This window comes from Heptranchias perlo, chromosome 38 (assembly GCF_035084215.1).
Source record: "Heptranchias perlo isolate sHepPer1 chromosome 38, sHepPer1.hap1, whole genome shotgun sequence".
Classification (NCBI taxonomy): Eukaryota; Metazoa; Chordata; class Chondrichthyes; order Hexanchiformes; family Hexanchidae; genus Heptranchias; species Heptranchias perlo.
The window spans coordinates 19,968,455-20,112,633 of record NC_090362.1 but is presented as its reverse complement, the minus strand read 5'-3'; the positions used below and the strand labels follow the sequence as shown (position 1 = coordinate 20,112,633).

The 144,179-nt window shown below is 43.0% G+C and overlaps 1 protein-coding gene across 1 annotated transcript; it reads right to left on the bottom strand.

The window, feature by feature from the left end:
* Positions 1–61,412: 61,412 nt before the first annotated feature.
* On the bottom strand, positions 61,413–126,928 carry loxl1 (lysyl oxidase-like 1). Its single transcript, XM_067973636.1, has 7 exons — positions 125,399–126,928; positions 106,330–106,438; positions 100,390–100,527; positions 78,766–78,922; positions 69,460–69,555; positions 69,258–69,373; positions 61,413–65,502 (listed from the first exon to the last, which is right to left on the bottom strand). Exons 1-7 carry the CDS (start codon positions 126,567–126,569, stop codon positions 65,496–65,498), a joined length of 1,794 nt encoding a protein of 597 aa, XP_067829737.1. The 5' UTR covers positions 126,570–126,928; the 3' UTR covers positions 61,413–65,495.
* Positions 126,929–144,179: the final 17,251 nt, after the last annotated feature.

The following is a 144,179-nucleotide window of genomic DNA, read 5'->3' as shown; positions in this document are numbered from 1 at the left end:
TTTAGGAGTAGGGGGCACAGTCTAAAAATTAGAGCCAGACCTTTCAGGAGCGAAATTAGAAAACATTTCTACACACAAAGGGTGGTAGAAGTTTGGAACTCTCTTCCACAAACGGCAATTGATACTAGCTCAATTGCTAAATTTAAATCTGAGATAGATAGCTTTTTGGCAACCAAAGGTATTAAGGGATATGGGCCAAAGGCAGGTATATGGAGTTAGATCACAGATCAGCCATGATCTTATCAAATGGCGGAGCAGGCACGAGGGGCTGAATGGCCTACTCCTGTTCCTATGTTCCCAGAGGAATTTGGGTGTCCTTGTACACGAAGCACAGAAAGTTAACATGCAGGTACAGCAAGCAATTAGGAAGGCAAATAGTATGTTGGCCTTTATTGCAAGGAGGTTGGAGTACAAGAGTAAGGAAGTCTTGCTGCAATTATACAGGACTTTGATGAGACTACATTTGGTGTACTGTGTACAGTTTTGGTCTCCTTACCTGAGGAAGAATATACTTGCCTTAGAGGGGGTGCAACAAAGGTTCATTAGATTGATTCCTGGGATGAGAGAGTTGTCCTATGAGGAGAGATTGAGTAGAATGGGCCTATACTCTCTGGAGTTTAGAAGAATGAGAGGTGATCTCGTTGAAGTGCTTGACAGGGTAAATGTTGAGAGGCTGTTTCCTCTGGCTGGAGAGTCTAGAACTAGGGAACATAGTCTCAGGATAAGGAGTCGGCCATTTAGGGCTGAGATGAGGAGGAATTTTGTCACTCAGAGGGTTGTGAATCTTTGGAGTTCCCTACCCCAGAGGGCTGTGGATGCTGAGTCATTGAGTATATTCAAAACTGAGATCGATATATTTTTGGACACTAAGGGAATCAAGGGATATGTGGAGAGGGTATGAAATTGGAGTTGAGGTTGAAGATCAGCCATGATCTGATTGAATGGTGGAGCAGGCTCGAGGGGCCGTATGGCCAACTCCTGCTCCTATTTCTTACGTTCTTATGTTCCTCAATCTGCCTCACTTCTGGTCTTTAAAACATAAGCTAGGCCTCACCGAAGACCTTGGTTGTTGACCTTCCCTACCATTACTCATACTGTGCTCAATCTCACCGCTAACATCAGCGTGGGCATTGGTAGCTTGCTTATGTTTCTTATTTTTTTTAAAAGACAGAGCGGAAAATCAACACGATTGACAAACAATGTAAAGCCTTTATTATATTCACCGGGCTCATGGATTTTAGAGGGCCAGATGTTTTATTGTTGCGGAATTGGGATGCGTTTTTGGTGTGATCACCACAAAGACATGTTCCCTGACCCCAGCTGATTTGCCAGCCTTGGGGTAAATAATTTTGGCTCCACTTGGGAATTCACCAGGAAATGGGTTGGGAGGGCGGGGGGGGCGAAGAGTGGGGTGGGCGTGGAGATTAGTTGTGGCAGACAACAGACTCCTGCCGCAGTGTCGTGTCAGGTGCCATCCTCTATGCCGCCAGTTGAAACTCTTAAAAAAAACAATAACAATTTTAAATTTTGGGCCTAAGCCCACACAATCAATCAGTTGCACAGGTCTTTAAATTTTAAATACTGCCCTCTTCCTTCATGGCCTCGCTGGACAGCAGGAGTGAACGGGTTTCCCCGGCATCCAGTGTTGCCATGGCGCAAATGATGGCAAATACATCAGATGGTATATTTCCATCACTTGAATATTAAAATATGCCCTCCCATGTATGGGCGGGTGTATCACACATCACCCATCACCCCCGGCAGGAAATAAGATGACCATTTAAAAATGGGCAGGGACCCAGTTTCCCTTTCCTGGAGGGCAGTAATGAACCGGTTGTTTCTTTTTAACACCAACCGAGCAGCTTTAGGAACATATCAACAGGAGTAGGCCGGTCAGCCCCTCGGGCCTGCATTCAATTAGATCGTGGTTGATCACCACCTCAACTCCATTTTTCCTCCTTTGCTCCGTTTCCCTCAATATCCTTCCCTCGGCCTTTGTGGACATTTATTCCCCTGCTGCTATCCCACAAGTTACCAGGTTTATTGCATTCAATTTCACAATTTGCCATGGTGCAATCTGAACTCACAAGCTGTGGATTGGTCATCCAGTGACCACTGCACTACCATCAAAAGCATGAGTCTCATTTCAACTTTCATTCAGTTTTTAGTTACCGTGAAAGGCACATGCGATTTAATATCAATTAACCAATCAGCCATGATCTCACTGAATGGCGGAACAGGCTCGAGGAGCTGAATGGCCTGCTCCTGTTCCTATGATCCTTAATACCCAAGTAGATGTCCGTATATCAGGGAGAGGGAGGCCCAGTGCTTGTGGTTCTTCCAGCATCCACCTTCACTTTGTACCAAAGCAGTCACTTGTCTTCTGAAACCATCTAACAGCACTTACAAACAGAGAAAGACTGAAAACACATATGCAGCCCCGACATAAAATAGAGCAAATTGTTACCAAGACTGTCAGCCCTACACTGTGAAAATACATTTAGCCAAGTATGCAACTTTTTTCAGCTGACAAGTACAGAACATTCTACATAATGAACATTCCCACAAAATGCAAAGTAATTACCTCAATAGTTTGATAATGTCATCCCAGAAGGAAGTTCTATGGAGTGTAATTTTATTACAGCAGCTTCTGTTCACAATTTGCCATCCATCTTTCCTCAAGGCAAAATAGCAAGATCACATTAAATACCGTATCTGCCATGAATTCAACAAGAAAGAAGGACAGACTTGCATTTATATAGTGCCTTCCACAATCTCAGAATGTCCCAAAGTGCTTTACAGCCAATCAAGTATTTTTGAAGTGTAGTCACTGTTGTAATGTAGGAAACATAGTAGCCAATTTGCACACAGCAAGATCCCACAAACAGCAACGTGATAATGACCAGATAATCTGTTTTTTGTTGTTAATAATGTTGGTTGAAGAATGAACAGTGGTCATGACACTGGGGAGAACTCCCCTGCTCCTCTTCAAAATATTGCTATGGGATCTTTTATATCCACCTGAGAGGGCAGACAAGGCATCTGGAAGGCAGCACCGCTGACATGCAGCACTCCCCGCACTGAGGTGTCAGCCTAGATTTTGCAGCTCAAGGCTCTGGAGTGGGGCTTGAACCCACAACCTTCTGACTCAGAGGCGAGAGTGCGACCCGCCGAGCCGTGGCTGAAGTACTGAAAGTAGAGAAGTACTGGCAGCATTAAGAACTGCTTCTTTGGTGGTTCCAGACTATAGGGTCAATTTTGCCAGACTCCACTAGTGGCCTGCACCCTTGGTGGCCAGGGACGGACGTCACAGGGGGCGGTACTCCCGATTTGGAGTGCAGCATGTTTCACAGTGGTAAAAATGGCCATGATTTTTAGAGGTCATGCTGCCAAATAGCATGAACCTCATTTAACTTTGACTCTTACACAAATTGGTTACACACCATATTTGATGCATTTTCTGCCCCACTGCACAACTTGCCAACACGACGGGCGCAGAAGGCAAATGAGTGCCCCCTTAAAGGGTATTGACTGTTCCCTATGCCTTTTGGAAAATGTGGTTTTTTTTTGCTTTTTGGATTCATTTAGTTACATTGCAGTTGTTCTGTTACTGCCTGCTTTCATCTCACCCTGACTTTATTGCATTGCAATACCTTATTCCTCACAACAGTCAAGCTGACAGCTGCAATATTTGACTTGCAGAAGCTACCTTATGGAAATCTGAACCTCTCTCTGCCAAAAAGCTGTTGAGGCTGGAGGGATTGTGAATGTGATGCTTCCTGTTGGCGACATGGTATGGGTTTTCTAGAATGTAATTTAGTGCTCCTTTTGGACTATGGGTAGTGGCAAGCTGTTATAAGGACCATGTGTGTATGGCACTGTTGTTAAGGTCAGCTGCTAACAAACTAGAAAAGACTTCAGTGCTTCAAAATGTCGGCTGTGCACCGATCAGCCACTTCAACAAACCACATGCAACTGTCAATCGCACAAACTCGTCTAGGTCAGAGGGAGGTCATCGTGCACATGAAATGAGGAACAACACCAGAAAACGCAATAGAATTACATCGAATTTACAGAACAGAAACAGCCCATTTGACCCAATTGGTCTGTGTCAGTGTTTATGTTCCACACGAGCCTCCTCCCTCCCTACTTCACCTCATCCAATCAACATAACCTTCTGTTCCTTTCTCCCTCATGTACTTATCTAGCTTCCCCTAAATGCATCTATGTTTTTCGCCTCAACCATTCCATGTGGGAGCGAGTTCCACATTCTCACCACTCTTTGGATAAAGAAGTTTCTCCTGAATTCCTTATTGGATTTATTATATATTTACAGCCTATAGTTTTGGACTCCCCCCACAAGTGGAAACATCTTCCCAACGTCTACTCTATCAAACCCCTTCATAATTTTAAAGACCTCTATTGAGTCACCCCTCAGTCTTCTCTTTTCTAGAGAAAAGAGCCCCAGCCAGATCAGTAGATCAGCCATTTCTAATGTGAGCAAGCTCCAAGCTCCCTATGCACCGGTCCTGCAGCTTGGCCACTGGGACTGGAAAATTCACTCCAAAATTGCTGAAGTTCATGTTGAATTTGGTTGGAACATATAGAGGCTAACGATGACAAGGTGAGAGTGTAAATGGATAGGGAATTGCAGTGCCAAACTATCGGGGGGAAGGAGGAGAGGGAAGGAGCAAGATAAGAATCATGCTTGAGAATGGAATGACCGTGTTCAGCAAATCAGTCACCCTGCGTGTGTTTGGTTTCCCTGTAACACACATCACACCATGAGCAGTGAGTACCAGCTCACTAAACTGGAAAACAGTGTGTGTGCATCACTGCCTCACATAGAAAGAGTTTAGGCCCCTGGAAAGTGGTGTGAGAAGAACTGAAATGGTTAGGTTTTTTTCTTTTGCTATACTTGGATAAGAAAATGTCTCAGCGAGAGCACTCAAAAGTGAAGGGTCATGGAGGGATGAGTGAGAGTGCTGCAGAGGGGAAGGTGGATGGAAGTGAAGGAGGGGGGTTTTTTCGTATAGGACGGTGCTATCCCTGTGCAATCAACAGAAGGTTGTTATTCCACAGCAGGGTGCAAACGGAAGCTAAAAGCACTTCTGTCAGACTTTCACAAACTTCTTTCATCTGAATTGCAACATCTAGTTTTTGATCACAATTTGACAACTGCCAGATGGTTCATGTTGTTGAGTGCAGTAACCCATCTGCAACATCAGCATTGCCTGACAGGCTGATACTTCATTTCTCCTTGTTTATTAGGCTGGTGACATGTTTACACCCAGTGGCGCCAAAACCCCTCTTTTTGCCAACGTGGCAAAAAAAAGTAGATGCGAGTTAAAAGTTGCTGCAGGTTCAGAAGCTGGCACCAACAGATTATTTGTCCATGTCTCACGGTGCCCCAATGATCCCTGCTCCACAAAAACGGATGGATAAACATTCGGGAAAAGTTAGTTTTAAAAAAAAAGGAATTTAAGACCATGTTAAGCTCGTAGTGAAGAAGTTTTGGAATATTCGATAACTGCAGAGCCTAATTGAATTTATCTTCTGCTCAAATTAGCATCGCTGAGCTGACTAACAGGAAGATTTTGAGGTATCACCAGTCATATGAAAGACTTGCATTTATATATCACCTCCCACCAACATCTCAAATCACTTTGCATGCATTAAATTACTATTAAGTAATTGCCTTCTCAGGTGGACGTAAAAGATCCCAAGGCACTATTTCGAAGAAGATCAGTGAAGTTCTCCCCCGGTGTACAGGTCAATATTTATCCCTCAACCAACACCTAAAATCAAATTATCTGGTGATTATCACATTGCTGTTTGTGGGATCTTGCTGTGTGCAAATTGGCTGCCGCGTTTCCTACATTACAACAGTGACCACACTTCAAGAAGTACTTCAATGGCTGTAAAGCGCTTTGGGACGACCTGAGGTCACGAAAGGCACTACAGAAATAGAAGTTCTTTCTTTCTTTCATAATTCTGATAACCACTTCCTGCCTGAAACGCTGGACTGCTGCCCTCTGGAGAGGGCGTCTTGAAGTGCCAAAAAGGGCAACCTTCCTTGCACCCGCTTCAGAGAGTAGAACTCCACTTTGCCAACCATCAAATAAAAGCTTGGGTGTTGTCCATCATTTGCAGATTGATTCAGTTTCCTGCCTCTTTCAGATCGAAGTATTGATTTTTGACAGCTTTTAGAAAGGCTGAAAACATTCCTAACTCCTTAGAACCCGTGATGAAGGTGACAAATAACATTGTTCCCATTTAAAGTGGCCACGTCCCTTTATTTTTGGTGCACAGCCCTTTAAATGCTAATGACTTGCACTATTTACTCCTCCCACGACACCATGACAACCACCTTTAGAAAGTTCCTGCCTGCAGGATCGATCCAGGCCAAGGGTTTGCTTTGCTTACCAAATAAGGGCAGATCCCACAAGATCCGGTCGGGCGGACTCTCCCGGTTTGGGTGAGCAAACACTGACTCTATGGAAACCAGGCGAGGGATCAATTAAAATGGAGCCGGGAGACCCACTCCTTTCCTGCCTCCATGTGGCTCACTGTAATTTTAAATTGCAGGCAGCAAGGACAACAGCCCAAAGCCGGCGGGGTCCACTTTAAATATGCAGATCGGGCAAACATGCCGGGACCAGCAGCCAGAGCCAGACGAGGTCCAATTTTTTTTTCAAATTATAGTTTCCTTGAGTAGTAGGAGTGCTCCTCCAGGCCCAAAAGGAAACCTCAGGCCTACCCAGCCCGGGGTTTCCTCCTCCCTCCCCCGATTGAGAGTCCCATCCTGCAGCACTTGCCTCGTGCCAGGGGACCACAACCCCTGGGTCTCTGACGGCGACGACCTCTGGTTTTAATGGCCGGGCAGACGCTTCCTGACCCTTTTGGATGGAGAGTCAGCGAGCAGCATGCAAATGAGGCCCGTCCGTTAGAATCGGTCGAGCCTGCCCGTTGCCACTCCCGGACGGAGAGTTAAAATCGAGCCCAATGTTTTGGGAAATCAAAGGACAGGCTGGTTATCATAAAGATCGGCCTTCCCAGACACAGTGCTGGAAATGGTTAAGTAAAACTAAGGGAGCTTTTTGGGAGATGAATTCCGCACAGTCTGCTGGTTGCATAAATAATTACATTTATACTGCGGAGAGCTGTGTAATTCATAATGATTGCTGAAATGTGACTGGCAATTGATCATGTCATTTTATTCCTACACAGAGCAGATGACAAATATCTTAGAAAACTGGCCTTTTTTCCCCCATCTCCAATATTTTTACAACTAACAAACAAAAGTGTTCAAAGAAAATGAAGAAAATACATTTAATGCCCCTCTGATTTTTTTCCTGAGTTGTTTCCAGTAGTGTTATGAAGATTAATCTTTCATTCCTGGACAATCCTGGAGGGTTGGCAACCCTATTGGGAAATGGTGCAGCAGAGGAGGGCTCTTCTGAAGTTAAAGATAGGCAAGAGCAAAAAGGTGTTTTAGAATAGGGAGATAAATTTTTCTCTTTAGCCTTCCTGGCCCAGAGCTCCGTGCGCTGGGAACGTGTCAGGAAGTTGGGTGTAGGCCCAATCTGTGAATCCACGCTTTTCTGTCCATTAACATTGGAAATCCATGGCTGATAATTGGACACTCTCATTTCCATTGACTCGATCATCGTTTGCAGATGGGGCAAGCGGCTTGACGTGACGTGGTGCCCGTCGCAAATCCCGCAAGTTTCTATGGTGCCACAGACCTGCATGAAAAGTTCGACAGAGAGAGTAAAGTGGACTCTTAAGGGGGAGAAATTCGTCTCATGCGTTGGTGCAAAATGGCCGCCTGTTATAGGCCCGCCCAATATTCACCACTGTCTTTCAAATCAGCGGAGGGCAGGTTTTGCACGGAAGGCTTCCGAGCCTCCCCACCTTCTGAATTACAGTCATAGAAAGAAAGAGTTGCATTTATATAGCGTCTTTCACGACCTCAGGATGTCACAAAGCACTTTACAGCCAACAAAGTACTTTTGAAGAGCAGTTACTGTTGTAATGTAGGAAATTTGCGTACAGCAAGATCCCACAAACAGCAATGTGATAATGACCAGCTAATCTGTTTTAGTGACGTTGGTTGAGGGATAAATATTGGCCAGGACACTGGGGAGAACTCCCCTGCTCTTCTTCGAAGTAGTACCGTGAGATCTTTTACGTCCACCTGAGAGGGCAGATGGGGCCTCGGTTTAATGTCTCATCCGAAAGACGGCACCTCCGACAGTGCAGCACTCCCTCAGTATCGCACTGAAGTATCAGCCTGGAGATGGTGCTCAAGTTTGAGCCCACAACCTTCTGACTCAGAGGCAAGAGTGCTGCCCACTGAGCCATGGGGGCTGATACACGTACTTGAGTAAAATGTCTCTATATGCAGGCAATGTACTGCTTTATGCGACCATGTCTACCATCTCCCGTTCCTGTATTCCATTCACGGCGGGTTTCTTTCTCCCAACCTCTAATGCATTCCTCACCTCTTTGGGAGGGAGCTTGGAGCTCTCACTCAGTTCCACGTAGCATTGATTTTTCTTTCAGAATTCAAAGTGTTAGGCACATCAAGAAGCAACTGATTGCTACATTTGCTCTCGGCGGGGGAGAGCTTGTTTGTGAGAACGCGTGAATTCGGCAGCAATTAAAGGCATCTCGACAGGTATTAATGAAAGTAGCTTGTATTTGGAGGGAGCCAGTCAGATTTACCTATTCAGTCATCAGCATTATACACAAATCGCCTGCAAGCCGAGAGTGTCTTTAGAGTCTGCAGCTCTCTGGAATTCCACAGAATCTAAAGGCTTACCACAAGAAAAAGAGAAAAACTAATCTTTTAAAGTTGTTGCTAACACTCACAGGGATTCGGTGAGATTTACAAGATACTCAGGTGCACATTGACTGTCAGTTCTATGCAGCGTAAAACCACGCTGTGCTTTAACATGTTAGAATGAAATTCCTGTCTGCTCTTTTGTTCGAGACATTGACCCATTTATTTTTAAATGGTTTAATAACAACTTGCATTTATATAGCGCCTTTAACGTAGTAAAACATCCAAAATCGCTTCACAGGAGCGATTATCAGACAAGATTTGACACCAAGCCACATAAAGAAATATTAGGTCAGGTGACCAAAAGCTTGGTCAAAAAGATAGGTTTTAAGGACCAACTTAGAGGAGAGAGAGGGGGAGAGGTTTAGGGAGGGAATTCCAGAGCTTAGGGCCTAGGCAGCTGAAGGCACGGCTGCCGATGGTGGAGCGATGAAAATCAGGGATGCGCAAGAGGCCAGAATTGGAGGAACGCAGAGATCTCGGAGGGTTGTGGGGCTGGAGGAGGTTACAGAGATAGGGAGGGGCGAGGCCATGGAGGGATTTGAACAGAAGGATGAGAATTTTAAAATGAAGATTTTGCCAGACCAGGAGCCAATGCAGGTCAGCGAGCACAGGGTGATGGGAGACCTACATTGTTCACCCATCTTTAGAACGTAGCAGAAAATGGAAATGTGTTTGTATGCTAATATCTCACAAGTGCAACTTCACCCCAATTTAAAATTTTGTAGAGGAGGTCTTTTTACAAGGTGTTCATGAAACAAAGTGTACACTACTTCTATTGGGGTTGAAATTGCACTTAACGATTGCAAAAGTTTTAAGCAGTTTTTTTTGTTTTTAGGTCTGCAGTGTTAGTCACACACCCACAGTCTAGAAAGGAAAGCGTCGAGTGCCAAGTTGGGTTGGTATAAAATTAGTTTGTTATATCAGTATTTCAAAGACCTGTCATCAAAAGACTTAACACCTAAAATGCCAAATAAAATTCAGAAAGCTCACTCAGGACTAACTTATTCATGGATTTGTAATTGCTTTTCATGGAGCACACATAACAATATCATTTGAATTCTGCTATCATATTTTGTATACACTAAGGTCACTCACTGACCTTACTTTCCCTTATTAGACTCTCAATTGATTCAAATAGTTTTGTCATCTTTAATGAGGAAATTAATATGGGATGGTAACTCTTGTCGCTATCTTTATTGATATCACTGTGGTCAGTGTTCCTCTGCACTATCCTCTCTTGTTCCTTCTAAGCTCCACATATGCCACCTTGCACACTTTTCTTACTCTATAGAGCCCAGTATGAGACTCATCACATAGACTCCTGCTCAGCAACTCTCCCCTTTCCTTTGACTCTTCTGTTTCCAATTCATTCTTTCTCAGGGCCTCAAAATTGCAGAACTCCTTACCTCCCTCAGTCTTCCATCCTTACCTCCCTCAGTCTCCCTCAGTCTTCCATCCTTACCTCCCTCAGTCTTCCATCCTTACCTCCCTCAATCTTCCATCCTTACCTCCCTCAGTCTTCCATCCTTACCTCCCTCAGTCTCCCTCAGTCTTCCATCCTTACCTCCCTCAGTCTTCCATCCTTACCTCCCTCAATCTTCCATCCTTACCTCCCTCAGTCTCCCTCAGTCTTCCATCCTTACCTCCCTCAATCTTCCATCCTTACCTCCCTCAATCTTCCATCCTTACCTCCCTCAGTCTTCCATCCTTACCTCCCTCAGTCTCCCTCAGTCTTCCATCCTTACCTCCCTCAATCTTCCATCCTTACCTCCCTCAGTCTTCCATCCTTACCTCCCTCAGTCTCCCTCAATCTTCCATCCTTACCTCCCTCAGTCTTCCATTGCTCTCATTATCTTCAGACTTTCAAAAATCCAAGCATAGCATTGGCTAATAACTACATCCTGTGACTAATGACTACTTCCTGTAGGCATTAGGCTTCACTAAGGAATCGTAATTTGAAGAAAGATACAAGTGCTGGATTTATTTTCTTTGAACCAACAAGTAGATCTGATGAAAGACTGTACAAGCACATTGTGGTATTAGATCCAATCATTGGATTATTATATTTAAAGGGACCCTAATATATTCATTCTTTACACCTGAATTCATAGCTCTTTTAAGGTAAGTCATTTCATTATATTTTAGGGCGGTGGTAATTATTGTTTGTGGTGCTTCAATAACATCCAACAGAGGATGTTCGAACTTCTGTGAAGTGGGTGTCGCTGGCAAGGCCGGCATTTATTGCCCATCCGTAGTTGCCCCTTGAGAAGGTGGTGGCGAGCCGTCTTCTTGAACCGCTGCAGTCCGTGTGGTGAAGATTCTCCCACAGTGCTGTGAGGTAGGGAGTTCCAGCAACGGTGATATGTGTCCAGGTCAAGATTGTGTGTGCCTTGGAGGGGAACTTGGAAGTGATGGTGTTCTCGTGCGCCTGCTGCCCTTATCCTTCTAGGTGATGCTATCGAAGAAACCTTGACGACTTGCTGCGGGGCATTCCTGTACTGCAGCCACGGTGCGCCGCTGGTGAGATTCATGTTCCTGCTTCTCCTATCGACATCACCTACTCTTGATCACTCATGCTCTATGCTTTACCCAGTGAAGCCTGTTTATGCTGCCTACCTAAATCCATCAGGGTTGATATAACTATGCTTGTGCCTGCTACAGAAAGCAGTGGGTGAAGCTGATTGCCATGTCGGTGCTGGCATCAGGGGTTGGAACTGAAGCCCTCAGCAACTTCTTCAGAGTCAAGTAGCGAAGCAGAAGAGTTGCAAATGCAGCTGAGAAGCAGCCCATGAAACATAGCTCACATTATAAGAACATAAAAACATAAGAAATAGGAGCAGGAGTAGGCCAATCGGCCCCTCGAGCCTGCTCCGCCATTCAATAAGATCATGGCTGATCTGATCCTAACCTCAAATCTAAATTCATGTCCAATTTCCTGCCCGCTCCCCGTAACCTCTAATTCACTTTTCTTCTAGGAAACTGTCTATTTCTGTTTTAAATTTATTTAATGATGTAGCTTCCACAGCTTCCTGGAGCAGCAAATTCCACAGACCTACTACCCTCTGAGTGAAGAAGTTTCTCCTCATCTCAGTTTTGAAAGAGCAGCCCCTTATTCTAAGATTATGCCCCCTAGTTCTAGTTTCACCCATCCTTGGGAACATCCTTACCGCATCCACCCGATCAAGCCCCTTCACAATCTTATATGTTTCGATAAGATCGCCTCTCATTCTTCTGAACTCCAATGAGTAGAGTCCCAATCTACTCAACCTCTCCTCATATGTCCACACCCTCATCCCCGGGATTAACCGAGTGAACCTTCTTTGTACTGCCTCGAGAGCAAGTATGTCTTTTGTTATCTGCATGATAATATGTTGTATGTGTGCGTGATGTCAGCAGTTGCTCAGTGGGTAGCACTCTTGCCTCTGACTCAGAAGGTTGTGGGTTCACAACCCACTCCAGATATTCAATTACATAATCTAGACTCACACTCCAGTGCAGTACTGAGGGAGTGCTACACTGTCGCATGTGCTAGCCTTCAACTGAGATATTAAAGGGAAGCCCTGACTGCCCTCTCAGGTAGGCATAAAAGATTCCATGGCAATAATTCGGAGAAGAGCAGGGGAGTTCTTGGCCAATATTTATCCCTCAACCAACATCACTAAAAGCAGATTATCTGGTCATTATCACATTGCTGTTTGTGGGATCTTGCTGTGTGCAAATTGGCTGCCATGTTTCTTACATCATAAAAGTGACTTCATTGGCTGTAAAGCACTTTGGGATGTCCTGAGGTCGTGAAAGACGCTATATAAATGCAAGTCTTTCTTTCTTTTGAGTGAGGGAGTGAGTAGGGGGAGGAAGAGTAATAAGAAAGAATTGCTCTGTATATTTATGTTTCTGTGGAACAAAGCAGCTATTTGATTTGAATCAAGCATCACCTCATCTAATGTTAACTCGGCCCGCCCACAGAGAGATCGTAGAACTGCATGTGTGATAGACACCAGTATCTGCTCCTTATGGTTACATCCTTGGGTGATGCTGTTGTACAAGTAAATATGGGGCAATGTGAGTCAACATCTGGAAAAAATACTCAGGCCGGTTAAGGGAGCGACTGATGCCACTCAACTTGAGGGTATCTGGCAGACCCAATTCTTCACACCTCCTTTATTATAGGGACCTAGAAGAAGCATCAGAAAATGTAACTGACCTATTCCTTGCTCTACACCTTCCAGTGCGCACAGTAAAAATCCAGGTGGTCCTCTTTAAGTAGAGGTAACTGCCTTTAAGAGCAGCAGCTCTGCGCTATTTTCAAGACTGAAGTCCATGCAGCACCAAGAACTCAATATGTAATGAGATGGATCACAGGAAATCCAGCATGATCCATTCCAGCAAGCATTACGCTATCAAGCCTAACAGGGCTAGACATTAAAGACAAACTAAAGCACCTCCTCTTGGCAATAATAAAACTCAATGATCAGTAAAATTGCAGCTTGTTGCAGCTGCTATAGTACAATATTGTTTTGGAAAAAATCATATTGTGCCTTACCAGCTGCTACAGACTGTGCAATTTTACTGATCATTGAATTTAATACACTAAAAGCTTTCTACACAGACAAATACAAGGATTGACTTCTGATGGCGTTTGCAATGCTGTATAAAAGTTGGTAGGGACAAAAAGATTTGTTTTCACTTGATAAAAGCAATGGGTAACTAGTAAAAAGAGTCTTTTCAAAAAAGGCAGCAAATGTATACATTACAGTTTCTTGATTATTAAAAAATATACATTTTATGCATATCCATATAATATACAGACATACAAACCATATAAATATAATATATACACACAAACCTTATATAATTATATACACACAAACATTATATAAATTATAGAAATATGTATATGTAGTAATCACAAGAGCTCCCATAGCAGTTGACGAATATTTTATTTTATGACAATCTGTGACAGGGAAGTGTTACAGGAAGTAACTGTGACACTTACAGGATGTGTGCACCTTATGCAAGATTTTTAATATATAAGCAATATTTTTGTGCAGACCTTTTGGGGTGTTGGTCATGGTGTTATAAAGGCATGGCTCGGGTGTGGCAGAGAGGGAATACTGCTCGTCCACTGAGGAATTTGGAAAGCTCGTTGTAAGAGATGTCCAAGGCAGAGTGAAGTTAGGTGTTTTTTAGATTAGCTTCAGGAAAATAAATAGCATTTTCTTTGCCTAGCGCAGGTAGACAATCTGTTCCCCCACATACCACACTTATATGAATAAATAAATCTCTACCAGTTACATGCCTATTTGGCATCAAGTCATGGATGAGCCCCAACATCTTCCATTTGAGCAGTGGGAAAGCCATCTTATTCAGTTCCCAGTATGCTATTCTGTGTGATGTACAATGTATTATCGGGGACACTGATTTACAATGAATAAATAAATCCAATTATGTTTTTATTCCATGGTATTTGGGATTTTCACTATTGTTTTGAGGATCAAATTTCATCACACTAGTCTGCAAATGAGTGATCTTAATTATATCTTCATCTACCTATATATTTACCTTTTTAAAGCCCAGGCTACACTGCAAAATGGTAGACAGGTTGTACCAGGTAGGAGGTAGGCACCTGGAATTTTGCAGCACACAAGGGTTTGCTCCTGGGGTTTATTTCAGTACAGAGAGTTCTGTACTGAAATAAGGTCGAGCAGAACAAGGGGTAGGAATCCTGGTATTTGACAGCATTGGGGTGCGGGCCCCAGAATCACTGGAGGTGATACGAGGGTCTGTCAGTGTTGGTGGGTGAAGGGTCCCAAGAGGGTTATGAGGATCAGAAATGCATTAGTAGAATTTCTGACTAAAGCAGAGACGACATCAACATTTAAGATTAAGTTAGTTAGGCAGATGAAGGAAAGGGGGATAAATGGTTAAGGAAGGGAACAGTTGGGGCACTTGGGATTAGGACACGGTCTGGGGTTGGGCTGAATGGACTGTTTCTGTGTTGTAAATTCGATATAATCTACTTAATTCCTGCTCTCCTGGCCGGCCTCCCGCCTCGCACCCTCCGTAAACTTCAGCTTATCTAAAACTCTGCTTCCCGTATCCTAACTCGCAGCAAGTCCTGTTCACCCATCACCCCTGTGCTCACTGACCTATATTGGCAACGCCTTGATTTTAATATTCTCGTTTTCAAATCCCTCCATGGCCTCACCCCTCCCTATCTCTGTAACCTCATCCAGCCTACAACTCTCCGAGATCTCTGAGCTCCTCCTATTCTAGCCTCTTGCGCATCCCCGATTTTCATGGCTCCACCATTGGCGGCCGTACCTTCAGCTGCCTAGGCCCAAAGCTCTAGCATTCCCTCCCTAAACCTCTCTGCCTCTCTACCTCTCCCTCCTCCTTTAAGGCACTCCTTAAAACCTACCTCTATGACCAAGCTTTTGGTCATCTGTCCTAATATCTCCTTCTATGGCTCGGTGTCAAATTTTGTTTGATAATCGCTCCTGTGTAGGACCTCGGAACGTTTTACTACATTAAAGGTGCTATATAAATGCAAGTTGCTGTTGCTAATTATAACAGTTAGCTTTGTGAAGAATATTTTTCAGCCATTGTGTGGCAGAAACTAAATATGCATTTTGACAGCCTCATGGACATTCAATATTTCAAGGGTTAACCGTACACCTTAAGGAAAAGCTTTGGTGTCGTTCTGCAGAATACAATTTTTAAAATGCACTCAACATGGAGTCATTCGGCCAACCTTATTCAAAATCAACATGTCTTGCTGTTGAATATAATAAGATTTCCTAAATTGGCTTCATGTTTTTGACTCTGATATATGGCTTTCACGGTAGACTACATCTATTATAATTAAAGGAGATAGATCGTCTTGTAAAAAAAAATGAAATGATTTTGTTAGACCAGAAATGCACAGGGATGATTTGGGAACAAGTAAAACAATGGTTGTCTGTAATTTCATAACATTTTTGAATTGTTGCATGTATCTGAATTACCCTCATGAAATTTCCATTTCGCAAAATGTTTTGGCAAGGTATTACTGTCCCGAGACTATCACATTGGGAATCGTAACCATAATTAAACAGTTCATTGTGTATTGCACTAGTAGCTCTTTAAAGACATGATTGTACCACTATGTGCATCAGCCATGGCCCAGTGATAATACTCTCGCCCGAGTCAGAAGGTTGTAGGTTCAAGTCCCACTCCAGAGACTTCCGCACAAAATCTAGACTGACACTCTAGTGCAGCACTGAGGGAGTGCTGCGCTATCAGAGGTACTGTCTTTCGGATGAGATGTTAAACCGAGGCCCTGTCTGCCCTCTCAGCTGGACAGAAAAGATCCCATGGCTCTATTTTGAAGAAGAGCAGTGGCGTTCTCCTGTTTATCCCTTAACCAATGTCACTGAACAAACTGATTATCTGGTCATTATCACATTGCTGTTTGTGGGATCTTGCTGTGTGCAAATTGACTGCCACATTTCCCTACATTACAACAATGACTACACTTCAAAAGTACTTCATGTGGCTGCAAAGCACTTTGGGATGTCCTGAGGTTGTGAAAAGCACTATATAACGGCAAATCTTCCCTTCTTTTCATTAATCCTATCGGTCACTCTCGTTGCTTGATATCCGCTGCCTCAGCCCTCCGAGATGTCTCCTCCCCATACACCTTCTGACTTCCTACTCAGTCCTATCAACTGCCTTATCATATCATCATCCCTGTATCCTGCCCTGTCTCAGTCCCCCATCACTCCAGCCCCTTCCCAGTCACGCAGATCCACTTACCCGCTTCAGATGGATGAGCAGTGCCATTGGCGGGGAGGCACCAAAGAGCCACCAAATCCATCGTGGAGCTAAATTTAGATAAGTTTGGTAGGTGTCACAAGGCTTGTACTGGTCATCGGAGCATCCTTCAAAATCCCAGCAATTTTCTGTGGCACAAGATGCAGGAATTAAGCAGCCAGCCTGTATGCCCAAATTTTTGCCCCATACTTGCCCGTAGCAAGACCCCGTGCCAGCATCTGAACCCTACAATGGTGTCACTGTTTTGCAATCACTCCCGTGCTATTAGTATTCCAGTGTTAGTTTGCGTACTAGCAATAAAACTTTTAGATATCCTTATCGTGCACTCAAATGAGAAAAAAAACCTACTTGAAACATGTAGGATATTTCCTTTTCAGATGTAAGTCGGTCTTTCAAGTAATTGAATATAATGGGATCTGGAACGAATTTCAGCCTGTAATATTCTTTGAATGTAATATCTAACCGCTCATTTTATTGACTAACCCAGTGTTGTTTCACAAAATTAATGTTACCTATTATTTTGAAGCTAGGTACATTAATTGTCTTTGTTAGTATGCGGTATATTTGAGATGTACTTTAATTCGGTGGTGCTGCCTCTTGATCTACATGAAAGGAAGCTTCAAAAGCCTAGGAAGGAAAAGGTCGCCTCTCTTTCATGGTTGTGAGGGCCCTAAATTTAACAAATTTAATTAATCTTAGTCAAGTTCCGGTTATCAGACAAACCCACCTATAACTCGGCAATGAGCAGGATTATATCAACAATGTCATTATGATGATGTTCAAATATATAAACAGTTAAGGAAGAATGGAGACTGGTGGAACAGGGATTAGCAGCAGTTGAGTAAAGTAGTGTCTTTGATGAGTGTCTCTGTCTATCCGTGAGCTGGGAGTATCCATGGCTGAGGTTGGGGCAACTCAATGACATGAAAGTATGAGATGGTTTTGTATTATAATAATTTCTTATAGTAAAGCTGTTTGAATCTGTGTATTTTGTTCTTATCTGCTTTGAAACAAAGAATGAATAATTAGATTACACATTCATTTGTGTATGGGAGTAATTAGAGGAACAGCTGGTAAGGTGGGTTATTATATTGTCCATCGTTTCTGGGACCTCACCATGCCAGCTGTGGCTCAGTTGGTAGCACTCTCACCTTTGATTCATGAAGGTTGTGGGTTCAAGTCCCATTCCAGCGACTTGAACACAAAATCTAGACTGACACTCCAATGCAGTACTGACTGAGTGCTGCACTGTCGGAGGTGCTGTCTTTAAGATGAGACAATAAACCGAGGCCCTGTCTGCCCTCTTGGGTGGATATAAAAGATCCCATGGCACTATTTTGAAGGAGAGCAGGGGAGTTCTCCCTGGTGTCCTGGCCAATATTTATCCCTTAACCAACACCATTAAAACAGATTATCTGGTCATTATCACATTTCTGTTTGTGGGAGCTTGCTGTACACAAATTGGCAGCTGCCATTGCAACATTGACTATACTTCATTGGCTGTAAAGCACTTTGAAAGCACTTGTATAAATGCAAGTCTTTCCAGTTGACTATCCAACACGGTTAGTTGGGATCAAACGTAAGTTTGGACAACCTTCGCCAGTTCCCATTGGGCCAGCCGACTGTACTAAGCTGCTCAAAGTTCTGCTGTAACTGCACAGATTTCATTCATTGGAACTGGAAATGCCATGCTGATGGATTATGGGAGGACGATCGAAGGAGCTGAAGCCTGCATTTAGCCGTTGCAATTCACAATGAGTGAGTAAAATTGGAAAAGATTCCAGTCCCAGCATTCTAATCCTTACCTTACTGAGTGCAAAACACAAGAACAATGCCTGGTACTTTATTGGTTTAAACCAAGTAGGAGGTGGTTTTTGACATGACATTCACAGCAACTTCATCGCTTGTGAATTACACAGCTGGTTACTAGTTAGGTATTTTGTGTGTAACACCCACTGCAGCAGATTTGTTGTGCAACATTGGTCACACATACTCTTCACAGTCATTCCTTCCTCACTGGGGCAGAACTTTCCTTCCTAAACTAATGATGATTAATGACCAATGAAAAGATGCAGATTAACAACAGACACAATGAAGAATAAAATGGCAGCTGTGTACTGTAAATGTACTCAGATAACCTTAACCCTTGAAGAAATAAATGTCCTCTGTAGATTTTAAATGAAACATTAATTATTGAATATTAAATTGATAATGGAGGAAAGAATTTCATACGACATTTTGTGTGTGTGTATGCTGGTAGCCCATGGTGCCATTTCAAGGGTTAAGCTTTTGCATATCTGGAAATGTTTTCTCAGCTTATTCATAAAGAGGTATTAAGACAGGAAGAGGTAGGTTTTAAGGAGCACCTTAAAGGAGGAGAGAGAGATGGAGAGGCGGAGCGGTTTAGGGATGGAATTCCAGAACTTACTGCCGAGGCAGCTGAAGGCACGGCTGCCAATGGTGGAGTGAAGAATACCAGGGATGCACAAGAGGTCAGAATTGGAGGAGTGCAGAGATCTCGAAGGTTTGTAGGGCTGGAGGGGGTTACAGAGATAGGGAGAGGTGAGGCCATGGAGGGATTTGAAAATGAGGGTGAGAATTTTAAAATCGAGGCATTGCCGGACTGGAAGTCAATGTAGGTTGTTAATTGTATCCATATGATTTATATCAATTAGTGTTAATTCAATTCAATCGTATCAATTGGGGACTCTCTTGTATTCATTTATATGAGAGCTGATCTAGGGTGTGGAGAGAGTAATGTTGAGCTCTGTGAATAAAGGCTTGGAAGCAACTGAAGACCAGGCTCTAGTTTTCTATCCTTCACCACCTGGCTATCCAGTTTGTAACACAGGTCAGCGAGCACAGGGGTGATGGGTGAACGGGACTTGGTGCGAGTTAGAATACGGGCAGCAGAGTTTTAGATGAGCTCAAGTATCCCATGCCAATTGTTAATTTGTGAGATACTTCAAGCCATCCTGGGCTGGCCTATGTCTGCGATATGCTTCTCTTGCATGAGTAGCCTTGCTGACTTTTGGCCAAGGCTCTGTCTCTGGAAGATGATGATAACATTTGGCAAGCAAAAATGGCCACAGCGCAGCCCATAGTTACAAAGAATGTGTCTCACATTTGTGTACTTAAGTCATCCATGCTCATACAAATTGGTACAAAATAGTTGACACATTACTTGGCCTGTTGCCCAACAAACTTGAAACTTTACATTGCCTGTTCTCTGTTTTATTTTGCTTCTACTTCTGGAATGGAAGTTGTTTTTGCACTTAAAAAAAATTAAATTATCCAATAATTTGAATGAAGCAATGTAAATAACACAGCTCAGTGGGAATTTACAGCTGATAAAACATTGAATTATCAGATCATTTAAATTAAGCAACTTTAAATTCAGAGTAGACGGTACAGCTTTCTGCTGCATCGCAGTTTTATGTTTGTTGTGTGATTTTTGACCAGTTGATTTTTACACATTAAACCATGCTAATACGTACAAACAAAATCTGCATCATTTTAGTGCTTTGATCAAACATGAGTACTGCTTTACAGTGACATAAGTGTTCAGAGATGCCTAGAAAATATATTCTCAGGGATAAAGGATTCGGTATCCATGGCAACTCTCAGATCATGAGCATTCAGTGCGGGAATTTGCATGCAATGATATTTTTCAAAACTTGCTCGAGTGCATAATTCTTAGAATATGTTGGAACAAAAAAGTTTGATCATCATTTGAAGGCCAGATGATCTGGTTATACAAAGGAATGTTTACATCAACAACTTACATTTATGTAGAACCTTTAATCTCGTAAAACATCCGAAGGTGCGATTATTAGAACAAGTCTGAGCTCTATTTGTATCTTAGGTGAAATTAGAAAAAAAAACTTAATGCAGTTTATTATCTGCCAAGCAGAATTTTATACAATGGTGTACAACTTTTGCTGTCTCAAGTGCAATAAATACCAGACTCTTCACTCGTTTAAAAACTGTTAAATCTCTAACTTCTTCCAGCTATAATGAAAGGTCATCGACCTGAAACTTTAACTCTGTTTCTCTCTCCACAGATGCTGTCTGACCTGCTGAGTGTTTTCCAGCGTTTTCTGTTTATATTTTTAAATACACTCCGGGTTAAATAGCTTGGCAACACTCACTGTCCAGACTCACAGATGAAGAATGGCTATTTGGAAAACCATAGAATGATACAGCGCAGAAGGAGGCCATTCGGCCCATTGTGCCTGTGCTGGCTCTTTGAAAGAGCTATCCAATTAGCCCCACTCTCCTGCCCTTTCCCTATAGCCTTGCAAATTTTTCCCCTGCAAGTATTTATCTAATTCCCTTTTGAAAGTTATTATTGAATCTGCTTCCACCGCCCTTTCAGGCAGCGCATTCCAGATCATAACAACTCGCTGCATAACAAAATTCTCCTCATCTCCCCTCTGGTTCTTTTTCCAATTACCCACAAGAATCAGTGCCCACAAGAGAAAAATGAGGGAAAAGAAGAAAACAAGTTATTTTAAAAATGGAACTGAATGATGCCATGTGTGGTGTTGCTCCACTGGTAGCTCGAGGTTGTGCTGATGCTGCAGGGAACCAAGGAGCTGAGTATTCCATTGACAAATGGTACTTGGTTGTGGAATGGCAATGGTCAGGGTCTCGGAAGTACATCACTCGCTGTGTTTTTGGCAGCCAAATGGTTTGTTGAACATGAAAAAGATGGGGATAAGAGATTGCAAGGTACAGTCAGATGAAGGCGGCCCTTAAGCCCATATTTCTCCTCTCATTCTTCTATAGGAACAAGGAACACAAGAACAGATATAGGTCGTTCAGCCCCTCGAGCCTGTTCCACCAATTAGATCATGGCTGATCTGTATCCTAACTCCATTTACTCGCCTCGGCTCCATATCCCTCAACAGCCTCGCCTAACAATAATCTATCAATCTCAGTTTTTGAAATTTTCAATTTACCTTCCAGATCACCAACCAAGCTGCCTCCCCACGACAGTCTAGCTGGTCCTTCAAGAAGCGGCAGTGCCCTGGCATCAAATACCCGCTGTGGTAATCAGGTCGTTTTCTATCCCACTCTGGGCTGGCTTGGAAAATAAAAGCCCCATTGAAAATTATCGGTGATGCTGCTACTTAGAAAACAACCAGTTAAAGGGATATTATATAGTGGTATTAATAGTGGGGTTAGGGAGACATTGATTTAAAGAGAAAGGCTACCTCTATAGGGTAAATTCATACTTCCAGCAAGGGGACTCATCTGAAGATAGATCAGGTCGAGTTGGGCCGCAGCGACGTGGCACCGATTCTCTGACCCATGAGGTTCCTGTAAAGGGGCATGGGATTGGCCAGTTTACCTTTATACCTGGAGAGAGAGAGAGAATAGCGTGTCATTTGTGTCATGGTGACGGTATGTGCAGATGATGCAGTGCAGTTTTCACAATGCAACTAGGTTTTGTCATGCTGAGGGAACCGTGGCTGATTTTCCCCTCAAACTGGGGAAACTGATACCAATTGTATCATCTCAGATTGCTGGCCTGGCTGAGCACTGTTAATTCAGTGAGTACCAAGAATCCTTCTTGGTCTAAATATACCACATGATACATGATTCATTTACACTCTGAAACCTGGGCTAATAGCTTCCTATCCTTCTCTTTTGTATATTTTTCTTTCACCTTATTCTCTTTGTTTTCAATTTATTAATTTTTGCTCCTTTTTTTGCTCCAGAACAGCCAATTTAGTCGAAAACAGCAAGGTAATGATGCTGCTGGCACAATCAAACTAGCATTCATCATAACCAGGGTTATTAATCACGTACATTAAATAAACAGGACAGTTGCAAGAAAAGGGTCGAAACAAGGCAAAGAGGATCATATTTTAATACAACTGTGCAACGAGTATTATGAGCTAGTCAGGCCTAGTCTGGATCTGCACTGAAGTGATGTAGATGTGATGATAGAAGAATAGCTGAAGCCGTGTGGAAAGATATAGGGCTGGATTTTGCTGTGAGCAACAAACTAACAGCACCAGCCATTCGTTAGATTTGCACTTGCTCATAGACTTTCTTCGAGCTTCCGCAGGGCAAGTTCCTGTAAATCAGAGATCCCATTCAGTGCAGCGCTCTCTACAGGGCATCTGGGACCTGAGTGAACAGGCCAAGCAGCTGTGTATCCCCATCAGATTGAAGCATCGTTAATGAGTAGCGCAGGCTCTGAACCAGGAAATGTCAATTAGAATAGTGAATTCAATGTTAAATCAGGTACAGAAAGCGAAATAGAGAGTTACAAAGATTGAATTAAGAGACAGAGATAAAAGAGACAGAAAGAAAATATTTTTTTAAATGTATTTAATTTTTTTTTTAATGCCCAACTATAATTAAAGTCTGAAGGTATAAGACTCCACACTTGTAAAAGTTAATTTTCAGTGCCAGAGAGGTTGTTTGGCATTAATTAAGATTTACCACGCCGTTAAAAGGTTACTGGGACTTGAAATGACTTAACTTTTTCTGGTGAGTTTAGCTCGTATCTATAAGGTAAGTATAGGAACTTCACGCCATTGGAGCCAGATGCAGTTATATAAGGTATTGGTGAGACCGCACCTGGAATACTGCATACAGTTTTGGTCTCCATACTTAAGAAAAGACATACTTGCTCTCGAGGCAGTACAAAGAAGGTTCACTCGGTTAATCCCGGGGATGAGGGGGCGGACATATGAGGAGAGGTTGAGTAGATTGGGACTCAACTCATTGGAGTTCAGAAGAATGAGAGGCGATCTTATTGAAACATATAAGATTGTGAAGGGTCTTGATCGGGTGGATGCAGTAAGGATGTTCCCAAAGATGGGTGAAACTAGAACTAGGGGGCATAATCTTAGAATAAGGGGCTGCTCTTTCAAAACTGAGATGAGGAGAAACTTCTTCACTCAGAGGGTGGTAGGTCTGTGGAATTTGCTGCCCCAGGAAGCTGTGGAAGCTACATCATTAGATAAATTTAAAACAGAAATAGACAGTTTCCTAGAAGTAAAGGGAATTAGGGGTTATGGGGAGCGGGCAGGAAATTGGACATGAAGCTGAGTTCGGATCGGTCAATGCCCTGTGGGTGGCGCAGAGGGCCCAGGGGCTGTGTGGTCAGGTCCTGCTCCTACTTCTTGTGTTCTTTAGATTTGTGGTTGGGATCAGATCAGCCATGATCTTATTGAATGGCGGAGCAGGCTCGAGGGGCCGATTGGCCTACTCCTGCTCCAATTTCTTATGTTCTTATGTTCTTATGTACCATCTTCCGCAGCTTTTGGAGGGGCAGCGCATCTCGGCCCAGCAACTTCCGGATTTCCCCGTTTAACTGAGCATGTGTGGTCACCAGAAGTTACAGTCTGACTTGCATGTGAATAACAGTGAGCTCTGTTACCCTCACCGTTATTTTTACAGCAAAATCCGGCCCAATGTTTTCATTCACTTTACGACAGAAACGGACTTGGAAATTTAGAAACCATTTAAAATGATACATAATATCTGAATGTTTAATGGCCCCAAAAATGTGCGGGCTGCATTCTCAACAGTCATGCCCTCCAACATTGACCCTACGGGCATCTCATTTCCACGGGGCTGATGGGTGCCCGCACCACTGCAAACGCATCCCGCATGCCCATTCACCCCTTGCTGATAGAAACTCTGGCACTTGGCTGCCATCAGGGGATGGACCTCTGCCCCTTCCCCCAATCCCACTGGTGAGGCTCACTTCTACCCTTCAGGAAGCAGGTATGCCTCATCTCACTGGGTGGACCAGCCTCCTGTAGAGTGTCCCTGGCTCTGGTCCCGCCTCTGCCACATAAATGACCTTGAAAAGCCAAGGAGGAATTGTAAACTATATCGAGGACTTATCGAGGCCCCAACTATTTTTCGAGCCATTCCCCCAGAGTTATAGAGGGAGTCCACAGGGATACTTGTAGATCTTCCAAGAGACGTATTTTCTGTTTCAACAAAAAGTTACAGGTTGATTTCCCATAATTATCATACACTTTGGAAGAAAGCAAACAAACCAGAGCTAGATTTTATTCTTGGAGACTGAATAAATCATGAACTGCTACTGTAAGCTGATGTTATTGTTCCTGGGAATAATCAGGCCCCAAGGGTGATTAATGTGGGTCTTCCTGGTTTAATGTTTCTTACAAGTCAAAGATTGGCCTGATTGCATGGTCCACCTTTAACCTTTGTGGCATTCACGTAGAATCATAGAATCATAGAATCATAGAAGTTACAACATGGAAACAGGCCCTTCGGCCCAACATGTCCATGTCGCCCAGTTTATACCACTAAGCTAGTCCCAATTGCCTGCACTTGGCCCATATCCCTCTATACCCATCTTACCCATGTAACTGTCCAAATGCTTTTTAAAAGACAAAATTGTACCCGCCTCTACTACTGCCTCTGGCAGCTCGTTCCAGACACTCACCACCCTTTGAGTGAAAAAATTGTCCCTCTGGACCCTTTTGTATCTCTCCCCTCTCACCTTAAATCTATGCCCCCTCGTTATAAACTCCCCTACCTTTGGGAAAATAGAAGTTGAAACATTTCTTACCTATTGTCAACCAAAGACCAGGTTTTTTTTTTGGATGTTACTTTTTTTCTCCAAAATGAATCATGGGATCACAAAGGGGAAAACACAGCTAAGGAAAGTATTTTGAAGTGTTTTTGTTTAGAGAATTAGAAGCTATGATTAGGCTAGATTAAGTAGAATGCAAAATTAAAATAAAGAAAACTAAAATACAGAAAGTAGGAGAGAAGAGAGAGAGCAGGGAGGAAAGAGATATAGAAGCAGTTTTTTTTAAATGAATTGTACCAAGTAGTTTAGGGTTGATATTGCAGTAATAAGGCTACCTGATATCTGAATAACTTTATTATTGTAATATGTTTGGTCATTTGAGCATTACAAGCTAAAAAAAAATGACCAGACCGTATAGCCAGCAATTTCCCTTGATCTGCCAGTAATTTGAGGATTAATGAGATCAATGGGTGCAAAATTATGAAAGCATTTGAAAACTGAATTTCCAAAATGGAGCTGACAATGCCTACTCATGAGATCGGGATTTGTTGTAGCGCATGGCACCAAACCACTCTCTGAAGCCGCACTGAATTATTTATCGAGATGCGCAGTTCAATAAAACTGGATGATGATAAACAATGCTCCGATTAGCACCAGGGGACTCTACTATATCACAGCAGTCAAAAGTAAATGACACAAATGATTTGAAAGCTCATCATTGTGCTTCTGTAAGTGAAGCGCTTAGTGCTTCGAAAACAGACCACGTTTACTTGTCATTGTTTCACCATGCGTTTGATAATCTAGTGAACTATCAAGAACAACAAAGTCTTTTTCAAGGATATGCATTCAGAGCTATGATCAGCAAGTAATTTGTCAAAAGGGGAATGAAGTGAACTGAAGGAAATTTCATTGCTTGATTTGTCAAGGTTAACTATAAGATATTGGTAAAATAACTATTGAGAAAGTCACTAGAGAGGACTTCAGACACAGCAAATAGAGATAGGACACTGAATAATAAGAGTGGCATCTGCATACATTTTGTTTCAGAACAAGCGTTAGAGAGGCCGTCTATGTGTAGTACAAAAAGACATGGGCAAAGGACAGAGCCTGAGGGAAACCAAAAGATCCAGATGTTGCCAGTCAGATTCACAGCCCTGACTTTCTGCTATTGATTAGAAAGGGATGAGAGACCGAGGGATTGACTCATGTCAATCTCTCGGTCTCTCATCTTCTGTCTTTCCATCTTTTACAGCCAGAAATATCAATAAATGTGCCTGAAGGGAGGCCGACTCGTTTTTAGAAAGGACAAGACACTTGAGGAGCTTAACACATGCCTTGAGGTATCAGAAAAGTACAAATAAATTGGAGGGAGGCACACAGAGACTGTCAGAAATAAAATTACTGGTTAGAACCAATCCACAAGCATATTATTGAAGAAGTATATATTTAATGGAGCCATTAAATTATTCCCTTGTATCTTGTTCTATTTCTTATTTTATCATTATTCTACTATTTTTTGTTCCGTTCTCTCTGTTCCTTTAGAAGATTTTTTTTAAAAACTTTCTCTGTGATCTTGATGAAAGGGTGAGATAGAGAGAGAAGGGGCAAGCTGCAAGTAAAGCTGATTGAGAAAAGCTGGGAGAAGCCAAGAGACAATTAAAGTACAAGAAGCTGGGTATTTGCAGGGGCCACTTGAAGCAGGAACAAGAACAAAGCAAGTCCTCCATCTATGAATGCACTAAGGTTAGCTTTAAGGGACCACTGATTGTGCTGGCTTTAGACCAATGCTGGTGTTGTTAGGTCCAGAAAAACCTTGTCTTCATGACTACGAAAGAGAACTTGGATTTATATAGCATCGTTTCCATCCTTAGGACATTTCAAAGCGCTTTACAGCCAATGAATTTCTTTTGACATGCAGCTACTGTTGTTAGGTAATGCACGGGCGGAGAGAGTTGTCATTTTGTGCTTCAGGCTGGGTAAGGCAGAATGATAGAGGGCAAATTTCCACAAAAAGGACTTAAAAGACACATGAATAAACCAAAAGTGTGTCAGAAGCAAAACAACAAGCTGGTGGAGAAAAGATCAGGCAGCAATTAAAGTGGAAAAAACACACAGCCCTGTACTTGACTGTTTTCTCAGAACGTGGTGGTGGTATAGCTAATTCCATATTCACTACAATCCCACAGATGTTTCGGATTTTGAGACAATTAAATGACTGATTATGTTCATTGTGCAAAATGAGACTAACAATTAATATCACAATATAAAAGCTGTAGAATTGGACCTGCAGCTGTTCGTTCTTTGAAATTTATTTTTTTTAAATCAGTCAGAATAAAGGCATCATGGTGTGGACTACCCTGAGATTATTATTTCACTACCTTACAGATGACGAGGTTCTACACATTTCGAAGATAGTGACATGGATTTGACAAATATACAGAGCAATGGACATTCCTTTATCTTAGTATATGTAATTTCTCTCCACTCTGTGACGTGCTCTGCGATGTCTTTCCAATGTGAGGAACGTTATATAAATGCAAGTAGTTGCAAAGCACAAAGGACCTGAATTTACTGTGTGGAATATTAATATGTGAACACGATGCCTTCTTCTGAATTCTGCTCTTCACCATTTTAGCAGAAGCAACAACAACTTGCATTTATATAGCGCCTTTAAAGTAGTACAACATCCCAAGGTGCTTCACAGGAGCGATTATCAAACAAGATTTGACACCGAGCCACATAAAAGGAGATATTAGGACAGGTGACCAAAAGCTTAGTCAAAGAGGTAGATTTTAAGGAGCGTCTTAAAGGAGGAGAGGCGGAGAGGAGGAGAGGTTTAGGGAGAGAAACAATTTAAAATAGATGCGTTTACACCTCTACTAAAATGGTGGAGATGGGCCTTTCAGGCAAACACATTAAATGTCCGTATGTTAATATCCCACAGGATCATTTAATGGTGTAAAGATGTTTCCACGATCTTGAACGGATAATAGAAAATGAATACAGGAAACACCCTAAAGTAAACCAATAATAGACGTAATGATAAACTGTTCCCACAAAGATAATAAAAGTGACAGAGAGTGAGCTATAATACCATCAGCAAAGGCCGGGGATAACTAGTGCACACAATATTTTGTATTAGTAAACCCAGAATGGAAAATTCACTGCCACATTTCCAAAAACATTACACTTCTTTTAAACTTGCAAATCTACCGAAAAGTATTATGTTATATGTCAAATGGTAATTATTATGGAGCAGATCTGTGTGCTAAGTACCAGACAGAATGCAAAAGAATACAACAGATTATTTCTTTAGCTGTAACGCATGAGTGGGAAGCAGAAAGCATCACAACAGAAAGCTTACTTTTATCCATCAAAGACAATTAATAATAATTATCAGTCATCTGGTTAAGGTGAATGGAATATTTTCAGATTGCAAAATGTTGCTTCGACCTTCAAATTCTTGTTGTCGAGAAGGAATGTTGCTGATTGTATCCCTGGAGATAGATTGCCTGAAATGGACAAGTTGTTAATTCCAGAGGTGTTGGTATGATGTTTCAAAGCCTCTGATGGAACATTAATAGTTCAAATACGAAACTCACATTGAATGGAACTCTGATTTGGCAAGATGATTCAGAACAGTGGGATGATAATATAAACCAATGATTACTGGAACAATGGACCGCCAGAATACTCAAACAGTCTATTATGTTTAGACATGTAATTGTTGGGCTTTTGATTTATTCTAAGGGGAAAATAACTTCCTATAAAGTAGATCAATACAACACTCTGCCAGTTATACATCATGATTTTGTTGGGAATATAGATTAGACTTTATTAAGATAAAGGCTTAAGGCAGAATGATTGAAGACTTGATTAGACTCTTTTCAAGATCTGTTACCTCAATTGTGTTCAGAGGGTTTTCTTTTGAAATATGGCTTTATCGCAGTACAGGAGGATAGGAGAAGGACAGAAAAGAGAGAGTACAAAATACAACAAGGCCAAGCTTTGAAGCTTTCAAGACTGAGAGCGATAGATTTTTGTTAATTAAGGATATCAAGGGATTATGGGTCAAAGGCGGGTAAATGGGTTTGAGGTACAGATCAGCCATGACCTAATTGAATGGCAGAATGGGCTCGAGGGACTGAATGGCCTCCCCTTGTTCCTATATTCCAAAGAATTCGAAAAGAGGCAAGATAGTGAAAAAGTACGAGTAGCTAGAGGCCCTCCTGTATTAATTCCCTCAGTATACTGGTGTTAATTCTTTCCACCATCTACAAGGCACAAGTCAGGAGTGTGATGGAATACTCTCCACTTGCCTGGATGAGTGCAGCTCCAACAGCACTCAACAAGCTCGATACCATCCAGGACAAAGCAGCCCGCTTGATTGGCACCCCATCCACCACACTAAACATTCACTCCCTTCACCACCGGCACACCGTGGCTGCAGTGTGTACCATCCACAGGATGCACTGCAGCAACTCGCCAAGGCTTCTTCAACAGCACCTCCCAAACCCTAGACATCTACCACCTAAAAGGACAAGAGCAGCAGGCACATGGGAACAACACCACCTGCACGTTCCTCTGCAAGTTACACACCATCCCAACTTGGAAATATATCGCCGTTCCTTCATCATCGCTGGGTCAAAATCCTGGAACACCCTACCTAACGGCACTGTGGGAGAACCTTCACCACGCGGACTGCAGCGGTTCAAGAAGGCAGCTCACCCCCACCTTCTCTAGGGCAATTAGGGATGGGCAATAAATGCTGGCCTCGCCAGCGACGCCCACATCCCATGAACGAATAAAAAAAATACTTCTTTTTAAGGTCCTGGTGTGATTTGAAGACCTGTATCAGAAACTCGCAGCTCTCCATATCCCAGCTACCTAAGCCCAGGGAATTTAGGTGCAGACTGGCAGAGCCAAGGCTTACAGATCTCCAAGTGTGTACATGGGTACTGCTGGAATTAACTGGCTAAACCCATGTAATTTACCAATAACAGGGCCCTTGTAAAGGTTCTGCTGCTTGTCCAGGTAGGACCATCTTATCTGTTAGGGTATTGGCTCAAAGCCTTATGTGGAACCAAATGGACAGAGTCCCAGCCCCCAGTAACAGGTCTACCCTCCAGTTCCCATCAATGAGCCAGGTTGGCTGGTCAATCATTAATCTGGAGGATGCTGACCTGCCTGGTTCAATCACCAGAATAATTCCAAGCTTTCCTCACCAAACACATCACCTTGAACCGAACAGAAAAAATAACATAATCTCAACAGAAATCTCTTAGCCTTCTGTTCAGCGTGCAAATCTCCCCCTTTTACTTACTTCAGGACTAATTGATCTAGACTCTGGGCTCTGCTCGAGTGGACATTGGCCCCAGATCAACAGGCTGTCATTTGGAGTTATCAAAAGACTCCTCATGTAGGAGATGCCAACACAGCAGCCCGAGAACCACTGGGAGTGTTGAAGAGATTTGTCACTTCAAATAAATTCCTTTTATATAATAGGGATTGCCTAAGGGAGCAGATGGTAGGGTTATATAAAACAGCAACACTTTGAGCTGAATAAGTGCCTTTCCATTTATTCAGTGTGCAGGAGGTGTTTATTAACTCATATACACAGCTCTCCTTCTAGTTATTCCTTAAAGTTGCAAAATGTCACTGCAGTGTACTATCGTCTACATCTTAATGACATGCTGAAATGATAAAAGAGAGACCAGCAATACTCAACACAAAAGCAACAGTGCATTATAAGAACCAGTCTAGAACAGGGGCATCAACATTTTGTGTCTGAAGGCTGCATTATTGGTATCGTTTAGTCTCGGGGGGCGGGGGGCGGGGTTGGCAGAAATCCTGTCGACCATCCATCCCCGCACAATGACAGCGATGCATGTCCATTGGGCCTCAGGCACTAATCGTGGCACAGTTGGCAAGGCCAGAGAGGGGGGGGAGTGGGTAGGGGTGCCACATCATTATCATCCGGAGCAACAACTGAGCCACTTGGTCGCGCACTTTGGGAGACTGCCCTCTTTCAGAGGCCGCAAACTGTGGTGATGGCTGGTACATTCTGAGAGGTGCCTGCCCGCCCCCAAAGCATCTTCACAACGCCCCACACATCCCCTTGCTAACGGGGACTGCAAATAGCTCAGTTACCTTTTCCTTGCAGAGCATAAATTTCCCTCTTCCCACATCAGATTACTTATGCAGCAGTTGTAAGTTTAATTTTGTTTGGTCTCAGGACTCTTTATTAATGACAATGAAGTAATTGATGTACATTAAAGCTCTACTCAACAAATAATCTAATGAAAAGATCCTTTGTGGACAACGCTGAAGTATTAAATTCAACCATTATTATTTATTAGATAGATATTTTGAAAAGGTTCGTCCCAGTGGAGTATATCATCAGCCAGACTCATTCTCACCAAAGAGATCTTAACTGCTTCAACCCTGAATTTACATGATGGGATTGAGTGGATGTACCTTTTAACACATTCACCTAAAATTCCTCTTTTCACTAATGATTTTACATCTTAACCTTGGCGCAGAGTGCCTGAATCAGAAGGTCGTGTGTTTAAACTTCACTCCAGAGACTTGAGCACATAATCTAGGCTGACACTTCCTCAGTACTGCACTGTCGGAGGTGACTTCTTTTGGATGAGATGTTAAACAGAGGCCCTGTCTTCCTTTTCACAGGGCTTTGGTGAGACCTCACCTGGAGTCTCCTTATCTAAGGAAGGATATACTTGCCTTGGAGGCGGTGCAACAAAGATTCACCAGATTGATTCCTGGGATGAGAAGGTTGTCCTATGAGGAGAGATTGAGTAGAATGGGCCTATACTCTCTGGGGTTTAGAAGAATGAGAGGTGATCTCATTGAAACATATAAGATTGTGAGGGGGCTTGGCAGGGTAGATGCTGAGAGGTTGTTTCCCCTGGCTGGAAAGTCTAGAACTGGAGGGCATAGTCGCAGGATAAGGGGTCAGCCATTTAAGACGAGGAGGAATTTCTTCACTCAGAGGGTTGTAAATCTTTGGAATTCCCTACTCCAGAGGGCAGTGGATGCTAAGTCGTTGAGTATATTCAAGGCTGAGATGGATAGATTTTTGGACTCCAGGGGAATCAAGGGATATGGGGATCGGGCGGGAAAGTGGAGTTGAGGTTGAAGATCAGCCATGATCTTATTGAATGGCGGAGCAGGCTCGAGGGGCCGAATGGCCTACTCCTGCTCCTATTCCTTATGTTCAGGTGAACATAAAAGATCCCACGGCATGATTCAAAGAACAGTAGATTTCTGCCAATCTTGACAATATTTATCCTCAATCAACACCACTAAACTAGATTATCTGGATATTTATCTCATTGCTGTTTGTGGGACCTTGTTGTATGCAAACTGGCTGCAGTGTTTCCCTACATTATAGCAATGACCACAATTCAAAGGCTGTGAACTGCTTTTGGACATTCTGAGAATGTGAAAGGCACCATATAAATGCAAGTTATTTCTTTTCTTTCTATTTTATACAGGTTAAGACCTCCATTAAAATATCAGAAAGAGGAAATTCAGCAAATTCACTGAATCTTTGCATCGTCTAATCCCACAGTGTAAATTCAGGGCCTTTGACTGCCTTCTAAGAAGTTTCTTCCAAACCTTGTTTCTTCCAACCATCCCTACTGGTCTTGAGGGGAGATCTTTTCTCCCATTGGCATAGCACTCAAAAACAAGACAGTAAAGTGTGTAGTGTGTGGGATGGGAATGGAATGAGGGACACACAATCCCGATCTTTGGACATCATCGCTTCACAAAGTCTTTAAGGAGGTCATCCTTAGGTGTTCTTTCATCACAGGAATAAGAACATAAGAACATAAGAAATTGGAGCAGGAGTAGGCCAATCGGCCCCTCGAGCCTGCTCCGCCATTCAATAAGATCATGGCTGATCTGATCCCAACCACAAATCTAAAGAACACAAGAAGTCGGAGCAGGACCCGGCCACATAGCCCCTGGGCCCTCTCCGCCACCCACAGGGCATTGACCGATCCGAACTCAGCTTCATGTCCAATTTCCTGCCCGCTCCCCATAACCCCTAATTCCCTTTACTTCTAGGAAACTGTCTATTTCTGTTTTAAATTTATCTAATGATGTAGCTTCCACAGCTTCCTGGGGCAGCAAATTCCACAGACCTACCACCCTCTGAGTGAAGAAGTTTCTCCTCATCTCAGTTTTGAAAGAGCAGCCCCTTATTCTAAGATTATGCCCCCTAGTTCTAGTTTCTAGTGTCATCTGGGGGCAGATCACTCCAGCAGTGTGTGGAGGATGTGATCATCTGAAGAAATTATACCTTAATCGCCAAAAAACACTAAACCTATGATGTCCTATATTTGATTTTAGCATGTGTAGGTACTGGCTGTTCCGGTACAGACTTTTATTTTAGAGTGGAGGCTCCAGAATAAATAACTGTGATAAACAGAAGAATTTGTTTCAGGATATCACTAGCAACCGCTAGACAGAACAAACACTCACAACACATGGATATGATAATTATTCAATGGGAAAACCCAACAGTCTAATAAAAAGCTGGAGAAAGTGAGAGTGTATTGTAACATTTCTGCTCTCCTCACCATGCAGGTTATCAGTTGTCACCAGTCATTGTGGTTCCAACCACTGCAGCACTACCACTCAAACATGTTGAAAGCATGGTTATGAGGCACAATCACCAATACAGACATTCCTTCCTAAACCTTTTACCATCTGTTCAACACTATAACATCATTTAAAATGGATAGGCATTTATAAAAGGAAAAATATAAAAGAATACAGAGAAGGGGAAGGGAAATACGATTAGTGTCGATAGTTGCATTTGAAGAGCTAGCATTGATGGGGTGATGGGCCAAATGGCCTCCTTCTGCACTGCAATGTTTATGATTCTATGCTCCAGTGGACAATGATCTATGAATGGCTGTGGAAGGAATCCGTTCAATGAGAAAAATAGCTGATTTTCCCTATTAATTTTTTTATGTCAACAGTCATAATAATACATAATTATAAATTCCAATTTTGGCACTGGTATAACACCTATTACAGCAATTTCTTAATTAACAGACTTTTAATTATAGCTTAAATAGGTTCAGGCTGAACAATTCCACTCAGTCAGTGGCATTATTAGCACCTTAAGAGGTCTTCTGACATATATTCAATCTGATGGAACTGGGTTTGCATTGAGATATCTCAGCTGGCTCACCTTTCCAAATCCCATTCTGACACCTGTTGATGGTAGAGTCTTATACATGAAGACGAACACACGTGGTCACACACACGCACACACACATCAGCGCTGCTTTTTTCATTCAGGTTCTCTGAGTTTATTTAGGGAGGGCCTCTGCCCTCATGGTTCCCACAGTTTCATCCCAGTGAATTTTTAAAAAGAGCTGTGTGTATTGTAAAATCTAACAGCTGAAGAGATTTTGTTTAGTTTAACCTCCGTGTATTGCAGCTGGCTTTGTTTTCAAACCCCCCCATAAAGTGCAGTCTTCATTCTGCCAGGTTTCCACAGACTTGCATGAAATCCAAAACGAAAGGGAGCTTTAGTATTGATTGCCGTAACTTTACAACAAATCTATAATTCATTTGTCTACTTCAGTGCAACTGTGGCAGCCAAACTCCCCTTTGGCGTGTGTTTAATAATAGCACAGCAAAAGTCATTTTCCTCAAGGTTTAGTTTATCTTTTAGAAAGAAGATATTGCCACAAGCCTGTGCTGCCTCAAAGCCAAATTCGTTCATGCAGCCAATTGCTGCCTTAGCAGCAGTCCAATTTTTGGATGGGTTTTTAGGTACTCAAATGGAACCAATAATATTTCTAGCTCATCTCTTCCACATTGTTCTTCAGATCGTGCAGGGAACTAGCTGTTAATTGTTCTCCTTCGTGTCAGGAGCTAATCTTTCCCCCCTCTATTATACATGCATGCTTTAACTGGAATACCCAATCTGGTCTTACTTCAAGCTTCTTTATTTATTATCTTTCCTGAACTGTACTGCTTGCAGCCCAATATTTACTGTGCTAATCAATTTATCAGAATTCAAATTGTTGTGTGCTAGGCAAGCAATGACATGGTGTGTTGCTGGCCTGGTGTGTCATAACATGGTTAGAACAGGGATTAACTTCTATGCTTTACAACACTGTGAATTCCTGTCCTCAAATGGGCTACTGGAGGAGCTGCTAAGCAGATGCAGGGTCAACCCCAACTATTCTGTACATCTCCTACTGGCAACTTATATAACATCATTGCTGACGAACTTGGAAAAGATTGGCTACCTGTTCTCTTGGGGGATTGAGGTGTGATGTAGCTTATCCAGGCTGATACTCCAGTACTGAGGGAGCGCTGCACTGTCGGAGGGTCAGTGCTGAGGGAGCGCTGCACTGTCGGAGGGTCAGTGCTGAGGGAGCGCTGCACTGTCGGAGGGTCAGTGCTGAGGGAGCGCTGCACTGTCGGAGGGTCAGTGCTGAGGGAGCGCTGCACTGTCGGAGGGTCAGTGCTGAGGGAGCGCTGCACTGTCGGAGGGTCAGTGCTGAGGGAGCGCTGCACTGTCGGAGGGTCAGTGCTGAGGGAGCGCTGCACTGTCGGAGGGTCAGTGCTGAGGGAGCGCTGCACTGTCGGAGGGTCAGTGCTGAGGGAGCGCTGCACTGTCGGAGGGTCAGTGCTGAGGGAGCGCTGCACTGTCGGAGGGTCAGTGCTGAGGGAGCGCTGCACTGTCGGAGGGTCAGTGCTGAGGGAGCGCTGCACTGTCGGAGGTGGTGTCCTTCGGATGAGACGTTAAGCCGAAGCCCCGTCTGCCCTCTCAGGTGGACGTAAAAGACCCCAAGGCACTATTTCAAAGAAAAGCAGGTGAGTTCACCCAAGTGTCCTGGCCAATATCCCTCAACCAACACCACTAAAAAACAGATTATCTGGTCATTATCACATTGCTGTTTGTGGGAGCTTGCTGTGCGCAAATTGACTGCCTTATTTCCTACATTACAATAGCAACAACACGTCAAAAAATACTTAATTGGCTGTAGAGTGCTTTATGATGTCCTTAGGTCTTAAAAGCACTATCTAAATGATGTCTTTCTTGTTTTTTGATGTGAAAAAATATAAACAAAGGGAGGGGCTTTTGCGGAAAGAAGTAATTTATTGTACCGATGGAGCGTATGCTGGTCAGTGAATGTGATAGATGGTCTCAACCTGGAACTGAGAAAGTGCCAAGTAATTTAGGCCCCCTTCCCAAAGCACCAGAGCAGTTTCCCCTTCAGTAACCCTAAGACACACCTTACACAGGCCGTAGCAACAACGGAAATCACCACCTGCGAACAGTACCACAAGAAAATCGACACAACCCACCAACAGCCCCAGAAGACCAGGATAGCCCGTGTACACCCATGTTAGATCATCCCCTCTGCCCCGTGGCCACCCTGAGCCTGAAATATGCAAGGACATAGTTCCAGAAGTTTCGGGTTGGTGCAAAGTGGTTTTGGCTTCATAACAATAAACTTTTGCAATATAAATCGAGTGTCAAGGCCTGAACTAACTCCAAAGCGAAATGGAGCGGGAATCTCTTCTCTGGGATCTTACACCAGATTCAGACTGCACTTCCACTATAACTGCAGCCTCAGTGTGTAGTGCAACCTAAAACTACCATAGCAAAATGCACAAATATGCTGAGGGTCTCATTCTATTAAATGCTGTTTTTAAAACATATACAACTACTGTACCTCTATATGGTTTCGAAAAAAATTAACTCTAACAACTACTTTTGCAATTCAGGCCAAGTGGAATCTGGAACTTGGGGTGCAGGCTTTTCAAAAAGTACATAGCAGGATGATTCTTCATGGCTCCCAAACTAGTGTTAATTTGTTAGCTCACTGCACCCTCTTGATGATGTGGTATTGAACTATACAGATCAGGAAAGTCTCAGGTTCAATCCCTTGTGTTTGATGAATTGTTCCTCTCATCCGCGCCTGCTGTGAGCCAGATTTATGTGCTCGGTCCCTACAAATGATCAAGAACTGCTATACAGCCTGCTTCATTCAATGAATCCATCAATCTCATCACCCCCTTCCCCTCAGCAAACTTCATTGCTGTTTCCAGCAAACTGATATCTGACATCTAAAACCTGCTTCAGAAACATGGAACCCCCATGCACAATGTGCATAGCATTGCTCCATCCAGGGGACATTAAACCATCATAAACACTAACTATACCCAAAAAAACATCTGCCATTGAGATTACAAATGCTCTGCTACCTTCTGTTGATGGTGAAGCCTTAAAACTTTGAGAATCTTTTCATTACAAAATATTGTGCTCAGTTAACAATGGTTTGCGAGTCTGAGTTGCCGTTTACCAACCCTCATTCCAGCACAAACCCTGCTGGAGAATCGGAGACACTTCTGTTCGTACGTAATGACCATTTCAAGACTCTGAGCTTTTACTTTGCGTAAATGTCAGTTACCTTGAGTTACTCATTTTGTTTAAACTGCTCACACCCTACGCTTAATACCTTTGCATCTTTACACTCGTCTAGTGCTCCAAGTAGATTTAGTACTTTGTAAAAAGAAATTCATGCTGTGGAGACTACGTAAAATATAGTTAATTGGAGTGCCATAGTGTCTCCGATTCTTCACTGAGTTTGTGTTGCAATCTCTGCCGCACTGTTAAGTAAATTAATTTTAGATCAGTTAAAGTTTTGTAAAATTATAACTCTGAGCATCATGAGTATAGGAACTAACACACCATAAACATATCATTGATAACAATTGAATAGTTTCATCTGTGGCACTAACAAAGTATTTTTATCCTGGATTATTTATTGGATTCTCTCTTGTTGGTTCTAGAGCTAAAGTCACCCTATTACTAGTCGGTTTCTGTAAATTAAAGAGGTTTGCCAAGGACATTATTAAGCCTCTGTGGCATGTCCCTGTTGAACAAAAAGGAGTTTAATATGCCAAGGTCCATTGAAAGCAGATTCACTGGTGTTGTTCTATCCTATGGTGCCACCGATAGCTAGCTGGACAAGCTGTCAAATCCCAGCAATCAGAGATCATTCAAAGTGGTTGAACTAAACAAACTATGTAATGAAAACGTGCATTGATTGCTCCCCCTGACCCCACAAAACAACTTTGGGCCTTTGCCGGCCCACCTCCCGATTACCTCCCCTCCCCCAGACTTACCTCTGGGCCTCAGCTCGTGATGAAATTGGTAAGGTCCTAACAGGTGAGCTGCTTTGGAGTGCCTGACTGGAGTTCGCAGCTTGCTCAATTTATCGTCACTAAGCCCGAGGATGAACGAACTTCAATTTTTGGGCCTCCCCCTTCCAGCAAGCAGTCACTGCGCATCACGGGAATCATTCCCCAATCGGGGCGCCAAGAAATTTAGGCCCCACAGATTTTAATATCCTTTATTTCAGTATATCTTCAAAAGAGTTTGATTGGTACACCTGAGTTATTCTGATAGCAGCAATGATACAGGGATAATCATAAGCTCCCCATGAGGATTTTTCCATGTAAGCTGTAAATGACAATACTTCAAGAGTCAATTTTAGGTTGAGAGTTAGAGAAGTGTCTTTGTTTTGAGATTGAAGAACATAGTAAAGATTATAATTACTGTAAATATACTGCTTATACTTAATATCATTCATTTACCTGTTTAGTGTTTAGTCCAAATTTTCCTGTTAGTTTATAGTCTGATGGAATGCTTCTCCTTCTGTCTTTCAAAGTCAAGGAGAGCACATGGCCGCATGGGATATATTCTAGTAAGCTGGAGTACAGTGAAAAAGCTTTCGTGTTCGAAACCCTGTACTTCGTTACTATTTACCCAGATATCGGGCACACTCTTGTTCATAAGGAATTCAAGGTCCACTTACAGGAGTGACTGGTAACGCTGAATATCGAGTGTAACAACTGCTCAGCTAGAAATCTGATTTAAATTAGTTTTTAAATGTGGGTATACTTTCAAAAGAGTGCAAAGTTTTTGTTATAATTGCAGGTTACCATCGGAATTCATGAGAATTATTAAGGACTGAGAATTTCCGGTTGTGGCAATTTTATCTGACAAATTTTTGAGGAAATTTTTACCAGGAGGTTAACAGCTACTTCTTCCTGTTAACTCCATGTGTATCTATATTTTGATGCAGGTTTTCACCATAAGCTTCAGTGAGAGCAGAATTCTTTCGTAGGCAAGGGGAATAAAATCATCAAAAAAGAAAGTCTTGCATTTCTATAATACCTTTCATGACCCAAGGATATCCCAAAGCACTTTACAGCCAATGAAGTACTTTTGAAGTGTAGTCACTGCTGTAACGTAGTAAACGCAGAAGCCAATTTGCACACAGCAAGATCCCACAAACAGCAATGAGATAATGACCAGATAAACTGTTTATGAGATGTTGCTTGAGGGGTATACATTGGCCAGGACACAGGAAAGAACTCCCCTGCTATTCTTTGAATAGTGCCATGAGATTTTTTTTACATCCATCCAAGAGGGCAGACTTCAGTTTAACGTATCATCTGAAGTAGAGCACTTCTGGCAATGCAGCACTCCCTCAATACTGCACTGGAGTGTCAGCCGAGATTTTGTGCTCAGGTTTCTGGATTGAAGCTTGAACTCATAAGAACATAAGAAATAGGAGCAAGAGTAGGCCATACGGCCCATCGAGCCTGCTCCGCCATTCAGTAAGATCATGGCTGATCTTCAACCTCAACTCCACTTTCCTGCCCAATCCCCACATCCCTTGATTCCCCTAGTGTACAAAAATCTATCTATCTCAGCCTTGAACATATTCAATGACTCAGCAGCCACAGCCCTCTGGGGTAGAGAATTGTAACCCTCTGAGTGCAGAATTTCCTCCTCATCTCATTCTTAAATGGCCGACCCCGTATCCTGAGACTATGCCCCCTGGTTCTCCAACCTCTCAGCATCTACCCAGTCAAACCCCCTCAGAATCTTGTATGTTTCTGAGATCACCCCTCATTGTTCTAAACTCCAGAGAGTATCGGCCCATTCTACTCAATCGCTCCTCATAAGACAACCCTCTCATCCCAGGAAGCTCTTGATTTCTGATCCAAATGTGAGAGTGCCACCACTGAGCCATGGCTGACACCTGACATATACAGCATCCTATGACCATATTTGGATGCACCAATTCTACTTTTACTGCAACAAAGTAGTTAACCACAGCACTATGTTAACTCCATTAAGGGCCAATTTTCCTCGGCTTTGCGCTCAGGGAATTCTCAGTTCATGTGTGTAAAGCAGAGGAGAAAGGGCAGAGTCGCATGGCTCTAGGCCTCTGCCCTCTTTACGCTGCCTTGGGTTTTTTGGGGGAGATGAGGCAGGAGAGACAGTGCCTCCCATCTAATTTTGCTCCCCCCATTGCCAGGCACCTATTAAGAAGATGCGCCCAGAAGGAATAGATGTTAGGCCCTGCACTCGGGTTCTGCTCTCAAGCCTGCTGAGTTAGAAGAAGGGGCGGACAAGCAGGAAGAAAGAACCCGGAAAAATGTAAGCACCTTTTTTTTTCCCTCCAGGTACCTTGAAAATCTTTGTGCTAGGCTGTTATTTCTGGAAATAAATCCTGTATGTTTGGGACCAATATCAAACCTACCATCTAAAAAACAAGGGCACAACACCCTCCCCAACAGTAGCTGGCTGTTCTGTTCCTTTTGGGAGAAGAGACCCTTCAGTAGCTGGTGATGGTTGGGCACAGGTGTGAGCTAGCACTACCAGGCAGCAGCCCCGAGACAGTGCACAACAGAGGGTAAAAAATCAGAACTTTAAAAATATGCCTCCGAGAAGATTTAACGTTGATCAGATTTGTAAATAAATGAACCCCACTGCAGATAGAAAAGTAGTGAACCGTGCATGTTAATTGTATGATATATATCAATTAGTGTTAATCCTATTCAGGTGGTCGATATCAATTGGGGACTCTCATATCCCTTTAATAGGAGAGCTTAGCTAGGGTGTGGTGTGTGTGTAAGAGAAATCTCTGTGAATAAAGGCTTGGAAGCAACTGAAGACCAAGCTCTAGCATTCTATCTTTCACCACATGGCTATTCGATTTTAACAGTACAGACCTGAAGGAGGTTGCACAGTTCTCAAAGACAGAATTGGCATTTTTTTGGGGGGCTCATCAAGGTGAGAGATGTTACCCCTTGGAACTGGATCAAACGTCATTTCCATACATTACAACAGTGGCTACACTTCAAAAGTACTTAATTGGTTGTGAAGCACTTTGGGACATCCTGAAAGGCACTGTATAAATGCAAGTCTTTCTTTTCTTCTCAGTTTTGGGCACTGAGCATCAGCAGTGACCCTTGAATACGAGCATGTGGCGTCAGCCAGTTCACTGGATGCTTTCGAGGAACTTCTGTTATTTCCGATGAGTTGACCAACTGATTTAGTTTGTTGTTTCAGCTTTTTCAAAAATATCAGTTTGGTCCTCCCCGGACATGCTTTAAGGGAGGACACACAATTGTGTCTCCAGCCTATACAAAATAGGAACAAAGATGAGCACTTTGAGGTTGGGTAGTCAGATGCAAAGTAAAATTCACTCTACTCTACCCAAAATAAAACATGTTTCCACCTTAATTTCATCCTCTGCTGCACCTAATGCAATATTTCCATTTCCCCATAACTTGTGCCTTTTCCAAGTGATATTGCCAATTTAGACTTGGTTTTATGCTGTCATCTCAGTCGCTGGGCTGAGACTGCCTAATCTTGTTTCCCTCAAGGCCCTTAAAGCCATCAGAGAGAGAAGAGACTTTTACTCCATCAGTTAGAGTTGGATTCAGACCCAGCGGTGAAAGGATATTGTGCTAATGAACGGCACCATTCAGTTCCCCAACCAGACAATGCCGTTAAGAATAAAAGTGTGGCACAGAACAGAAGGTAATGATTAGAAAATGTAATCCCTTTTCAAAGGATCTTTTGATCCAAGATATTTCGTCTGGTTGAACACAATGCTCTAATTCTACTTTATAATGTACATCATTACAACTTTATAGAACTCATTTATGCAGCTATTTTATAGTAGAAAACTATTTTAATGGTGACCAAGGACATTCTGTACTCAAACGAACATCAAGCAGCTTAGAGGAATATTAAGTTTGTCCAGGATCCAACATGCTGATTATCAATATTCATATCATGAAAATTGCATTAATTATTTAATTTCACTAACTGGAATTTTCCTGACAATGTGATAAAACAAGTTGAGATTTAGCACTGCTACGTGGATGTGAAAGTCTACTACCAGGCGGAAAGACGATATTAACTTAACAAAAACCAGGATGAAATCCACGGGGATGGAGAACGAGTTCAAAATTTTGAGACGCATCTGTTATCTCACGGGCAGAAAATTTTCCAGAGTCCTTGCACCAACGGTGAGGCCTCGCATGCAATGGGCGGCTTATTGGGGGAATCGCAGGCAGGCCACCCACGATATTCCAATAAGGCACCCTCTGTGAGCAAATTCCGTGGTATCGCGGGATCATGGGGTCATTTCCTCCCGTGACTGTCGGGCCAGAGTAGGAACATTTATAGATGTTCCTGCATTTCCGTTTCTGTGACAAAAAGACAGGAATTTCAGTATTGATTTTCCATTATTTCCATAAATGGCACCAATGTCTATATTTTCTGTGGCAGAGTTCATTGAATCGTACAGCACAGAAGGGGGCCATTCGGCCCATCATGGCTGTGCTGGCTCTTTGAGGGAGCTATCCAATTAGTCCCACGCTCCTGCCCTTTCCCCATAGCTTTGCAAATTCTTTTCCTTTTCAAGTATTTATCCAATTCCCTTTTGAAAGTTATTATTGAATCTGTTTCCACCGCCCTTTCAGGCAGCACATTCCAGATCATAAAAACTCACTGCGTAAAAAAAATTCTCCTCATCTCCCCTCTTGGATTTTTTTTCCAATTATCTTGTGGATGGTGATACAAGAGTCTGGCTGCAGATAATTGCCCCTGATCTATCCATTCAATGTGAATGTCCACCTCACATGTATGTTTGTTATGCTTTCATATCTGCATAATGCTGCCCAAATCACAGCCTGATCTCTGGCTCTGCGAGGGATCTACTGAAACAGTTTCTATGAATTGATCTTGCTGACAGCTCTGTAAAAATATAACTTCCCCTGTTAAAAGGCAGGTTAAGTGGGGTGAGAGGTGTAGACACTATCACCCCATGATACAGTTTATGTGAATCTGCTCAAATCCTGCTCGTTAAATACAGCCTTCAAAGGGAATTCTCCTCCCTCAAAAGATAAGCCATCCTTATAATTTAGCAACTTTGTGTTCTTCAATTTTCTATTTGCCAAATCTGCAAACGTGAAGAAGAAGAAATTAATTTTACTTAATACCTCAGAGTTTGTTTTTAGGAATTTGCTGAGTGGAACTGTCTTTTTTTTAAATAATCAAGTTTGTATAGACAGTATATTTGGTTATTGCACTGTTAGTATCTCACTGATCTTTCTACTTCTGTGTAATCTGCAAATAAACCTGGATACATATTTTAGCCTGTATGCAGTGGTCTTGCAGTGCGGTGTTTTTCCATTTTCTGAGGTTAGCAGGAAAATCTAATCAACACTCTGTGATTTCTACATTAATTACCACATAGGTTAGTTATTAGACATATATAGGGTATAGTAATGGACTAGAGGTGAATGGTATCACTGTCATAACAGATAAACTGTTGTGTGGAATATAATCGTCAAACTCATAGATTTGCAGCACTAATATACATAAATGCAAATAGGGACAGGTGTCAGTGTGGGGTGAGAAGCAGACTGAAAGATTAATGCAAAATTCACAACCGAGTCGGCAGTGCATGGCAAAGTATTTGAAGGACAATCAATATCAATTAAAACTTGCATTTCTCTGACTTGTCAGCCTCCTTTCAGAGCTTTCATCATCCTGCGGCATCATCACTTCCTTTGCAGCGACCTTGAAATAACACTGTACTAAGGTGAGGTTATAAAGGGTTAACACGTTCTCACGCAATTTCTCCATCCGCTATCCCGAGGCATTGGCCACGGTTAACACATTGGCTAAAGTATTAGATAAAAGGCAGTGTTTATACAATAATATTGCACATTGTAATTTCAACACCAGAAGTTTTTTTTATTATTTGATGGATTGTAACATTTTAAAACTCCAGCTCGTGCAAAAATCATTATAATTGCACAAAATAAAATCCATTTTCTGCCAAGATTCCCCATTATTTCTGGAGTCATTCCCACAAAATGTCCAGACTTTAGGCTACTTTCAAAATCATAAATGATTGGGAAATTGTTGGCGCCAGTGTTAACTCCTCATACACTTTGGGAAGAGCAAACAAAAAATCCTAAGACTGATGTTTTTTTTGAAAATGATAAAGCATCTGTTTAGGAGACCAATGTACAAGGGATTAATGATTTTCCCAAATGAATGATACTTCTGGCTGTTATTGATATTGGGGTGTGTTAAGCATTATTCCAGTTCATATTTCTGTCTCAATTAAAGTCGCAATGTAATACAATATACATGGGGTTCTGATTGCTCGATTGTCACAGTGGATGGTCTCAAAAATCAGTCATAATAAACCTCACTTTAATAAACTTCCTCTTTTACTCCACTACAGTCAATTTGTGCAGAGCTGGGACCCACAAACAGCAATGAGGTGAGTGACCAGCCAATCTGTTTTGGTGATGTTGGCTGATGGATTAATGCTGTTCCGGACACTGGGAGAGCTCTCTGCTCTTCAGAAAAAGTGCAGTGGGATTTTAAAAGTCGCATTCCGATTAACCTGCTTCATACTGACATAAAACCAGGGTTCTGTCTGCCTGTTTGATGGTTCAGCTGGATGGCACTATTCAACAAAGAGCAGGGAATTCTCTTGCCAGTTTGGTCGACATATTTCCCTTAATCAATACCACAAAAATACAAATATATAAGAATGGCACGAATACGCTGGTGTGTCAGCCTAGACTACGTCCTCAAGTCCTGATGTGAGGCTCAAACCCATTGCCTCAAGCCAAAAGGCCAGACTTTAAGACTCGGTCAGGAGCAGAGGGCAATCCCAGGTGAAGTCTTCATCAGATTGTAACTCCAGGGCCTTGTTTGAATGCCGCAGGTCAGCTGCTCGTCCGTTTCGGGCAACTGGCGGGCAGGATTTAGGGAGGAAGAGAGGATAACAATTTGGGGGCTAATAAGCCACTCACCAACACCAAGAGATGGTTTCTGGCAACGAGGCAAGTCCGGGAGTGGGGTGGGGTGGGGGGGGGGAGGAGGTTGCCACGAGAGGCTCATGGTTGGAAAGAGGGGAGGGGGGAGCCTGAGGCAGCCTGGAATTTCCTCGTGAAACCCAGAGGAGCACTATGGCCAGGATACCTCACTGCAGTGCAGTGGCAGTAATTCTACACTGAACTCCAGTTGGGACCAAACCAGTGTTCCATACAAAGCCCCAAGGAACTTCTGGCCCTCTGGCATTCCACCCTAAGGACTGTTTAGAGGGTTAAATTATGAGGACTGATTGCATAAACTTGGCTTGTAGTCCTTTGAAAAAGAATTCAATAGGGTAGATATGGAGAAACTATTTCTTCTGGTGGGAGAATCAAGAACAAGGGGGCATAATCTCTAAAATTGGAGCTAGGCCATTCAGGAGCGAAATCAGGAAGCATTTTTTCACACAAAGGATAGTGGAAATCCAGAACTCTCTTCCCCCAAAAGGCTGTGGATGCTGGGGAACAATTGGAGCTTTCAAGACCGAGATAAATAGATTTTTGTTAGATAAGGGTATCAAGGGATATGGAGCGGGAAAATGGAGTTGAGGTGCAGATCATCTATGATCTAATTGAATGCGGATCAGGCTCGAGGGGCTGAATGGGTTACTCTAGGTCCTAATGTTCCCCTGTTCCTCACTCCTACTCCGCCTGTCTCCACTAAGGAGCATTTTTAAACTTACATTCGAAAGCGTTGCTGGCTTCCCAACAGATTAACCCGGCGGAGCAGCTGCAACAGGTGCCCTGCTCTAGAGTGGGCTAATATGCCATCAGGGTCCCATGTACAACACGGGGCCCTGATTTGTACCCATTATAATGGTCCCGCCGGTGGCTGCCAAAACCAGCAGTGTTAAAATAGGAAAATCCGTGGGAACGGAGAGGGAACTGGAGCTGCTCCACTTTAACCGTTTCACCACTCCTTTCCCATCGATCGGGGAAGAATTAAAATTCCCCTCCCTAAGAGTGCTCCCCAATGAGTGAAACCAACGCACAACTCAAGGTGTGAAGAGGTTACTCCTTAAAGTGCATTTTGCTTCTCGTCTCCTCAATTTATATCCATGTTCCCTTGTTATAATTTCCTAGCTTTAGATAAAAACTCTCAACAACGACTCCTGTCAGCTAGTTTCATAGTTTAAAAAACAAATGACCATCTCTCTTGATACTGCAGGCAGTGGCTTAACATCAGTAACATCTTATACTACACACTCCTCATTCCTCTTTACTCGGGCAAAGTGGTGCTCTCCACAGCGACTGATGAACAGATGCACAGGGCTCCGCTCACCAGTGTCTAAACCTTCTGAAACTTTACAGGTAAAGTTTAAAAAGCCTTTTGGGAAACTAATGGAGTTCGACAAGGACAGAAGCGATGGACGTGCAGGTTAAGAGAAAGTGGACCACAACATTCTGGATGCAAATAGCCTTGAAACTGAGGATGAGCACAAGGCAGTAAATATTCTGAAAGATTACTTCCTCAAAGGATTCCCAGGAGAAGACATGAAAAATGTATTCTCCCCCCGCCCTCACCCAAAAGAGTACCAGGGCTAAATTCATGACTTCGATGTAACTGGGAAAAAAGTCCTGGACAAGTTGAAAATGTCGGGACCACGGCTATTTCTAATTTACAACAATGATTTGGATTCTGAAACTCAACGTCAATTGCTTACATTTGCAAATGATATAAAACTCGGAGGGGAATTGAAGGAGGCAGCCCAGAAAGTACTGAATCAGCTAAAATATGTGCAGATGGGCCAAAGAGTGGCAGATGAAATTTTAATGGTCGATGGGCATACTTCATAAATAGTGTTGAAATAGCTACGGATAAAGCTTAAAAGAAACCTATGAGCATCAGTAGACTCAACACGTCCAACAAATGCAGAGCAGCAGTCAACAACACCAATAGAATTTCCAACTACATTGACAAAATGGTAGAATACACATCAGAGGAAGTTGTGATCAAACTGTACAGTGCTCTGGTCAGACTGCACCTTGAGTACTGTGCCCAGTTCTATCGCCTAGACACAGGGGAGACGGTCTGGAGGCAGTGCAGAGAAGAGCCACAAAGCTGATCCCCTATGTCGGGGTTATGAATTATTAGGAAAGATTGAAGATACTTGGCTTTTCAGTCTGGAAAGGAGGTATCTGAGTGGTGATTTTATAAAGGTATACAATGAAAAAGGCTCGAGGGGCTGAATGGCCTACTCCTCTTCCTATGACCGTGTGGAAAAGCTTAATCGGGAATACTACCTTAAACTGTAGACGTAGGACAAGGGGACGGGTTCAAACTAGTGAACAATTAACTTTAGAGCTGATATCAGGAGATGGTTCTTTATACAGAGAACGATCACTATTTGGAATGGCCAGAATGATGGAAGCAAGAACCCTGGAATCATTTAAGAAACAGTGAGATGCAGCAGTGAGGGAAGTGTAGGGGTCTGGATGGATGAACAAAGATGGGCCGAATGGACTTTCTGATCCGTAAGTGTTTTGTGACCTTGTGAATCCCAGGCTTTGAGGTGAAAAGGTAATGCCCTAAACCAATGCGGCTCCACCATTTCCCTCTCAATGTTTTGACATTTGTCATCATTATACAGGCACGGCTACAACTTCCAGGGTTAAAGCAAACATCAAAATATTAGCAGAGTATTTGTGAATTATCCACCCCTTCATCAAGGACTTAAAAGTTTATTTTATTTTTCACAGATCCTTAAACAAGAACGTACAGCGAAATGTGACAGTCATATAAATGGGTTGAACGTCAGAGTTTTCTCTCTGAATCATGAATCACAATATTAGTTTAGAATGGCGAATAAGTTAGAAGCTTAGGATAAGCAGTTCCTTCTTTTCTTTTAATTTTTTTTGGTTGATCATTTTCCTCAGCTATTTTTCTGGTGATATTTTCCTAAGATTTATCATCTCTTTACATAATGGTCACTTCACCTTTAATCAGAACAAGTGCCGCAAGATGGCTGCGATGGTTTTAAATCATCAAAAAGAGTCTGACAACAGTGAAAGCATCTTAAAGCTGCACTCATCAAAGCTATTAGCTCATCTGTATTCAGAACCTCAATGATGATTTGCGATCAAGCCAGGCATCAGATTACTATCATCTAAAAAAGCTTTGATGAATGAGGCAAACGACTGAACAAGCGCCTCAAAAGATACAGATTAATATCTTCATATTTCCTCAGCTTCTTCTGAGCTCTGCCTTTGACTGCTCACTATTATAACATCAGCTTCCCCTCGCCCCTTTCTGCCGACAAAAAGCAGTTTCGAACAGCAGACTTGTTTTAATACTTTTAAACTGGCAACTATAAGCCCCACTTCAAACAGATCGCATTCCAAACATTAGCCATCGTATTGCAAACCACAATATCCGTCATACCCTCCATTAAATATCAAATATGTCGTGTGCGTGAGAGAGAGAAAGCGAGAGAGAGAGAGCATGAGAGCGAGAGAGAGGTCACAATGAAAATTCTGTTATTTGCTGAAACGAGAAAAGCCTTTGGATACTGCAGAGCCCACTTTTAGTGAATGTAGACACAGTGGAGTAGATTGTCCACATCGTGGGGTAAATTTTCAATTTGCCACCCAGGCATAAAATTGAGGATCAGATGCCCGTTATAAAAACAATCCAATTTTCATTTCCATTGCAGTTATTGGAAATGAAACTCGGGCGGTCTCTGTAACGAACGGACGATCCACAACTCCAGTTTTACACACTGGTGCAAATCCACCCTAGTGTCACCTCACTAACAGTGAAAATGTTCCCATGCGCTGAACTCACTTACCTCACTATGGCAATGACTGTCTACCCCTTTACGGTGAAGATCAGAGTGCTCGTCCGTCATGGTTTAGTCCTTAAGAAGTTGTAGAATGTACCTCAACACAACCTCCAGTCAGAAAGCATTCCATCTCTGGGGGCGGGGGGGTGGAGAAAGAGGGGGTTTCTCGGTGCACAATATGTAATAAAATTGTGAATCAGTCTTTAAAGCACAGATTTATAGTTTTGCTAAACAAAACATGAAAAGGAAATCTTTCCCCTAAATCTCTTCACTGTAGGTTTTTGCAATGTTCATCTCCAGGAAGAGTTTGCAACAATATCTCATTATCTATTGGGTTCAGCTTTGCAACTTCCTATGTTCAAGTGTCTTGGTGAATTGTCAATATTTTTTTAATCAATTCCCCTTTTGACCATATCTCTCATTTCTGAACACATTCACTTGTCTTCCTGCAGCATGCGATTTTTCTTGTGATTCACATTTCTCTTGAGCAGCCTTGAGCAACAGGTTATCTTAGCTTTGTAAACATTGGTTCAATCTCCTCTGTTTGCCGGCAAATTAATGTCTATCTCACACTTTCCACAAAACTCAGTTGAGGCAAAAATTATCACATTAAAAAGGTGCTGTGTTGTATTCCAAAGGTCTGATTATTTCATGTTTAACATCTTGTTTGGTCACTGGTGAGAAAGCAAGTTCTTAAATGGGATTTAAATGTCTCCACTAATCTCTATTTCCATTCACTTCTATGTCTATTTGCTGGTTAATACTAGATTTCAGTGCTGCTGCTAATAACAGACAAGCTCTAATGCGTTTTCAGAGTGTTCCTTCGTGAATTATTTCTACACAGGTGATTATCTTTTTATTTTAAAGGGATTCAAATAGGAGGACACAAAAGATCTCATGTCACTAATTTGGAGAAGAGCAGAGGAGTCCTCCCAGGGGCCAATATTTATCCCTCAACCAACATCACTAAAAGACAGATTATCTGGTCAGTATCTCATTGCTGTTTGTGGGACCTGTGTGCAGTTTGTCTGCCACGTTTCCTGCATTACAACAGTCTCTACACTTAAAAAAAAAAGACCTCATTGGTTGTAAAGTGCATTGGGACGTCGTGAGGTGGTGAAAGGCACGATAGAAATGCAAGACCCTCCTTCTTTCAAACTTCTGCCAAACTAACAGACAAATGATATCGAGTGTGAGGCGGGTTGTCCAAGAAAAAATAAACATTTGTGGAATTTTTATTCGTTCATGGGATGTGGGCGTCGCTGGCGAGGCCGGCATTTATTGCCCGTCCCTAATTGCCCTTGAGAAGGTGGTGGTGAGCCGCCTTCTTGAATCGCTGCAGTCCATGTGGTGAAGGTTCTCCCACAGTGCTGTTAGGAAGGGAGTTCCAGGATTTTGACCCAGCGACGATGAAGGAACGGCGATATATTTTCAAGTCGGGATGGTGTGTGACTTGGAGGGGAACGTGCAGGTGGTGTTGTTCCCGTGTGCCTGCTGCCCTTGTCCTTCTAGGTGGTAGAGATCGCGGGTTTGGGAGGTGCTGTCGAAGAAGCCTTGGCAAGTTGCTGCAGTGCATCCTGGGATAGTACACACTGCAGCCACAGTGCGCCGGTGGTGAAGGGAGTGAATGTTTAGGGTGGTGGATGGGGTGCCAATCAAGTGGGCTGCTTTGTCCTGAATGGGGTTGAGCTTCTTGAGTGTTGTTGGAGCTGCACTCATCCAGGCAAGTGGAGAGTATTCCATCACACTCCTGACTTGTGCCTTGTAGATGGTGGAAAGGCTTTGGGGAGTCAGGAGGTGAGTCACTCGCTGCAAAATACCCAGCCTCTGACCTGCTCTTGTAACCACAATATTTGTGTGGCTGGTCCACTTAAGTTTTTGGTCAATGGTGACCCCCAGGATGTTGATGGTGGGGGATTCGGCGATGTTAATGCCGTTGAATGTCAAGGGGAGGTGGTTAGACACTCTCTTGTTGGAGATGGTCATTGCCTGGCACTTGTGTGGCACAAATGTTACTTGCCACTTATCAGTCCAAGCCTGGATGTTGTCCAGGTCTTGCTGCATGCGGGCATGGACTGCTTCATTATCTGAGGGGTTGTGAATGGAACTGAACACTGTGCAATCATCAGCGAACATCCCCATTTCTGACCTTATGATGGAGGGAAGGTCACTGATGAAGCAGCTGAAGATGGTTGGGCCGAGGACACTGCCCTGAGGAACTCCTGCAGCAATGTCCTGGGGCTGAGATGATCGGCCTCCAACAACCACTACCATCTTCCTTTGTGCTAAGTATGACTCCAGCCACTGGAATTCACTACCACATAGAGTGGCTGAGGCAAAACCATAGATTCTTTTAAGGGGAAGCTAGAAAAGCACATGAGGGAGAAAGGAATAGAAGGATAAGTTGATAGGGTGAGATGAAGTAAATAGAGTGGGAAGAGGCTCACGTGGAACATAAACACCGGCAAAGACCGTTTGGGCTAAATGGTCTGTTTCTATGCTGTAAATTTTATGTAAAAGTGAGGGTCACCTTTACTTGCTAAAATTGTTGATTACAAAGGTACATGAAGACACTCTGTTTGTCATTATCTAATGCAAGATGCAATACCTCACCTGATCAGTAGTATTTTGTTCCATACAAAATGTACTGAATAGCAACAATGCTGAAGAAGGGACTCGACTCAAAGGATCCATTTACTATTAAGTTGCGAAGCAATTTGGACTATTGTGTTGTTAATCATCGACGGCAGTTAAGATTAATTGCTCGTGCCACCCGTTTCTTTTTATATGAATGGTATGTTATCTTCTGCAGTTGGCTGGATTGTAGTTTCAAACTGAAGTGCCTTGTTTTGAAAACGAAACAGATTCTTTAAATGTCTCGCTCCCTTCCCTCTGGCCACTGCCCCACTTATTGCTGGGGTTTCTACCGATGAATGAGGAGTGCGACCTGTGGGGGGAAAGAATATGAAGCAAAAAAAAGTAGCCATTCGCAAACATATATAAAAATACTCTCAGTTCAATTAATTCTCTCCTTCCTATTGATTTTCCAATATGCTTCCTCTAGAAAATTTGGTGCAAAACTACATTACTTCCAACATAAAGTAAATAAAAGCAGATAAAAGGTGTAATCACCACCAACTAATCTGTACTTTCTGATGACGTAAAGTGGAAAATACTACACAGCCTTTTTAAAAAAAATAATATGCTTAACTTGGCTAGAATGAAGTTACAACCTCAGGACGTCCCAAAGCACTTTACGGCCAATGTTGTTGTTTTGAAGTGCAGTCACTGTTGTAATGTAGGAAACGCGGTAGCCAATTTGAGCACAGCAAGATCCCACAAACAACCATGTGATCATGACCAGATAACCTGTTTTAGTGACATTGGTTGAGGGATAAATATTGGCCAGGATACCGGGGAGAACTCCCCTGCTCTTCCTCAAAATAGTCCCATTGGGTCTTCTACATCCACCCGAGAGGGCAGACAGGGCCTCGGTTTAATGTCTCATCCAAAAGACAGCACCTCCGACAGTGCAGCACTCTCCCAGTACTGCACTATAGTGTCAGCCTAGATTTTGTGCTCAAACCACATTCCTCATGCACTTAGTGTATGTTGTTTGTGGGCTATAGGGGACACAACAGCAGGTTGCAGCTGGTTGAAACTGAAATGAAGACAGATGTCTCGCTAATTTGGCCTTGGTGGTTCCGGGGAGAGCACAGAAAGAAAACTGTGCTCGAGTGTTAACAGAGACCAGTCATTTTTTATCATTTGTGCTCCATGTTGGAACTGTCTATTTAGGGTAGGACAAAGGCTGAACAAATCATCATGCACTTTCCTATTAGCAAACTCAATATATCTTGATAAAACAGTTAGAAAATTAAATATGTGAAAATGTCACATTTAGTGAAAGCATTTGGTTGCACAGCACACGTTCTGGCTCATTCATATCACCTTAAAGAAATGATCAAATCCTTTTACACCAAGTGTATACAGTAATCTAGTGATATTGTTGATATATTGTCACAAAAAAGAGCTTCCACATCAGAGCTGGTTTAGGATCATGTATAATCATTAAATCACATTTAAATTTTTTAAAAAATATTTCTTCCCTCCTCTTCAGAATCAGTTAACCTAATGTTGTCACAACAACAACTCGCATTTATATAGCGCCTTTAAAGTTGTAAAACGTCCCAAGGCACTTCATGGGAGTGATTATCAAACAAAATTTGACACCAAGTCACACAGAGATATTAGGACAGATCACCAATAGCTTGGTCAAAGAGATAGGTTTTAAGGAGCATCTTAAAAGGAAGAAAGAGAGAGATAGAGAGGTGGAGAGGTTTAGGGAGGGAATTCCAGAGCTTAAGGCCTAGGCAGCTGAAGGTACGGTCACCAATGGTGGAACGAGGAAAATTGGTGAAGCGGACAAGGATTTAAAGTACTTTAAACTAAAAGTCTTCCCCCACATTTTGCTTCGCCTTTAATGTAAAGAGTGAAACTTTCGTACTTGTCTACTTGAACTTTGAAAACATCCAAAAAATTTTCCCTCCAAACATGGGTTGCAGCTGGAGAGATCTATATATTATGGATTTTCCCATCACCTAATTAACTATCATTAACTGATACTATAATAAATTCTAAGACAGAACCAGAGACATTTCTCAGCATCTGCTAAACTGCACCTCATCGCTTTACTGAAACAATCAAAATACAAGGCTTAATTTTAGTTACCCAATAAACTGGATTGACTGCTGAACCATAGAATTACATAGAAGTTTACAGCACAGAAACAGGCCATTTGGCCCAACAGGTCTATGCTGGTGTTTATGCTGCACATGTGCCTCCTCCCATCTTATTTCATCTAACTCTAACATATCCTTCGACTCCTTTCTCCCTCATGTACTTATCTAGCTTCCCATTAAACGCACGGCAAGTGATTCCCATCTTCCCAACTCTAGTCTCTCGGTTGATTTTATTTGAAGTAGTTTAAGCAGTGAGTGATCACAACCTCAATAGAGGAAGTGAGCCAACACTATGAGAGAGCTGAACTGACATCAGTCCAGCTGTGATCTTTAGCCCAATGTACTTCAGCTGTGTCCTCTCACACAAAGGTCCCAAGTGATGTCTCCACATTACTTTCCCTAATGGTGTTCATCAGCAATCATTGTTTAAAGAAAAAAATATTGCTTCACTACTTGTAGTGAAATTGTAGATGTGCATATAGAAAAATCTCACATGCTTCAGGATGATATCTACACACTTACTGGTGTCTGTCAGTCTCTCTTGGGTTAAAACTTCCTCATCAGTAACATCACGAATGGGGAGACTTGCTTCAGCCATCTTAATTCCATTCAGAGCATTGCTGAACTAGAACTTCCCGTCACTGATGAATTCTATCCAAATGCTTGTTCGCAGACTACCTCTGGCCATTTTAAAGGACAAATTACAGGATCAATTGAAAATTGAGGTGAGGGAAGAGCCATTTGGTCTCTGACTTATTTTTATCTTAACATAATTTGCAAAAGGAATGACATGCTTCACTACAACTTACTGCATTGTATTGTGCGTTTGCCAAACATAGAAGACAGTACCCCTTTAATTCCGATACCAACTACTAAATGACCAGAAATTGCAGAGACACTCCCATTCTTCAACCAACTCATCACCTCCCTGCTTCCCAAATTGATGAACATTTTGCTTTTTAACCAGAAATAATAATCCTATATCTATTATTATATAAGAATAAGGACAGAATGTATGGCTTGAAAAGGACAGAATTCCATCTTTACACCTTAGTCCAATCATTCATTGTTCTTTAACTCAGCTGCACCAAGTTGTAGACTTCCTGTGGGTAACACCACAGGAGTTCGCCACGTATTAAGATAAACGTTTTAACACTGTGAAATAATTAAAGCTCATCCACTATTGCCCATATCTATGCAAATTAGCATAGAGAAGACAAGTCCCCTTACATCTCCTGTCCACATCCATATATATATATATATATATATATAAAGGTCTCGAGACATGTCCATTACACGTCAGGCATCACTCAACAAAAACTTGCAATTATTTAGCGCTTTTAACGTAGTAAAACATCGCAAGGCGCTTCACAGGAGCGATTATCAGACAAAATTTGACACCGAGCCACATAAGGTGAGCTTAGTCAAAGAGGTAGGTTTTAAGAAGTGTCTTAAAAGAGGAGAGAGACGGAGAGGTATAGGGAGGGAATTCCAGAGTTTGCGCCCTACATAGTTGAAGGCATGGCCACCAACGGTGGGACAAAGGAAATCAGGAATGCACACGAGGCCAGATTTGAAGAATAAGGCATTGACATTTAGCTGGGGCATGATTCCATGGTCACTGCTTGTCCATTACTATCTCAGCCAATTGGCCATTCCTCCTGGGTAAACCTAGACAACAAGTGTCAGCAAACTATAAGACTCTGGGGGCCAAACATAAACGGTCACTTCATAGAATCATAGAATGGTTACGGCACAGAAGGAGGCCATTCAACCCTGTCAAGCCCGTGCTGGCTCTCTGCAAGGGCAATCCAGCTAGTCCCACTCCACTGTCGTTTCCCCGTAGCCCTGCAGATTTTTTCCATTCAAATACTTATCCAATTGCCTTTTGGAGGCCATGATTGAGTCTGCCTCCACCACTCCCCCGGGCAGTGCATTCCAGATCATAACCACTCGCTGCGTAAAAAAGTTTTTCCTCATGTCGCCTTTGATTCTTTTGCCAATCATCTTAAACTGGTTCTTGACCCTTCTGCCAATGGGAACAGTTTCTCTCTATCTACTCTGTTTAGACCTCTCATGATTTTGAACACCTCTATCAAATCTCCTCAACCTTCTCTGCTCTAAGGAGAACAATCCCAGCTTCTCCAGTCTATCCATGTAACTGAAGTCCCTCATCCCTGGAACCATTCTAGTAAATCTCTTCTGCACCCTCTCTAAGGTCTTCACATCTTTCCTAATGTGCGGTGCCCAGAATTTGACAATATTCCAGTTGTGGCCAAACCAGTGTTTTATAAAGGTTCATCATAACTTCCTTTCTTTTGTACTCTATGCCTCTATTTATGAATCCAGGATCCCGTATGCTTTTTTAACAGTTTTCTCAACCTGCCCTGTCACCTTCAACGATTTGTGCACATATACCCCCAGGTCTCTCTGTTCCTGTACCCCTTTTAGAATTGTGCCCTCTAGTTTATATTGCCTCTCCTCGTTCTTCCGACCAAAACGTATCACTTCGCACTTCTCTGCATTAAATTTCATCTGCCACGTGTCCGCCCATTCCACCAGCCTGTCTATGTCCTCTTGAAGTCTATCACTATCCTCCTCACTGTTCACTACACTTCTAAGTTTTGTGTCATCTGCAAATTTTGAAATTGTGCCCTGTAAATCCAAGTCCAAGTCACTAATATATGTCAAAAGAAAGCAGTGGTCCTAGTACCAACCCCTGGGGAACACCACTGTACACCTCCCTCCAGTCCGAAAAACAACCGTTCACCACTACTCTCTGTTTCCTGTTACTTAGCCAATTTCGAATCCATGCTGCCACTGCCCCTTTTATTCCACGGGCTTCAACTTTGATGACAAGGCTATTATGCGGCACTTTATCAAATGCCTTTTGGAAGTCTATATACACAACATCAACCGCAGTGCCTTCATCAACACACTCTGTTACCTCATCAAAAAACTCAATCAAGTTCGTTAAACACAATCTGCCTTTAACAAATCCGTGCTGGCTCTCCTTAATTAATCCACACTTGCCCAACTGTTAATTTTGTCCCGGATTATCGTTTCTAAGTTTCCCCACTGAAACTGACTGGCTTGTAGTTGCTGGGTGTATCCTTCCACCCTTTCTTGAACAAAGGTGTAACATTTGCAATTCTCCAGTCCTCTGGCAACAGGCATTGCCAGAAAGTGATTAGCAGCTGGACCAATTTGTCCCTCCATAGCCTGGGAACACAGACCAATTCAAGCACCCCTCCCAGCAAACCAGTTCAGATCATCTAACAATACGTGGCTTGACAAATTATCTACCTTGGCGATGCAGATGGAAGATCTCAGTCAGCAACAGCTCCATTTATGTTGCAGGGCAAACAATGAACACTCAATCCAAGGAACATAAAATGAATAGGCAAGTTTAATTGTGATGAGAAAGTGTTAAAGGGAGTAAGTGTTACTTGACAGGGAGTGCATGTATTCACAAGACACTTAATATATTACTAGTCAATCTTCTGTTGCACACAGACAGTGTAATCTTCAGATGAAGTGTGGTTAGAGGAGAAGGGATAATTGGACCAGGGCAGGTAAACATAATTCAATCTCCATTTTTAAGTCATATATTGTGTCCTTATTTTTATATTTCTCTTTTAAATTCCTAAGTCCACAATTATAATGGAACTTGGCTCCATAAACCTGTCACACTTGAATTACACCCTCCCACCAGGGCTGAAGCTGTAAGATCTTTACTGGAGGATAATGTAATTACAGTGTGATAGGCAGTTCCCATTATAAATGTGGACATAGGTATTTCTAATGGGAAAAAGTGACAAGAAGAGCACACAGATGTAAGATTTTTAATATAATAGATACCATTCCCATGTTTAAGTGTACAAGTTTTCATAACAGGAAAATATTCATTTGGAAGTTCTTGCAATTATTTTTGCCATTACGGACGGACGTTAAGATGGGACAGCACTTTAATAATAATTGAAAATAATTTGTAATTATTTTTTAAATTGTTTTTTTTCCCATTCAGTGATGAAGAACCTATTAAATTGTATACTTCTGCTCTAATTAATTTGCAAGTAACATTTTGTTCTAACCTAAGGTGATAAAATCTAGATACTCGAGAAGTGAAGGAGTCAATTCAATTGCTTTCTCTGAAAAAAATATTGCTTGAGCAATGTTTTTGTGAGGGTTGTGATTCACTAAGGTAAAATTACGACGCAATGCTCACTGTTGGCAGGCTGAAGTACAACAATCTTTAGGTAAAGAGCTCCTTTCACTTGGGCTCCGCTGTGCGACTATCAACTGCACTTCAGGAAGAATAAGTCAATGAGCCCAATATTAATCAAGGGGAAAGGGTTGAAGTCCAGTGTTTGCCAGCACAGACGGTGAAAGGGCCCCTGCGCAATTACATTATGGGGGGCAATCTGCAGGACAGTCCACTCCTGACCCAGACCATCACCGGCCAAGAGGATATATTGGAAATCTTGCCCTACATTGTGCACACTTCTCCAACCATTTACAATAACGATTGGAAAATCATACACAGCACCGCTGGAATTTCTGATATGCGCTCTTGGCTGACGAGGCTCCCCACGCACAGCGCGAAGTTCGGAGTTTGCCCCACATGTTCAAACCAGGCAGCTCGCTACACCAAGGGGCAGTAAATCTGGGGAAGAGCTGAGCCGGAAATGATTACCTAAAGGGGCGGTGCACCAGGAAAGAGGGGCCCAATCAGCGGCTGGCAGCAGAGAAACATACAAATTAACAGCAGGAGTAGGCCATTCGGCCCCTCGAGCCTGCTCCGCCATTTGATAGGATCTGATTGTGACCACAACCCTACTTTCCCGTCTACCTACTATAACCTTGGACTCCCTTGTTAATCAGGAATCTATCTAACTCAGCCTTAAAAATATTCAACGACTGCCTCCACCGTTCTCTCTGGGGAGGGGAGTTCCACAGACTCACGACCCTCAGAGAAAAAATTCTCCCCATCTCCCGATTCCCCTGCTCCTCTCTACCCTATAGAAACTCCCCCCACCCAAAAAATTATTTCGAGGCCTTTTCTGAAGCGGCCCTTTAAGGACCGTTCATTAGGCCATTGATCGCCTGGTACAAGTGGGCAGCTCGTGCATGGTGCACGCTCCACCTGTTTGTATCTGGAAATTGCAAATGGGGACCTACTACCGGCATAGGACCCCGATTTGCATATGTAAGCAGCCTTCTGCCTGTTCCCGGTTGGCTTGCTGTGGACCTATTTACAGGCCCATCTGAAAATTGTACCGGGCAGGCCTAGGGTGTCAATAGGGTGGAAGAGGTGTCCCCTCTCTCCCGATTTTCCACAGCATGGCTGCTCATTTTTCAGGCGAGTAACGAGCAAAGGGGGCAATTGAAAATGTTTCAATTTTTCACAACCTCACAAACCATCAGGGAGAGGTGTTTTGCTTACCGCCAAAATGCTGGAATAGTTGGAGGCGCACTTGAGAGAACGGTTTTTGTCAACTTCAAGGTTCTAAAACCCAGTCCTAACGCATGCTGCAGGTAAAAAGGGCCCGTTTTTGGATCATATTTCAGTCTTGACTCACTCTGATGCTGACGCCACTTGACAAATCTCCAACCCTCCATCTGAAAATCACATCTACCTGCTAAATACCTTGATGCCTTCTTGTTCGGAAACGGAATTGGCGTTGGTTAACTTCTTCGACAGCCCACGAGACTTCTCACACCAGTTTGCTGCTTTCACTTTTGCTCTGGTGTTGTCTGGTTTGCAGGGTTGAGCTGTACAGAGCTGAAAGTCTCTTGTGCTTGTCTTCCTGGAGGTTAACAAGTCATGTAGTACTACTGCTGGAAATTCCAAACAAATTTTAGCCCAGATGTTACTAAAAATACAGAAGCCTTGAAGCATTAACCTGTTTAAGAATTAATATTTTATAAACATACTATAGGCATACACATAGTGTTTGTAATGGATGCCTTGTATGCTTTCAAAACTTTAGAGTAGTTCCCTTCATCTGGGTGCCTGGAGGTATTGAGCTCAATTATACTATACAGTGTTATTTGATGGACATTATTTTAGAATCACTAGTTGCACACAGCATTTCTGAATTGAGCTGTAATTCAATTACAGAGAAACAGATATATGGATAATAGGTTTTTTTTAAACTCTGGACCAAACCACATCTAACACAATTGCCAATCTTTTGTTTGTGTTATAGTCAAATCCACTTGGAAACAGCATCCTATTTCCAAGGCCTCTTCAATTTTCTGCTTCATCTTAAAGTTAAGCAGGAGAACAGTGTAGCCACACTTCTGAACATAACCTCAGTTTGTCAACATGTGTTAACTGGAAAAGTTAGTTTAAAATAAATTGTTTTTTTTAAACCTATCTCTGCTCTGTTTAACCATATGAAATCAAAAAGGAACTGTGAGAGCCTTAGACCAAATAGCAAATCCAGGTTCCTTCTTTATTATTTCCAAACCTCTCAAGCCCAATGATACTCTTTCAGGAATGACGTTTAAATGACCATCATTTGGGGAAATGTGATTGATTTCAGCCTAGAACCAAATAGAAAAATCAGCTATGGCTAGTTCAGCCACATTGAGACATCTTCTACTATAAGTAATAATTTGTCAATAGAGGGCGAGTGTATCTCATGTTCAAATACTGCTATCACAATTTGACAAAAATATCTGCTCTTTAAGAGTTGCTAATAAATTCAAAGAATATCCCAAACCTAAAAAAATTTTAAATGACTTTCCCCAAATACTCCTTCTTGTTGAAAGATGCTTTTACATAAAACTTTGCTTATAAAACTCATTTGCCTGCACTGCCTGTTAAATGACAATATCAGAAGGACGAACCTTAGCCAACAGAGAAAAGACAAGTCAATGCTAAGAGCCCCTCAAACTGAATTCATAACAAGCTATCTGAAATACTTTGATTCCTCTTCAAAATGGATTTCTCAACTCTCTACAGCTGTTTTGAGTCAAGTGAAATGATTCAGAAGGAACAGGAGGTTACAATCACCCTGGGATATTGGGGATAATTAGCATTATTAGGGCATCAAATGGAAATTCTGCTCCATACCCAACCCTTAGCCATTGTTTTCATTCCATTGATAATACCTCCTTAATACAGGGTAACACAGAGCACAGAATTGGTTACAAGGCAGAAAACATCTCAGGGTTTAAATGACAATAAACAGTATTGTCCAAACTGGTACATCATTGAAACAAGCTCCAACTTATGCTACGCTATTTGATATTCTGTTACAGGGTGTAATATGCAAGAGCGTTCCATCTTCCAGCTTGTCATGCTGAAACACAAAAGTGAGCACACATACGGAGACAGTCAGACAGAAGAAGATACACAAACAGCAATAAAAAAAGAGGCTGTTTCAGATAGTAGCTGGTTTCAAATCAAAACTTGCATTGAATTTTCTTTTATTTTTTTTTAATATTGTAATTATACATCCAGCCTACAAAAGTTCAGCAAAATTAATCATTTCTTATGAAATATTTCTGATATTTATTTGGTGCATACACATGGTTACCAGGCAGAGCCTTTGAGTGCAATGTTATATATCTCATGTGAGCATTTTGGTTCAGTTAATGGCAAATCATACAGTAGGGTTAAGTCTGTTGTCAGGTTTTCCAGTATTCGGTTCCTGAGTATTTGGAATAAAAGCACAAAGCAATTCCGTGTACAATGATGTCCAGCTGATTGTTTTGTGCTATTATTCTGGAAAATAAAACAGTACAACTGTTCCGCACAAGCATTATTTCATTCAGTTACTTTTGGTATACAGTAAATCATTATTTTCTTTGTCAGTAGTAAAGATTTTTATTTTTACTACAGGTGAGAGTTATTTACAGAAACGTACACAACGATTAAAATGTTCCATTGAAAACAAAATCGAAGAATTCATTGTGTAGATTTTGATGCAAAAAGAGCAGGCGAGGACATGAGGGAACTTTGCAAAGTGTGTCCTCCATCACTCACTTCCTGTGGTTAAAATATAATCAGAAGTTCAGGAAGTTCCACACAGCTGCTCAACACCCTAAACCACAACCATCCTGCCATCCACCCCATTGAAAAATACCAGAAATGCTTGGACTTTCTAGGAGAGAAGGGTTAAAACAGCAACAGGATTACCAAAGCCTCATTCACATTGCCCTTATAGGGCTAAAAGAGTTAAGTTATGAGGACAGGCTGCATAGACTAGTCTTGTATTCCCTTGAGTGTAAAAGATTAAGGGGTGATCTAATTGAGGGGTTTGAGATGATCAAAGGAATTGGTTATTTCTCTCTACCTCAAGGACATATTGACCTTGGAGGGAGTGCAGCGTAGGTTTACTAGAACGATACCCGGACTTCAAGGGTTAAGTTACGAGGAGAGATTACACAAATTGGGGTTGTATTCTCTAGAGTTTCGAAGGTTAAGGGGTGATCTGATCGAAGTTTATAAGATATTAAGGGGAACAGATAGGGTGGATAGAGAGAAACTATTTCCGCTGGTTGGGGATTTTAGGAGTAGGGGGCACAGTCTAAAAATTAGAGCCAGACCTTTCAGGAGTGAGATTAGAAAACATTTCTACACACAAAGGGTTGTCGAAGTTTGGAACTCTCTTCCGCAAACGGCAATTGATACTAGCTCAATTGCTAAATTTAAATCTGAGATAGATAGCTTTTTGGCAACCAAAGGTATTAAGGGATATGGGCCAAAGGCAGGTATATGGAGTTAGATCACAGATCAGCCATGATCTTATCAAATGGCGGAGCAGGCTCGAGGGGCTGAATGGCCTACTCCTGTTCCTATGTTCCTACCCTATTTTTTCTGGTGGGGGGAGTCCAGAACAAGGGGGCTTAACCTTAAAATTAGAGCTAGGCTGTTCACAGGTGATTTCAGGAGGCACTTCTTCACGCAAAGGGAAGTGGAAATCTGGAACTCTCTCCATCAAAAAGCTGTTGAGGCTGGGGGACAATTGAAAATTTCAAAACTAAGATTGATAGATTTTGGTTAGGCAAGGGTATTAAAGGATATGGAACCAAGGTGGGTCGATGGAGTTACGATACAGATCTGCCATTATCTAACTGAATAGCGGAACAGGCTCGAGGGACTGAATGGCCTACCCATGTTCCTATGCTCCATTTGAGGCTTTGAATTAAATTGAAATTCAGACATTTGCGAAAGTTTTATTGTGTTCCCATTACTGTTACTTATTAATCTGAAACTGGTTCATTCTGAGGCCCAAAATCAGTAGGTGAGACTATCTCCTCTCCCACTATTTTTTGCAGTGCAGAAACAGATTTGGGGACAGTCTCTCTCTCAGTCCAATATGCAGTCTACTCCACTTAATTCAAAGTTGCTTGAAGTATTAGATCATTCTGTTTTTTAATGCAAAAATAACTTCAAATCATCAGAAATACACTGTAGATTACCAGTCTTTTAAAACGTGAACACAACTTTCCGAAATTAAAGTGGTTCTAACCCTTTTTTATGATCAGTGGAAAACATAATTGTCCTTAAATGGTAAAGCAGATTTTAACCCAGACCATGCATTTATCTAAAACACTAGAGGTTGAGAGGATATGTTTCATTGAACTTCACTTCAAATCACATTGAAGAAATGTAAACTCATGTATTTCCACCCAAATGACCAGGTCAGTTTCAGAAATCAGCCATCTCCGTGTTCCTGCAATGATTCACAAAGAACCTCTCCTCGACAGATTGCTGTAAAATTGGCTTAACTTTTAAAAAGGAAATGATCAGGTTAAAGTTGTTGCAAAATTGGAACAGGAAACACTGTGTGGATATATTGAGAAAACTCTCTACGGAGACTTATTCAAAAATATATTACATCATTGATTCAACTCTGCATAAAATCAATGTTCAACAGCCCTAATTAGTTATACGACAATATTGAACTTGAAAGTGTTCATTTGGAAAGTACTTCACTTACTTTTATCCTGTGCCCAGAATGATGGAAAGTTTTTTTTTAAACTTTGAGAAATTTAGGTAAATGGCCAAGATCCATAATCCAAGATTGGGATAAAAGTAGGAGATAATTCAAAGTTGCTTGAAGTATTAGATCATTCAGTTTTTTTAATGCAAAAAAAACTTCAAATCATCAGTAATACATAGATTATCATTCTTTAAAAACATGCCTTCAGCTGCCTAGGCCCTAAATTCTGGAATTCCCTCCCTAAACCTCTCCATCTCTCCACCTCTCCTTTAAGACATTCCTTCAAAACCCACCCCTTTGACCAAGTTTTTTTGTCACTTGTCCTAAAAGCTCATCCTGTGGCTCGGTGTCAAGTTTTGTTTAATAACGCTCCTGTGAAGCACCTTGGGACGTTTTACTGCATTAAAGGCACTATATAAATGCAAGTTGTTGTTGTATAAGATGAGATCAAATCAAGAAGTAGTGGTTAGGTCACAGCAGACGTGAATTTTGTAGGAGGAAAGGAAGATCCAGTGAAGTGAGTTGCAGAGTTTCTGGGTCCAGCGAATGAATGAGTTACAGTAAGGAACAATGAAATGAATCTTGGTTTCATCACCAAGACACTGCAGGAAGGAGGAAGAATATAAACAATGGCGCATAAGCAACTTAGTAGGCACAGCAAAGAGAACGTTTAGAAGAACAATGACTACAACAGAATCAAAGGAGAGATAGGAGAGAGCTGAGATTGGCATATCAGTTGATTCCTCCTCCTCGCCCTCTCTCTCTCTCTCTCTCTCACAATTTTTATCCAATCTTTTCTCTTTACAGATGGTGACTGACCCGCTGTGCATTTCCAGTAATTTTGGTGTTCTTTATTTCACATTTCCAATGCTTTTTCCTCTTTTTACTTTATGAAAGAAAAAAAAAGTACAAATAAAAAGCATAAAAAAATAATGGAAATCTGCAAAAAAAACAGAAAATGCTGGAAATAAAGAGGTGAGCCAGCACCAGTGAAGAGAAGAGACAAGTTAATGTTCAGAATGTGTAACCCCTGTGGGCAGAAAGATGTTCAAGGCTAGAAGTGAGAGAAGAATCACATTAATGAACTAAACATGCTTAATTTTTATTGTGCATCACAGAAATGTGGTTTATCTACCATAGTATCACATCAAGGACATTAATGAAGGATCCTACAATGGACTGGTCCCCTATTGAGTACCAGTAATCCAAAGTGAAACTGAGGTGATTCTTTTAGTAATAAGGCACACCTAGTGTGTAACAGAGTTTCTAATTAACAGCATGTTTTCAGATGCCCGCACTACCTCAATGGCAATTATCTGGTGACTAGTCCACGTAAAGATTTATTTGTAGTTGTTGGCTCATGTCCCAGAGCTCTCCTTGCATCACAGGTGGATACTTTGGTCATGAATGAACTCCCGTTAACTCCTGATGGCGGCTACCAAAACCACAGCTGCTGTACGATTAAGTTCCCCGCGCACCAGACGTTCGTTCAGGATACGCACTGTTTTGAAATTCAAAACTTGCAGATCATGACCTGTAAAACAAAAGCAATGACTTTTGATCTCATTGATCACCCTCAGCTCGAGCATCAGGTAGCACCCATGACTCTGACAAAAGTCTGCCGCTCCATCTTTGCAAACGTTCAAAGATATCAGTGCTAGTCTTAGATTAGAATGAAAAGAACATAGTACAGGGCTTTGGTGAGACCACACCTGGAGTACTGCATGCAGTTTTGGTCTCCTTATCGAAGGAAGGATATACTTGCCTTAGAGGCGGTGCAACGAAGGTTCACTAGATTGATTCCTGGGATGTGAGGGTTGTCCTATGAGGAGAGGTTGAGTAGAATGGGCCGATACTCTCTGGAGTTTAGAAGAATGAGAGGTGATCTCATTGAAACATATAAGATTCTGAGGGGGTTTGACAGGGTGGATGCTGAGAGGTTGTTTCCCCTGGCTGGAGAGTCTAGAGCTAGGGGGCACAGTCTCACGATAAGGGGTCGGCCATTTAAGACTGAGATGAGGAGGAATTTCTTCACTCAGAGGGTTGTGAATCTTTGGAATTCTCCACCCCACAGGACTGTGGATGCTGAGTCATTGAATATATTTAAGGCTGAGATAGATAGATTTTTGGACTCTCGGGGAATCAAGGGATATGGGGATCGGGCAGGAAAGTGGAGTTGAGGTAGAAGATCAGCCATGATCTTATTGAATGGTGAAGCAGGTTCGAGGGGCCGTATGGCCTACTCCTGCTCCTATTTCTTATGTTCTTATAGTGCATTACAGAGGAAAACTGCCTTTCAAAGTAATGTGTCTTAACTCCAACCTTGAACGAAGGAAAATTAGAAATTGCATGTTTATATTAATAGAAGAGAAATAAGTAATTTTAAAACATCAGAAGAATAATTAAATTACTTATAAATTATTAGTGCCTTCAGCTACTTAGGCCCTAAAGCTCTGGAATTCACTCCCTAAACCTCTCTACCTCTCCCTCCTTTAAAACCTACCTCTCTTTGACCAAGCTTTTGGCCACCTGTCCTAACATCTCCATATGGGGCTCGTTGTCAAATTTTGTTTGATAATCGCTCCTGTGCAGCACCTTGGGACGTTTTACTACATTATTTAAGGCGCTATATAAATGCAAGTTGTTGTTGTTGTGTGGTGTTTACACCAGAAAATACCAGAACACACTTTGGGCCCCATCAGCATCCAAAAGAGAGAAAAAAATAAAACAGTCTCTCCATTGCAACATGGTCTTGGAGCATCTCCACTCAAAACCGTTTTCTCTTTCAGATGTTGACTGTCCTCTACTTATTTCCACCATTTTCTGTTTTTATTTCAGACGTCCAGCATTCACAGCTTTTTCAAAAAAAAAACTTGCATTTATATAGCACCTTTCACGACCTCAGGACCTCCCCAAAGCGCTTTACAGTCAATGAAGTACTTTTGAAGTGTAGGAATCACGGCAGTCAATTTGTGCACAGCAAGGTCCCACGAACAGCAATGTGATAATGACCAGATAATCTGTTTTAGTGATGTTGGATGAGGGATAAATATTGACCAGGACACCGGGGAGAACTCCCCTCCTCTTCTTCGAAATAGTGCCATGGGATCTTTTACGTCCACCTGAGGGAGGAGGCATCTTCAGCGTTCTAATGTCCTGAGCACTTTGCATAAAGCATTTCACACACACAGTAACATGCTCCAATTTTTGAGTTTCTTCCCCCATACTTTAGTCAGTGCTCTGTATTCATATTACTTGCACTGTTCCTCCCAGGCATTCACCCAGTATGTGGGAAACCAGACTTAATTGCTTAATTGACCAGCAAACTGAATCCTGCTGTGACAGCTGCTGATGCTCAGAATCCAGTGTCGGAGTCTGCAACTGAAAATATACAAATTCTAAAGTAACTACAGGGTCTCTAGGACCATCAACCATAATCAAATCAGGTCTTAAACTTTAGTTTAAACATCTGCATATCCTTATAGACCAAACTTTGTCAAAGACATAGTCTGGTCTGAATATGCCACCTATAGACACAAACCTGCTACACCATCAGACCAAACTCTAATTTTATATCCTCAAGTCTAACAAGCAAACAGTTGCACTCATTTGAGACGTTATTGGTTTAGAACTTTACTTTTTGTTTGGAGGATAATTCTCTGCTCATCAAAGTGGAAGAAGTCAATGCCGAAACGTAATGGAGTCTTCCACTTTGGTCACCCAGTGTCTGTATTAAGCACTCCCAAATCTGATTCAGCACAGCAAGTTGAAGTATAAAGCTTCCTTTACTCTACCTCAATAATATCACTGCGAATTTATCCACTTTCCACACCAGCAATCCTTACGGCCTATCTAAAGACAACGATACCATAGATCCTCTACTAATAATTCCTAAATAATAAACTTATCAGTGAGTTATGGTCAACTTTACAAGTGGAGCTATTTATCAGACATCACCTCTGGCCATAATATATTCTCTTTATAGTGAGTGGGTGATAAGAGGAGGGGAGACAATTTTCATCTACTTCTTCCCTTTAGGTCTGTCAGAGTCACATACCACTTCCTAGCTGAGAATGGCAAGGAACATCCTCCCAGGCCTCTGGTGATACCATTCAATAATCAGCCACTTGGTGGTGTACCAGGGTAACCCATGGCGACGCGCCTGATGATTTTCCCTCTTTGCCAACACTAGTTACCAATGGCACAGCAGAGGTTGTAAACTTGCTGTGTGGGAAATCATGGGTGCAACTCCAAATTACCACATCATTGGCACAGCAACTAATGTTTGAGCCTTTCAAACAGGAATTTCAATGATACCAGTAATAAGGACATTTGAAACCTAGTACTTAAACCACATAGGCGTTATATGCAAAAACTGCAGGGATTTCACTAGGAACTGTTGATATGTTTCTTTAATACACCGTTGCTCGACATACTATAGACTCCCATTGGCAACAACAAACATTTATATAGCACATTTAACGTAGAAAAGATCCCAAAGCACTTCGCAGAGAAGGAACAGATGCTCAGCAGTGGTGCAAGAGTTGAGGGAGATAACTGCAGATGTGACAGAGAAAATAAGGTTCAGGAAGGCTTTCAAAGGTGAGGAGAGAAGTAACAAAGTGGAAGGGTTTATGAAGGGAGGTCAAAAGCCCAAGGTCAAGGCAGCTGAAGGCTCTGCCTCCAATGGTGGAATAGAGGAAAGGGATGAATAGACAGGAGGCCAGAGTTGGAGGGCCATAGGCCATGGACTGGGACATTGGCCTGAAGGAGGTAATAGTGACAGGGAGGGCAAGGCAGTGGCCACACTTATAAATATGGATGAGGACTTTAAATTCTCTGTGTTGGGGGACAGGGAGCCATTGGAGATTAGAGGGGATGGAGGTGATGGGTGAGCAGCACTGAATGTGGGATAGGAAGGACTGTCAGAGCTTTGGGATGAGTTGACGTTTGTATAGGGTGGAGCTCAGCAGGTCTAAGGTAAATCATAAATCAAACTTGTACATTAAACTTGGATAGAACCTTGGTTAAACCACTTTTAGAGTGCTGTGAACAGGTTTGGTCTCCATATTATAAAGAGGATATTGAGGCACTGGAGAAGGTGCAAAAAAGATTTACTAGGATGATACCAGAACTGAGAGATTATACCTATCAGGAAAGATTGAACAGGCTGGGGCTCTTTTTTTCTGGAAAAGAGAAGACTGAGAGGTGACCTGATAGAGGTCGTTAAGATTCTGTGCTGTACATTCTATGTACTTCTGTGTAAACCGAAAGACTTTAAATACTTACTGTGTTATTTTACAATTTGTAGTGGCAGCATATCGGCCTGTGTAGTGAATGTTACATCTGATTACGTTGTTTGTGAAATCGGATTCTTGTATAAGATAGTTGGGGTTCACTTGAAGCTATAACATAAAAATACAAGTGAGTTATAAAAATATGTATTTTGTAACAAGTCAATACTGCAGCAACAACTCTGGCAGTCCGATACCTTCAGTATATATTTCCCAGGTTGGACATCTGTGATGTCAATCCACTGACAATCAATATCTGCATTGTAGGTGTCATAGCAGCCAGGACTCAGACCCTGAAAGAATGAGAAAGAATGTCATGTTTGTAATTATCATTCTGTAATATACTTTACCGGTCTAATTGTTGAAGTATCAAAATGTGTCGGTGTATAGAATCGCAAAGCACAGACCGAGGCCATTCGGCCCACTGTGCCTGTGCCGGCTCTTTGAAAGAGCTATCCATTAGTCCCACTCCCCTGCTCTTTCCCCATAGCCCTGCAATTGTTTTCCTTTTCAAGTATTTATCCAATTCCCTTTTGAAAGTTATTGTTGAATCTGCTTCCACCGCCCTTTCAGGCAGCGCATTCCAGATCATAACAACTCGCTGCGCAAAAACAATTCTCCTCATCTCCCCTTTTGTCAATTATCTTAAGGCTGTGTCCTCTCATTACCGACCCTACTGCCAGTGGAAATAGTTTCTCCTTCTTTACTCTTATCCAAAGTCTGCATAATTTTGAACACCTGTATAATGAGGGAGATCAGCACAGGACCAAGTTGGTATTCTATGGGGCTGAAGGTTGCAGATTCATTCCCAATGATTCGCTGCAGAGAAAGTTGAGAGTTTTGGCCCCGGTTATCACAGTAAGGTGCTGAACAGATGTTTTCGCCAGAGGGGAAAGGGAATGAAAGGAAAGTTACTGAACCAGAGACTCGGGCCTCTCGAGCAACCCTTGGCATTCAGTTACAGAGCAATAGGGATGTGGGAGCAGTTCATCTGTTCTCCCCACCTCCATGTGGGAAATTATATACGATTCTGGGATTGAGACTAAACAAGTAAGATAAACAAGCTAAGGGAGAAGTGTGTGACACACAGTATCGTTGCCTCAGACGGGCCTGGGTTCAAATCTTCACAGAGGGACTGTACGCATGTTTCTTCTCTCTTTCTGTTGACTGGTCCTATGTGACATGAGTTTGGGCAGAGTGACTATGATTCATAATGGACATGGACCCCTAATACAAAAATGGCTTTAATCTGATATTAATTGGCAACCTGACTCAGAGAAGCCATAAGGACAGCTGGTGTGGGAAATGCAAATGTAATTCTGGTGCAGAAACAACCTCGGAAGCTGAAGAAAGAAAGATTTGCATTTATATTGCACATTTCACGACCTCAGGACCTCTCCAAGCACTTTACATCCAACAAAATACTTTTAAAGCGTAGTCACTGTTGTAATGTAGGAAACGCAGCAGCCAATTTGCGCACAGCAAGATTCCACAAACAGCAATGTGATAATGACCAGATAATCTGTTTTAGCGATGTTGGTTGAGGGACAAAAATTGGCCAGGAAACTGGGGAGAACTCCCCTGTTCTTCTTTGAATAATGCCATGGGATCTTTTACATCCGCCTGAGAGGGCAGACGGGGCCTCAGTTTAACGTCTCGTCTGAGAGACGGCACCTCTGACAGTGCAGTGCTCCCTCAGTATTGCACGGAAGTGTCAGACTAGATTATGTGCTCAAGTCTCTGGTGTGGGACTGTGAACCCTCAACCTTCTGACTCAGAGGCGAGATTGCTACAGCTGATACCGTGATACGTTGTTGGCAGAGAGCAGAGGGAGCCTTATTCTTCAGCCGGTTGTGCTATATCTGACCTGGGAGTGCTCCGTCTTAACACATGGGCATCCAAAATGGGAAAATTCTATCCCTCACCTTGTTGCACACAAAAGTGTGTAAATGTTAAGAAAAAATGTTGGAGGGATGGGGAAGAGGGAGATTGAACAGGAATACAAAAGTAAAACCAACAAATACATATTTTGTCAATTTGGCAATCAAGCTCCACCAACCAGTCCAGAGAATAAATCCAAAATAAATTCCTGTGTGTGTCATTGCTATAAACTAATATTAAGTACATTAATTTGTCACAACTATGACAACCATGACAAACTGTTAACCTATTTACTTCTTTTAACTCCATGTTTTTTTTTTGGGGGGGAGCACTTGACAATTAACCCCTTACAACCCAGAGAGCAGTGAGAACGTAGAACATGCTACCACATAGAGTAGTTGAGGCGAAAGCATAGATGCATTTAAGGGGAAGCTGGATAAACACATGAGGGAGAAAGGAATAGAAGGATAGGCTGATAGGGTGATATGAAGAGGAGGCTCGTATGGAGCATAAATGGCAGCATAGACCAGTTGGCCTGAATGTCTGTTTCTGTGCTGTAAATTCCAAGTAACTCTACGAAAGACCAGCTTTGTTACTTAGACGCGTACCTGCCTCCCACCTGAAATGGAGTTTGTAAAGCTTCTATCACATTGCACCACTTTCCAGTATTGTCAAATATGTTAACAGACCCTTCAATCCCTTACGCTGCTTCTTTGTTAAAGTAGTCAGTCAAGGTACTCCATCTACCTCAACCTGTCGTTCCCTGCTCCATCTCTATTTTCTTGGCCATGTCTTACCTGTAACGGAGACTTCCCCAGCCTGACCACGCTAGTTCTGTTGGACGGCTACATCCAAAACTATTATCTCTCTTAGATGCTGATTGTTATTTATCTGAAAAATACATTCCCTTATCTCTTTATTTTTTTTTAAATGATAATATTTGAAGGATGCTCCCCCCACCCCTCGTTATAACTGACCAATTTCCTGATTGGGGTTGTTACCTACACCATGCTTCACCTCGCCTCAGCTCCCAGCATCCCCCACTGCCTCGCCACCTTCAGAGAAACAGTGGGGGGATGCTGGGAACCAGGGCTGACTGTAGAAGCTCACGATTAAAAGTAATTTACAAATGCTCCCTTCAAAAAAAAAATTTCAGATGGATACACAAAGATAGGGTCATTGTGATTTTTTTTTTCCCCCTCTGAAGTACTGCTTTAAATAAGAAAACAGAAGGAAAACTTTACATTTGAACTTGTGTCTGCAGGTGATGGCGCAGCAAGTATTAATACACCACGTGACAAGGGTGAGAATGAACAGAGGCTTGTTCCCTGCTCGACTCCATTCCCGGTCTAAGCCTTGTTAAGTGGGACAACATCGAGAGGATTCATGTTTTCCCTTGCCTCTCTTTACCCAGAAAATGGTGAGAATGTGGAACTCGCTACCACAAGATGTAGTTGAGGTGAATAACATAGATATATTTTAGGGGAAGCTCGATAAGTACTTGAGAAAGAAAGGAATAGAAAGATATGTTGATCGGTTGAGATGAAGTAAGGAGGGAGGAGGCTCGTGCGGAGCATAAACACCGGCATAGACCAGTTGGGCCCTATGGCTTGTTTCTGCGCTGTAAATTCTGTCTAATTCTGAGTTGTCTCCCTTCAGGAGGAGAAAAATCGGAGGGTTGAATAACATCTCAGGAATTTCCAGTCCCATCTGATTGCCGACAATGGGCCCATTGTCAGTAATCTGCAAACATACCATCTCCTTTCCCTCCTAGACGCAGAGGCATCAAGACCGGCAGACTGAAGATGAGAGACACTTTACAAAGAAAGGAGAGGAACACATGAAAAAATATTAGAAAGAGGAATGGTGAGAGCCTACAAGGACATCACTCATGATTCTTAGCAGGAAATAAGCAGCATTGCAATCCAGGTGGCCTAAGTGAGTGAGTACAGAGTGCTTTAATCAGAAGAACAAGCAAAACCTTTATTGTACCAATATGGAAATTACAGTGAGCAATGTAATGAAAGGAATGACTTCACTACTGAAGTTTACTTTTCTTCAAAGCGGCACATTGGTTAATGTGCAGTAACTTCCCGTGCTAAGCTCCAGACCGAGAAATAGCAGTGCCCTATTCTCTGGGCAGGTACTTCTACAAATTTTACTGGTATTTAATGAATGGTATAAGATTAATTTTTCAAAATAAAACTCTGCTGAATCAAAACAAAAAGTATGAGAAAGTAATTATGAGTCTAGAAGGATATGACTCACCCATAAATCTTAGCAGAACCTAGGAGGAGTTGACATCCCAGCTGGCCTAGTTTCGAGCGATCAGTCTCTGACTGCAAGGCTATGTTAGACTCGGCACATACCTATAGTACCCTTAGTTTTGTGAGGACTAAATAGGCCTGCCTGTGTTGCACGCCTTTACTGAGTAAACCAGAATGTCTGACTGGAATTTTTAACTGAATAAGCGAGTTTGCAATACTATTATCCTAACTCGCACCAAGTCCCGCTCACCCATCACTCCTGTGCTCGCTGACCTCCACTGGCTCCAGGTCTGGCAAGGCTTTGATTTGAAAATTCTCATCCTTGTATTCAAATCCCTTCATCCTATCTCTGTAACCTCCTCCAGCCCTACAACCCTCCATGATCTCTGCGCTCCTCCAATTCTGGACCCTTGCGCATCCTCGATTTTCATCGCCACACCATCGGCGGCCGTGCCTTCAGCTGCCTAGGCCCTAAGCTCTGGACTTCCCTCCTTAAACCTCTCTACCTCTCTCTCCTCCTTTATGGCGCTCCTTAAAACCTACCTCTTTGACTAGGCTTTTGGTCACCTGTCCTAATATCTCCTTATGTGGCTCAGTGTCAAATTTTGTCTGATAATCTCTCCTGTGAAGCGCCTTGGGACATTTTGCTGTGTTAAAAGGCGCTATATAAATGCAAGTTGTTGTTGATGTTGTAGTTGAGGTGAATAGCATCGATGCATTTAAGGGGAAGCTAGATAAACACACGGCAATTGATACTAGCTCAATTGCTAAATTTAAATGTGAGATAGATAGCTTTTTGGCAACCAAAGGTATTAAGGGATATGGGCCAAAGGCAGGTATATGGAGTTAGATCACAGATCAGCCATGATCTTATCAAATGGCAGAGCAGGCACGAGGGGCTGAATGGCCTACTCCTGTTCCTATGTTCCTATGAGGGAGAAAGCAATAGAAGGTTATGCTAATAGGGTGAGATGAAGAGGGGTGTGAGGAGGCTCATCCGCAGCATAAACACCAGCACAGACCAGTTGGGCCGAATGGCTAATTTGTGTGCTGTACATTCTATGTAGTTCTATTTAAGCCAAGAGTTAAATGATTTGTAATCCATGCTATACTTTACTCAGGCTGTTTCAGGATGTCTTTTTTTTTTAAAAAGAAGTGATATTCAGGTTGGTTTAACTTATAACAATTCAAGCTAAATATAGCATCATCCATTAACCTAGACATACTTAAATCATTCTTACATTATCAGGGCTTGTAATACCTGAATTTGAACTTCCCAACATTTCAGGAGCATTGGTAAACCGGGGTATGATCTTAATAGCAGCATGAACACGGGACATAGATATCAGATTAAATGCAAGAGATTTAGGGCAGACAGCAGGAGAAACATTTTGTGCACAGGGGGATGAGAGGCTGTGGAATGCACTGAGTGCAATCACAATGAGTTAGTGATTGAAGCAGAGCCATGTCAACATTTAAGAATTGGTTTGATAGGTGGTTGTAGGAAAGAGGATAGAAACAGGGATTAGGACAACTGCTCGTGGGGAGATAAACACCAACATGGACTGGTTGTTTGGTTGGGCCGAACGGCCTGTTTCCATGTCGCGATTTCTACGTAATGAATGTTGTGATGCCATTATCACATGAACTGTAAGCCAACTAGATACACTTAACAGCAAAACTTTGCTATGTGAATTTGAACTCTTGCTGAGAAATCAAGGAAAACTTCAAAAGTTCATGTAAAATTTATTTGCGTGTTTATGTATTTGGAACTAGCAAGAATGTACTTCTGCTAAACAATTGTAGCTTGCCAGTATTATTATGTTCTAGTGAAATGACTAAGTGCCCAGGAGTTTTATATGCTCCTGTAGGTTGAAGTCTAAGAGCTAAAAAGTCAGTGTTTCTACCATCCAGTTGCAATAAGCATGGCTGAATTATTTACTAAGGATTAAGAACTGTAAGTTGCACAGTGACTGAGTCAGGGCAGAGCTCTCAACAGCACAAAGCTGCTCTTGAAATCAAAGTTTGCCAACCAAGAAACTAAAATAACTGCCCACTGATCTAATAAAAAAAACATTTAATTCAAAGCTGAGATAATTGCTTACCGTCAGTATTTAAAATAAGGGAATTTTAAAAGCTCGTAATGGACGAGTAACAACTTAAACCAAAGAATCTGTGTCCGAGCATGTGCCCATTACTGCATGACTCTACAGAGTCAGAAAAACACCCCAACACCTTAGAGGCTGGGTCAATAAATGGAGAAATTTGGCTTGCAACCATCAAAACACTTTGGGTGTAAAACGAGTTGTGGCCGAGAAGCTGTAGAAAGGAAAAAGAAAGCAAAACGAGGGTCGCTCATGTTGGTCTCTGTCGATTTGTTGCTGTAGTTGTGAACTGAAAAATCGAAGCATAGGGCTCGATTGAGAAACCACAAAACCCAAAAACATTAAGCAACAATTAGAACAAAGCTGAGATGGGTGGATTTAAAGTAAAAAGGGAGTAACAGGCAGATTGTGCAGGTGTGACACAAAGGCTTAATCAGAAAGAAATCTAATGGCAACGAATGCTCCATTCACATACACCCAGTGTCTGTGACCTTATTAGGAAAAGGAACTCATATTCAGCAGTGATTTGCTGATGAGGTTCTGTCCCATTTTGGACTCGAGGCGTGGATCCTTTACCTGGGCCTTTTCCACATGGAGATGGACCAAAACCAAAGACACGAGGCTCAGTAGTCAGAATGAGAAAAATGGAGCAAAATACATTATTACTGAGTGAAATTCCCAACTGTACTTGACTACTGTAAAGGACTATCCCCTTTGAAGGAGCAGTGGAGCATGGCTCTGACAGAAAGAACTAACTACCTCGCACATTTGATAATTTACATGAGGACACTCATCTCACAACCAAATCGAGGAATCGGAATAAAGTCGCCGACAAACGAGATTTATCACCATGAAGCAGCAGAGAGACAGTTCTCCAAGGACTGGAGTGAGGCTTACCCTAACCAGAGAGAGAGAGGTTGGTCTTGTCTCTAAGAAAGATCAGATTTAAGGTTGCCAATTACAGGATGTTGTTGAGAAAGAGGAGGAGGTGAAGCTAGAGTAAAAAGGGTGACTTCCATGATGTGATATCTTTGCAAGACACCTTGTGGAGAGATTGATATTCTTGAAGTCCAAATACCTACCAAACCTGGAGGCTCACCTGTGTTCATGAGTTAGTATAAAATTCCAAAAAGAGCCCCTGATGCGATCTAAGATATCTTGGGCACATTATACAGAATTTTAATTCTACACATAACTCTCCTATCTGGCCTAAGTTAAATAACAAAAGAAAATGTCAAATAACTGTGGACTAGACAACTGAATCAACAATTTGCCCCGTTACATTAGCGATGGCCCATTTCAAATCAGAGCAGCCCAGTTGACTAAACCACAGTACATCCCAACACACAATGAATGGATTTTCGAACATCAAATTACATAAATTGGCTTTTCTCTTTTAATAATGAACAGTACACATAGAGTAGTTACCCTTTGGTTATATCAATTCCTCAGCAGAGTTTAATATATTTCTGCATTAAGCTATATTAGATGGCGAAGAAAGAGGTAACAGACCAAATCCGTAGGGCAAGCCAAACTTGGCCAGAACAACAAAGAACAGAGGTACATAATGACCCAGCTAAAGAAAGCTGGTGTGAAGTTGACCGTGGTGAAGGGATAGTGGTATCAACAGCATGTGAAGGAGCAAGTATTGTTGGACAAGGTGAAGTCCTGCCACAGCATGACTGAACTGGAACCATACAGAGATTGGAGCTACCAATCAACCTGTAGGTTTGAGAAATTTCCTTGGATTGTGTAACTAATCCTGACAGTTCATGAAGGACTGGGCAGCGTTCACTCAACCTCTTAACAAGCAACTGAAGAAGGATGAGCCTTGGAATTTGGGACTCAACAGACCGAAGTCCTGCAGGAATTGAAGAGATCAATCCCTTACCCAGACTAAAAGCACTAATACAACCTTTTGCAATAGTTACAAGGGTTCAAAGTTTTCAATAAGTAGAATTGGAAAGGAAGCATTCCAATTTTAAGAAAGAAGTGATTGAGAGGTCAACTTCCCAGAGGTGTTTTTCCTTGGGATGCAAGAAGGGCAGTTTTACGTTGCGGTTTTAGTTACATCCAACACTGCTAGAGGGGCAGATTGTGGTTTGCTTTGAGAAATGAGAAGAACTAAACTCAGTGTAGAGAGAAGTTTAGCAGTTATGATGTAGCAATGTAGCTAAAAAGGCTCTCACAAGTGGCAAAAATTATAGGAGTAACAGCTAAAGAGACAGAAAAGAAGACACCAACTGGTTGATGGCTCCAACTTTGATATGTTTGGACTGTAGCAGGAAGAAAGGATGATTGTGAAGGACTCACAGACTGCATAAGCAACACATGACTTAGAGACATAACCAGCACATCGCAGAGAGACAGAAATAGCTTGCTGCCGAGAGGGATATTTTGGAGCAGAAGTCGTAAATCCTTCTACTAGTACCACTGATTTAAATAGAAACATGTGATTATAGCAACCATTATTATTATACTGATGTATAAATTGAAAAGACTACCTATAATGTAATTCTCAAAACCAAACGCAGAACTGAGGCGTTAAATTGAACCCAGCTAAGGCTGTACTGCTAATGCTGCAATGAACTAGGTCACTCTTGTCTTACAACCAACGTTCCACTTTGATAATCAGGTTATCTTCACGTGCTGTGTGTTAGAGATTCAACTCGGTCAATATGCTTTTCTTGATAGCTCTGGTACCTCAAGAGTTAACTGGTTCCCAACCAATTTTAAATTACATTTATTTGGGTTAATTGAATGTAGAACAACTTAAACCAACTAAATAAAATGTCAGAGCTTAACCCGAGACATCACATTCATCATTCCTACATTAAATAGCATCAACACATTTAATAGGTTGTCTTGCAGACTGCATAAGTTAATCAATATCAGAAATATGAATCGTAGCTCTCTTACACTGACCTGAACAGTGAGGCAGCATGCCTTGGAATTAAAAAATGACTGACTGATGATTATTTTTTTCTTAAATCATGTCCCTCCCCCCCACTTTCCTCAATATACATTTCCTTAAAGAGACAGTCCAATAACACTCCACATGAACTTATTCCCTTCTATCTCACATAAGTCAAATACTATTTCTGACATACACTCATGCAACGCAAGCACCATTTAATTATAACAGACATGGAAAATGACCTTCTGTTTTGTGCTGAGCGTTATACTAATGTTTAATTTGAATGGCTCCAGAGTGCCGGTAAATTAACTTTGCCTGAATTGCACTTCCTACCTGAGTGTGTGCTGTACACGCATAACGCTTCAAGTGACCAAAGTCACACGTGGTATCCTCCAGGCAGAAGCTGGCTTTGTGCCCCTCAGCCACCTTTCTTCCAGTAGCAGCGTCCAGCAGGTCATAGTGACTGAACTCATCCATACTGTGATAGTGTCTGGGAAAGCAAGATACGAGCGAGTTAACAAATAAAACGGCTTAATAAAAAAAACATCATTTCTATTCAGCTGAAGTATTATTTAGAATTGCCTGAATTGTGGGGGTATCGGTGGGGGAGGTGCCACAGTGTGTTCACACATTGGACTGTCACCTTTGGCACTTTGTTCAAATCCATCCCAGATAATTGAGATGGAAGTCACCTCTCCCCGGTCGCTGTATGTGAAGTGAATTTGAACAGGCTTAACCGGTTCTCAATGGGAATGGGCTGACAGCACAAAGCTGCCCTTAACATGGCACTAATTAGCTTAACAAGAGAGACCCACACAGCGTCTGCAGTGACAGTATGTACTGCTGTCCCAAGCTTGGAGCTAAACAGATTGCTACGGTAATGCGGAGGGAGCATCTAACTCTGCTACACCTGGCCTGGGAGTGCTTGATGTTACAATTGGGTGCCTGGAATGGAAAATGATCCAACATCTTAATGAGCAGAACATTTTAACCTTAAAAGAAAAGACAAAAAGAAAAAAATTCCTGGCTTATTCTACGAGCAACTAATCAAATACCAGCTTGTCACTTATCACCTGCGACAAGTTAACCCATCTAAATGTTGAACTTATTCTAATTTATCTCCATTAACCAGGATAGGGAGGATTTAATTCATAACCAAAGCTGGATACCGATTCAGTCCCAATTCATTCCAATACAAGTAATGCTACTTTCAGATAACTCTCATGGTACCTGTGTTCTAAATGACAGTCAAGTTAAAACAGGTTTAATCATCCATCTGGAACCACTCTAAGACTATTAAAATCATTACCATTTACACTGCTGGTATCACTGCTATTATTGATAACGACACCTCAGCTATATTTTTATATTGATATAAATGTGATAAACCCTATGAGGAGTTATAAAGTGTATCAATAAAATGTGCAGATTGCTTTATGACACATTAACTTGTAGCATTTTGTACAACATGAATAACATCAATAAACTTGCAGTACCTTACAACTGCAACATCAATTTGCCTTTAGCACCCCTAGGTGCTTCGCTGAGGCCTAATCACACAAAAATGGATGAGGAGATGATAGGAGGGGCTTGGTCAAAGAGGTGGGTTTTAAGGAGCGTCCTAAAGGAGGAGAGAGAGAGATGGAGAGGAGAAGGGATTTAAGAGAGGCAATTCCAGAGCAAGGGGCCTAGATGGCTGAAGACACGGCTGCCAATGGTGGGGTGAAGGGTGGGGAGAATGCAAAATAGGATATGTGCAGCAAGTTTTGGATGTGCTGAAGATTATGGAGAATAGAGAATGGGAGGCTAGCCAGAGGAGCATAAGAATAGTCAAATCTGGAGGTGACAAAGGCATGGATGAGGGTTCCAGCAGTAGGTGGACTGAGGCAGAGGCAGAAGCTTTAAAAAAGCCTACTAAGCAGGCCTCAGCAGCTGTAACTCTAGTGCAAAATTGATCCTATTGTATCCAACATTAATAATAATTCAGATTATTAAGATTTAGTGTTAAAACAAGAAAATAATTATTTAAATATCTTGATATATTGTTCCAGAACATGTCAAAATCTATAGTATCTGAAAATAAAAACAATCATGTAACCGGTAAAAATTTACCACATAATTGATAAATAATACCCAATAAGATAAAATATAACAAATTATGAGGTACTAATAAGAGATCTGATTTAATAAACTAAAGCAATATGTATTGAAATGGTATTTCTCGTTCAACATGCAAAAAGCAATAAGTCTGTGTCCATTTAGTTTCACATTTGCCTCTTCGATAACTCAGTTATCAATGACGATCCACTCGGTTTATTCTTAAAAGGAAACTAAATTCCGTCTTTTGACTTGTTCTTTTCCAGTCGGCATGAGACGGAGGACGTAATATATTAGACATTAGAGGAATCGAGGGATATGGGGATTGGGCGAGAAAATGGAGTTGAAGTAGAAGATCAGCCATGATCTTATTGAATGGCGGAGCAGGCTCGAGGGGCCGTATGGCCTACTCCCGCTCCTATTTTTTATGTTCTTATGTAAGTGTGGAATTTTACAGATGTGGAAGTAGGTGGTCTTTGTAATGGAGAGGATATAGGATCAGAAACTCAGCTCAGCATCAACTAGGGTGTCAAGGTTGTGAACAATCTGGTTCAGCTTGAGACAGTGACCATGGAGGGGGAGTAGTACCAGAGCCAAGAGTATATGGAGCAAAAGACGATTGATGGCTTTGGTCTCAGGTCTCAGCCATGGCTCAGTGATAGTGCTCTCGTCTCTGAGTCAGAAGGTTGTGGGTTCAAGTCCCACTCCAAAGACTTAAGCACACAATCTAGGCTGATACTTCACTGCAGTATTGAGAGAGTGCCTCACTGTCAGAGGCTCCATCTTTCTGACGAGATGTTAAACCGAGACCATATCTGCCATCTCAGGGGGTGTAAAAAAATGCCATGACACTACTTGAAAAAGAGTAGGAGAATTTTGGCCAACATTTATCGCTCAACCAACATCACCAAAAAAGACTACCTGGTCAATTATCTCATTGCTGTTTGTGGGACCTTGCTGTGCGCAAATTGGCTGCCGTGTTTCCTATATTACAACACTGGCTACACTTCAAAAGTACTTCATTGGCTGTAAAGCATTTTGGGACATCCTGAGGTTGTTAAAGGAGCTATATAAATGCAAGTTCTTTCTCTCTTTATGTTATTACTGATTGTTTAGACAGTAACACAATGTCTGCCATTTTCCAATTGGCATCAAGATAGCACTTGGAAAATGGAGCCCAAAATTCCTTCTGCAATTGGAGTGGAGATATATTATGGAGCTTTAGCCTGCACCTAATTTGGGCTACGTCAGTTGTAGCAGTGCTCATTTCTGACACAGGTGCAACAGAAAATTGGAAGCATTCCATCCTCCGGCATCTCTCACCTTGATAAACACAAAAAATTTAGTACAAGTATATATGCTTAAAAAAGAAAGTGTGCATAACCCCAATCCCCAAAAAACAATAAAAGTTTGGGATCAAAAAGATCGCACTCTCTTCATGAAGCTCAAAGTGATTACAAGTGTGATTGACACAAGTGTGAGGGCAATTACATGGGTGAGCGCAAAGTAGTACATCATCTGGTCTTCAGTTTGGTGGGGAAAGATTCCAACAAGATACTCAGAGCGTACTTTACAGAGCACATTTTTATTCTTCATTATGTCCTTTGACGATTGGAGATGAATAGTTGGCGAATGGTAAGGGCAATGAGGAAAACCATGCTTCATATTCTGGCAGACACAGAGCTGAAGGGTGGAGACTTGGACTGTTGCAAAAAGCACTTTGTTTGCTCATCGTATGCCATGACAAGCTAGGCAACGCATCCTGGGGGAGATACCTTTGAGCTCGATCAAAAGCCTGGAGTGGCTATCAACAAGGCCAGTTGTGTGTTTGATTATAACAAACACATGGGGAACGCTGATAGAAATGTTTACCTTGAAAACCAGTATCACTTGGCACATAGGGTGATGAAAGCTTGAAAGAAACTTTTTTCCACTTCAGTAACACAATATGACTCATGAAGGAGTAGATCATGCAAAAGACATTTTCCTCGAAGAAGCTGACACAGTACCAGTTCCATGTGAAGCTGGCAAGAAAACTAGCGTCTTCAAGCCAACATGTTCCGCCTCCGATGATCTCATAATAATCTGCCGAGGAAAGTCAGCAAGTTACATGGATTTGAGGAAAGCACTGAGTGCCATTCAGAAAACGGAGAAAATATTTCAGGTAACACAGCCGTGCACTGCCCAGCGTCTGCGCATCATGTGACACTGCTCTTTGCATTGCGCGTGCTGTACTGTGGTAAGTTAAGAGTTAAGAGCAGGGGGAGTGGGACTAATTGGATAGCTCTTTCAAAGAGCCGGCACAGGCATGATGGGTGGAATGGCCTCCTTCTGTGCTGTATGATTCTATGAGTTATGAAGATACGAGAAACCCTCTCTATCAGCAAGGCCCTTGAGTATCCAGTCAAACAGGTCAGAGTTTTGTAAATACAAGTTTTCTTTTAAGACTGAAAGTACATTAAAAGCCAGCTTCAAAAAGACGAGTTGAACATTTGTTTCATTCGCACGTTATTGCATTTTCTGTGTGTCATAGAATCATGGAAAGGTTACAGCACGGAAGGAGATCATTCAGCCCATCGAGTCCGTGCCGGCTCGATACAAGAGCAATCCAGCTAGTCCCACTCCCCCGCCCTTTCCCCATAGCCCTGCAAATTGTCATTATTGTTTGCTGCTGTAGATTTATTGCTGATGATATTTTCAACAGATTTTACTTCGAGTGCAGTTAAAGTTCCCTCCTCTCTTGAGGTTGTCGACCCCTTGCTGGGCTACAGTTCCAGGACTACCAGTGATAATTTGGTACCTTGCTCGAGTGGCTATCATCAATGCGTGAGCCTTAAAAGATGATTTTCAACAGACTATTCGACTACAGGGAGAATCACAGATGAGTCCGATTCTCACCTGGCATTTACAGCAATGGTAAATCTAAGAGCACAAATCTGACTGATATCACCCTCCTCAAAGGAGGGGCACTGAGACTAATTATAGTGCCCCTCCCACTGCACTAATTGAGATCAGCTAACTCAGCACAAACTGGGAATCAAATCTTCCAGCTTAATGGTCCATATGGTTTTGACTCCGAGCTGGGAAGAGGGTGGGGGAGGGGGGATCAAATTGCGGACAGGAAAGCCGGAAGTACGGGATTCCCGTACGTCCTTGCGAGTTTGGCATAAGGTTTGCCATCCGACTGCCTGGCCTGATTGACAGGCTGGTCTCAGTCGGACGGTAGACCAGCCAGGGAGAGGACGTGGTCAGGTAAGTCTTTGTTTGTACGGATGGAAGGGGGGGGGGGGGACTTGGGGGGGGCATGGGTTGGCACCATGGGGCATGGGAAGCACAGGGGCATATGTTGGCACGGGAGTTACGGGGGATGGGGCGTCGGGATTGGCGGTCATCGCTGGGGTCCACGATCAATGCTGAGGGGGGGGGCGGGGGGGAATCAGGGATCGAGGCGGGGGTCCGCGATCGTTGGGGGTCGCAGACCCCCGCAGGTAGGCTTGTTGGGCCTGGGGAAGCACTCCTGCTCCTCCGGGCCCACAACCTGTGCCAGAAAGGCACTTACCTCTTTGTCTCGGGCCTTCTTTCCTCCTTTCACGTGACGTGAAACAGAAGGCCCGGGAATCCCGGCCCCTCGGGGTTGAAATCAGAAACTGTGGGAAAATGGAGGCCCGAAGACTCCTTGAAAGGTTTTAAGGCCCGACCCGCCTCCTGGGGGCGGGTTGGTCGCCCGCCCCGGTGAAAACTGGAAATGGGCGGGTTGGAGGCAGGTCAGAAACGGTTGCAATTTTGAATGCTCCCCCAGCCCCCAACCCACCCGTTTTTCACTTTTAAAATCATGCCCCATAACTCAGCTATTCACGGAATAAACGGACTGAGCTAATGGGGTGGCTTATAGGACACTTGTTTGATGGAGAGTTTGTTGACTGATGAATCCTTATTAATCAAATATAATTGCTTTGATGCCTGCTTTGACTTCCGATCTGAAATGTTACAAGTAGACATAAGTATTTTAAAAATATAGGTAACAATAATGTATAATGTATATGTCTACAAAGAGATAGATAAATAGATAGAATAGATAGATAAAAAAAGAGCTAAGGAGGCATATTGATGTTGTCTTTATGGATTTCCAGAAGGCATTTGACAATGCTCCACACAAGAGGTTATTGGCAAAAATACAAGCACACAGAATTGGAGGTTACGTTGTAACATGGGTTGGTGATAGATTAGGAGGTAAGAGTCAGAGAATAGAGATTAAGGGTACGTACTACGATGGGCAGGATGTGATAAGTGGTGTTTCCCCAGGGATCTGTACTGGGGAAGACAAAAGGGATTTGGGTGTCCATCTCCACAAATCACTAAAAGCTAATGCACGGGTATAAAACGTAATCAAAAAGGCTAATGGAATGTTGGCCTTTATCTCAAAAGGTTCTGGAATACAAAGGGAAGGAAGTGGCTCTTCAGCTGTACAGGGCTTTGGTCAGACCCCATCAGGAGATACTGCGTTCAGTTTTGGGCGCCGTATCATAAGAACATAAGAACATAAGAAATTGGAGCAGGAGTAGGCCAATCGGCCCCTCGAGCCTGCTCTGCCATTCAATAAGATCATGGCTGATCTGATCCCAACCACAAATCTAAAGAACACAAGAAGTCAGAGCAGGACCCGGCCACACAGCCCCTGGGCCCTCTCCGCCACCCACAGGGCATTGACCGATCCGAACTCAGCTTCATGTCCAATTTCCTGCCCGCTCCCCATAACCCCTAATTCCCTTTACTTCTAGGAAACTGTCTATTTCTGTTTTAAATTTATCTAATGATGTAGCTTCCACAGCTTCCTGGGGCAGCAAATTCCACAGACCTACCACCCTCTGAGTGAAGAAGTTTCTCCTCATCTCAGTTTTGAAAGAGCAGCCCCTTATTCTAAGATTATGCCCCCTAGTTCTAGTTTCACCCATCCTTGGGAACATCCTTACCGCATCCACCCGATCAAGCCCCTTCACAATCTTATATGTTTCAATAAGATCGCCTCTCATTCTTCTGAACTCCAATGAGTAGAGTCCCAATCTACTCAACCTCTCCTCATATGTCCGCCCCCTCATCCCCGGGATTAACCGAGTGAACCTTCTTTGTACTGCCTCGAGAGCAAGTATGTCTTTTCTTAAGTATGGAGACCAAAACTGTATGCAGTATTCCAGGTGCGGTCTCACCAATACCTTATATAACTGCAGCAATACCTCCCTGTTTTTATATTCTATCCCCCTAGCAATAAAAGCCAACATTCCATTGGCTTTCTTGATCACCTGCTGCACCTGCATACCAACTTTTTGATTTTCTTGCACTAGGACCCCCAGATCCCTTTGTACTGCAGTACTTTCCAGTCTCTCGCCATTAAGAAAATAACTTGCTCTCTGATTTTTCCTGCCAAAGTGCATAACCTCACATTTTCCAATATTATATTGCATCTGCCAAATCTCCGCCCACTCACCCAGCCTGTCTATATCCCCTTGCAGGTTTTTTATGTCCTCCTCACTCTCTACTTTCCCTCCCATCTTTGTATCATCTGCAAATTTTGATATGTTGCACTCGGTCCCCTCCTCCAAATCGTTAATATAGATTGTAAAGAGTTGGGGACCCAGCACCGACCCCTGTGGAACACCACTGGTTACTGGTTGCCAGTCCGAAAATGAACCATTTATCCCAACTCTCTGCTTCCTGTTCGATAACCAATCCTCCACCCATGCCAGAATATTACCCCCAATCCCGTGATTTTTTATCTTAAGTATCTTCGGAAGGGTGGATGAGCCTTGGAGGGAGTAATGCTCAGATTCACCAGAATAATGCCAGGATTTAAAGGGTTACAGTTGTATAAACTTGGCTTGTATTCCCTTGAGTTTAGAAGGTTGAGGGGTGATTTAATAGTGGAGGTGCACAGAGGTCGTCTGGTGGGGGAATCCAAAATAAGGGGGCACAATCTTAAAAAATAGAGCTAGGCCATTCAGGAGTGAAACCAGGATGCACTTTTTCTCACAAAGGGTAGTGGAGGTATGGAATTCTCTCCCATAAAGGCTGTGGATGCTGGGGGTCAATTGGAAGTTTCAAGACTGAGATTGACAGATTTTTACTAGGTAAGGGTATCAGGGGATATGGATCAAATGAAGTTGAGGTACAGATAAGCCATCATTTAATTGAATGGTGGAACAGGCTCAAAGGATTGAATAGCCTACTTCTGTTCCTACGCTCCAGAACTAACACTTCCATACAGTACTGAGGGAGTGCTGCATTGTTGGCAGTGCCGTCTTTCAGATGAGACGTTAAACAGAGGCCCCATCTGCTTGTTTGGTAGGACATAATATATCACATGCTATTAGTCAAGGAAGAGCAGAGGAGCTCTTCTCGAGTCCTAGCCAACATTTATCCCTCAATATAGACCACCAAAAATTGATTAACTGGTCCTTTATCTGCGTGCTGTTTGTGGGACCTTACTGTGCTCAAATTAGCTGCATGTTTTCCTGGAAAATAATGGTGACTGTACTTCAAAAAGTAACTCAATGACTGTGAAGTGATTTGGGACTTCCTCAGATGTGAAAGGTGTTACATAAATGACAATTCTTTCTTTTACTCACTTGTATGCTTGCTACTGCCTGATATCAAGGGCAGGGAGTAAGTTTTGCTGGTAAACACAGTCCCTGAAACAACCAGGAACAACCTCCACCACAGGTCACCGAGAAGATCTTAGCATCCTGGTAGAACCATTATACCACCTGATGTAAACATATTGATGCATCTGCCATCAATGCATTAATGATATTCCTTAGCCAAAAATATACATGTAAGTTAAAATATTGGGCCTGAATTTGTTGGAGTGGAGCATCTCGCGGTGTGCCCGGTTTATTAGACTTCTCCCCTCGCCTTTCCGCTCAAAATCTTTTTGCCCAGTAAGTTGCTGGAAGTTCGAACTGGTAACGGCATGAGATTTAAGGATAGAGAAAGAAACAGAGGAAGGACTGAGAAGGAGAATGAGTTAGAATCAAATCAGGTAGAGGAAGAGAAATAAAGAGAGGGAAAGAATGATTGGATTGAGAGAAAGAAAAAGAAACTAAAAGGAAAATGGAGAAGAAAAAAATAAATTTAAAATCTCCAACAATTCGCTACCTGAAGGAATGAGACTCCACGGTTTAAAATGTTCCATTTCTGGACCACAGGGGTTGATTGCTAATTGTTAATGACTGCCACTTCATTAAAAGGGTACTTACACTTTTAATTACTATCTGTGGCGAGTTTAATGGGTAATTAATATGCAAATTCAGCAGCTTCATGAAACTCACGGGGAGGTTACGCACGAGATGCCGTTTTCGCGAAGCTTTAGACGGAGCAGCGCAAACTGTCCAGCAACTTGTGGCGATTCGCAATTCATGGGGCATCTCTTCCCCGCCACAAGTTACTGGCCGATTTGGGCATTAATAATGGCGTGTACGTTCACACAATCTTTTTCGCACATTCTGGGCCTTATAATAGCTTGTACTGCACCACATATCGTTCTAACTGCCCAATATTCTGACGTGCAGGTACTGAACCTGCTGGAAACTCCTCAGAGAGCTGCTGATTCCCGTTAACAGACTATGTTTGACCTCCGTTTCTACATCAGACCACGATGTCCTGTTAATCGCAATATCCTCCACTTGAACCCTACCCCTAGACAGTGAAAAAGAGCAATTGATATAGATATATTATATGTTATATATATATATAGCTTTCAGTGTAGGACTGGAGACTGGAGGGGATTTTACAGCTGTAAAATGAGAAAATGAGCAAATAAATAATAAAGTCAGCTCAAAATAATTTTCATTATGCTAGCGGTAAGTTCTGTGCTTCAGAACTTTGAAAGTACGTTTATACATTTTCCCACCGTTTGTTCGTTGCAGAGGACAGGAATTGGCACTTTAGCACTAAACAAGGTGAAATGCACACACACTCCACCTGCTTTAAGTTGGAGCTATTTTAACATAATCCTTTTAAAGTTTTTAATAAAGTGTAGTTCAAGGAGGGGAGGGGGTGTGTGATGGGTTTGAATCCCAGCTCCTGCCAAAGTGAACTTGGCTTGGCCCCAGAGCCCGAATGCCAACTTGCCAGGCTTGGCTGGGTTGACGGATGCTGGGTGACTACACTTCAAAAATACCCCAGTGGCTGCAAAGCACTTCGGGACGTCCTGAGCTCGTGAAAGGCGCTATAGAAATGTAAGTCTTTCTTTAAGTAGAGGTGAAGCGTCCAGTCACTGGGGGAGAAGGAAAGACGGGACAGAGGCTACAACTTCCGTAGCATTTCAGGATACCCCAGTGGCTGCCATGAGATCAACACAGGTGATGTCTGAAAAGGTCATCCTACTCGCCTGTCAGACAGAGTTCATCCCAGGAAGCCAGAGAGGGGACGTTGCCCAAAGATTGAAGAAAAGCATTAAAACAAAACACCCAAGTACATTTTACATCAAAGTGACTATTATATTTGATATCAAAGTGATAGATCTTTAAATTTAAAAGATCTGTCAAGCCCTCAAGAACAGCTCAGGTTCATCAAGGGATAAATCCCCACTTGGCAGATTGAGCTGAGAAGAGCAGCCCCAGTAAAGGTTCTGTAAGGGCCCTGTAAAGGTATGTTTTGTCTGGATTCTGCTTTAATATCTACAGTTCCTTCAACAATGAAAAAAAAAATCCACAGGAACGCAAATCTGGCACAAGTTGTTAAAGAAAAAGATTTCCACTGACCCCATGTGACCTCATATGTACACATTGGGACAGAAATCCATCTTGCCAATGGGCAATATCACACTGATCGCCTGTTACATGCCCTGCCCAATATTCAGCTCCATTTGGAACGTAACATCGGGTGGGGTGAATAAGGAGCACCCAATGCAATACCGTCCATCTTACACTCTCATGCAAGGTGAATTCCTACCCCATTGTGTACGCATGTGAACACTTTTCACTTTACTCCAATCACCATTTATTTTTAGTCTGCCACTGGTTCTCCTGCAATAACTAGTTAATGTGAGGGGAAACTACTTCACTGGAAAACAAAGGCGGTTGAAGGAGACATAACTCTTTTTTGAAGCATATTGAATTTAGACCTTGGTCGTGCGCCCATTTTCTCTTCACGACAATAAACTGGTTCGAATCAAGGACTAAGCTGGTTTTAGCTCATTTTTGGAGGGTGTGAGAGCTCATCACAGTTAGCTTACAAAACAAGCGTTGCTCTGCTTTTAAATCCATCATCTTTTGGAAGGCGAACAGGGTAAGGAAGGTAGCATCTGTGGAGAAAGAAACCCTTCGTCAGAACCCTTGAGTTCTGATGAAAGGTCATCGACCTGAAACGTTGACTCTGTTTCTTTCTCCGCAGATGCTGCCTGACTTGCTGAGTATTTCCAGCATTTTGAGTTTTTATTTCAGATTTCCAGCATCCACAGTATTTTCCTTTTGATGGAGTGTACAGCTGGCATGATTGCTTGAGTAGATTTATAGAATCTTCTGTTCCAATAAACCAGTTTACGGAGCTTAATGAGATGGATGTGCATCCAATTCTGATTCCTGACGATGCACTCAAATGTTTGAATTTTAAGTGGACATCCTTAATTGGTCATTTGTGTCTGATATTATGTATTAAAATCACATGGTTCTAGTTTCATGTCCTGAAGATTCGCCCTGCATCTTAAACGGAAGCTTACTGTAAGGGAGTAATTTCAATTAGAAAAGTACTCACCCCAGTGAAGGAAAATAGCAAAAATGTTTGGTTTCAAGAGCTAAATTCAACCCAAGATTCCAGAGATAAAGTAACAACATATTGTACCACCCTCTCAGGAGCACAGAAGCATATTGTCTCTACTCAGCCGACAGGATTTATATCCACATCCCAAATACAAAAAGTCTACCTTCTCAAACACTATGCCCAATCCTGCCTGTCTCCTCTGTATTGGCTCTTTGTTACTGCTGCTGATTCCTTATCTTCCCTCTTTGTTTGCAGATATTTCCTGATTTCTTGTAAACGATTTCCTGCCCCACGTCAATGGTGTAACTTCCAGGAGCCACTTAAGTCCATCTCTTAAGCTGACAGTGTACAAGACAAATCTATGTGACCTGCAGATCTCCAGAGAGTTGAACAATTCATTCTTAAATTGGAAGTACATGGCATTTGTAGTGCGAGCGTTCTCTGGAGGTTCCACAGCTTAGTCCCAAATGATAGTCACGTGAGCCAGGTCTGCAGAGTTCAATAGCTCAGATAACCCTTTTGTCCTGAATCAACAGTACCATGGATGTCAGTCAGGGTAAACTGAGTGAAATACTTTAGATACACAATTACATTTTTTCCCTGCAACAATCAGGAACCACTCTCAAAAAATATACATGCAACTACCCAAGGATTTGAAATTGTTTTAGAGGCTACAGTATGTTTTGAAACCACATTTATTCAAACTGTAACAACGGGGGACAATTTTAACCTAATTCGCCGGGCGGGAATCCCAGGGGATCGGGTGGAATGCTGGTTTTACTCCCCGCCCAATAATAATCTCTGTTGACGTCAATGGAGAGTAAAATCGGGCAGGATATAAAACCAGCATTCCACCCGATCCCTTCAGTTAACCAACGGGCAGGTTAGGTTAAAATTGCCCAATGTTTCTCTGTATCCTTCAGCTGTGAAAAGCTCTCGCCATCTATTAGCCAACTAAATAAAAGGCGTCACATTCACCAAAAGGAAAATTGTGGATATTCAAATCAATTATTGCAACAGAATCTGTCACCGGGCACACAGTTAAAGGAGCAGTGTCACGGCTGGAAAATCACTGATGCACGTTTTCAGTGATATTCAACTCACAATGGTAATTCAAAGTTGTTCTTTTTTTCCCCCATAGTTAATAAAAAAGGTGAATTATTCAATCATTCGAATTAAGCAATGTAAATAACACAATAAAGTGGGAATTTCACAGGAATCAGATCATCTTGAATTAAGCAACTTTAAATTAAGAAACTTTAAATTAAGAAACTTTAAATTAAGAAACTTTAAATTAAGAGTAGACCGTAATGCACTTCACATTGGGAACCTTACTTGTGTTGCTTCCATGTGACAAAATAATACCCAGCTTTTCTGAGGTCTTCCCTCACCTCACCTTGTTTTGTGCAAACACTGATGTTCTCTTAAACCTCAAGCCTGCTGAATAACTAGCAGCTTCACAAGGTTAGCTAGCACAAATGCTATGGTTATCAACCACACCTAAAAACAGATTCTCTGGTCATTACCACATTGCTGTTTGTGGGAGCTTGCTGCGTGCAAATTGGCTGCCGTGTTTGTTGCATTACAACAGTGGCTACACTTCAAAAGTACTTCATTGGCTGTAAAGTGCTTTGGGACATTCTGGGGTCATGAAAGGCACTCTATAAATGCAAGTTCTTTCTTTCTTAGTGCTTTGGGAATTAAGTGGAAAAGCTGACATCAATGGCAAATATCAGAACACTGCGAGGATCACTGCAAGTAAAGATTGCTGGGCTTGTAAGTTAAGTGTGCCATGCAACTGTTGGTTAAAATAACAGCCAACAGAGACCGACATACCATAGAGATCTGAAAACGCTCGATATTTCTGGCATTCAGTACATCGGTGAATAAATACAGGCTCTGGTTTCCCATTTTGATGTTTGAATAATTATGTTGTTATATGACTTCATTCTCTCCTTTTTGATGGCTAACAATTTAGTTACAGGAATTTCTGGGGGGTTTTTTTTTGGTCGTGACATTTCAGCAGAAGGGCAAAGTATTACGGTGGATTTGTGCAAACTTGGAGATCATTTATCCACACTAGCACAGTCGCGCCTTTGTAGTCGTGAACTTTCGACTTGTTTGTTAGGAATACTTCACATAGTTTGCAAGTTTGCTGTTGTATAATAATGGATGGTCTGCAAATCTCCAGCCAAGAGGAAAAAGCTCATTAAAGCGATTTTTAAGGGCTGATAGACAATATTTCTTAAAGAACAAAAAGAAATAGGATGTAATGTTAGTGAGAACTTGCTGGCAATTAATGGCAATGAGCTACAACAATGGATTATTAAACATAGGCTAACCCACTGGACATGATAAAAAAAAATGCATTAGTACCGGTCACAAATGTGACAGGTTCAGTGAAATAATGGTGGAGATCTACTTGAAAAATAAGAGAACACAGCTTTTCCTAGAAATAGCCACACTTAGTGATAAATATGGAGGAAGTTTGTGCTATGAATCACTGCCAATCAGAAACAGAATTAAAACTGCCGAAACTCATTGCCCATCAGTCTCTTACAATACCCAAGAGAGAAGAGGTTTATTAGTGTGGGCTACTTTTGAATCTTGATCCCCGGAGTGAAAGTGTCTTGTTCTAACCCAATTATGATCCGATGATTTAAGGGAAAGGGTGAGGCGGGAAACTGTTTAAGGGTTGCACCCACTCTTAAAAGCCACAGGGTCTTTCATCTCAACAACATGGAGGTTAACTTAGCAAGGTTGAGATAAAACAGGTCAGATCAAATCCCACGAAAAGCTCACGCCATCACAGATCTGTTACTACATCTGGATGCAATCGAGTTGCTGGCATAATGGACAAGATGGCCTGTCCAGGGTTGACAATTAATAGGCACATCCAAGGTTGGCCTGGATGTACCTATGATGTAATCATGTCAAATTTGAGTATTCTGGCACTTGGTTGGTTGAATAATTGGTCTTGGGAGCCAGGAGCCAATTTTCCATGTGGGCCACATTTCCAGGATGGATAATGGGATTCAAAAGGCAGAGGGAACGATTAAGTAAAAATGTTTAAGTTTATAAAAGTAGCAGGAAGGAATAGAATAGTTAGAATAGGATATAGTTGCTAAAAATTAGGTGATGGTAAAATATTAAAAAACAGGAGAGAAATAATGGGGAGAAGGGCAAGGAGGGAGTCTCATTTCATACCATAATATGGTAAATACTCCAAATATCTGAGCATTCTTACTGTAATATATTAGCATCACAGTGTGACAGCTGAAACCTTGAGCCCAGAGTGATCAGAATTTCCTCGGAGCAGCTGGCAGTTTAAAGCTTAACTCTCGGTATTTGGCCTTTGCTTATATTTAGCAATTATCTCCCTGCAACCGAAAATTTTTACTTCAGATTACTTAGGTCCATGGATTTTTTTTTAATATTCGTTCATGGGATGTGGGGATCATTGGCGAGGCCAGCATTTATTGCCCATCCCTAATTGCCCTTGAGAAGGTGGTGGTGAGCCGCCTTCTTGAACCGCTGCAGTCCGTGTGGTGAAGGTTCTCCCACAGTGCTGTTAGGAAGGGAGTTCCAGGATTTTGACCCAGCGACGATGAAGGAACGGCGATATATTTCCAAGTCAGGATGGTGTGTGACTTGGAGGGGAACGTGCAGGTGGTGGTGTTCCCATGTGCCTGCTGCTCTTGTCCTTCTAGGTGGTAGAGGTCGTGGGTTTGGGAGGTGCTGTTGAAAAAGCCTTGGCAAGTTGCTGCAGTGCATCCTGTGGATGGTACACACTGCAGCCACAGTGCGCCGGTGGTGAAGGGAGTGAATGTTTAGGGTGGTAGATGGGGTGCCAATCAAGTGGGCTGCTTTGTCCTGGATGGTGTTGAGCTTCTTGAGTGTGGTTGGAGCTGCACTCATCCAGGCAAGTGGAGAGTATTCCATCACACTCCTGACTTGTGCCTTGTAGATGGTGGAAAGGCTTTGGGGAGTCAGGAGGTGAGTCACTCGTCACAGAATATCCAGCCTCTGACCTGCTCTTGTAGCCACAGTATTTATATGGCTGGTCCGGTTAAGTTTATGGTCAATGGTGACCCCCAGGATGTTGATGGTGGGGGATTTGGCAATGGTAATGCCGTTGAATGTCAAGGGGAGGTGGTTAGACTCTCTCTTGTTGGAGATGGTCATTGCCTGGCACTTATCTGGCGCGAATGTTACTTGCCACTTATCAGCCGAAGCCTGGATGTTGTCCAGGTCTTGCTGCATGCGGGCTCAGACTGCTACATTATTTGAGGGGTTGCGAATGGAACTGAACACTGTGCAATCATCAGCGAACATCCCCATTTCTGACCTTATAATGGAGGGAAGGTCAATGATGAAGCAGCTGAAGATGGTTGGGCCTAGGACACTGCCCTGAGGAACTCCTGCAGCAATGTCCTGGGGCTGAGATGATTGGCCTCCAACAACCACTACCATCTTCCTTTGTGCTAGGTATGACTCCAGCCACTGGAGAGTTTTCCCCCTGATTCCCATTGACTTCAATTTTACTAGGGCTCCTTGGTGCCACACTCGGTCAAATGCTGCCTTGATGTCAAGGGCAGTCACTCTCACCTCACCTCTGAAATTCAGATCTTTTGTCCATGTTTGGACCAAGGCTGTAATGAGGTCTGGAGCCGAGTGGCCCTGGCGGAACCCAAACTGAGCATCGGTGAGCAGGTTATTGGTGAGTAATTGCCGCTTGATAGCACTGTCGACGACACCTTCCATCACTTTGCTGATGATTGAGAGTGGACTGATGGGGCGGTAATTGGCCGGATTGGATTTGTCCTGCTTTTTGTGGACAGGACATACCTGGGCAATTTCCCACATTGTCGGTTAGATGCCAGTGTTGTAGCTGTACTGGAACAGCTTGGCTAGAGGTGCAGCTAGTTCTGGAGCACAAGACTTCAGCACTACAGCCGGGATGTTGTCAGGGTCCATAGCCTTTGGGTCCAGTGCACTCAGCCATTTCTTCATATCACGTGGAGTGAATCGAATTGGCTTCTGTGATGGTGGGGATATCGGGAGGAGGCCGAGATGGATCATCCACTCGGCACTTCTGGCTGAAGATGGTTGCAAAGGCTTCAGCCTTGTCTTTTGCACTCACGTGCTGGACTCCGCCATCATTGAGGATGGGGATGCTTGCAGAGCCTCCTCCTCCCGTTAGTTGTTTAATTGTCCACCACCATTCACGACTGGATGTGGCAGGACTGCAGAGCATGTTGCTTCCGCTGTTAGCATGCATGCAGTCCTGAGTTGTAGCTTCACCATTTAACACCACATTTACCTCACAGTGGTCCTGCCAATGGCAGCCATGATTTCTGCAGTATGGGGATCTGCAGCTTCCTGGGTTTATGAAATTCCATCTAGTGGTCAAAGAATGCAGCTGCAGGCGTGACTGTGTGTCACAGAGTGGTGACGCCCAAATAAGAAGTGCACGAAGTGCACAGTAAATTTGTTACAGATATATCTATAGCATTAAAACTCTTATGTCTGCCTGCACTTCCTGTCACCACATTTTGTCACACTTTCACGCCAACTTCTCCATTACAAATTCCTACGTCCACATTTATAATGGAAATTGCCTATGTCAACTTGTCACACGGTAATTGTCAAACAGTGGCTGTCCAACGGGACTTAGGGGTTCAGGTACATAGATCATTGAAGTGTCATGAACAGGTGCAGAAAATAATCAAGAAGGCTAATGGAATGCTGGCCTTTATATCTAGAGGACTAGAGTACAAGGGGGCAGAGGTTATGCTGCAGCTATCCAAAACCCTGGTTAGACCGCACCTGGAGTACTGTGAGCAGTTCTGGGCACCGCACCTTCGGAAGGACATAATGGCCTTGGAGGGAGTGCAGCGTAGGTTTACTAGAATGATACCCGGACTTCAAGGGTTTAGTTACGAGGCGAGATTACACAAATTGGGGTTGTATTCTCTAGAGTTTCGAAGGTTAAGGGGTGATCTGATCGAAGTTTATAAGATATTAAGGGGAACAGATAGGGTGGATAGAGAAAAACTATTTCCGCTGGTTGGAGATTCTAGGAGTAGGGGGCACAGTCTAAAGATTAGAGCCCGACCTTTCAGGAGCGAGATTAGAAAACATTTCTACACACAAAGGGTGGTAGAAGTTTGGAACTCTCTTCCGCAAACGGCAATTGATACTAGCTCAATTGCTAAATTTAAATCTGAGATAGATAGCTTTTTGGCAACCAAAGGTATTAAGGTATATGGAGTTAGATCACAGATCAGCCATGATCTTATCAAATGGCGGAGCAGGCACGAGGGGCTGAATGGCCTACTCCTGTTCCTATGTTTCTAATTACACCCTCCCACCAGTGGAGGCAGTGTAGCACCTCAGTTTTGTGTCACCCGCTCCCCAGCCTCTACTACATAGAAACCCATACGCTCCAACGAACTGCACCTCTCTGCTTCCAAAATTCCTGAATGTTTTGCTACTTATAAGTAATAGTATTAAATAATATGAAAGTATTCTATTTCATAAAAATAAGCATGGATGGTATGACATTAAAATGGAGTTTGAATTACAGCTGTATTACCAGCACCCAGGTACCAATTATGCCCACCTTCCAACAACCAACGCTGCACTGAATGACTACAGTTGGTTTTGACTCCCCCGAGTGCAATGTCACAGATCAACTAGTACACACACACACACACACACCACAAAACATTAACACAAGCTTCACTTAGCATTCCCGTATTCAACTACCAAAAGGAATTCATTCATGGAGCATTTTTATGAGGTTCGAAAAGAGACCATGGGGTGAATATCCATCCTGGGTGGTATTACATGGGTCTCCCATCATGCTCACCACCCAACATTCGGTAACATTGACTTCAATAGAACTGGATATCGGGCGGGGTGTGACAGGCGGCTGATGCAATACCGCCCGCTTAGCGTTGCCTCCCGAGGCGGATTCCTATCTCCACCATATCTTGGGTCTACTGGTGGCTCATTCAACAGCCCAATTCATAGAAAGAGAAAAGGAAGATTTACCAGTTTCTTTGGTGTAGCCAAGATTGTACAATAGGAAGTACAGGGTAAATGCAAATTAGCTCTACACTATAGTATATTTAAGCAAACTGGGTGTTATCGCTGGGTGATTTTGTTTTGTAAATATTTGATTAACCAGCACCAGATTGAAGGATTAAAGAATTAATGCCGAATAATAAGTATCTGTATGATATCATCAATCTTGTGACCTGACGATAAGGTTTCACTGGCTTTAGTCGTGTGCTTGTTCAATAAGATGGTGCTCTGCAATTCAAATATTTACGAAAAGGAAAACCAAGGTTTGATGTTTGATTCAGTCATCAGGTGATAAAGCATCAAATTATCTAAACATGAAATTCTGTATCTGAACTGTACAGGATCCTGTAAACTCTACAGTATGTCATTTAGTTTTGCCCTAAAAATATGCAGCATTTCAAAATGAATATATTTTTACTGAAGATGACATTTCTATAGGTGTGAGGAGGCAGCACCTTATCTGACTGGACAGATACACCCTTTCGTTTTTTGACACATTCAGCTTAAAGCTAAAAGCACAATCAATATTCCAAAATGTTCGTAATTCCGCTATTTCAGTAGAATTGGCTCAATTTTATTGTAAAGTTTGTCTCTTCTTCCTTAATACAAGGTTATGAAGCAGCATAGTGAAGGTTTAATTCATCTTATTAACAATGAGATTTGGGTGGTTCTGTTCAAGCTGACCCTCTGTTGCCTCTACTGCCAAGTACAAGCTCCTACTAACAGTTTCTGTGGTCCTTCTAAAACCATTCAAGAAATTATATTGTCTGCACATAGATCAAGAGAAAAACATTACAGATTGTTTGTACACAAGAGGAAAAATGTGGGCCTTAATACTGACGAGGCATTGACTTCAACGGAAATAAAAATGGGGACAGATGTAAACCAGGCTGCTGATTCGCTATCACCCCTTTTACACGATCGCACAGAGTCAAGGTCGACCCCAAAACATGAGCGTTTTAAATGACATCAATTCATTACTGGACACTAACCCATGGGATGCAATTTCTAGCACATTGTGGTGAGTACAGACAGCTGGGGTGCAATATCTAACCACCGTATTTAGGAACAGGAGTAGGCCATTCAGCCCCTCGAGCCTGCTCTGCCATTTGATAAGATCATGGCTGATCTGTGATCTAACTCCATATACCTGCCTTTGGCCCATATCCCTTAATACCTTTGGTTGCCAAAAAGCTATCTATCTCACATTTAAATTTAACAATTGAGCTAGTATCAATTGCCGTTTGCAGAAGAGAGTTCCAAACTTCTAATACCCTTTGTGTGTAGAAATGTTTTCTAATCTCACGCCTGAAAGGTCTGGCTCTAATTTTTAGACTGTGCCCCCTACTCCTAGAATCCCCAACCAGCGGAAATAGTTTCTCTCTATCCACCCTATCTGTTCCCCTTAATATCTTATAAACTTCGATCAGATCACCCCTTAACCTTCGAAACTCTAGAGAATACAACCCCAATTTGTGTAATCTCTCCTCGTAACTTGACCCTTGAAGTCCGGGTATCATTCTAGTAAACCTACGCTGCACTCCCTCCAAGGCCAATATGTCCTTCCGAAGGTGCGGTGCCCAGAACTGCTCACAGTACTCCAGATGCGGTCTAACCAGGGTTTTGTATAGCTGCAGCATAACTTCTGCCCCCTTGTACTCCAGTCCTCTGGATATAAATGCCAGCATTCCATTAGCCTTACTGATTATTTTCTGTACCTGTTCATGACACTTCAATGATCTATGTACCTGAACCCCTAAGTCCCTTTGGGCATCCACTGTTTTTAACTTTTTACCATTTAGAAAGTACCCTGTTCTATCCTTTTTTGATCCAAAGTGGATGACCTCACATTTGTCTACACTGAATTCCATTTGCCACAGTTTTGCCCATTCACCTAATCTATCAATATCCCTTTGTAATTTTATGTTTTCATCTACACTGCTTACAATGCCACCAATCTTTGTGTCATTGGCAAACTTAGATATGAGACTTTCTATGCCTTCATCTAAGTCGTTAATAAATATTGTGAATAACTGAGGCCCCAAGACAGATCCCTGCGGGATCCCACTAGTCACATCCTGCCAATGTGAGTACCTTCCCATTATCCCTACTCTCTGTCGCCTTTCGCTCAGCCAACTTCCTAACCAAGTCCGTACTTTTCCCTCGATTCCTTGGGCTTCTATCTTAGCTAACAGTCTCTTATGTGGGACTTTATCAAATGCCTTCTGGAAGTCCATATAAATAACATCCATTGACATTCCCCTGACCACTACTTTAGTCACCTCTTCAAAAAATTCTATCAGGTTTGTCAGGCACGACCTACCTTTCACAAATCCATGCTGGCTCTCTCTGATTAACTGAAAATTCTCTAGGTGTTCAGTCACCCTATCTTTAATTATAGACTCCAGCATTTTCCCCACAACAGATGTTAGGCTAACTGGTCTATAATTCCCTGGTTTCCCTCTCTCTCCTTTCTTAAAAAGCAAAGTGACATGTGGAATTTTCCAATCTCGAGGGACAGTTCCTGAATCTAAAATGAAGGCTCGTCTGGGATCTCTCGCATTATTTTAATCAGCCAACCCAAAGCGAGAATCATACCCCTAGACCGGCGAGCCGGTTAAATTTAAATGGAATAAGAAATAGAAACCAAAAGATACATGCGAAATAAACATGATTAGAAAAAAATCCTCAATAAATATTAATGACTGCTATTTAATTATGAAAGACACGTTAATTGCCATTATTTATTCGATCTTACAATCACTATCTTAACCTTCTCACTTGACATTTTAAATGAGCTGTAATCTTTCCAACAAAGTTTTCAAGTCAGTTCCATTATACGGAAATAATTACTGTAGTGTAGGCGTAATTTGATCTTAATTGAATCCCTAGGCCAATAGTGCTTCCACAGATTTTGTACGAATGAATATTCTAATTCGCCCCTTTTCCAAAGGGTGATTCCCTCTCCCAACACCCGCGCACAACGTCCGGTGACTGGCGTTCCGGCTGACTTACTGGTGACAGCTGTGCCACTCCCAAGTGTGTCGTGGTCTGTTTGGGAGGAAGTCGGCGATCCCTTGGTTCTTTACCCTCTGGGGAAACCTCAGCAGAACCCTGATGTCGTAGTCCGTGGTTTCAGACGCATAAGCAGAGCTGGAGGAGACAAAAGAGACCTTGTCTGAGCCTGAGCAGATAGAATTCACCGCAACGCCTATGAATGAACTGCAGGGATGTAATTCAGTAAGAATGTTGGCAAGAACTACACAACAACTGGACATCCTAACCCAAGGCTTCTAAAAAAAAATCCATTTTATACAGACAGTATGCATTTTACATTGTTGGGAAATCTCTAAATCAATACAATTTTAAAATTAATATCTGAATTAGGGTTATCTGGCCTCTCTACGGTTTACTATTTTGTTAATGGAGAAATTTCAACACTCAGGTGCCTAGGTTGGAACGTTACTCTGAGAAAATAAATAGGACAGTTTCTTTTTAACACATCTGGGAGGCCACACAGCCAGATGTTTTTCACGACAGTGAACCTGGAGATAACTCCCATTTATCCATTCCGATATTATTTAAATGAAAAATAAATGGCAGCATTACTTTCATAATGGAGGTCTTTCACTGGGGCACTTTTTACAGCATGTCCTTTCCCCACACCCTACAAGATGGAAAGTATGGGGGATTCTGCTGCCGTGTCCAGCACACCCAGTCAAAAGTTGGAAAAATTCAAATCAATAAGAGCAAGCTCATTTTAATTGTGACTACAGTTTAAGCTCATGTGCTCCTCAATTGACAGATTAATACTCTGACAAAGAGCTATCATTTACATGGTGCCTTTCAGGGTTTCCCACAGCCCTTCACAGCTGAGGAATTACAGTTGAGGTGCAGTCACTGTTGTTTTTTAGGCAAACGTAGCAGCTAGTTTGCACAAAGCGAGATCTCACACAACAGCACATTAGATAAATGACCACTGAATCTGTTTTGATGGTATTGGTTGAGACATGAACGTGGCCAGGACACAAGGAGAATGTCCTGCTCATCTTTGAATAGCGTTGTTAGATCTTTCATGTCCACTCAAACAGTCAAATGGGTTTCAATCTCAGCTGAAAGACAGGTCCTCCGACAATGAAGCACTCCCTCAGTGCTGCACTGAACTGTCCTTCTAGATTATGTATTCAAGTCCTGGAGTGAGCCTCAAACCCACAACTTTCTGTCTCAAGGGGGAGACTGCTACCATTGAAGCAATCTGACAATATCTCCCACACCACAAACACACCAGTAAACATGTTACACTGAGTCCCCTGTTCTTTCTTAGGAACATAGGAACAGGAGTAGGCCATTCAGCCCCTCGAGCCTGTTCCGTTATTCAATTAGATCATGCCATCTTAACTCCATTTACCCGTCTTGGTTCCATAACCCTTAATACCCTTGCCTAACAAAAATCTATCAATCTCAGTTTTGAAATTTTCAATTGACCCCCAGCCTCAACAGCTTTTTGGGGGAGAGAGTTCCAGATTTCCACTCCCCTTTGTGTGAAGAAGTGCTTCCTGCCATCACTCCTGAACGGCCTAGCTCTAATTATAAGGTTACGCCCCCTTGATCTGGACTCCCCCCACCAGAGGAAATAGCTTTACTATCTACCCTGTCAAATCCTTTAATTATTTAGATCACCTCCCCAATCTTTAATAATACAAGCCTAGTCTATGCAACCTGTCCTCGTAATTTAACCCTTTTAGCCCCGGTATCGTTCTGATCAATCTACACTGCACCCCTCCAAGGCCAATATATCCTTCCCGAGGTGCGGTGCCCAGAACTGAACGCAGGATCTCCTGTTGCAGTGTAACCAGAGCTTTATATAACTGCGGCATAATTTCCACCCACTCGTATTCTTGTTCCACTCTCGTGATTTCTTCATGAAAAATGCTCACCAAGCCTGATTAGTCTGCAGAACAAGAGACAGATATCACTCAGATCACATGAAGCCTTGCAAAAGTGATATGATGATGCATTTTGGTGCAAGTTATGACATTCCATTGTAGCAAACGAATGAGAAGATTTGCTGAACAGTTTCTCATAAAAGTTGGTGCCTTTTTAATGAAATTTCCTATCAGTGTAGTTTAATGAATGAAGAGCTGGTTGAACAGAGTTCAGTAAAAGTGGCATCAATCAGGAAACAAACAGACAACTGAAACACGATCTCCGTAATATGTCATGCTGGAGTGGGAGCTTTCTGCAGAAACGTTCTGAGCTGTTGAGAATTTAATTAATCACCAAAGTTCCCATTACCACTAAATTAATTTGATCCCAGGGGTATTCCACACAATGAGGTGTTTGGTTCATTAAGGTTTCCTGTGAGCTGCACGGGTCTTATGAAAGTCTCATCCTAGTATTGGTGTCAGCCGTGGCTCAGATCAGCACTTTCGCTTCGGAGTCAGAAGGTCATGGGTTCAAGTTCCACTCCAGAGACTGGAGCACAAAATCTAGGCCAACCTTCCAGTGCAGTGCTGGGGGAGTGCTGCACTGTCGGAGGTGCCGTCTTTTGAATGAGACGTTAAACCAAGGCCCCGTCCGCCCGAAAAAGATCCCACGCCACTATTTGGAAGAACAGCAGGGTGTCCTGGCCGACATTTATCCCTAAACCAACGTCACTAAAACAGATTATCTGGTCATTATCTCATTGCTGTTTGTGGGATCTTGCTGTGCACAAATTGGCTGTCGCATTTCCTACATTACAGCAGTGTCTACGCTTCAAAAGTACTTCATTGGCTGTAAAACGCTTCGGGACGTCCTGAGGTCGTGAAAGGTGTTATAAAACTGCAGGTCCTTCTCTTTTTTTCTTTTATATAGTATATTAAGTCCCAGTATAATGCTGTCAGTGGGCACACTGCATGGTGAACGAGGTGGCCCCACCAACGAGGCAACAGAGTGAACCATCTTGTGCATTATTTCCCATGCCACTGCCGGCAGTCGTGCTGGAGTGGGAATATAAATGACCCGCAGCATCGCCGTGATGTACAGAATTTCTCCAGCTGTCTGGGAAGGTCCATGGCCAGAAAACAAATGTTGCGATTCTCAACGTTTCGCCAACCTGTATGCATGCGCGAGAGTGCGGTTGTTTATCTGTTGCTGCCCCTCGATGTAAATGGGGAAGATTTTACAACCCGGGGAACCGCCATGAACAAATGATGTTACTTCAAGCAGTTTTGTCAAATGTAAACTCAACGTAAGATGCCAAAACAGAAAAGTCTCAAAACACTCGGCAAAGAAGGTCAGGCCGGCTCTCTGGAGAGAACGGTAAAGTTAATGTTTCGAGAATGGACCCTTCGTCAGATGAACAGAATTGTAAAAACAACAACTGTAGCGGGAGAGCAAAAAAACGAGAGGAGAAGTAGAAGTAACCTGTAAACTGATTAAATAGAAAACAGGAAACGGTTAAATGGTTGTAGTGATATTAACATGAGGTCATCGGAGGCACAATGGGAAAAATGAAAGACATTTACTAGACACAGATAGAATGTAAATACCTAAGACAGTGGTGGTTTTTTTTTTTGGGGGGGAGGGGTGCGAGGGGTGGGGGAGATAAGGCAGGTAAAAATGGAAGCACAAAACATCGGCAAGGCAAAGCATTCTGCGATGGGCCTGTAGCCTGGAAGAAGGAAAAGACAGGCTGGCACGAAGGATGCAGTCTGCCCCACCAGCACACTGTTCTAACAGAGTTCCCCAACTCCAAGCGGCAACTCATCCGCCCCCCCACACAAAATACCGACACATCAATCCCATATCCACCATATCCTGCTGACGAGGAACTGGGGGCTATAAGATGCTATCGATATCTCTGGACTCCCTTTCCATGCACTGTGGAATGTATCTCTACGGTTAGTAGCGATCTATCTCCAGCGATGAGTACTTAAGTGTCTTTCCTGATTTTATTTTAAAACTATCCCTTGCCCTTTAAGTTCATGCAGGTCTTCCCTCATGGGCCTTCTTCAATGCTAATGCCACTGAGCGCAAAACAAAGAGTTTAATACACAGAAAATTCCCGGCCTAAGTTACAATATGTTATATCCTTCAGGGCTTCAGCACGTAATCTAGGCTGACACGTCGGGACGGTACCGAGGGAGTGCTGTCGGCTTCTGGATGAGAAATTGAATCCAAGCCCTGTCTGTCTGTTCAGTTAAAAGATTCTATGGAACTATTTGAAGAGGCACTGCAGAAGGTGCAAAAAAAGATTTACAAAGGACAATACCAGAACTGAGGGGTTATACTTATCAGGAAAGACTGAACAGGCTGGGGCTCTGTCCCCTAGAAAAGAGAAGGTTGAGGGGTGACCTAATAGGGGTCTTTAAGATTATGAAGGGGTTTAATAGGATAGGCATGGAGAAGATGTTTCCACTTGTGGGGAGTCCAAAATTAGGGGCCATAAATATAAGATAGTCACTAATAAATCCAATAAAGAATTCAGGACCCAGAAAGTGGTGAGAATGTGGAACTCGCTACCACAAGGAATAGTTAAGGCGAAAAGCAAAGATGCATTTAAGGAGAAGCTAGATAAACACATTAGGGAATAGAAGGTTATACAGATAGGTTTGGATGAAGAAGGATGGGAGGAGACTTGTGTGGAGCATAAACACCAGCACAGACCAGTTGGACCGAATGGCCTGTTCCTGTGCTGTAAATTCTATGTAATTCTATGAAGAGAAGTGTTGTCGTCAACATTCCCCTCTTAGTAAACATCACGAAAAACAGATTATCTGGTCATTTATTCCATTGCTGTTTGTGGGATCTTGCTGTGTGCAAATTGGCTGCCATGTTTTCCTACATAATAACAGTGACTACACTTCAAAAATAACTGATTGGCTGTGCAGTGCTTTGGGATATCCTGAAGATGTGGGACGCCCTGTTTAATGCAAATTCTTTCTTTAATTCCTGACACACTCCAGTTAATCCAATGTAATTGGCAGTAGGGCAAGAGCTGATTATAAAGCGAAATTTCACTCAATTTACACATCAGCTTAGCTTCAGGCAACCCTGTCCCTTTAAATAACGCAACAAAATATTATTAAATAGTGGCGCCCAAATGCAGCTGGGACAAAAAAGATCTGTCAGCTGCACTGAAAGTTTGCCTCAGGGTCTTGACGGCTGGGTGTCGCTACTAAAGCAAACTGGTGGCTTAGTGGGTATGTGTCATTTTTCCAGATGGTCCAGTCAGTCAGACGCCCCTGGCGATCAGGTGGATGCTCTTCCCAGTTCAGACACTAGATCGGGTCTGCAGCTTTCCAAATTATGTTCCTTTCCGAACCCAGAGGCTGAATTTGTCCGCACGGTCATTCCTAGTTGCCGATCTACTCCTGAAGTAGCCTGCAGGTTAATCCAGGAGATAGGCGATAGTTGTAACGTCTTATGAAGGGAAGCTTAGACTGAATTGCACCAGTGCAGACCATCCAGCTCTCAAATATGGCAACGGACCACCAGAGGTAATGATGCACATCCATTAAGCTGCCACCTTACTTTTGTAGCAGCCACCAAGGAGAACTTTCAGATATCTTTCCTGCTGCATTCAGGCACCGCCATTTAATGTTTTGTTGCATTATTTAAAGGGACAGGCTTACCTGAATCAAAGCGGATCTATAAACTGAGTGAAATTCCACTTTACAACCATCTCTTGTCCTACTGCCAATTGCTTTGGGTTAGAGTGCAGGGACTTGTTTGTCAGGAATTAACGAACTCCACTCCATTGCTGGCTTCATGCGCTGGCCTTGTCTTTAACTGAACCAGTGTGATCGAATGCCAAGATTTGGGACAAAGGATAGCAATTGAGACTTTTTTCTTTGTACTAACTGCCTATGGGTATCTAGGAAAGATCTTCAGAATTCCACTTCATTACCACTTCAAAAAGCAAATTGCAAATCTGCTCGGGAGAAACACGTCCAGAACGTGGCCTCATACCTCGCCAGGCACTTTTCTTCCGCTGCACACCGTAATGAATACAAGTGGGATCTCTGCACGTAAGTGGAGGCTTGGACGTAGTACGGGTCTGGCACTAAGTCAGGCAAACCTAAACGGAAAAAAGAGAGAAAACTGGCGTGAATACGTGAACAGAGCACAGTTAACCTCAGGAATCACATAAGGCTTTGCACAGGTTTTTCAACCTGGGTCTCCCAGGCCAAAGGGAGTCCACAAGGGGATCGAATGGACGACCACAATGACCGATTTCTGTCTGTTAACTTACCAATATGTTATTTATTATTTCTCTATACTATTATAATAAATGTTTTCTCCAAATCATAGTACAGTTGTCCTTCTAGGTAATTGGCATGGGCTTTCAGAATTCAGGACGGGGGGGGGGGGGGGGTGGGGGCCTGAAGAATGTGTCAATGAGTCCCCAGGATAGTGCCAATATATTGGGGGGGTTCCCCAGGAATGTGCCAATGTATTGGGGGAAGTTTGTTCCCCAGGATAGTGCCAATATATTGGGGGGGTTCCCCAGGAATGTGCCAATGTATTGGGGGAAGTTTGTTCCCCAGGATAGTGCCAATATATTGGAGGGAGAGGGTGTTCCCCAGGAATGTGCCAGTATATGCAGAGCGACCCCAGGAATGTGCCAAAATTAGCAGTGGTTGAGAGTTATTTCTCCAGGCGGTCCGTAGTCAGCTGGAATCCCCTGGCGACCAGGTGGAGGGTCTTCCCTGTTCACACACCAGATTCCTTTTGAATTTCAGGTCTGCAGCGTTCCAAATTTTGTTCTCCTCCGAACCCAGAGGCTGAAATTGTCCCCAGGAATATTCCAGTATGTGCAGGGGGTCCCCAGGAATGTGCCAAAATTTGCGCTCGGGATCCCCCCCACTACAACTGAAAAGTTTGAAAACCGCTGACTTTGACAGTGGTCTAATACTGCAAATATTTTTTAAAATTGCCTATTTATGTATTCTTCAAGAAGAAAAACTGTACGACAACAATACTGGTTCTAGCACATGGTGCTGTAAAGCTTCAACACAATCATTTATTACCATTCTATCGCCCATACGCTTTAATCACCATCAGGTTGCCACTTGTATTAATTTTTAAAACCTATCTTCTCTTTCCCTCTCTTCTCTCCTGCCTTTTGTTGAGATATGGTTCCATGGGGATCAATGGTGTCACTCTTAACATCTTACATCATCCCCTGAATTACAGTCAATCTGATGTAAACGATCCTCGTTGACCGCGGAGCAAGAACTGAACATAAAAGGGGAGATGGACTCAATTTATTGATCAGCTTTGGACCAGGTGAGCCTGCCCCTTTAAATACAATCACATAATATTGGTAACCAATGGTGCCCAAATGCAGCTGTTAAAAAAACAAACGTCAGCTCCATGGTCTTAGGCTGTTGGCAGTGGGAGCAGCTGTCAAAGTAGGTTGGTGGCTTTGTGAGAATTTATCGGGTAATTTTACAAACAATGAATTAGCTCAACTGAAAAGGGAAAAGACTGCATTTACACTAACCTTATCATCTCTCAAACATCCCAAAGTACTTCCCATACAAATCGATTACCTTCAAGTGCATTGACTGGTTATGTGGGCAACCTTGGGGACCAGTGAGCGCACAGCAAGATCCCACGTACAGCAGTCTGCTGTTGATTGAGGGAGGAAAGTTGACCAGGACGCCAGGAAAAGTCGCTGCTCTGCTTCAAATAAAGCCCCGAGATCTCTAGCATTCATCTGAGCCGTCGGGACTGGCAGACGAGGCCACAGTTCCACACTTCGTTCAAAGGGCAGCACCTCCCACAATGCAGTACTTCCTGAGCAATGCATTGGAGTATCAGCTTGGGGATCAAGGTGGGACTTGATGGCAAATTCAGCAAGCCCGAGCTCTCAGAGTAGAGCCTCTCTAGACGGGAATTTGAGATGGTCTAAGGGGCTACAACAATATTGCTCCAACCCCTCACCTGTGCTCTCGTCTAATGAGCTCACATCACACACCTTTTTTGTTAATACTCTGAAATGCACGTCATAAAAACAAGAAGTGAGCACTGCTAATGTTTAAATATATTAATGACCTAAGTATTTATATTTCCTTCAAAGTATTTACGCTAAGAGGATGTAACCTCTGCCATTTGAAAATCTTGCAGGATGCCAGCAGTAAATATTTTCTTCTTAGATAATCAGTTCAACCAAGAAATATTTTCCAACCTTTAAAAAGTTTAAACACTTAAAACAAAAATGTTATTAACCTACAGCGATAAAATGTTTTGGCCAAGCTTACAGTATAGAACAATATGGTAAAAACTGGCACCAGGGCTAGTGGACGGATGGAAAAATGCAGCATAGTGTCGGACAACTGTGATTTTTACCATGAGCCCAGGTCCCGATCTCAGTTGGCCACCTGCAGGAGGCGCAGTGTTAAGGGAAGACCCTCGTGATTGGTTGTACATTTATCAGAGTCCTGGGTCAGCTTTCCTCTCTGCTTCTCTCTCGAAGAGGGAGAAGGCGAGAGAACGGTCTTGCGGGAAGAGGAATCGTTTTCCCCCCCCAATTTTCTCTCCTCCTCTCCTCTCTTGAAAGCTCACCTACAATTCCACTGATGCCGGTCGCCCTCCCGTGCCATGCTCGAGTAAGTATTATTAATTTGTGAACCTTGACTGCGAATGTTGGCAGGCTGCCCATCTGTGGAAGACATCATAGTGGCGACTGACCCTGTCCTCGTCTGGCATCCAGAGATCTGCACCTCCCTTTGGGTCTGGTGTGTAGTGATCTGGGGCTCAGACCCTGGCTCACTTTCTTTCCCTAAGCTAGGGTGCCGTGACTAACTCCAGTGGCCCTAACACTACCCTGTCTGAGAGAGCTAACACAGCACAGGCTGGAGATGGGATTTGGTACCTTCCTGGTGTGTGGACCTTGGAGGTGAGACTTGGACCTGTGAGCTAACAGAGGTGCCTCTGGAGGGCAGGGAAAGAACTTTGAAGCAAAAGGGATAGAGGTAATGTAGGCACAGAAATACTCAGATGCTTGGTTTTCTTACAATGCAAATAATAGTACTCTTACTTTTGAATTGTAGTCATTGCTGTAATGTAAGGAAACATGACAGCTAAATTCTGCTCAGCAAGGACCCACAAAGAGCAATGAGATAAATGACCAGATAATCTGTTTTGTAGCAATGTTGGTTGAGCAGTAAATGTTGGCCAGGACACTGGGAGAACTCCCTTGCTCTTCTTCAAATACCACCAAGGGATCTTTTACATCCACCCATGGGCAGACAGAGCCTAGCAAAAGGAGGAATCTACTGTCGAGAGGACCAGCTCGAGTCTCACCTTGGCTGATTAGCAAGAGAATTTGGATCTGGTGGATCTTGCTTTCTGAGCATTAAACTTTGATGATGGGAATCTTTAATCAGACTGAGGTACTGAACTCCACAACAGCAAGCATTTATGTAGCGCCTTCAACACAGTAAAATGTCCCAAGGCACTTTTGGAGATTACTTACTTTGAATGGACAGACAATTGTACAACCAGCAAATCGAGCGTGTGGACCTCGGAGTCTGAATTCCCAAAATGCACTCCCATCTTTGGAAGCTCTGCGTTGGGAGCTTGTGATCGTAAAATTTACCCCATAATCTTTTTTGATTGCAAAATACGAGACTAGGGATTAAAATAGTGGAGCAGACTCTCAGCCAAGGTTAATGCTGTGTTGATTAACTCAACTTTTAAAAACAGCTGGATAAATATCTGATTGGAAATGTAATTGAAGGTTACGTGGTTAAGTACAGACAGATGATTAAATACTCCAGGGAACACAACAATCCCCGTACTTCTGCAACTATGTAAATGTCATCTGTGGAAAGCAACCAGCCAGTGTTGAATAATAGAGGTTGGAAGGTTAAATAGATATCCTGGAGTTCTGCCCAATTACCTTCAGCGGTCAGGGAGAAACTTTTGCAGAACTTTCCCTCGTAAGATTAGATAAGTCAGGGAGGGTTCACCCCAGGGCAAATTGTGCGTGGTGTGTTAAAGGAGGTTTAAGGGATGAAAGGCCTTTTCTAGTTTCCTGCATAAAGGTTCCTAATGCAGCTAAAAAGCATGTACACAAAGATTAATGTGAGGAAACAGGGGTTGGTTGAGTCTACTCGTTTGTGATGGTTACCACATAGGTCACTGAAAGTGTAGATCTGTGACATCTGTACACAGAAATAATTCTTCTCTCAAGCAGTAACATCATCCACAGTGATGTAATGACAGAAGACTTTCCAGACACCTTCAGGCAATAAGTAGTAGAGAATGTTTTGCACAAACATCCCCCTGCTGAGAAACAGTCCAGGATACCACTCAAAACTGCTAAACACAATGCGTTTGATATCATTAAACAAGGGTGATTCACTCGTCCGTTTCCCATCGAGGGCCACTTTCTTTTTCTCATTTCGGGCAGGTAGCCTGTGAATGGAGGTCCAGAGACACATCGGTCAGCATTGAGTATTGAGGGCCATAGGTTGAGAGGAAGGTAGGCAGAATTCCTGGCTCTCGAAATAATGTCGGAATTGTGGATTTGGCATCAAGTAAATCAAGAGTGCCAACTGCCAAGTTAGCAGGCATTCGCACTCGTGATCTGCACCGATGGCCAATAGACCAGCTACACATTGGGGAGAGGGCCACATTGGGAGAAGGGGCCCAAACAGCCACATGTGCATCATTAACAATGTCCTACGTTTTGGGGAAATCCAGTCAGATGCAAAATGCGCAGGGTTCTCTGGTCTTAACCTGTGTTTTTCATGGGTAAACAGACACAAATAATAGAGCTTGAAGAAGCTTGCGAGACCCTCCTTCCCCCAAAACAACAAATAAGTACAGAATTGTTAAGAAAGAGCTTTGGAGAAACTCCTGAAATATGCAGGCCACCTTTAAGAGCAAAGTGAAGGGGACTTTCGAGCTTTTAATATAGGTGCCGAGTGTCTGAGCACCATCCCAGTGCTCAGACAGCATTATAGGGATTAGCCCACATTCAAATCCTTTTGAACATCATAATGAGCCTGGCATATGACTGATGCACAGGATCTGCGGACAACAAGTGCTAGAGGGACACGTTATAGCATGCTACTTGCACAGGGCACTGAGCAGGCTTAAGCACTCTATAAAGAACCGAGTCAGATCATGCGATCTACAGTAAATGTTGCTGGGAACTTCAATATCACGTAGAGCAATTCCTGGGCCTGAATTCGGCCCTGGTATTAAATTTATTTTAACGCTAGTTTCAACAGTGCACAGGGTAACACTATCGCTGAACGGTACTTTATTCCCCCCACTCTGTCTTGTTTTATCCTCCAATTCTTTCTAATGACCCTGGAGAGGAATAACTACTGTATTTTATGCCCAGCTCAATGCCTGACTCATCATTTCAGGGAGAGGAGTTCAATGCAGCCATAGTTCTTTGACTGCAAACAACCATCAGTTTGAATATTGATGTCGCCTTAACATCAGTAAGTGTCAATATTTCAATTTGAGCAGGAGAATATATCGATGTTGTTTCAATGGCAGCACTCTCAACCTCTGATTCAGAAGGTTGTGGGTTCAAGTCCCACTCCAGAGACTTGAGCACATAATCTAGGCTGACACTCCAGCGCTGTCCTGAGGGAGTGCTACACTGTCAGAGGTGCCGTCTTTCGGATGAGACATTAAACCGAGGCCCCGTCTGCCCTCTCAGGTGGATGTAAAAGATCCCATGGCACTATACAAAGAAGAGTAGGGGAGTTCTCCCCCGTGTCCTGGCCAATATTTATCCCTCAACCAATATCGCTAAAACAGATTATCTGGTCATCATCACATTGATGTTTGTGGGATCGTGCTGTGTGCAAATTGGCTGCCGTGTTTCCCTGAATTACAACAGTGACCACAGTTCAAAAACTTCCTGAGTTGTAAAGTGCTTTGGGACATCCTGAGGTCGTGAAAGGTGCTACATAAATGCAAGTTCTGTCTTTCTTTTCTGTTTTCTTCTTCAATGTTTCAGTTAACAACACTGTTTAGAAACGGGCTGAAGCAATCTGCAAGATGGAAGTTGGAAGCAGAGGGAGAGTTGCTGAATGTTGTTTTGATGTAAAGTCGGTTCCAACCATATAACTCGTTAATATTCCTTTCTTATTTAATATTGAAATAATAACATCCTTAACAAGATAAACTAACCTATATCCCATCAGCATAAAAAGTACCGTCCAGTAATAATTTGTTGAACACAGTTGGTGCCTGAGTCCCAAGTATGGCAGACAGACTGCTGAAAGTAAATGGGTAATTGCCCCATCACCGGTCATGCTGCCTGAAGTAAAATAATAAGGTATTAATTTGGGGAGGGGCGAAATAGCATAGGCACAATCTATTTATAATTCAATGGGAATCAGGGGGAAAACTCTCCAGTGGCTGGAGTCATACCTAGCACAAAGGAAGATGGTAGTGGTTGTTGGAGGCCAATCATCTCAGCCCCAGGACATTGCTGCAGGAGTTCCTCAAGGCAGTGTCCTAGGCCCAACCATCTTCAGCTGCTTCATCAATGACCTTCCCTCCATCATAAGGTCAGAAATGGGGATGTTCGCTGATGATTGCACAGTGTTCAGTTCCATTTGCAACCCCTCAGATAACGAAGTAGTCCGAGCCCGCATGCAGCAAGACCTGGATAACATCCAGGCTTGGACTCATAGAGTCATAGAGTCATACAGCACGGATAGAGGCCCTTCGGCCCATCGTGTCCGCGCCGGCCAAGTGGCAAGTAACATTCGCACCAGACAAGTGCCAGGCAATGACTATCTCCAACAAGAGAGAGTCTAACCACCTCCCCTTGACATTCAATGGCAATACCATCGCCGAATCCCCCACCATCAACATCCTGGGGGTCACCATTGACCAGAAACTTAACTGGACCAGCCACATAAATACTGTGGCTACAAGAGCAGGTCAGAGGCTGGATATTCTGTGGCGAATGACTCACCTCCTGACTCCCCAAAGCTTTTCCACCATCTACAAGGCACAGGTCAGGAGTGTGATGGAATACTCTCCACTTGCCTGGATGAGTGCAGCTCCAACCACACTCAAGAAGCTCGACACCATCCAGGACAAAGCAGCCCGCTTGATTGGCACCCCATCCACCACCCTAAACATTCACTCCCTCCACCACCAGCGCACCGTGGCTGCAGTGTGTACCATCCACAGGATGCACTGCAGCAACTCGCAAACCCGCGACCTCTACCACTCAGAAGGACAAGGGCAGCAGACACATGGGAACATCACCTGCACATTCCCCTCTAAATCACACACCATCCCAACTTGGAAATACATCGCCGTTCCTTCATCGTCGCTGGGTCAAAATCCTGGAACTCCCTTCCTAACAGCACTGTGGGAGAACCTTCACCACACGGACTGCAGCGGTTCAAGAAGACGGCTCACCACCACCTTCTCAAGGGCAATTGGGGATGGGCAATAAATGCCGGCCTTGTCAGTGATGCCCACATCCCATGAATGAATAAAAAAAATCGTAACAACTTGCTGTGTAAAAAAATAATTCTCCTCATCTCCCCTCTGCCAATTACCTTAAATCTGTGTCCTCTGGTTACTGACCCTTCTGCCACTGGAAACAGATTCTCCTTATTTACTCTGTCAAAACCAGTCATGATTTTGAACACTTCTATTAAATCTCCCCTTAATATTCTCTGCTCTAAAGGAGAACAGAGCTCATTTTACTACAGCTGTGTTGTCTAAGTGCTCTACTGCAGTGCAAGATAGGAGGCCCTGATTGCTGATGCAATAATAAGATGTGCTGATTGCATTTGCTTAAGCATTGATGGTTGCAATCATAAGAAAAAACTGAGAAAGCAATATGTAGGGCGAAGGGCCATAGTGCAGGCCCTGGGAAGGCTGAAAAGAACAAAGTAAGATCAATCAGGAAGCAATAAGCAGGTGATGCCAAGTTTCGGTTTTAAATGTCTGAAGAGCTCACAGGGAAGGAAGAAGAGATGGAGATGAGAACACCCACAGTTCTGAGATCCTGGGAAATAATGAGTCAGCGTAGGAGACTTTGCAATAAGTTTTAATTTCACCAGTGAGGATATAGAGCAGGGGAAGTACATGTGGAACAGTGAGTTTGGCATTTAGGAGGAACATTCTAAGGAGAGCTGACCCTAGTATCAATAAAATAGAGATAAGAAAGATTGGAATGGAGAGAGAGAGGGTGCAGGTCGCCTATAAGATTAAGATGTGTTTGCTGTTGATTAGAGTTGCAAGATGCATGAAAAAGGTCTTTGAAGATTTGAAACAATCAAGGTTTTCATTGCTGCAGCGAAAGGCATGGAGAAGGTCACAATAAAGTGATCCAGCACTGACAGGAGGTTGTGTGCATTGATGGCATGGAATGTGAAAGAGGTTGAAGAGTGAAATCATCAACAAGCGTGGAAAAGGGTAGATGATGAACGGATATAATCAAAGCATGATTTTATGAATATCTTCACATGCTTGTGCCAACCATCAGGGCCTGACCTGGTGCTGTCATGTTGTAATGTTAATGCCGCTCTGTAAGTTTGTTCTGATGTGTTAAATTGGCCTTGTTCATAAATCAAAGCTAAAAACTGTTCCCTTTGCATTACTTGCATTTGGCTGGTTTGCATTTGGGAGTCGAGTTATATAAACATGTTTAACTTTTTTTTTTAAATCACAGAACCGTAGGTGTTTCTCGCACTGTTAAGGCAGTAACAACTCATGTTTCAATAAGGCCTTTAATTGTAAAGAATGTCCCAAGGCTCTTCACAGATTGGAGTAAGGAAGATGGATGTTGAGCCAGGGAGGGAGAAGTTAAGAAGGGGTTGACTGAAAGCTCGGTCGAAGCGATGGGTTACAATCATTTATCTTAATTCAGACCACTTTACTTTCTTTTTGAAACAACAATTAAAAGTCAAGACATTCAGCAATCTATTCCTGGCAAGGCTTTCCGTTTTCTGACAATCTGCTGGGATAAACAAAACAAAGCAGTGTGCACAATGGAAATTTCCGAGCATTGTTGTGCAGTCACTTAGATTATATATTGGATCGTTCAACTGTAAACCACATGTGGCAAATCTGTGGGGTTTTTTATTCATCTAAATACAGATAAGAATCTAAAAGTCATGAGCCAGAACCTCAATATGCACCAGTTATTTACTGGAATATAGAAAGGGGTTTTTGTTTTGCTGGAAGGAACAATTAATATCAGTGAGGACTTTGACTATTAGCACTTAGAAGACTAAAGATTGCCGCTGTTCATACAGAATGAGTTAAAGATGCCACATGGGTGCCCCAGGAAGGTAGCATGTGCCATCTGTATTATAGTTGCACACCTGGCACAACTGTAAGAGATGGGGCTTTGGAGCGAGGAGAAGGGGGAAAAAGTGAAGGAGATGAGAACTCAATAAGTCAGAGCAGGAGACTTTGCAATAAGTCTTAATTTCACCACAATAAGGATGTAGAGCAGGGTAAGTATGTGTACAACAGTGAGTTTGGAGTTTAGAAGGAACAAAAGTGGAAAGTTTTAAGGAGAATTGACCTTAGTATCAATAAAAGAGAGAGACTTGGAATGGAGATGGGGTAGGCGTAGGTCACAGATGAGAAGGAGGTAGCCTATTAGGCCACAAGATGTGGTAGGTGTTGATTAGAGGTTGCAAGAGGCAGTAAAATGTCTTTGATGATTCAAAACAAACAAGTTTGGGAAAGACAGGTGCCTGCCAGCTCTGCCCCTCCATAGTGATTGCACCTGTCAGCTGTGCAGCGTAGGAGAAGGCCGAGAGTCACGAGGAGAAAAGCATCATTAATATTTGATCAAATTTAACTTATAAGTTTCTTTTTCTACATTAGAAAAAGATTGAGGACAGGTATTTTTTTTAAAACATGAAAATGGTTTATAAGCCTCCAACACTTTGAAAGCAAAGCTTAAAAATACTGGCTGCGGGTTTCTGCTTCTCAGCAAGGCAGTCCGTGATTTTCTGCATCTAAATTGAATAGATGGAAATCAGGGCCTGGAAATTGCAGAGGTGGAAAACCCCTGGCCGTAGTTTTCTGACCTGTTTCTGCTCATCGCCTACATTTTTCATCTGATCTCCCTCAGTTGAAAGGGAGAGAGACTACCCTTTGAGCAATGCCACTTCTGGCTGGTCTGTTAGCAATGCAGGGAGACCACTCCCCCTTTCCAGTTTGTTTTATCTCCTTTCCACAGATAATGTTCCAGATTCTTCCCCAATTCATGCTCTAGTAGAAACACGGGTACAAATGGCAATTAACATGGGGGGAACCCTAACAACAACAACTTGTATGTATATATCACCTTTTACGTAGTAAAACGTCTCAAGGCGCTTCACAGGAACATTATCAAACAAAAATTTAAGGAGTGTCTTAAATGAGAAAGAGGTTGACTTTCTTTTTTAAGTCTTGAAATCCCTCAACATGAAGACCACAGGTAATGCACGCCTCACCCCGTCATGTATCACCCAGTTATCAAACATTAGTTCAAACTGTTTAATCACTTCTGACCTCTGAACTAGCACCAAACTCTATCTGGTGCTGCAGGAGGTCTGACTGTAAGCAATTTCAAAAGCAAGAGACATTTCCCAGGCACCCGATCCTCCTGCATTGATTTAATACCAGGATCAAACTGCAATGGAATGGGAACTGACGGTGAAGACGTCAGGAATGGATACCATGACTGTGAGGATAGGTTTAATCAGGAGACTGACTGGACTTAGCTCAATCCTTTTACTTATTTCACCGCACAAATGTTTTGACTACAAGCCTGACCTTCTACCTTTGGGCTTTTCTTTGATGCAAAGGAAAGAGAATCATTACCAGTCTTTTGACAGGTGCCATTAAACTGGGGATGAGAATTCAGCTTTTCCTTTTAGTAGAACTGACAGCAGTACGCAGGACTCATAAAGTGGGCTTTTATGACAAAAGTGCTGGGTCATCAGCCAGTGGCAGGGAAAGTGGAAGTTGAGATAATATAGTGTGGCCTCCAAACATTTTACAGTTCTTTCAACCTTGATGCTGACCTGCATTATGGACCACCAACATTCACCTACTTTTTCTTGATTTAAAAACAAAAAGTTACGCAGTTTAGAATTTACATTTTTTGGGGCTGAGATCGTTCACAGAAACATCATAAATGATGTAATTCAACAGTCACTATTCTACCAATTAAAACCAGTCATTTCTTTTTTTAAAAACAAAATAATGTTGAAACTAAGTAGTGTCCCCGCTACGCTATCATTTTGGACGTGAGGACAACGAGCAGGTTATAGTTGCAGCCCCACCACGATTCTATAATCCCCAGCTGTGTGCGACTCCTCACATACTTACTGTGGGGATCCCGGATAACTGTAGCTCCTTGTAAGTTCTTCTGAGGTGCAATGGGGGCCAGTACATAAGAAACAGGAGTAGGCCATGCGGCCCCTCGAGCCCGCTCCGCCATTCAATAAGATCATGGCTGATCTTCTACCTCAACTCCACTTTCCCGCCCTATCCCCATATCCCTTGATTCCATTAGTGTCCAAAAATCTATCGATCTCAATCTTGAATATACTCAACGACTGAGCATCCACAGTCCCCTGGGGTAGAGAATTCCAAAGATTCACAACTCACATATAAGATCGACAGAAACAGATAATCAAATCAAAGAATAAACTGTTTTTTTTAAAGGGCATTGCTGGAAAATCCTCCTATCTCTGATTTGGTGGTGATAATGAGCACTTAGAACTGTACAATGTTTCTTTTTCTTCAGGCTTAACTTTTATCCCTTCGCAGTACTTTGTGGGTTTTAATGGGTCTGAACAAAATGATAAAATGATGAAGTCTTGTGGAGTGCAGTTGGGGTATCGAAGGTTTGTAAACTTTACCATAGCTCTGAAGAGAGAACCAGTGAGTGCTAGATTGCTAAAGATGAGAAAGTTATAATTGTGAATGGTTTTATATGGCTTGTTTTTAAATTGGAATAATTGCTGGTTTCAGTCAGTATAAACGTTGCCCTCTATTTATATAAAAAGGTAGGGGTGTTGCATTATGCATCTGTACAATGTTGATGCGTAGCCTCTCATGGCAATTGTTCCATCTATGTGTTAATCATGAAAGGTGAGTAGGATTTTAAAAAAACTTGTAGGTTGTAACAATACCATTTTATGTGGCCAAAGTACTAGATTGATTCCTAAGATGGAAGGGTTGTCCTATGAGGAGAGATTGAGTAGAATGGGCCTATACTCTCTGGAATTTAGAAGAATGAGAGGTGATCTCATTGAAATATATAAGATTCTGAGAGGGTTTGACAGGGTAGATGCTGAGAGGTTGTTTCCCCTGGCTGGAGAGTCTAGAACTAGGGAGCACAGTCTCAGGATAAGGGGTCAGCCATTTAAGACTGAGATGAGGAGGAATTTCTTCATTCAGAGGGTTGTGAATCTTTGGAATTCTCAAACCCAGAGGGCTGTGGATGCTGAGGCATTGAGTATGTTCAAGGCTGAGATTGATAGATTTTTGGACTCTCGGGGAATCAAGGTATATGGGGATCGGGCGGGAAAGTAGAGTTGAGGTCGAAGATCAGCCATGATCTTATTGAATGGCGGAGCAGGCCCGAGGGGCCGAATGGCCGACTCCTGCTCCTATTTCTTGTGTTCTTATGTTCTCAGAGTGAAAAATGTTTTCCTCATCTCGGCCCTCAATGGCCATCCTCTTATCCTGAGACTATGACCCCTAGTTCGAGACTCTCCAGCCAGGGGAAACAGCCTCTCAGAATCTACCCCGTCGAGCCCTCTAAGAATTTTATATGTTTCAATGAGATCACTTCTCATTCTTCTAAACTACAGAGAGTATCGGCCCATTTTACTCAACCTCTCCTCATAGGACAACCCTCTCATCCCAGGAATCAATCTAGTGAACCTTCGTTGCACCGCCTCTAAGGCAAGTATATCCTTCCTCAGGTAAGGAGACTAAAACTATACGCAGTACTTCAGGTGTGGTCTCACCAAAGCCCTGTACAATTGCAGCAAGACCTCCTTACTCTTATACTCCAACCCCCATGCAATTAAGGCTAACATACCATTTGTCTTCCTAATTGCTTGCTGTACTTGCATGTTAACTTTCTGTGATTCATGTAAAAGGTCACCTAAATCCCTCTGAATACTAATATTCCTTAATCTCTCACCTTTTAAAAAATATTCTGCTTTTCTATTCTTCCTACTAAAGTGGATAATTTCACATTTCCCCACATTAAACTCCATCTTCCACCTTCTCGCCCACTCACTTAACATGTCTATATCCCTTTGCAGTACACTGCTGTACAGTTAATTTCAGGCTTCAGGTCAGAAGAACCCAGAATGAAATGCCTGGCTTTTTTTTTTCCAAAAAGATAGCTTTGTACCTGCAACAAAGTGGGACATCTGGCATGGGATAGATAGATTGGGATAGATCCTTATTGCAGATCCTCGTTAGACTCGAGGCTTGATAGATATAAATGTTATTTAGCAATGGTTCCTTTGTAACTAAACCCAAGAACACAGAAGCCACTCTTTGCTCAATTCCAAATATTATCCATGCACACATTGATGAAACTGACCTGAAATCGACAAATTGTAGGAAAGGGTTGTTACAATCTTGAAATATCAATTATGGCATAATCAGCTATTATAATGGTGTAAACCAGTACACAGATTAAACTACGACCATAAATCATGTCCTTCACACTCCTCTCCTTTCACTGATGTATGACTAATAGTCATTAAAAATTTAAGAAAACTTTAAATATAAACAGAAAATGCTGGAATCACTCAGCAGGTCAGACACCATCTTTGGAGAGAGAAACAGAGTTTACGTTTCAGGTCGAGGACCCTTCATCAGAGCTGGAAGATATTAGCGATGAACAGCTTTTAAGCAAGTGCCGAACCAGGGAAAAGGGGGGCAGGGAAAGAACAAAAGGGAGAGTTCAGTGATGGGGTGGAGGGCAGGAGTGATTAAATGACAAAAAAGAAGGTGGTGCAAGGCAAAATGAGGTGATAAACAAAAGACGGGGCCAGAGGAGATGTAAATAGTTTCAGAAGAATAGCAGAGGAGGAGGGCAGCATTATCTTAAGGTTTTTAGATCGAGTTGAGATAGTTTTATCAAACTTCAAAGAGTAATTTATGCTCTCCCCCTGGCTCAGTGGGTAAATGCACTGGCCCGAGTGGTACTGAACCTACAGTACGGGAAGCTCCCTGGATTCGATCCGCGGTGTGTTCTGATTTAAGTGATTTCAGCCAGGATGGAAAGAGAAGCACGACAATTGGCCTCAGTTCCCAAGGGATTGACAATTGTAAACAATTTTACAACACCAAGTTATAGTCCAGCAATTTTATTTTAAATTCACAAGCTTTCGGAGGCTTCCTCCTTCCTCAGTTCACCGGCATCTCCACCCCAAGGGATTAGGAAGAGGAGGCCGGGCGGGGGGGGAAATTGTCACCCAGGGTTCCCGCTCCTGACCAGCAACCTGCACTCGAAAATATGGATGTCAGATAAGGATGGAATTGGACTTCAGTATGATGCAATTCCACAAGAGCAATGTATTCCCAGCATCTGCTGTCAGCCATGGATCTGTCCTCCAGCAGCTTCAGGGGGAAAAGATGAGCAAATTGGGGGCTCAAAAAGTAACATAATTGTTTTCTTTCCCTACATCTACAGATCGGTGACTGGGATACAGCATCTAATGACAATACAGAACTCAAAAAGGTACAAGTATATGGAGGGTTTCACCATGTCAGAGATCATTTTCAAACTCAGCTTCACCTTATGCCGAAACAATCATTGCAACTGGTGTGTCGGTCAGCTGCTGGGACACCCACATCTGGGCAGATGAGAAAGAACTTCCCTGAAAGCCCAATAAAACCATTCTCAAAAACTGTGGTATGATTACATAGAATGCACAGCACAGAAACAGGCCATTTGGCTCAACTGGTCTGTGTCGGTATTTATGCTCCACACGAGCCTCCTCCCATCCCATTTCAACTAACCCTATCAGCATAACCTTCTATTCCTTTCTCCCTCTTGTACTTATCTAACTTCCCCTTAAATGCAACCATGCTATTCACCTCAACTACTCCTTGTGGTAGTGAGTTCCACATTCTCACCACTCTCTGGGTAAAGAAGTTTCTCCTGAATTCCCTATTGGATTTATTAGTGGCTATCTTATATTTCAACCAAAAAGCATGGTTAAAACTGCTGTCAGACACACGCTTCATTATTCGTTATTTCCCAATCAGATGTATGGAATCCGACCACACACTGCAGCTCTTTGTACCTACATAGCTTGGTAAACAGTGAGAGAATCTAACAGAAAAGCGGCCAGTACTCTTACTTTGTTTGTTCCTGTTTCACACCGTCCAGACATTTTTTTTTAAAAAAGAGACAGAATCCACATTCTTTTTTGACCGAATATGAGATGCTAAAAATCAGTACAGGGCCCATTAAACCACAACAATTCATTTTAAAATACAACAGATCTTGTAACGGTTAGCGCCTCGTGACTAAAAAATGAACAGTACCCAAAGACAAACCAAAACAAAGGGATTATGCGCATTTTCATGAGGGCCCAACGTTTGATCATATAGTTATTTTCACCCTCCTAACTTTGTTAACTTCACCAGTAATTGTCAAGATGCCAGAAAAATACGTTGTAACAAACTGAAGGCTTCAACAAAATGGCAGAAGTTTAGAGGGAAGTAAAAGTATTCAAGATGATTAATGCACAAGTAGAGACACTGAAAACCAAAAGACTAGAATCCAACATCCCATGAAAAAAATGCAAACTGTGCTCCAAATAAAGCCAGGCCCATTTACTTGTCACACATCCCATTTTATGGGGGCAAGGCATGCGTTGGGTGTAAAGTCTCATCCAACATTGTGAAATTCAGTCTGGGATCTCGTTTGGCTGGATATACCATTTAAACGGGGCTTATAGCACATTTTCTAATTATCAAAACATACATTCGATAATGAAGTGATAATTAGAGACTTTCCGTTTGCTTTCAAAATTCAAAATGACTTGTTTTATTTTAAAAAAGAATTCCAATTAGGATGCAGAAGCCACTGTTTTTCTCTCTCATAAACTTCAGAAAGCATGTTAACTAAGAGTATAATCCGAATAGCAACTAAAGCCACAACAGGTTTGTGATTAGTAGTTTGTCATATTTGTTTTTCTCTCTCTCTCGTTGTTACACACAAACATGCACTCACACAGCCTCTCTGTTTAAAAAAAAGTCAATTTTACCTGAATAAAGCACCTGAAATTCAGCCTCTCACTTTTCTTTAAATAATTTTGGAAAACAATGAAACAATCTTTGTGAGAGACAGAGAGAGAATTACATATCGCCATTTGGCTAGCTGAAACGCTATTGATGGATCCTGAGAAATGATGCTCACTGCACATGCTGTAACTTACAGAGTCTACTTTTAACTGACAAGAGTCACCACTCTGGTTAGAAATATCAAGTCCAAGTCCAGGCTCCTAGGAGAGGCTTCGGCCTTCAAGCAAAGACTTAAATGACGTTATTAAAAGACATGAAAGTAAGTAAATTGCTAAATTTAACCATGTTATTGTTGAATATCTGTTTTTTGAAATTTTTTTTATTTAAAATCTTATTTTGGATATTACAGATTGCTGAGAAAAAAATGGCAATTTTTTGGGGAAAAAAAATCACTGAGTGATTTAATTAGTTCATCAACAAACTGACAGTGGAATTTGACATAGGAAAATTAGATTGGAAATGTGGACATGGGAATTTACAATGGGAAAAGTTGACATAAAAGTATGACCAAAAAACTTGACATGGGAAGTAAGGTTTCTATATATATATATATATATATATATATATAAAAAAAATATACACACACACACACACACACACACACACACACAGTGTGCCACTTCAGATATCACAGTTCAAAATGCCAAAAGTATATTTGGAACATTCACGCTGGGTCCTTTTAACTTGGAGCTAGAAATTTAGAAGCAGCTGCCAATCTGTTAACATCCCTCAGAGTCCACCTACTCACAGAAAGCAGATTCTAAAGGTATAGGTCAGGTTAAACAAAACTGCACCTTTCATGGTGCATTCTGTGGTATAACACATTGACCCTGTTTTTAAAGGGGAGGGGGTGGGAGGCAGGTACGATGAGTGCTATCCCCAAATCGGGCGCTGCGCTCCCAGGGAGTCCGGGGAAGTGGAGGCCCTGCCGATCTTAACGACTGCCTTCCTGCGGATGTCCCACTCAACTGCTTAAAACTAACTTCCAAAAAGTTTCATGATGGGAACAATTAAGGCACAGAAGGTGGTTCAGTTGCTTTATAATACTTTGAGGGAATTCCTGCAATATTAAAACAGATGTTGCGACTTCATAAAGAAACTGATATTTAATGAACAATTAGTAAAATATAAAACAAATCCATCAGAGAAATGAAACTGCATGTATACTATCATGTTTCCCTTGTCACTGAGGACCTCTATCTGAATGATCTATTGCAGCTGGACTAAAGGCTCGCACTCTCACCTCTGGGTCAGAAGGTCGTGGGTTCAAGTCCCACTCCAGAGACTTGAGTACAAAATCTAGGCTGACACTCCAATACAGTACTGAAGGAGTGCTGCACTGTCGGAGGTGCCGCCTTTCGGATGAGACGTTAAACTAAGGCCCCAACTGCCCTCTTGGGTAGACGTACAATTTCAAAATTTGCAGAGGTCATCAAATTGGGGGGTGTAGTTATTACAAAGGAAGAATGCGCCAAAATGCAAGAAGATATTAATAAACTTGCAGAATGGGCGGGTAATTAGCAGATGAATTTCAATATAGATAAGTGTGAGGTGGTGCATTTTGGTAGGAAGAATAAGGAGGCCACATACTCCTTGGGTAATAAGAGTCTAAATGGGGTAGAGGAGCAGAGGGATCTGGGGGTACAGATACACAAATCACTAAAAGTAGCGAAACAGGTTAATAAGACCACAAAAAAGGCAAACCAAGCACTGGGGTTCATTTCTAGAGGGAAAGAATTGAAATGCAGAGAAGTTATGTTAAACTTGTATTGAACACACTTGGAGTATTGTGAACATAATAAAAATGATTTAGAGGCATTGGAGAAGGTGCAAAAAAGATTCACAAGGATGATATCAGAACTGAGAGGATATACTTATCAGGAAAAGCTGAACAGGCTGGGGCTCTTTTCTCCAGAAAAGAGAAGGCTGAGGGGTGACCTGATAGAGGTCTTTGAGATAATTAAAGGGTTTGATAGGGTAGACCTAGAGAAAATGTTTCTACTTGTGGGGGAGACCAGAAATAGAGGTCATAAATATAAGATAGTCACTAATAAATCCAATAGGGAATTCAGGAGAAACTTCTTTACCTAGAGAGTGATTAGAATGTGGAACTCACTACCACAAGGAGTAATTGAGGCAAATAGCATAGATACATGTATTTAAGGGGAAGCTGGATAAACACATGAGAGAGAAAGGAATAGAAGGATACGCTGATAGGGTGAGATGAAGTAGGGAGGGAGGAGGCTCATGAGGAGCATAAACACCAGGATAGACCTGTTGGGCCGAATGGCCTGTTTCTGTGCTGTAGACTCGATGTAACTTTTTATGAGTGGAAAAAGAAAGCAAATTGCAGTAGGACCAGAATATTACATCTTCCAACACTGTCCAAATATGATCAGTAATGAAGAGAAAGCATGTTCAAATTTTGATATCACATTTGTAAGGAATACACCAGGCCTAAAGAACTTATAAAGCAGTTTTAATCCTCACCCGCTGGGGTCTGTTTATCCAATAAACATGCTACAAAAAATTAACTTCTTAGTGTTTTATAAACTTGTGCCTTTCGCACTAATGTCTGCTCTAGGGGAACGCACTGGGCAATAATACAGATGTGACATGCAAACATTTCAACCATGCTTGAAGAAAACACTATGTTCACTTTAGATTTTGTTCTAGCAGCAAAACAAAATACTGTTTGACAACTTGTTACACGATATTTTAAAAACCCTACCTCTGCCAGCTTGGTCTGGTCTGTATACACTCCCCAGGGCCATACGTGGTAGAGGAACCTGACGCCTCTGTTGTTCAGTCCCACTATTGGGATCCACTCTTGGAAATGCGTATTGTTCCAAATTTGTGGCAGGAGCATTTGGCTCAATGTTGCGGGACGAGGGGTATGGTTCAACTGGGAAATTGTTTAAGGGGTAGAACCCAGTGCCTCTACCTTCAGAGTTCACTCTTGGACCTAAATGGCCAGCCTCGGAGGACAGGCCTGGGGCTTGAATTGCAGGATTTCTGTCAGCGCCAGATGGCGAAAAGGAAGATGGGTCCTCACTCGCTGGAACTACTTGCCCCCTGCTCTCATCATACAAACTGTGCATGTATCTCCTGTCAAGTCCATCAAAAGCCGAAGGTTGCTGGGGGACATTATATCTCTCCTGAACAGGAATTCGACTCTGGGGTCTGTAGGGATATACATTTTCCCCATACTCGTCATATCTGGTCCTGGGCTGGTAGGGGTAGCCCGCACCTTCCAAAGGAAAGCTCTCAGGCACTCTGCGATAGGGAATGCTTTCATCCACCGCGTCAAACCCTCTTGGTGAACCATATTCATAGCTGGGGTCATAAGAATTGGGATAAGACGGTTGAGCAACTGGAAAACGTGGATAAGATGGTTGAGGAAAAGATGGTTCAGAGAATGAGCTGGGTTGGCGTTGCCTTTGCCTGGTGGCTTGTCTTGGAGTGGACGGCAGGTATCTGTGAGTGTTGCTGGGATCTCCAAATGTCCCTTGTCTCCAGTTGTCCGGCACTTGCCCAAAACCAAAAGGATGCCTAGTCTGACCCCTCACCGTCTCTGACCCTCCTCTGACCGGTTGGGAAGGGGCTTGGCGGCGGCCGGTCCCCGCGGGGCGTTGTTGCCTCTGGGCAGTCCTGCTCGAACCCCCGAGCCAAACTCTCGGGTTACTCTGGGGGGTGACCTGCCCGGCGGGGATGTACTCGGACCCGGTGTTGAGGAGGCTGTAGACTCGGCCGTTGTTCTCCCATTGAATCATCTGCCTCCAGCGCCCATTGCCGCCCTCCCCTGGTCTCTGGGTTTGCACCAGCTGAAATCGCAGAGAAACTAACCAGGAAACCGACCAGCCCAACAGTGCCGGCACCAAGAGCTTCCTGGCTCCTTCCATCCCGCCGAGGCAGCCAACTTCTCCAACTGCCTGGGGAAAAGAAAAAACTTTGAGAACTTCACTCTTCCTCCCGACTCGCTCAGATTTCCTGGCGGTGCTGATCCCCGCACTGCTCCAGAATGGACATGTCGGGACGCGAGAGGAGGAGATCCCAGTCAACTCTCAGCCTCATGTATTCCCAAATCCTCCACACTCAGACTGAATGCACCAACTAACAGTGTGTGCCGCCCTTCTCCCCTCTCCCTCTCCCTCTCTCTCTCTGTTCACATCGCCACCGCTGGTCACCCCTTTGCTCTTCTGGGACTCCAGCAACTCCCAACTCTGAACCAACTCGTTGTGTGCCTGGACTTTTCTTGGAGAGGGGGATTCCGTCGGATCCCTGCGCCCGACGTGTTTTATTTGAAAACACACGCACGAACAATCAGCCCAAACTGGAACTCAAGTTTATTGCTCCTGCCACTCTTAAAGTTAACTTCTCGAATTGAAATTGTCCATAAAAGTTCGCTCCCGTCCTCATATAGTTTGCAATAACTTTTTTTTGAGGGGGGGTGGGGTGCAATTTTCTCCATTAGATCACAATAATTTCCATTTCCCAAAAACCGTCTAATTCTCTGACAGTAATGCTGCCACTTCCTTGGTTTGTGGGGATGGTCCATCTGAGTTTGACCCAACATTGTCATCCCACTGAATGTGACTCCCTGCCGCTCACCTGGATTCCCAGCGGCCGATCTCCATCCCGCGATTGGCCTCAGTACAAATCGGTTTCCACTTTTGCATCCGATGCTAAACGCATGGGGTGTGAGTGCACCGCCCCCCGGTTTGTTTTAGGGTTTTTGGTTCTATTCGTGTGTTTTGACAACCCGGGAGGAAAATGCACTTCCCAGGTTCCCGAGGGGGGAAAACAGCAAATAGCAGAAAAGTCAAAAACCACCAATCAGCTCCTAAACCATCCCTGTGCAAGTGAGCAGGGGCAGAAAGATCAGAATGCACCCAGAACCTGCCCAATGTGACATTTATTTGCCAAACGGAAGTGTGTTAGACACACACACACCCCACCCACCCACACACACCCACACACAAACACACCCACCACACACACCCACACACACCCCACACACCCACACACAAACACACCCACACACACCCACACACACACACACCCCACCCACCCACACACAAACACACACACCCCACACACCCACACACAAACACACACACCCCACACACCCACACACACACCCCACCCACACACACACACACCCCACACACCCACACACAAACACACACACCCCACACACCCACACACACACCCCACCCACACACACACACACCCCACACACCCACACACAAACACACACACCCCACACACCCACACACACCCACACACACCCCACCCACCCACACACAAACACCCACCCCACACACCCACACACAAACACACACACCCCACACACCCACACACACACCCCACCCACACACAAACACACCCACCCCACACACCCACACACAAACACACACACCCCACACACCCACACACGCCCCACACACCCACACACAAACACACACACCCCACACACCCACACACACCCACACACACCCCACACACAAACACACACACCCCACACACCCACACACACCCCACACACCCACACACACCCACACACACCCCACACACACCCACACACACCCACACCCACCCACACACAAACACACACACCCCACACACCCACACACACCCCACACACCCACACACAAACACACACACCCCACACACCCACACACCCCACACACACCCCACCCACCCACACACACCCACACACAAACACACACACCCCACCCACCCACACACACCCACACCCACCCCACACACACCCCACACACCCCACCCACCCACACACAAACACACACACCCCACCCACCCACACACAAACACACCCACCCCACACACCCACACACCCACACACAAACACACCCACCCCACACACCCACACACCCCACACACAAACACACCCCACCCACCTCACTCAACAGATCTGTGAGGTTTCAGAGGAATTCTTGGGAATTCCGTCACTTGGTTTCTAAATTTTCCAAAGAATGTTACATGAAAAATAAATGATTGCTGGAAATACATTACAAGGCAATGGGGGACTCAAAGTTTATGATGTCGTCGGAGCCCCTCATAACCATGACATGGGGAGAGGCTGCCCCCTGGATATTTAGGCTGGGAGGCCAGTTAGGGAGCAGGGGAGAGGGAATTAAAAGGCCTATCCCCAACTCGGAGTTAGAATGATTCTTCTCCTGCTCTCTCTCTCCCCCTCTACCCATTCACCCACAATACCATGTGACTCATTGAAAGCTACATCTGAAGGAATCTTACAAGAACATCATTACAATCTGGGTTCCTCTTCACATTGTCTGTGTTACAGGAGCTTGAGACAGGAGTCAGTGCCAATGAGCAAAGGCAGCACCTCACAGCATGTAGCGTCACTCACTCTATCCTGCAAACCACCAGCCCAGGTACACCCAACCCGTGAAATTTCAATACTGTGGAAGGTGCCTGATAAATGCACAGGGGACAAGTGAGGAGGATCAGGAATTTAATAAGAACATAAGAACATAAGAAATAGGAGCAGGAGTAGGCCAATCGGCCCCTCGAGCCTGCTCCGCCATTCAATAAGATCATGGCTGATCTGATCCCAACCACAAATCTAAAGAACACAAGAAGTAGGAGCAGGACCCGGCCACTCAGCCCCTGGGCCCTCTCCGCCACCCATAGGGCATTGACCGATCCGAACTCAGCTTCATGTCCAATTTCCTGCCCGCTCCCCGTAACCTCTAATTCACTTTTCTTCTAGGAAACTGTCTATTTCTGTTTTAAATTTATTTAATGATGTAGCTTCCACAGCTTCCTGGAGCAGCAAATTCCACAGACCTACTACCCTCTGAGTGAAGAAGTTTCTCCTCATCTCAGTTTTGAAAGAGCAGCCCCTTATTCTAAGATTATGCCCCGTAGTTCTAGTTTCACCCATCCTTGGGAACATCCTTACCGCATCCACCCGATCAAGCCCCTTCACAATCTTATATGTTTCAATAAGATCGCCTTTCATTCTGGATCGTCGGCTCAAGTCTATTCTCGGTTGACGAGGACACAGATCATGATCTCAGGGGACCTGAGACGTTAAACCGAGGCCCCGTCTGCCCTCTCAGGTGGACGTAAAAGTTCCCGTGGCCACTATTTCGAGGAAGAGCTGGGGAGTGTCCTGGGGCCAATATTTCTCCCTCAACCAACATCACTAAAACAGATTATCCGGTCACGATCACATTACTGTTTGTGGGAGCTTGCTGTGCGCAAATTGGCTGCCTCATTTCCTACATTACAACAGTGACTACACTTCAAAAGTACTTCAAGATTACTGCAGTCATTAGAGATTGAGCCAAACAATCTCCAAGAGATGGACAGTGTTGATGGACAGATTCATAATGCTGCAGCATGTGACAACTCAGGGGACATCTGCAGTAGAGCCCATGTGGAAAAGGCACCAAGGCCAGTTGTAGCAGTATTGATAAATGCTCACACTCCTGCCATAAAGGTCTTTGGCTCCAGAATCTTTACAACAGAATCTTTCCTCTGGCTTGGACAGGCATGGAAATCAGATGGAGAGAGCGCGGCTGATCAGAGATTCACCAATCTCATTGGTACCATCAGTTCTTTAAGGTGATATAGTTCCCAACAGGAGAATGGATGGAAGAGGCCCGATTATGGTGCTGCCACAACAGATCAGCTCCTCCAGCCTTCACTGACTGAACATGTACCAGAACATGCACCGGGCTAAGCTGCCCTCGCAAGTGCTGAAAGTGGTGGGGCCTGCAACTGGGCCACATCTTGGGTTCCATTTCACGCAGGCTGAGTGATGACATCGCTTGCTCTGGCAAACAAGGCATCAGTCACCTACTTGATTCATCTGTGCACCGCAGATTGTCTGATGTCCCTGTGGCAAGAAACACCCCTGAGATACAAAACTTCTGGGCTGAAGTGATCTTGAGACTATTGGCAGTGCCATACCTGTGATGGAGTTTGGCTGCAGATCAGATTACAGCAGGTGGCACGACCCCGCCAGCCTCTCTGGTGAATCTTAACCTGTACAGGCACAATTCTCCAGATAAATCTATATAAGTTCACCTCTGTCTGTTTATGCGGTTTGGAGGGCAGCAGTGGCTGGACGCTCTGTGACGGAGATCCTTCTTAAGTTGAACCAAGACACTAAGTACAATAGTGCAACATAGATTATTTTTAGATCAAAAACTTTGCAAATTTGTAGCAGCATAGGGAGAAACATTTTCACTTGTCTAACTATCATTTTCCATCTATTCGATCTATAATGATCCCATTTTCAAATCTTCAATTTCAGCACTTAAAGCAACTCTTCCAAAAATAGAAAAAGAAAAAATAACACACGCACTCTACATTATATTTCACCACATAAAGCCAACATTAGAAACTGGCAAATGAACAGAGCACATCTCTGTGTCAGTACATCTGAAAAGCAAACAGAGCCAGAATGTAATCCATAGCTCAGCTTTCTTCAGCATCCATCTATTTTCCATTTTCTAGAAGATGTTTAGCAATTGTGTTTTACAGTTGGCAGACTCATGAAGATTCCATCGGGTAACGTTAATGCAGAAAAATAGTATTGCACTGGCAGTAACTAAACCTTGCCAGATCCAAACCCAATTAACTCTGCTCGCTCACTGTGGGTTCCTGGAAAGCTCATGTTTTAACTGGTGCAAATTTATATTTTCCCTTTAAGGAAACCAGGCAAATATTGTCCTGTGAAACCAGTCATGTAGTTTATTGCCAAAATGAGCAGACAGGTTATGCTTCAGTGAGTAATTCTATCAAAAATGGGATCCCCCTTTGCCAACCTTCACTGGGTTAGTACCCAACACAAGTCTTGCATTAAGGCGCGATGGGATGGCGCAGGATGGATGTCCTTCTCGAGGTCCATCAAGGATAAAAGAGACGGGCCTCCCCATCCCCTTCCACTCAAAATAATCCACCCCGTGACAAGCAGTGCAGCTTTTTCCAAGTGTGTTTCCATGAAGAAACGGGGAGTTCACTAGCTCAGTGACAACTGTACTTGTAATTTTTAAGGACGTACCCCCTCAAGGAGATGCCTCCAATTGAGCGGCAGCAAAGGGTTTCACACTACAATTCTTCACTTGACAGGTCTGTGATCTTGGCCATCTTGAGAAATAGTCAATTGTTTCCCCAAAGGGAGAAAGAAGACACTGGTGGCCCAGTTACCTAGTTTGTATTTGTTTGCCTGTAATGACCGTCTCAATAGGATCAGGGTCAACAGTGATGCCTCTCTCGGCCCTCACTCTATGGGCTCACACATGAAGAAGAGTAGACGGGCAAGGTACTGGGGAGTAACCAACACTTGCGGTAACTGCAGCCAGCATGAGTGAATGCCTTCAGAAGATGAGGTGGATAAAAATAAAATCTCTCCACTGATGCAAGTGTCATTTGTCTGATATTTAGCAGGGACTGGATGTGTAGGGAGGCACTAGGACCTGTGAGAATCCTTGTGGGACTCCGTCATTGACCAGTTGATGCAGTTCTGCCTTTGCCAGGTTTTTCCTGATACTGTGGATAATATTTCAGCAATCACTGGTGGCTTTCCCCGATTCAAATTACCGAGAAAGAACTTCTTTTGCCCTGACCAGCCCTAACTAGCTGTGTTTAGTGAGCAAATCCAAAACAGCTGCAGGCACCACAATGTGCCAGAAGAATGAACATTAATGCGTTAGACAGAGGCTGTCAAAATTAGAAATAGTTGAGACATGTCTGCATAAAAAGTCTATAAATTTATCAGAATCAGTTTTAAAAATCTGGAAATAAAAGATCAAAAAAGAGGTTTGGTATCAGTAAAAATGACCATGAAGCTGTCGGATTGTCTTTAAAAACCCAACTGGTTCACTAACTACCCGGTCTGGCCTATACGTGACTCCAGCCCCACACTAACTCTTAACTGCGCTCTGAAGTGGCCTAGCAAGCCGCTCAGTTGCACCAAACCGCTACCAGTGGTTCAAGGAGGTGGGCCTCTACCACTCTCTCAGGGCAACCAGGGATGGGCAATAAATGCCAGCCTTGCCAGCGATGCCCGCAACCCAAGAAAGAATAAACAAAATGACATTTGTGTGGCATCCTAGCAGCCATAATTTTTACTATGTTTTTTCTCGGTAAGATATATATTATTTCTCGCCTCCCAATTTCAGTCTCCCCCCGCTCAGTGTATATACTCCCCGGTGAACAGTACAGGCGAGCAGCCTGCTCCTGGGCCTCTGTCGGTGCCACTTCACCTTCAGTTGCTCAGAGTTATGCGTGCGTGACAACTGGGGGAAAAAATGAAAGTTGACCAACAGCTTCAATAAAGCTGACCGCTTAAAAACACAGCCCTAAATGTAAGGCCCGTGGCATGTAGTGACATTCAAAATGCAGTAGTGGACAAGCTTATCATAACTTAAGCTGCAGATATACACAACATTCCATCACATATAGTGAAAGATTGTGGCAAAAATTCAGAAATTTTCTCCCATTTCTTGCGAAGAAATTGTTGGTTTTTATACTTATGCACTGGTCCTCTCTGTTCATACGTTTACCACTGACACACTGTTCTCGCTTCTCCTCCTGTCTGTTCCCACTGGCACTTTTCTCTCCCTCCCCTTCAGTTCACCATCTCCCGCCCCCCCTCTCAGTGTCACGCTGGTACTCGTCTCCTGCCGACTCCTGGAGCATGTTAGGACTCCTCGTCCTCTTGCCCCTCAGTTCATGCTGGTACTCAGCTCCCACCTTCATCTCCTCTCTCAATCCAAAATGGCCCCCTTCTTCCTCCATCCCCTTCAGAATACCCCAGTACTTTGCTTTGCCACTTCTAATTCATCCTGGCACACTCACCTTCCCCAGTTTATGACTGGAAATCTGAACAATAACAACAACTTGCATTTATACAGAGCCTTGAACACGGTGAAACATTCCCAGATGCTTCACAGGTGCGTAATCAGACAAAAATTAACACCGAGCTGAAGAAGGAGACATTACAACAGGTGACCAAAAGCTTGGTCAAAGAGGTAGGTTTTAAGTAGCGTCTTAAAGGAGGAGAGAGAGGTCGAGAGGTGGAGAGGTTTAAGGAGGGAATTCTAGAGCTTAGGGCCTAAACAATTGAAGGCACGGCCACCAATGGTGGGGCGAAGGAAATCGGGGATGCAGAAGAGGCCAGAGTTGGAGGAACGCAGAGATCTCGGAGGATTGTAGGAGTGGAGGAGGTTACAGAGATAGGGAGGGGCGATGCCATGGAGGGATTTGAACACAAGGATGAGAATTTTAAATAAAAACAGAAAATGCTGGAAATACTCAGCCAGTCAGGCAGTATCTGTCGAGAAAGAAACAGAGTTAACCTTTCAGGTCGATGACCCTTCGTTAAGTTGAAGATTGAACCGTTTTTAAGCAAGTACAGAGCCAGGGAAAGGGTGGGTGGGGGGGCCGGGGGGAGAGGGGAGGGGAGGAAAGAACAAAAGGGAAGGTCTGTGATAGAGTGGAGGGCAGGAGTGATTAAATAATAAAAGGGATGATGGTGCAAGGCAAGGAGGGTGGTAATGGGACAAGTAAAGAGGTAAAAGATGGGTCTGGAGGAGCTGTAAATGGCAACATCAGAACCATTAGCAGCACCTGCTGTCCAAAAAAAAGGGGAGCAGTGGTTATGATCTGAAGTTTTTGAAATCAATGTTGAGTCCAGAAGGTTGGAAAGTGCCTAATCGAAAGATGAGGTGCTGTTCCTCGAGCTTTTAGAATTTGAGGCATTGGAGGACTGGGAGCCAATGTGTGTCATCCAACACAGGGGTGAAGGGTGAATGGGATTTGGTGCTCCTTTCCTTTTATTGTTCACAATGACACCCTTCTCCCCTACTGTCTTACTACCAGTCCTGGCTCCTACTTGCTGCTGAAGCTGCCACTGCCCTGCGGATGGAGCTGTGCGGCATGGTGTGTGTGCGCGTTCTTTACTTTGCAGAATTATTGCGAGCAGCGGTGAAGGGCAGAGAGGGTAGTGGTGCTGATTTACCCCCACCAACATGGATAGGCAAACACTCCTCCCAAAACGCTGATTGCCCACGTGAAGCATGCCAATTGGTTGTACATACTGTCCGCTGTCAAAGAAAGGATCGGTGGGTTGGAGAACCCACTGGCGGAAGGGTCAAGAACCAGAGGACACAGATTTAAGGTGATTGGCAAAAGAACCAAAGGCAACATGAGGAAAAACTTTTTTACACAGCGAGTGGTTATGATCTGGAATGCACTGCCTGAGGGGGTGGTGGAGGCAGATTCAATCATGGCTTTCAAAAGGGAATTGGATAAGTATTTGAAGGGAAAAAAATTTGCAGGGCTACGGGGAAAGGGCGGGGGAGTGGGACTAGCTGGATTGCTCTTGCATTGAGCCGGCACGGACTCGACGGGCCAAGTGGCCTCCTTCTGTGCTGTAACCATTCGATGATTCAATGATTCTAAAGCGAAACTCATATACCAAATTTCATATTCATAAAACAGCAACAAGTCAGAACTGAACAGGTACAGAACGTACAAATCAACATGGTAGAAGTGAGTACATAAACTTTCAACGAAGAACTACAAAGGACATAAAAAAACAATGAAAGAAGAATGAGAAGTTAGAAAAATACCCCAATTAAAGAGAGAAGTTGAACCAATAACAATGCTTCAAATATTATTTGAAACTCGGTCCAGCCACCACTTCGGTGTCTGTGATAAGAGCACTTACAACTGGAAATAATTTGTGACATAATAAAAACATAAAAAAAACAGACTTTACAAAAATGATTAAACTTACCCATACAATTGAATTTTCTGGATTTGAAATATGATGCTTTCCATCAGAGACCCATGGTTCTCCGAGAAGCCCGGACTTGAGCTAATGGGCTGCAGGTACTGGGATGCACCGATACAGACAACTTGTATGATTGACAGCAAGATGACAAATTACAGAACATACCAGGACCTGATGTTTGTAAACGTTACCTCCTCCAACGGAAAATTACCAAAAAAAAACCCCTCAAGGAGATCTATTTTACGGCAGTGAAAGTAACTTTACATAGAATTACAGAAACAGGCCATTCGGCCCCATTGGTCCATGCCGGTGTTTATGCTCCACACGAGCCTCCTCCCACCCTATTACATCTAACTGTCAGCCTATCCTTCTATCCCTTTATCCCTTGTGTATCTAGCTTCCCATTAAATGCATTTTTTTGGTGTGTAAAACATCAAAGATAAGGCAAAGCATGAACTCTTCAACCTTTTTTCTGAGGCAATCTTCCTGACTATAATCAATTTAGGTTCCTATAATCAAGTTGGAGAGTTACAACATGTGCGACAATTGAAACTTTAAACAACGCCACATTTCAAAGTGGAATCATTATATTTTGTAATGAATTCTAGATGCAAAGAGTAGTTGCTTTTCTTTTATTTGTTTATACTGAAAACTTAAAAACAATGTTTTCAAATAAACAGGTAGCAACTTATGGAAACAGTATTATTGGTTCAGTGGTAGCACTCTCCAGTCTGATGCAAGAGGCCAACTCAAGCCAGACACCTACCATCTCTCCCTTGTCTATGCTGCTCTCTGTCCAGTTTCAGACTTGGCAATGCTCCATACAATTGGAGTCGAGTTGGAAATCTTTCTCTTTCTTTCAGGTGTGTCTTGATTCAAGGCTGAGTAATATATGTCTCGCAGCTTTATAACTAATAGTTTGCCTGCCAATTACTGGTGGATGCAATGCAAGTGTTGATTTGGTCCAAGTTTGCAGAGTAGAGCCTGCTGAGACAGGCCTAATTATATTTATTATCAAGGATAATCCCACCATGGTATGCAACCTGCTCTTCTAATTGATAACCTATTTTCTCTGCCTCGATAAACTGTTTTTATTATATCTTATTTTGCCCAACGCTCCATCCAAATTTGAAGATATAAAAAGGGGATTGGCTCTGCCCAAGAGAGGGAAGCAGATGAGCCTCAGAGATGCCCCTCTCCATTACAAATGGAGATTGTTCTTGCCCACTGTACTATCCAATCTCCGAGCTCCAGATCTTTTAATCACTTGAATAGGGAGCTTTGGGTGTTTTCTTGCCTGGAACAAACTGTAGTGCACCACATCAGGTACGGTAGTGTAGTGGTTATGTTACTGGGCTAGTACCCCAGAGGCCTGCACTAATAATCCAGAGAATGTGAATTTAAATCCCACCGTGGCGAGTTTGAGTTTTTGTATTCAGTCTTAAAAAAATCTGCAAGTAAAAAGCTGTTATCAGTAAAAGTGACCATGAAGCTGTCGGATTGTTGTAAAAACCCAACTGGTTCACTGATGTCCTTTAGGGAAGGAAACCTGCCGTCCTTACCCGGTCTGGGCCTATATGTGACTGTAGTCCCACACCAACTGCCTTCTGAAGTGGCCTCGCCAGCCACTCAGTTGTATCAAACGCAGGGCAACTAGGTGATGGGCAATAAACGGCAGCATTGCTAGCGACACCCACGTCCCGAAACAAATAATTACAAAAAGCCTGACTGATCTGGACTGAGTAAATTTGGGATAAAGCAGAACAGGGCGGATTTTCTCATCTCATAAAGGCCCCATTGTACACCAGTTCATCTGAAGTTAAGGGACGGAAACCCATAATGCCAGTTCTCCGTGCCTTGTGCACACGGATTTTGTGATGTCATGCTTGTGCACGGCCTTGTACTGCAAACAATATTCCCAAGCTGTGTACATGTATGACTTCCTCAATGAAAGAACTGAAGAAGTTTTAGATCCATCCATAAATTCCAAAAATTAGAAAGGATTTTCCATCAAGGAAGTCAGATAATAAATAATGTATTTATACCTCACCTTATCTCATCAAAACCACTTAAAGTGCTTCACACAATGAATTACTTTTGAACTGCAGTTACTGTTATGAAGGCAATTGTGTTACACATTGAGTTGAGGTCAATTAGAGGTCAATTGCTGTGGCTAATGGAAGTTTCTCTCTACATCTGCAGCTGTTTGTGACTCTCTTTGCCTTGGGGACAGAATGGGTTATTAAGTTCTGAAGAAGTCAATAGGATTCGACTAGCTTACGTTTTTTTTATTCTTTGTAAAAGAAGGCTCCATTGTAATCTGTTGTTTTCTACGAATATGGTATTTGAACCAATGAGCTGTAAGTGTGACATACACTTTGTGACGCTTTCGAGTGTGACGGATGCTCTAAATTCAAAACTTTATGTTCAGATTTTTCACCAGTCTTCTCCCTTAAAGAGGAACTGTTGCTTTATTAGGGATTTGGGTGTATTCTCAGATTCCCAGCAATAAGATGAATGACCAGTTAATCTGTTTTTACTGAAGGAAAGAACGTTGGGGATCCTCCTGAATGAGCAAAACATCAGTTTAGGTGTGACAACCTGGATAAAATGCTCCAGTCCTGGCATGGGGCTCAAATCCGCCACTTCGTGACCTGAAAGTCGGACCCCCATCAAATGAGTCCAGCTAAATACTCGGACTATAAAGTAGATTTTAGAAGGTTGTGATTGTGCACAGAGCTCTGCATGCTAGGAGCGTATAATTGGGAATCAGTGAGCGTTAAGTTGGGCCGTGTAGCGCCCGTTGTTTCGGCGCTACGCGGCCTCTTCGACATCCAAGATGGTGTCTTGGATGCGTACGCACGTATCCAGCGTGACGTGCGCCAGACGCCATCTTGGTATAGGAGTTAGCGCAGGCGCAGATAACGAATGCTGGAATTGTGTAAAGTAGGGAGAAAATGGCTTCAATCAGTGGGCAACGCCGATTTAAAGTGATAGACACCATTTTGGGACTTAACGCTCAACTCTACGCACAGTCTTAACCCCGACCATCTGAACATGCCTTAGAGTGCCTGGAGGACCCCCCACCGGTGCTATTTAAAGGGACCATGCAGGATTTACAGGTTAGTGGCTGGATTATTGCTTCTGGCTACTGAGACATTTGTAACTGTTTTTGGAGGTCTGCTACACTTGAATACTAGGACGCGGGGACATAGCCTAATATTTAGAGCGAGGACGCGCAGGAGTGAAGTTAGGAAATGCTTCTACACGCAAAGGGTGGGAGAAGTTTGGAACGTTCTTCTGCAAACGGTAGTTAATGCTAGCTCAATTGAGAATTCTAAATCTGAAATTGATAGCTTTCTGTGAACCAAGGGTATTAAGGGTTATGGGGCTAAGGCGGGTATATGGAGTTAGGTCACAGGTCCACCCTGATCTGATCGAACGGTGGAACAGGCTGGAGAGGCAAAATGCCACCGCGACTTGCTGCCTCCAGCTTCTCCTGCAAGAAAGCGGGACGTGTATCTGGGTGATGCGCCTATCATGGTTGAATAGCTGCCAGTGTGTGTGGCCTGTGAGTTGTGGGTGGGCGGCTTGCAATGGTGGTAATGTGTAAGGGTGAGAGGGTTGAGTACTGATGGAAAGAGTTTGTTGGTTTGGGGTGATGGGGGGTGTAGTGCATGGAGCAATGGATGTGGCTGGTGGTGTAGTTGGTAGGAGATGCCACTTGACAGTTGACCTCACTCATCTTGATCACTCATGTCAAAGCATTGTGCTTCTTCCTGTTCTGCATCCATGTTCATGATGCTGTGCGCTTGGCATTGACTTCATCCCCCACTGCCTCCCACTGCCTTTTAGGTGTATGTCTGGAGGGCCTCTTGCTCCCCCCCCACCCCCCCTCTGCGGATATAGGATGACCCTCCTTCTGTCCACCTCTTGGACCAAGGCCTCTGGTACATCAGCAGAGAACCTTGATGCACAGAGTCTCAGATCGGCAGATTAGTGAGGTCTGGCATGCAGATTGGAGGATGTGGGATTTAGTGGTGCGCAACCTTTATTCAATGTTTTAACATAACTCATCAGTATGTAAAAATAGGGATGGGATCTGCATCTGTGCTTTATGTGTGTGATGTCTGATCTCCGTTCAGGCTCCGTGCAGACAGCAGGCTGTTATATTCACCAAATAACAGGTACCAGCTACCTTTAAGAGATTTCTAACAGACAGCCTGCCTTTAAGAGAGTGGACCTTCCCCCTGCTGGTGGAAAGTGCGAATTGCATGGAATCCTCGTTCAACACTGATTTCCAACGCAGATTGCAGGTAAGTTCTCAGGCCTGACGAAAATCTCGTCCTGCCTGCGCAGGGACCACTGGGAGTGGGGTAATAGCGGATCGTGCTACTCCCGCCCAAAAACAGGCCCCTATCCAATTTTCCCCCCACTGAGTCTTGTGAGACTTCCCATCCATTGTGGATGGAAAATCTTGCAGGACTCACTGATCTCAGCACCAAATTCCCAAGAACCGTTCCCAGTGCACAAAGTTCCGTAAGGGCAATGCAAATTCATAAAATCGACCCTTATACTGAGAATATGGACTGTTGCACTAAAGATTCCACATTGGCGACTAATGTAACAGCACACTCTGTATTCCTAATGTATTCAAATACTCTATTGTTAGAAATATAAAATCTAACACACACTTTATGCACAGTGGCTGCTTCACAACACGCCTCACCCAGAGGCATTGAACGAGATCTATTCCTGTGGGCATCCTAACAGTAGAAATGCAGTCAAATAGAAGTGCCTGCACCTGCCTCCTTTTCCAACTGGCAAAAGGCTGTACTCGTGAAATAAAACGTAGTAATTAATGCAATTGTTTAGATAATATCAGTAAATGCGGCATTTTCTGATCCAGTTGCATCTTCCTATGCTAAATTTTGGACTAAGTTACAATATCCTGTGTTTCAGGTCACACACCTATTCCTGGTCGGCTTGGCTCAGCTAGTGGAACTCTGGCCTCTGAGTTAGATTCAGGTCTCCCCGCAGGACTCAAACACATCGTTTAAGCTGGTGCTCCAGTGCAGTACTTGGGGAGTGCTGCATTGCTGACAGCGCTGACCTCAAGCTCAGACATTAAGTCCAGTGGCTCAGGTGGACACTGCAGATTTTAGGGCAATATTTGAAAAAGATATCCGAGCCAATATTTCTTCATCAACAAGCACCACCAAAACATGATTAACTTTTTATTCACCTCATTGCAGTTTGTGGGATGTGGCTGTTGCCTACATGGCAAACAGCATTGCACTCCAAAATCATTCATTGAATTTGAAACACTTTGAGATAATTCGTAGAGGCATGATGACACTATATAAATGCAAGTCTTTCTTTATATTCCTTTCCTTATGGAGACAAGCGTTACTTATAATTGAATTGGTGTTGTACCTCGAACCATTCTCAAGGAACAAAATTCAGGACTGCTACTGAGCTCACGTAGTGCCTTGTGCGTAAAAAAATAGAAAGAAAGAACTTTCATGGCCTCAGGATGTCCCAAAGCGCTTTACAGCTAATGAAGTACTTTTGAAGTATAGTCACTGTTGTAATGTAGGGAATGTGGCAGCCAATTTGCACACAGCAAGATCCCACAAACAGCAATGTGATAATGACCAGGTAATCTGTTTTAGTGATGTTGGTTGAGGGATTGGCCAGGACACCAGGGAGAACTCGGTTTAATGTCTCATCCGAAAGACATTAATGTCTCATCCGACAGTGCAGCACTCCCTCAGTGGAGGGTCAGCCTAGATTTCTAACTCAGAGGCGTGAGTGATACCACTGAGCCACAGCTGACACCAAATCAAGATCTTTTTCTGCTCTGTTCAGCCCTATTTTTCTCCTACAATTGCATGCTCCACGCCTGGATTAACAAATCTTTCAACATTTATACTAGTCAAGTGATTCAGTAGCTGAGAATCATTAAAGGATCATTACTGCATGGTGATTACCTCTTACATAAAAACATAGAAAATTTATGGCACAGAAGGAGGCCATTCGGCCCTATCGTGTCCATGTCGGTCGAAAAATAGCTACCCAGCCTAATCCCACTTTCCAGCCCTTGGTCCGTAGCCCTGTAGGTTACGGCACTTCAGGTGCACATTCAGGTACTTTTTAAATGAGTTGAGGGTTTCTGCCTCTACCACCCTCTCAGGCAGTGAGTTCCAGACCCCCACCACCCTCTGGATGAAAAAATATTTCCTCAGCTCCCCTCTAATCCTTCTACCAATTACATTAAATCTATGCCTCTTGGTTATTGACCTCTCTGCCAAGGGAAACAGGTCCTCCCTATCCACTCTATCTAGTCCCATCATAATTTTATACACCTCAATCAAATCTCCCCTCAGCCTCCTCTGTTCTAAAGAAAACAACCCCAGCCTATCCAATCTTTCCCCATAGCTAAAATTCTCCAGCCCTGGCAACAACATCTTCTTGTCACTACTGCTTCAACATTACATTAGCAGCTCATTTATCCTAACAAGAAATGGATATTTAGCTCCCAGGGGACAAAACCTTTTCCTTTGCTTTCCTTATCGATTAGGGGAGCAGGGACCTGAATTTGTTGGAAGGTCATGTTTGGCGGCATGGGTGGTAATTCCACATTTGCACTCTCTGTGCGTATCGCATTATATTTACGCAGCAATTTGCTGGAACGCCACTCCATCTATAACTTAGTGAGGTCAATGATGAATCAGGGACCTCGTTCACGGCACAGCCAATGGCTGACCCCGCAGGGCAACCACAAGTCGCTATAAAAAGCTGACAACAGACGCCATAACTCAGAGTGAGGCTTGGCTCTGGGAGGTAAGTGAGCTGCAACTTCTGAAATCACCTCAGATCAACTTTAAAACATTGATAACATTTTTTGAAAAAACTTTTTAAAAGGCTGTGAAAAGTATTCTTTAGTGTCTGCATGTCCCTTTCTCCGCTGAAATGTCCCAGGATACAGCCATCTCCTTGTCTCTCCCTGCTGAACAAGTCATGGATGGTGGAGTAGCAAAGGCATTGTGAGCTCTGAGTTAAAATGCAAGCTCCTAGGTTGGACATCACAGACCCATTCTCTCCCAAGTCACAGGAACACAGGAAGAGGAGGAGGCCATTCAGCCCCTCGAGCCCGTCCTGCCATTCAATTAAATCATGGCTGATCTGTATCTTAACTCCATCTCCCCGCCTCGGTTCCGTAACCCTTAATACCCTTGCCTAACAAAAATCTACCAATCTCAGTTTTGAAATTTTCAATTGACCCCCAGTCTCAACAGCTTTTTAGGGGAGAATGTTCCAGATTTCCACTCCGCTTTGTGTGAAGAAGTGCTAACTTGCTTATGGGAACATTTATATTTATCAATGTGAAGGCGCAATTCACTTGGCTTTCTTTATATAATTTTGGAAGTGCTCTTATTGAATTTCATCTGTTCTCAGTCACAAAATGCTTTATAGTTGTGGCATTTTACATCATTTAAACAAGAAAGCAGTGTAAGTAGGAACATTGTCTAATGCTGCCCTTTGCGTAGAACGAACTTGCACTTGTACTTATCGCACCTCTCAAGTCACCCCAAATAACTTCACATCCGGTGAATTACATTTAAGTGCAGTCATTGTTGCTATGCAGCCATTTTGTGCATAGCAACGCCTCATAAACAGCAATGAGATGAATAACCGGGTTATGTGCTTTTTGGTGGTGCTGGTTGTTGGATTATTGTCCAGGATGATGCCATGGGATCTTTACCGTCCAATTGAAGAGGCAGACAGGGCCTTGGTTTAACATCTGATCCAAAGGATACATAACTAGATCATGACAACCTTGGCCCCTTTTCCAAAAAAAAAAGAGCTAGGAGACATCATTAATATTAATGTCTTTTGTTTATTTCCATTTCAATTTTAAAAAGAATATTTTTGTTTAATCAAAGGCAGTCCAATGGGCCTACTCTGGAAACTTCTTAAACTTCTCCAGCTAATTTGTTGGGTTGCCAACCCTCCAGGGCTGCCCTGGAGTCTCCAGAAATTAAAGACTAATCTCCAGGACACTGCTACGGGAGAAAAATCATAAGGGCATTAGAAAAATTGAATTTCATTATTAAATTATCTTTGAACACTTTCGTTCATTAGTTATAAAATTATTGGAGATGGGGGAAAAAAGGCTGTTTGACTGACGGTCAAGAATCATCCAATCGGGGAGTGAAGAGCCTATTCGCTTTCCAATTGGCCTGGAAAGGTGGTGCTCCGCAAGGATGGACATGTCAGGCGACCAATGGCGGGAGTGTGGGGGCGGGGCGGTTGGAGGCACGAGGTCATGTGATGACACATCCAGGAATATGTCAAACCAGAGTTGGCGACCGTAGCCATACGTCAGATGCTGCACCCTTTATCCTTCATCACTGCTTGTTCCTCATTCCTTCTGCTTTGCCACTGGAGTCACATTTTTCAGCCCCTGTTTCCCTGCCCTCCAGAATTATCTCCTAAAACCACTTTACTTCTCTCCCTATTTTCGAAGGCCTCTTAAAAAAAAAACTCCCTCTTTGACTGTGCCTTTGGTCTCCCCGCCCCAGAATTCCTTCATGTCAACCTTTCTCTTTGTAAAACTTGTCTGAGGTGCTCTGCCCGGTGAGGAATGCTATATAAATGGAACTTGTTGTGATGCGCTGCCTGAAAAGGTGGTGGAAGCAGTTTCAAA

Coding starts and splice junctions, on each gene's coding strand:
- loxl1 (XM_067973636.1), bottom strand. CDS start 126,569: ATGGAAGGAGCCAGGAAGCTCTTGGTGCCGGCACTGTTGGGCTGGTCG. Junction 106,439..125,398: donor ACCAGACCAAGCTGGCAGAG/GTAGGGTTTTTA, acceptor TTTTCCGTTTAG/GTTTGCCTGACTTAGTGCCA. Junction 100,528..106,329: donor GAAGAAAAGTGCCTGGCGAG/GTATGAGGCCAC, acceptor TGTCTCCTCCAG/CTCTGCTTATGCGTCTGAAA.